General features: G+C 50.3%; 33 protein-coding genes and 3 non-coding genes across 41 annotated transcripts in view; 17 read left to right on the forward strand and 19 right to left on the reverse strand.

Moving 5' to 3' along the window:
• Positions 1 to 3045: 3045 nt before the first annotated feature.
• Positions 3046 to 4941, reverse strand: NCU08518 (hypothetical protein). Its single transcript, XM_958075.2, has 2 exons — positions 4844 to 4941; positions 3046 to 4753 (listed from the first exon to the last, which is right to left on the reverse strand). Exons 1-2 carry the CDS (start codon positions 4878 to 4880, stop codon positions 3474 to 3476), a joined length of 1317 nt encoding a protein of 438 aa, XP_963168.1. The 5' UTR covers positions 4881 to 4941; the 3' UTR covers positions 3046 to 3473.
• Positions 4942 to 5875: 934 nt separating this feature from the next.
• On the forward strand, positions 5876 to 9699 carry NCU08517 (hypothetical protein). Its single transcript, XM_958074.3, has 3 exons — positions 5876 to 6802; positions 6859 to 9071; positions 9138 to 9699. Exons 1-3 carry the CDS (start codon positions 6728 to 6730, stop codon positions 9229 to 9231), a joined length of 2382 nt encoding a protein of 793 aa, XP_963167.1. The 5' UTR covers positions 5876 to 6727; the 3' UTR covers positions 9232 to 9699.
• NCU08516 (aldose 1-epimerase) lies at positions 9639 to 11411 on the reverse strand. Its single transcript, XM_958073.3, has 2 exons — positions 10211 to 11411; positions 9639 to 10092 (listed from the first exon to the last, which is right to left on the reverse strand). Exons 1-2 carry the CDS (start codon positions 11073 to 11075, stop codon positions 9734 to 9736), a joined length of 1224 nt encoding a protein of 407 aa, XP_963166.1. The 5' UTR covers positions 11076 to 11411; the 3' UTR covers positions 9639 to 9733.
• A 1217-nt stretch (positions 11412 to 12628) lies between these two features.
• vma-2 (vacuolar membrane ATPase-2) lies at positions 12629 to 15101 on the reverse strand. Its single transcript, XM_958072.3, has 6 exons — positions 14533 to 15101; positions 14392 to 14476; positions 14301 to 14320; positions 14206 to 14241; positions 13989 to 14150; positions 12629 to 13930 (listed from the first exon to the last, which is right to left on the reverse strand). Exons 1-6 carry the CDS (start codon positions 14629 to 14631, stop codon positions 12791 to 12793), a joined length of 1542 nt encoding a protein of 513 aa, XP_963165.1. The 5' UTR covers positions 14632 to 15101; the 3' UTR covers positions 12629 to 12790.
• An 80-nt stretch (positions 15102 to 15181) lies between these two features.
• On the forward strand, positions 15182 to 17288 carry NCU08514 (peptidyl-prolyl isomerase cwc-27). The gene has a single exon (XM_958071.2). It carries the CDS (start codon positions 15505 to 15507, stop codon positions 17128 to 17130), a length of 1626 nt encoding a protein of 541 aa, XP_963164.1. The 5' UTR covers positions 15182 to 15504; the 3' UTR covers positions 17131 to 17288.
• A 288-nt stretch (positions 17289 to 17576) lies between these two features.
• Positions 17577 to 18026, forward strand: NCU08513 (hypothetical protein; the record flags this gene model as incomplete). Its single annotated transcript, XM_958070.1, has 2 exons — positions 17577 to 17709; positions 17821 to 18026. 2 exons carry the CDS (start codon positions 17577 to 17579, stop codon positions 18024 to 18026), a joined length of 339 nt encoding a protein of 112 aa, XP_963163.1.
• Positions 18027 to 18628: 602 nt separating this feature from the next.
• hsf-1 (heat-shock transcription factor-1) lies at positions 18629 to 23572 on the forward strand. The gene is made up of 2 exons (XM_958069.2): positions 18629 to 20499; positions 20580 to 23572. The coding sequence occupies exons 1-2, from the start codon at positions 20030 to 20032 to the stop codon at positions 22492 to 22494; spliced, it is 2385 nt and encodes a 794-aa protein (XP_963162.2). The 5' UTR covers positions 18629 to 20029; the 3' UTR covers positions 22495 to 23572.
• Positions 22559 to 23486, forward strand: NCU14141. Its single transcript, XR_897812.1, has one exon. It is a non-coding gene; the product is annotated as a ncrg59 (non-coding RNA).
• On the reverse strand, positions 23117 to 25290 carry NCU10388 (peptidyl-prolyl cis-trans isomerase-like 3). Its single transcript, XM_001728009.2, has 2 exons — positions 25093 to 25290; positions 23117 to 24986 (listed from the first exon to the last, which is right to left on the reverse strand). Exons 1-2 carry the CDS (start codon positions 25168 to 25170, stop codon positions 24561 to 24563), a joined length of 504 nt encoding a protein of 167 aa, XP_001728061.1. The 5' UTR covers positions 25171 to 25290; the 3' UTR covers positions 23117 to 24560.
• A 912-nt stretch (positions 25291 to 26202) lies between these two features.
• NCU08511 (arrestin domain conatining protein) lies at positions 26203 to 29518 on the forward strand. Its single transcript, XM_958347.2, has 3 exons — positions 26203 to 27445; positions 27502 to 28386; positions 28440 to 29518. The coding sequence occupies exons 1-3, from the start codon at positions 27344 to 27346 to the stop codon at positions 28680 to 28682; spliced, it is 1230 nt and encodes a 409-aa protein (XP_963440.1). The 5' UTR covers positions 26203 to 27343; the 3' UTR covers positions 28683 to 29518.
• Positions 29519 to 29666: 148 nt separating this feature from the next.
• On the reverse strand, positions 29667 to 29767 carry NCU15275. Its single transcript has one exon. It is a non-coding gene; the product is annotated as a tRNA-Leu (tRNA).
• Positions 29768 to 29958: 191 nt separating this feature from the next.
• Positions 29959 to 31876, forward strand: NCU08510 (hypothetical protein). The gene has a single exon (XM_958346.2). The coding sequence runs from the start codon at positions 30072 to 30074 to the stop codon at positions 31743 to 31745; it is 1674 nt and encodes a 557-aa protein (XP_963439.2). The 5' UTR covers positions 29959 to 30071; the 3' UTR covers positions 31746 to 31876.
• Positions 31877 to 33207: 1331 nt separating this feature from the next.
• On the reverse strand, positions 33208 to 36928 carry NCU08509 (hypothetical protein). The gene is made up of 3 exons (XM_958345.3): positions 36294 to 36928; positions 36011 to 36049; positions 33208 to 35488 (listed from the first exon to the last, which is right to left on the reverse strand). Exons 1-3 carry the CDS (start codon positions 36518 to 36520, stop codon positions 33283 to 33285), a joined length of 2472 nt encoding a protein of 823 aa, XP_963438.2. The 5' UTR covers positions 36521 to 36928; the 3' UTR covers positions 33208 to 33282.
• A 1600-nt stretch (positions 36929 to 38528) lies between these two features.
• On the forward strand, positions 38529 to 39159 carry NCU08508 (hypothetical protein; the record flags this gene model as incomplete). The annotated part of the gene is made up of 3 exons (XM_958344.2): positions 38529 to 38619; positions 38720 to 38859; positions 39151 to 39159. The coding sequence occupies 3 exons, from the start codon at positions 38529 to 38531 to the stop codon at positions 39157 to 39159; spliced, it is 240 nt and encodes a 79-aa protein (XP_963437.2).
• A 1445-nt stretch (positions 39160 to 40604) lies between these two features.
• Positions 40605 to 42035, reverse strand: NCU08507 (zinc finger protein zpr1; the record flags this gene model as incomplete). Its single annotated transcript, XM_958343.1, has 2 exons — positions 40605 to 41834; positions 41898 to 42035. The coding sequence occupies 2 exons, from the start codon at positions 42033 to 42035 to the stop codon at positions 40605 to 40607; spliced, it is 1368 nt and encodes a 455-aa protein (XP_963436.1).
• A 213-nt stretch (positions 42036 to 42248) lies between these two features.
• NCU08506 (hypothetical protein) lies at positions 42249 to 43310 on the reverse strand. Its single transcript, XM_958342.2, has one exon. The coding sequence runs from the start codon at positions 43276 to 43278 to the stop codon at positions 42616 to 42618; it is 663 nt and encodes a 220-aa protein (XP_963435.1). The 5' UTR covers positions 43279 to 43310; the 3' UTR covers positions 42249 to 42615.
• A 32-nt stretch (positions 43311 to 43342) lies between these two features.
• On the reverse strand, positions 43343 to 44434 carry NCU08505 (DUF866 domain-containing protein). Its single transcript, XM_958341.2, has 4 exons — positions 44286 to 44434; positions 44110 to 44224; positions 43869 to 44057; positions 43343 to 43803 (listed from the first exon to the last, which is right to left on the reverse strand). Exons 1-4 carry the CDS (start codon positions 44318 to 44320, stop codon positions 43660 to 43662), a joined length of 483 nt encoding a protein of 160 aa, XP_963434.1. The 5' UTR covers positions 44321 to 44434; the 3' UTR covers positions 43343 to 43659.
• A 428-nt stretch (positions 44435 to 44862) lies between these two features.
• Positions 44863 to 47766, forward strand: NCU08504 (hypothetical protein). Its single transcript, XM_958340.3, has one exon. It carries the CDS (start codon positions 45084 to 45086, stop codon positions 47553 to 47555), a length of 2472 nt encoding a protein of 823 aa, XP_963433.1. The 5' UTR covers positions 44863 to 45083; the 3' UTR covers positions 47556 to 47766.
• On the reverse strand, positions 47747 to 49686 carry NCU08503. Of its 2 annotated transcripts, XM_011395320.1 has the most exons (2): positions 49473 to 49686; positions 47747 to 49405 (listed from the first exon to the last, which is right to left on the reverse strand). In XM_011395320.1, exon 2 carries the CDS (start codon positions 49297 to 49299, stop codon positions 47920 to 47922), a length of 1380 nt encoding a protein of 459 aa, XP_011393622.1. In that variant the 5' UTR covers positions 49300 to 49405; positions 49473 to 49686; the 3' UTR covers positions 47747 to 47919. The 2 variants fall into 2 exon arrangements, with proteins under 2 accessions (XP_011393622.1, XP_011393623.1); XM_011395321.1 differs by lacking the exon at positions 49473 to 49686 and having other exon boundaries at positions 47747 to 49452.
• A 103-nt stretch (positions 49687 to 49789) lies between these two features.
• On the forward strand, positions 49790 to 52117 carry NCU08502 (40S ribosomal protein S6). Of its 3 annotated transcripts, XM_011395318.1 has the most exons (6): positions 49790 to 50000; positions 50223 to 50302; positions 50372 to 50378; positions 50457 to 50819; positions 50950 to 51117; positions 51178 to 52117. In XM_011395318.1, exons 1-6 carry the CDS (start codon positions 49995 to 49997, stop codon positions 51271 to 51273), a joined length of 720 nt encoding a protein of 239 aa, XP_011393620.1. In that variant the 5' UTR covers positions 49790 to 49994; the 3' UTR covers positions 51274 to 52117. The 3 variants fall into 3 exon arrangements, with proteins under 3 accessions (XP_011393620.1, XP_011393619.1, XP_011393621.1); XM_011395317.1 differs by having other exon boundaries at positions 50223 to 50378; XM_011395319.1 differs by having other exon boundaries at positions 50372 to 50819.
• Positions 52118 to 53497: 1380 nt separating this feature from the next.
• Positions 53498 to 67544, reverse strand: NCU08501 (E3 ubiquitin-protein ligase TOM1-like protein). The gene is made up of 8 exons (XM_958337.3): positions 66919 to 67544; positions 66542 to 66750; positions 58705 to 66475; positions 58590 to 58652; positions 58397 to 58534; positions 54567 to 58337; positions 54164 to 54508; positions 53498 to 54104 (listed from the first exon to the last, which is right to left on the reverse strand). Exons 2-8 carry the CDS (start codon positions 66587 to 66589, stop codon positions 54010 to 54012), a joined length of 12231 nt encoding a protein of 4076 aa, XP_963430.3. The 5' UTR covers positions 66590 to 66750; positions 66919 to 67544; the 3' UTR covers positions 53498 to 54009.
• A 1228-nt stretch (positions 67545 to 68772) lies between these two features.
• NCU08500 lies at positions 68773 to 70801 on the forward strand. Of its 2 annotated transcripts, none has more exons than XM_011395315.1 (5): positions 68773 to 68971; positions 69093 to 69159; positions 69224 to 69231; positions 69372 to 69554; positions 69626 to 70801. In XM_011395315.1, the coding sequence occupies exons 2-5, from the start codon at positions 69104 to 69106 to the stop codon at positions 69985 to 69987; spliced, it is 609 nt and encodes a 202-aa protein (XP_011393617.1). In that variant the 5' UTR covers positions 68773 to 68971; positions 69093 to 69103; the 3' UTR covers positions 69988 to 70801. The 2 variants fall into 2 exon arrangements, with proteins under 2 accessions (XP_011393617.1, XP_011393618.1); XM_011395316.1 differs by having other exon boundaries at positions 68773 to 68912.
• Positions 70802 to 72287: 1486 nt separating this feature from the next.
• Positions 72288 to 76544, reverse strand: NCU08499 (GTPase-activating protein GYP5). The gene is made up of 4 exons (XM_958335.3): positions 75698 to 76544; positions 75209 to 75551; positions 73000 to 75143; positions 72288 to 72924 (listed from the first exon to the last, which is right to left on the reverse strand). Exons 1-4 carry the CDS (start codon positions 75920 to 75922, stop codon positions 72856 to 72858), a joined length of 2781 nt encoding a protein of 926 aa, XP_963428.2. The 5' UTR covers positions 75923 to 76544; the 3' UTR covers positions 72288 to 72855.
• Positions 76545 to 79173: 2629 nt separating this feature from the next.
• NCU08497 (hypothetical protein) lies at positions 79174 to 80124 on the forward strand. The gene has a single exon (XM_011395314.1). It carries the CDS (start codon positions 79347 to 79349, stop codon positions 80016 to 80018), a length of 672 nt encoding a protein of 223 aa, XP_011393616.1. The 5' UTR covers positions 79174 to 79346; the 3' UTR covers positions 80019 to 80124.
• Positions 80125 to 80434: 310 nt separating this feature from the next.
• On the reverse strand, positions 80435 to 84364 carry NCU08496 (hypothetical protein; the record flags this gene model as incomplete). The annotated part of the gene is made up of 2 exons (XM_958332.1): positions 80435 to 81704; positions 81762 to 84364. 2 exons carry the CDS (start codon positions 84362 to 84364, stop codon positions 80435 to 80437), a joined length of 3873 nt encoding a protein of 1290 aa, XP_963425.1.
• Positions 84365 to 86285: 1921 nt separating this feature from the next.
• On the forward strand, positions 86286 to 87310 carry NCU08495 (hypothetical protein; the record flags this gene model as incomplete). Its single annotated transcript, XM_958331.3, has 1 exon — positions 86286 to 87310. The coding sequence occupies exon 1, from the start codon at positions 86381 to 86383 to the stop codon at positions 87308 to 87310; it is 930 nt and encodes a 309-aa protein (XP_963424.3). The 5' UTR covers positions 86286 to 86380.
• A 680-nt stretch (positions 87311 to 87990) lies between these two features.
• Positions 87991 to 88991, reverse strand: NCU08494 (hypothetical protein; the record flags this gene model as incomplete). Its single annotated transcript, XM_958330.1, has 2 exons — positions 87991 to 88356; positions 88854 to 88991. 2 exons carry the CDS (start codon positions 88989 to 88991, stop codon positions 87991 to 87993), a joined length of 504 nt encoding a protein of 167 aa, XP_963423.1.
• A 472-nt stretch (positions 88992 to 89463) lies between these two features.
• On the forward strand, positions 89464 to 90014 carry NCU08492 (hypothetical protein; the record flags this gene model as incomplete). Its single annotated transcript, XM_958328.2, has 2 exons — positions 89464 to 89666; positions 89751 to 90014. Exons 1-2 carry the CDS (start codon positions 89517 to 89519, stop codon positions 90012 to 90014), a joined length of 414 nt encoding a protein of 137 aa, XP_963421.1. The 5' UTR covers positions 89464 to 89516.
• Positions 90015 to 91287: 1273 nt separating this feature from the next.
• On the reverse strand, positions 91288 to 91891 carry NCU08491 (hypothetical protein). Its single transcript, XM_958327.2, has one exon. It carries the CDS (start codon positions 91824 to 91826, stop codon positions 91599 to 91601), a length of 228 nt encoding a protein of 75 aa, XP_963420.1. The 5' UTR covers positions 91827 to 91891; the 3' UTR covers positions 91288 to 91598.
• A 1757-nt stretch (positions 91892 to 93648) lies between these two features.
• On the reverse strand, positions 93649 to 95338 carry NCU08490 (hypothetical protein). Its single transcript, XM_958326.3, has one exon. It carries the CDS (start codon positions 95024 to 95026, stop codon positions 93824 to 93826), a length of 1203 nt encoding a protein of 400 aa, XP_963419.1. The 5' UTR covers positions 95027 to 95338; the 3' UTR covers positions 93649 to 93823.
• A 1262-nt stretch (positions 95339 to 96600) lies between these two features.
• Positions 96601 to 99003, forward strand: NCU08489 (transporter SMF1/ESP1). Its single transcript, XM_958325.3, has 2 exons — positions 96601 to 97545; positions 97601 to 99003. The coding sequence occupies exons 1-2, from the start codon at positions 97129 to 97131 to the stop codon at positions 98855 to 98857; spliced, it is 1674 nt and encodes a 557-aa protein (XP_963418.3). The 5' UTR covers positions 96601 to 97128; the 3' UTR covers positions 98858 to 99003.
• A 1857-nt stretch (positions 99004 to 100860) lies between these two features.
• Positions 100861 to 100976, reverse strand: NCU15672. Its single transcript, XR_897813.1, has one exon. It is a non-coding gene; the product is annotated as a 5S ribosomal RNA (ribosomal RNA).
• Positions 100977 to 102271: 1295 nt separating this feature from the next.
• NCU08487 lies at positions 102272 to 107816 on the reverse strand. 2 transcript variants are annotated; one of them, XM_011395313.1, is made up of 4 exons: positions 107055 to 107816; positions 104798 to 106935; positions 103288 to 104739; positions 102272 to 103210 (listed from the first exon to the last, which is right to left on the reverse strand). In XM_011395313.1, exons 2-4 carry the CDS (start codon positions 106849 to 106851, stop codon positions 102721 to 102723), a joined length of 3996 nt encoding a protein of 1331 aa, XP_011393615.1. In that variant the 5' UTR covers positions 106852 to 106935; positions 107055 to 107816; the 3' UTR covers positions 102272 to 102720. The 2 variants fall into 2 exon arrangements, with proteins under 2 accessions (XP_011393615.1, XP_011393614.1); XM_011395312.1 differs by having other exon boundaries at positions 104798 to 107816.
• Positions 107817 to 117345: 9529 nt separating this feature from the next.
• Positions 117346 to 119702, reverse strand: NCU08485 (WD repeat protein). Its single transcript, XM_958063.3, has 2 exons — positions 119515 to 119702; positions 117346 to 119454 (listed from the first exon to the last, which is right to left on the reverse strand). The coding sequence occupies exons 1-2, from the start codon at positions 119550 to 119552 to the stop codon at positions 118302 to 118304; spliced, it is 1191 nt and encodes a 396-aa protein (XP_963156.3). The 5' UTR covers positions 119553 to 119702; the 3' UTR covers positions 117346 to 118301.
• Positions 119703 to 120005: 303 nt separating this feature from the next.
• On the forward strand, positions 120006 to 123124 carry mus-27 (mutagen sensitive-27). The gene is made up of 2 exons (XM_958062.2): positions 120006 to 121992; positions 122057 to 123124. Exons 1-2 carry the CDS (start codon positions 120136 to 120138, stop codon positions 122837 to 122839), a joined length of 2640 nt encoding a protein of 879 aa, XP_963155.1. The 5' UTR covers positions 120006 to 120135; the 3' UTR covers positions 122840 to 123124.
• A 5511-nt stretch (positions 123125 to 128635) lies between these two features.
• hsf-2 (heat-shock transcription factor-2) overlaps positions 128636 to 129357 on the forward strand; it is a 3608-nt gene continuing 2886 nt past the window's right edge. The window contains exon 1 of the mRNA XM_958056.3: positions 128636 to 129125. The gene's annotated coding sequence lies outside the window, so the exon portion shown is untranslated. The remainder of the gene's footprint in view (positions 129126 to 129357) is intronic.

The following is a 129357-nucleotide window of genomic DNA, read 5'->3' on the forward strand; positions in this document are numbered from 1 at the left end:
TAATACTCGTTAATAGATGAATAGAGTTTATATAAGTATAAAAGAGGTTTAACGAAGTATAATTTATTATAGTCGGTAGCTATTAATACATCTTTAAATTGACCCCTAATTTGCCGTCCCCTACGTATAGCCACGACCGTAGTCACCTCAGCCTACCTTTCGCCTACGTTCCTAACACTACTAGAATTTAAAATAACTAAGAATAAACATTACCCTATATTAAATAAACCCCGGATTTAAAAGGTTAATCCAAAACGGTTATTGCTAAAATTTATATTAAATTAAAATCTCCTAAGTCCTAGCCGAGAATTAATAATTCGCTTTAGAAAATAAAATATTAATACTATTCGAATAGAAAGACGAATTTCTATAGAAAATAGAACCAAATTCCTATAACCGATTTTACGTCCTACGAAATTTATATCTACCTTAATTATTCGGAACCTTGTATAGATTAAACTATATTAGGTATAACTATTTAAATTATTACCTTCGGTAATATTTCATTCCTAGAAGCGTATCTAAATTTAAATAATACTTTAAAACTTACCCTAACTATTTAAAGTTCGAGAAACAATACTATAAACTATACGGGAATCTACAACCTATCTTAACTCAAACGCCCTATCTATATTATACTATTAGTATTAACTTTATCCTATTACTACTAGTTAATAAGGAATTCGGCTATAATTTAATAATAATTAGTATAGACTAATTAATAAAGGAATTACTATTAATACCTAGGAAGTCAATATAGATAATAGTTTAATAAGTTTCCAAAACACTAATAATTCATTAAGAGTTAATTAGGGGATCCCAAAAATTATTATTTTAAACCGCAATCTAAAGTTCGTCTTAGCTTTTTAGAAGGGAATATAGTAAGTTTTGGGAACTAAACTTCTATACTCAACAGTATATTATCTTCAAATTAATAACTAAATAAAGAGGATTATCTAAATTATATAAGTAGTATTATAGTATTATATTAATTACTTTAAGGACCTAATACAATAATTGGAAACTATACCCAAAATCTAATTTAAATATAATAATTCTATTGTATTATTAATAAATATATCCCTAAATAAAACTGCCCTCGGTTTTATACCGAACTATATTTCAAATATAGTAGTAGGTAAAGAAGGAAATAAGCCTATAGACTTTAATTTCCCGACCTACAAAATTTCAATCTAAAATAGTATCGCCTTAGTAGGAATTACAATAAAATATTACTATAATAAATATAAATAACCTATATTCCTTAACGTTGGAGATAGAATCCTACTCCGTCTTTATAAAGGATATACAATGCCGGAAGTTAGTAGGAAGTTTAATACCTAATATATAGGCCCTTTTAGGATCAACGAACGAATCGGACAACTCGCATATAGACTTAACCTACCCGAATCTTAAAAAATATACAATATTATTTCAATAGATCATCTCAAACTAGCGCCTTTTAACACTTACGGCCGCTACTTACCGGAAATCGGACTTATTAAATCGTTAGACTACCCCTAAATTATTATTAATAAGAAGAAAATAAGGGGAAAACTAATCTATAAATTAAAATACGATTAAGTTAAAAGTATAACAAATAGAAAATATTAGACTAAATAGGAGACAATAGCGTACAATTACTAAAGAATTGGGAAGATAGGAAAAAGCGTATTAATATTAAAGACCTTACGAATTAATAAAGTTAGATTCGAGGAGCCGTAGAGATTAATAAAGCTAGAGTGCTAAATTCAATAACTAATAGGAACCTACTCAATATAACTATTCACACTTACGAAAGCGTAGTATATTTTTTTAGGGGGGCAGATTATTAGAACCCCACATATATAGGTATAGCAGGTACGACTTATAGTACAGGGCAAGGGCACGCATAGGGTGTATGCTTAGTATTGTGTATTTAGTTAGATCCGGACCTCCATAGTACTTGGGAGGCCAGACTTCTCCAATACATTGTATCCAGGCCATACAGTTGCCCTACATACGGTTGCAATCCTTACATCCATATCCCAGCATACATACCTAGCTAGGTACCTACCGAGCTTACCTAGACTACTTACCCTCTGAAGCTCGGCACCTCGCACAACATAATTGTCGGTTGTTGGATACGAGTGTCTGGCTGTCTTCTGGCGGTTGCATCCGTCTTGTACACCGGAAGTTGTCTTATTGACATCTCGGCTGGTCTGTCCAGTTTCGTTCAGTACGGTAACTCCTCATGTGTGTTCTTGAGTGAGTACCTCGACGGCAGTGGACACAGGAGCCAACATGAAGTCTCCTTGTTCTTCACTTGCGATGAAGCTCCATTTGCTTAATTTCTTTCTGAAACCAGCTGTCATATATGGGAACAAAGCATTGTTTGGATTGACATATAATTACCTATTCTTTCTCTTTGCGGCACCCTGGAATATTCACACATTCCTGAGTGACATCCTGTCATACGAAACCCGCTGATTGTAACTTACATACACACCAAGCGTGTAAAGTTGGGAAAGTTACAAGTGCGAACGCACGACCCACATCCAGGTCCAGCGCACGAGCCACGCTTTAGAATAAAAGAGAGCCAATCCATCCGCAAATTTTCAGAATCTTCTTTTTCTCTCCTTTTCTTCTTCACATATTTTCCCTTCGCCTGCAGGCAGGTAACGTTTTTCTCAGCTTCGGCTGGGGAGATGTTCACCTGTCGGATTTGTCTCTTTTTCTTTCTCTAGAAAAAGAACTCAATGACTCTGTTCGCAAGACAGGAAGAAGTAGAACAGATTTCCACAGCGCGCTTTATAATCCTGATCGGCCTTCTTTCTTTTTTTCTCCTAATGGGTCTTGTTCAGGTTCGCTTGGTGCGTACATCAAACCTACAGCTTAGAACTATTTTACACACACATTGCACTTCATCCATTGCATACGGAAAGATGTGGTGTTTTGTACACAACATCGAAATTTGTGTCCAACTATGCTGATGGAATCAGACAATGTGACATCCCAAACCCAAACCCAAACAAACACACACACACACACACACACACACATAAATATACACTATAACATATACATATTAGTGAGAAACCCATGCAATGAAAGAAAATGAAAATTTGCTTCTATGGACAACAACAATGAAGAGAACAAGTTAAAAAAAAAAACAAATGATCCCAAGCCTGGCGTCCCTTTCCTTTTCCCGCACAGTAACTTGTGACTATGTAGATGACCTAACCGGGGGTATTATTCCGAGTTAACCAGCTGGCCGCCCGAAGGTGGGTGGTAAAACAAACATCATGTAGCGCTTTTCCTGAACCTGTCCGTACAATTGCGTGGGCATCCCTTGCTTGATTGACCTCACACATGAATCACACCATCCATAATCTTCTCTTTCAAGCCCGTCTTCTGGCCCGTGTGGTTGTCATTGACCGGGTGGCTCGACCCGGTGTGCTCGACCGCGTGGCTCTCGTCGGAGTACTGGCTACCTAAGCCTTGGTCTTCCGGGTAGAGCGAGTAGCCCTAGCAGGCGTGGTGGCTTCCGCCTTGGGCGTGGCAGCCGCCTTCTTGGGGGTGGTGCCAGCGGCCTTCTTGGGAGTGGCGGTAGCCTTCTTGGGAGTAGCCGCGGCCCGCTTCCTTGTTGACTTGGGCTCCTCCTCTTCCTTGGTCTCCTCCTCCTTGGTCTCAGCCTTCTCCTCGGTCTTCTCCTCAGCAGCCGCCGGTGCCTCGATGGCCTTGACGGGCTCCTCCTCAGCAGCGGTCAGGAGCGCGGGCTCCTTGGCCTCAGCGGCCTTGAGCTGGGGTGCCTCCCACTCGTAGTCCATCTCGGCAAGCTTGGCAGCTCTGGCCGCCCGCCTTTGCTCCTCCTTGGTGATCTTACCCTGCCACTTGGACTCAGGCAGGGCCTTTTCGAGTTGCTTGCCGGCCATCTTGTTCCAGGGGATAACCTTGAAGCGACGGTTGGCGCCCTTGAAGAGGTCCTTGTGCACCTGCGCGGGAGGGACGACCTTGGCGGTCAGGATGTGGCCGAAGAGGAGGTACTTGTCCATGGTGCGGGCGGCAATGTCGGCAACCTCGGCGTCGGCGAACTCGACGAAAGCGCGGTGACGGCTGGCGCCCGTCTTCTTGTTGCGAACGACGCGGAGTCTGGTGATCTCGCCGAACTGGCCAAAGTAGGCGCGAATCTCGTGCTCGTAGAAACCGTGGGGGATGCGACCGAGGTACATGACACCGCGCTTGCCGCTGCCCTTGGTGGCACTGGCGTCCTTGTCGTCCTTGGTCTTCTTCTTGGGAATCTTGCCGACATCCTGACCCTTCTTGAAAGTGCTGATCTGCTTGCTGGCCTCCTCGTTGTCCTCCTCCTTGTCGTCACCGTCAAGGTTCTCGACAAGAGCCTGGGTCTCGTTGTCGAGCTCCTCCTCCTCCTCCTCCTCCTCTTTGTCGTCCTCCTGCTCTTGCGCCTCGGGCTCGGGTGTTGGCTCCTTGGTCTTCTTCTCCTTCTGTGCCGGCTTCTCCTTCTTCTCCTTCTTGTTCTCCTTTACGGGCTTCTGTGCCGACTTCTTGTCCTCTTTGGGGGTGGTCTTGGGTGCCGACTTGTCGGTCTTGGGTGTGGGCTTGGGCGAAGGGGCAGCTACGGTGTCCTTGGTAGCCTTTTGCTTCTTGGCGGCGACGGGGGTGGCATCTTCGGTGGCCTTTCTCTTCTCAGGCTTCTTGCTGTCGGACTTGGGGGTAGAAGCCTTGGACTTTTTGTTGGCGGGCGACTCGGTGGCTGTGGTGAATGGGGATTAGCTTCAGTCGCAAGATTTCCATTTGGACAATGAACTTGTCTTCAGAATGGGGCGTTGTTTTTAGAACTCACTCTTTGTCTCCCTTCTGCTGCGGGTTACTGGGGCCATATTGGATGATGGTGATGATTGCAAGTAAGAACTGTACGGTGTCTAACTTGCTATTTACTACTTGGGAAGGGGGACCTTGGGGAATGCAAGCCGCCTGCACTTTTAATCAAGAAAATTTCTGGACTTAATCGATTCTGCCACTGCACTAGCAGGCGGTGAGTCTGTAATTTCACCCCCACACTTTAGCGCCAACCCACGCGCTCCGCACCGTTAACCCCAACCCCAGATGGCTTTGTTACAGACACTTACAAGTCGCAACGACCTCAACGCTCTGCCCGTCCATTCTTACTCTCTGTAGAGGCATCAATGTTGTGCTGGGTACTTACATACAGCTTGCTCCAGTACCTCTGTCTTCTCCATGTCAGTTTGTCATGACCTGTTCATCCAATGTTGCCAAAGAGATGAACATTACAACACCACTCAGTTCGATGTCGCTTTGTCGCATTCTCATGAACCATCACTGTTTTCAAAGTTAAGGTTGTGCCATCAAATCAATACCGTAGATACGCTACGCGGTAGGTACATTCAGTACAAGCAGAGGGCAGCTGTTGTCAGCAAGTAAGCAAGTAAGCAAAGTACCTAGAGGTAGGCATAGACAAACAAGCAAACGCCTTGAAAAGGGAATTGTTCCCGGCAACGTGCAGTTCTGTTCCCGAGAAGATGAATGCCCAAACATGGAAACACCCATTTTCTTCTACATTGGCCCTGGGCATGCCTTCCATATCTCACTACCTACATACGTGGTACACGATAAGCTGGGCGTGGGCAGCTGCGTCACCAGTTCCCGAAAGGCGACAAGGCGATTGATTGGATTATAACTACCTAGGTAATGACCTGGAATGGCCTAGAAATAGCAGCCTTCCCCAGGGCAGCATTGGGCTGACTGTTCCCTGAATTCCCCGTCTATGTCTAGACTTCCGTTCCCAGCCCAGGTTCCCGCTCCATGGATCCCGAGTGCCCCGGTATGGACCAGTGGTGAGTAGGTACCTCTAGGTAGCGAGTGTAGGCTTCCTGTGGCCTGCCCGTGGCTCCAAGAATAATCGAGTGGTTGGCAAGTTGAACGTAAACCAAAGTCCAATGGCTGGAAATGGAATGGACCGGGGGGATCGGCAGGGCATCGTGGGGAATTAGTTGGATACTGCACTATCAGCGCTAACCATCGCCGCCGCCGGCTTCTTTGCATCGACGAGACCTGCATTGCCTCTCTCTTGCTTCAGTTGTTTCAACTTCCAAATGCCCTTTTGTCTCAGCCATTCTTCCCTCCCTGCCATACCTACCCCTCGAACCTCAGCTCCGATCTTTCTTGGCTCCTGTCAGGTCTTGACATTCCCGGCGCTCCTTCGAACGACAAACAAACACCACCACTCACTGTCCATCGCGATTCTTGGAGAGGATTCCGTAGTCCAACTTCAGCTGAGAGACTCCGCGGCGTCATCGGGTGATTCATCATAACCAACCGACTTCGTCATCCTGTCATCTCAACCATCGCTTTCGTCCAACCACCCATTCAAGTGCGCTGCCACTTATCCTCACTCGATACCGTTCACGTCGTAGCCATATAGTCCCTATACGCCATTGATACCGGACTAACACTTTGCGCTTCCATGAGACGTCTCATGCGCGGCTCAGCCTCACTCAACATTTTGCGACTCTCCAGACCTGACCAGTAACTACTACTACTACACCCCTGAGGACTCAGCCTGCTTGAACTGCGCCTTATCCGAATGTGCCATGTTTGCCTTGAGCCTTCAACTTGGATTTGCCCTTGAAGAATCGCGAAACCAGACATAACAGCCTCTGCCGGCGACACAGGCGCAAGTGGCACTTGAAGGGGGAGGAGTGAAGCGATGGCCGAGTCAAAGAGGAAGAGTCTCTGGAATCTGATTCGTGCAAAGAGCACGGCGATCAGGAACTTCAAAGATGTCAGTCAACAATCACTCACCTCGAGATATGACTACAGGCCTAACACCTTGTACAGGTAACAAAGGAAGCAGGTCATAGGAGGACAGCAAGTGATGGCGACGCGGTTTTACCCCGAAGGAGATCGGATTTGCCCACAGAGTTCACAAGCGATCGTCGCCGACCTAGGCGGCCCGGCGCGAATGGCAAGGGCAAAGGCCGTGACTACGAGATCCATCGTCATGATCCAGGTCCGCTTACCGACTGGCCGCCATCAGGCATGTCAAGTGAGGAAGAGCTGTCTTTGGCCCAGGCAATGCAGCTAATATCCAGGGGTGCTCCGGCTTTCAGAGGTCATAGGCGGCCTATACCGCACGCTCCCGATCATTGCTACACTCTTTACGCTACCGTTGCAGGGAATCATGGCGATGACACCGACGCCGCCAACTTGCACGACGCCATGACCCAGCTCATGACTCTACGGAAAGAGGGGTCCGGTTACGCAAACTACCCATGGGAGACTTTCGAACAGCCAAGCTATGCCTTTTGCTTCGGAAAACGCGCAGGAACCATTACACTCAACCATTGGGTATCGTTAGCCAGTGTTATTCCGCCTTCAATACCACTTCGGGATTCCGGCGTAGCACCACGAGAGATTACGCTGGACCGCATCTTTGAGAGGCTTCAGGAGTTAGAAAGGGGGTTGGAGGACGACGATGAGGATCTTATGTACAAGAACCTGTACCGACGACTTCTCCGAGACCCCGACAAGTACTTGAGCCCCCACAAGACGTTGGACAAGCAAATAACCGATCTTATCATGGTTTTATCGAGACCAGACTGGATCGACTTTACCTTGCCCAAGAACCAGGTCGCCACCAAGTTCATCTACGACAACTCACTTGCGAATGCTCCGACCTATCACAAGTTCTTCCACCAGCTTCTTCTTAGTGTCGAGCTTGACCTACGCATCAACTCCGGTTTACACCTTGCAGAAGCAAAAGAAAAGCTTGTTGCCCAGATTCCACCGAGCATACAATGGAACCTTGCTCTTGCTCGCCGCTGGCGCGAAAACATCCGCGTAGACCGCATTGGAGAGCAACCGGACCAGATTCGTCTTCGGTTTAAGCTACAGAAGCGTCAAGTCCGCATGCTCAAGCGATTTATCCAGATGATGAAGTGGCCCAATCTTTCCGAGACCATCGCCTGCCTCAAACAGCACGAAGCCCAGGGTACCCTCACCGGCCACATATCCTCGCACGCCATGGCCTTCTTCAGCGGCCTCATCCTCCCCGGCACTACCTTCCCCTTCCTGATCATGAACTCCCTCGTGGATATCGACCCCGACCGAGCCACCGACGACCTCGCCCTCCTCACCCACATTCACCCGCACTGTGGCTTTCAATACCGCGGCAGCTACACCTACTGGACCGCCGCCTCCATCGTCGGTAAGGTCCTCGCCCCTACGTGCCTCTCCATCGGCGGCTGGGTTGGCCCCGCGCGTCCAACGGTGCACCTCGATCGCGCCCAAATAGCGCGCATCCGGCAGCGCAAACCGCCCGCCCGCTCTCAAACCGTTACCCCGGATGACGTCAAGACCATGAACGATCGCTCCGATCCGCTCGGCCCTCCCGCAGAGGTCTACCCCGTCAAGGAATACGAGCTCGTAGCGCCCAAGATGGACGAGGACGAAGATTACGACTATGATGGATACCTGACCGACCTCGTCCGCATCGAGATGCTTCACCTCCGCCCGTCCAACGCCAACGACAGCAAGCACTCCATCACCAGCGGCGCCACCAGCAGCGACAATGGCCCGAAGTGGTTCGACGCCAGCATCCACTTTGCCATTGATGGGAACTCGTGGCCTCTGCGACTGACTTTCGACGTCAACTTTGTGCATGCCTGGCCGTGCAGCGACGGGCCGCATCCGTTGTTCTTTGACTACGTGTACGAGTCGGTGAGAGCGGACAAGCTGGTGCATGTGCGCGACTGGAACGGGGTGTACGGAGGCATCAACTCGAGTCTGGACGGTAGCGGTATGATACATGGTGGGCCCAAGTCGTTTGGGCTGGGGAGTAACGGGTTAGGAGGAGGAAGTAAGAAGGGGAGCAATATCATGAGCGCTGGTGGCCGCACGACGACGGCGACGGACCATACCGGGCAGGATCAGGATAATGAGCGGGTGCTGGTGGTGGAGGCGTTTGGGGTGCCGGATAACGAGGTGTTGGCGAGGGCGTGGTGCGCGCATTGGGGGTTGAGTGCTGTGGTTGCTGATATTTCGAAGACTTGGTGAGTTTCTTCCAATTCCGGTGTGTGGAAATGGAGGTTGTGAAACGTTTACTGACGTGATAATAGCATGGCTTGTGCTATTCGCGAGGCGTATGCGGCTGCTTTGACTGTTGTCATCCTGGTCGATGATGAGCAGAAAGTGGAAAACAAGGATGAGTGATGAGAGAGAGAGGTGGATATATATGATATAGATATCTATACTTTTGCGTGGGAGATGGAAGCTTGTTAGCACATGAGGGAGAAACGGAATTTCGAGGGGCAGCAGCAGGGAGGTTCACTCAGACGGGTTGACTCAAAAGCTGCTATAGGTGGTGAGTGAAAGATGAGATGGGATGGGATAGGATGCATCGGGACATAAAAGAGGGGCAGATATGGTTGATGAGAATGGGACAGGCATGCCGGCTGGCATGACTGGGTATAATCATTATTTGGCATACTATTTTTCCTTAATGAAGGCTGAGAAGAGTCTATGATACCACTTCTGTCATCACCGCGTTCGGTTTAATACTATAGCACTTTGCACCACTGACCATCATTTCACACTTCATAGTATCCATGAACAGCCAGCCGGTCTTTGAATTGATCATATTCACACATCATTACTAGACTAATCATAATCTCCTTCCAAGGTCTCTTCATCTCCCTGCCCTGTCTTGACTCCCTCACTTATCAACCCCAAAAACATACCTAGCCTGCAAAACATATGGATCACCCCCAGGAGCAAAGACCTGCTTCTTTGTCCGTCCCCACTCAGGGTGATTGATACCATCGATCCAATCCTGCACTTCCAGCACCACACATCCATACTTGGGGATGGTCCTTCTCTCGTCCGTGCCCTGAGTCCATTTCAAGGGGACGTCACCTTTTTGCTGGTTGCACGAGTACATTTGAAATGCGTCCTGGTCCGAGTAGACCTCGAGCTTGATGCCACTATGAGGAGAGGACAGACGGGCGACCATTTGGGAGGGCTGGCGCCAGTCGTCGAAGGGCGGGGAGCGGAGGGAATGAATGTAGCAGTTATCTGTTTTTTGGTTTTCATGTGTCAGTTCAGTTCAGTTCAGTTCAGTTCAGTTCGGTCACGGATGGAAAAAAAAAAGAACAAAACCAAGAAAAGAGAATGGAAATAAGAAGAAACTCACCATAACCCGTACACCCAGTCCCACAATTCCCCTCTAACAAGCCTTTCTCGCCCTTCTTCTGCAAAGCATCCCCAATGTTCTTCGGTCGACTCCAAAAATCATTCACACCCCCCCTCTCATTCGCGAGGATCTCCCCCGTGGGAACCAAGATCCCATCCACACCCACCCGCATGCCCGCAAACGGCATCCACAACTCATGATCCAGCGCGTCTTCCAATTCAAACCCGTCCAAGTTCCAGTAGGTATGACTGCTCAACATGATGGGCGTTTTTTTCGTCGTCGGGATCGCCACCATGTTGATATCCCATTGATTCCCGGAAACAGTGTACGTGATGTAACTGACTACTTCCCCGGGAAAGCCTTCCTTGCCGTCTGGATCGACTAGCCTAAACGTGATGGATGAACCGGGGACGTCGTAGGCGACGACGGAAAAGTTGCGGTAGTCCCAACCGTCTGGACCGCCGTGGAGGGTGTCGACTCCCTTGGGGTGGGAAGGGGTGGGGTTTTCGTTGGGGGTGACGTGGTAGGTTATTCCTTCTTGTCCGCCTTCAGAATCGGAATCGGGAAAAAGAGTAAAAGAGCTGTTTTTGATTCGGTTCGCATAACGACCGGGCACGGAACCAAAGTGCGGGTGGGCGGCGTCTAGGGTGTAGGCGGTCGCGTTGTCGTAGCCGGCGACTATGTCTAGAGGCTTGCCGTGTTTGTCGGCGAGGATCAGGTTGGTGATGGAGGCGCCGTAGGGGATGAAGGCTAGGGAGAGGTGGGTGGTGTTGAGCCAGTATTTGCCGTTGGCGTCGGGGGAGGGGATCGTTTTTGCTGTTGCGAGGGAGACGGCCCCCGGTAGGAGCAGAGCGTGGAGACGCATCTTGGTGAGGATCACGGTGATGGGAAGTGATGTCTGTTGGAGGTTGAGACTCGAGAGACTGGACCTGTAGCACCCGTGAGGAAGAAAAAAGCACAAACTGAGGGAACCCAACGAGAGGAAAAGGGAACACAAAGTAAAGGGAAAGGCGAGGGGGAAATAAAGTATACAAACGAAGGAAGGAAATTAATATCAACAATAGCTCAAGGTCCTACCACCCACCCATTGGCAACTGAGACAGGACCACGTCGGTCAATGCGGTCCCCCCCCGTTGGTGCGGATCAACATTAGATTGAACATCGAGGAGACGAGCAAGCAAGGACCGTGTGAGGGGGAAGGTTGGTGACCGCCTCGAGGAGACGTTGGATGTCACCCAAGCACCCCATGAATCTGGGGTAAACTACCACCTTCGAGGTAGCGTACAGTACCTACCTACCAAGCGATCCGATCGCTCAAGTTCCTATAAAACTCCTGGATGATATTCATCCCGACCCTCTCTGCTCTCCACCTGCACCACACACACACACCTGCGTTTGTTGGGGTACAGATCACACACACTCTCCGAGACAAAAGGAATGTGATCTGCACCCGGCAACAAGACTGACTTGCCCATGTAGCAGGCAGGACACTGCCTACACGTCTACACTGCTGTAGGTACATGCTCCATGCTCCTCGGCACGTAAAAAAAACGCCCACGAAATGCCAGCCTTTTTTGTGTGACAAGCTCAACTCACCACCATGCAATCAGTAGTCGCATGCCGGCATTCGCATCTCGGTTCGCAGCAAATGGTTAATATGCAGGCTGTACCTTGATTGGTGGATCTCGGCGCCCTCTTTGCATCTGTGATATATTCCCCGCCAGGCAAGGTCAGCCTGGGGAGCATGTCGACCAACCTTCCATTCTCGCCGCTACCTTCAAGACATATCGGTGTGATATATCGGGTTGTTGGTGTGGTGTTCCCTAACCCAACCTCCCGGAATCAGGCGGGTGGGCTTGGTGTTGCCATATGTCTCCAAGCCAAGATAGGTACCTATCATGGAAGACTCTCGGCAAGGAGCAGATCATCGGCCTTGTCTCGTTGAGATTTTGGTGTTGTTCAGTTGCTTGTTCGTGTCTCGGCTGTTTTCCAGGAGTTGACTTGAAATTAACTCTGCTTCTCTCAGTGTCACACCTTTGCCTGATATCTAAAATCCGCGAGAGGAACAGTGAACCCAACCTATACTAAACCTCAATGTTGTGTTGTTTACTTTTCTCCAAACATCCCGGGGTAAAATCACGGATATGACGTCGTGCGGAAGCGAACCATCAGATGATGGAGTCCGTCTCCAATCCCCATTGGCGCGGCTGTGGCGTCCTGGAGAACCATGCGGGGTCGCCAGCCGTCTCTTCCCCACCGAATAAGCTCTAGCTTCAGCCATGCCAAGACTTCGAGATCCAGCTCTCCTTGTTCCCCTCATTGTTGCAGTGAATGGTGTTGTTACAAGGCAGTCTTGAGTGTAGTGCTATACCACATGGATGTGGTCCTGTCAACAGGTTCAGCATGTAAGGGACAAAGCGAGCGTGATACTGTTCAATTCCAATCTACAATATCGCAGCAAAAGCGCAACTCCCATGTCTTTGAGATACACACGAAACACAACTCAACAAATCATCATCGTCATCATCAACCAACCCTCGCCGGGCACCACGCCGACATTTCTCATGGCCAACATGCTGTTTATGCGTCAATCAGGTTCTCCTCCTCGGGCGCCGCCGTGTCCCTGGTATCCTTGGTGGTAGGCTTGTCCTTGCCCTTGCCCTTGCGGTCAGCCGCAGACCTCGAGTAGAACTCGTCGATGATCTTCTTGGGGATACGGTTGAGCATGTCCTTGCGGTAGATCCGGAGCAAGCTCCACGCAAGATCCAGAGACTCAAAGATGGTGCGAGACTCGTAAGGACCCTGGGCAATGAACGAGCGCTCAAACTTGTCCAAGAACTCGAGAGAAAGCTTGTCCTCGTTCGACAGGGCCTCCTCACCAACCACAGCCTTCATGGCCGCGGCATCACGACCAATGGCGTACTTGGCGTACAGCTGGTTCGACACATCACCGTGATCCTTGCGGGTCATGCCCTCACCAATGGCCGACTTCATCAGACGCGAGAGAGAGGGCAGCACGTTGATGGGAGGGTAGATACCACGGTTGTGGAGACCTCGGTCGACGAAAATCTGACCCTCGGTAATGTAGCCCGTCAAATCGGGAATGGGATGGGTAATATCGTCGTTGGGCATTGTGAGAATGGGAATTTGCGTGATAGAACCGTTGCGGCCAGCCACACGACCGGCACGCTCGTAAATGGTCGACAAATCTGTGTACATGTAACCCGGGAAACCACGACGACCGGGTACTTCTTCGCGAGCAGCCGAGACCTCACGAAGAGCATCGCAGTATGACGAGAGATCGGTAAGGATGACCAGGACGTGCTTCTCGAGCTGGTAGGCGTAGTACTCGGCCGTCGTGAGGGCGAGACGGGGGGTGATGATACGCTCGATGGTCGGGTCGTTGGCAAGGTTGAGGAAGAGGGTGGTGCGGCCCAAACTGCCGTTCTCCTCGAAATCGCGCGTGAAGAAACGGGCGGTTTCCAAGTTGACACCCATGGCACCAAAGACAATCGAAAAGTTCTCTTCGTGACCATCGTGCACACCCTTATTCGTAATACCTTGGCGCTGGACGAGACCGGCCTGTCGGCAAATCTGGGCAGCAATTTCATTGTGAGGCAGACCGGCGGCCGAGAAGATGGGAATCTTTTGACCACGAGCGATGGAGTTCATGGTGTCGATGGCAGAGATACCCGTCGAGATCATTTCTTGAGGGTATTCCTATGTCTTGTCAGCACAATGTCCCCGGCCTTGGCAATTCAGCAACCAAGGTACTTACTCTGGCGTAGGGGTTAATAGGACTGCCGTTGATGTCGAGATATTCCTCGGCCAACACCTTGGGACCCTTGTCGATCGCCCTGCCGGAACCATCAAAGATACGGCCCAACATGTCCTCTGATACACCAAGCTTCAAGCTTTCGCCGGTGAACTCGACTTTGGTCTGTTGTTCCTGGTCAGTTTCTTGTTCGCTAGTCCCGTGTGGATATCTGCCTCACCTTCTTCACATCGATGCCGGAAGTACCCTCGAAGACCTGTTCATGATATCAGCGCATTGTTCGCGTGTCTGCCAACTTGTGTCGCGGTTATCTACCTGGACGACGGCGCGGTTTCCTGTAGAGCATCATGGCTGTCAGCTGTTGATCAGAGAGAAGCACAAGAGATATGGCGAGAGGGAAACACACCTCGCGCCTCCAAAACCTGACCGGAGCGTTGCGTTCCATCGGGGAGGGTCAATGTGACGATTTCGTTGTATCTAGGGAATTTGACCTGCGGCCGTTGTTAGACATGCCCATGGCGGCGGAGAGAAGTGGTGGTTGACCAACATTGTCGAGGATGACGAGAGGGCCGTTGACACCACCAACGGTGTTGTAGCGGATTCTAGGCGTCACGTTGTATGACGACGGTACCCGGGGGTCGGCCATTGTGGAAGAGTGCGGACGTCGGTACTAGTCAAGACCTCGAGGCCAGCTCAGGATAAAGATCGGATTCTATGCTGAATGCAATGGAGGAGACGGACGGAATGAGGTTGGCGGATGGAGATGGGAGCCAAGGTAGCGTAACATGTATGTTGGTGTCTCGAAGTTGCAACGCAACCAACCTAAGTGGAAGCTCCGAGTCCCCGTCCTCGGCCTGGCCTGGACTGGACTGGACTGGACTGATAGGCTGATGAGGCCGCTGGCTGACAAGTGACAACGCGAAGCGCCCACTCCAGGCCAAGTTCCTGCCCTCCAACTGCGCTGCGGTGCCCTGTAGTGTATAGCGGGCAGGTCCTGGCTGGCAGGCACAGCGGCAGGCAGGCAGGTACCTCTAGGTAGCGGGCCGGGCACTCGCAAGGTACAGTGACAGCCAGGGCAGCCCCGCATCCGTCATCCGCAGGGACAGTAGGTGCTTCCACTCGCTTTCTGGTGGGCAGTCAGTTCCTTACAAAGGGTCTGTCTGGCTGTCCAAACACTCACTCCAGCTCCCCCGCTCGAAACATTCGTTCGTTGCACCGCCACACCTTCCACAAAACCTCCAACCTCCCTTCGCGTCCAACTGCGATCGTCTAGTCGTTTAAGCTGAGGCTGAACTGCATCCAGCAAAGAGTTCCACCCACACTCTCATTCAGTTCAGTTTGCACCACTATGAACTGAACTTCAGTTGCCTTGACCACGCAAGCACTTGCCGCGTCGTCGCCAAAACACCACTCTTTTGCCGAAACTCCAGTTTCAAAACACCCCAATCGCATGCGCCGGCCGCAAAATAACATAACCGCGTAATCACACACCGAGCCAAGCGCGGCAAACCCCATCAACATGTCGGCCATCTACAACCTCGAGCCGCAACCGACGGCATCTGCGATTATTCACACAACACAGGGCGAGATTGCCGTCGAGTTATTCGCGAAGCAAACACCATTGACATGCCGAAACTTCCTGCAGCTTGCACTCGACGGTTACTACGACAACACCATCTTCCACCGCCTGATCCCTGGTTTTATCGTTCAAGGTGGTGATCCCAGCGGCACCGGTCATGGAGGAGAGTCGATCTACGATAATGGCGCGCTCAGCGGTGACCTCGACCCATGGCCGATGGACCAGAGAAGGGGAAAGAATGCGGGACCTCATGGCGTCAACTTCAAGGACGAGTTCCACTCGCGTCTCAAGTTCAACCGCAGAGGTCTCTTGGGTATGGCGAACGAAGGGGCACCAGACACCAACAGCAGTCAGTTCTTCTTTACGCTCGGCAAAGCGGACGAGCTGACGGGGAAAAATACCATGTTCGGTCGAGTGGCCGGCGACACGATTTACAACTTGGCAAAGATCGGAGAGGCCGAGGTGGAAGAGGGCGGTGAGCGGCCCCTATATCCCATCAAGATCACGCGTATCGAGATCCTCATCAACCCCTTCGATGACATGCAGAAGAGGGAGAAGAAACCCAGACCACAGCAAATTTCTAGGCCCACTCCCGCCGAGAAGAAGCAGAAGAAGAGGAAAGGCGGCAAGCAGCTACTCAGCTTTGGCGACGAGGTTGGTGATGAGGATGGAGAAGAGCTTCCTCTTCCCAAGAAACCCAAGTTTGATACCAGGATCGTGGCGGATCTTGACCAAGACGATTCAAGCAAGCAAAGCGCCTCGAAAAAGTCATCTGCCAAAAGGGACGCCAAACCAGTGGCAAACGATGTACCAAAACGGGAAGAAAAGCCAGAGCCAAAACCAGTAAAGGAAAGCAGGAGGAGTCCAAGCCCACAGCCGGTTGCTCAGAAGAAAGAGCAGCCGCCCAAGAAGCACTACAGCGAGCATTCGAGCCCAGAACCTGAAGAACCCAAGAAGAAGTCCCTCCTTGAAAAGACGAATGAAGAGATCGCGGCACTCAAAGCGTCAATGAAAAGGACGATCCATTCAGAGCCAGTAAAGCAGGAGAAGAAGAAGTCGGCTCTGGAGCAACTGATACCGGATACAGCCATCCGCGGGAGAAAGCGCCGGCCAGGTGCAAGTAGCAATCCCACCCGGGAAGAGCAAGAGGCTTTGGACCTGCTCAAGTCTTTCAAGGCAAAGATTGAGACGGCTCCACCAGAGAAGAATGCGGCCCAGCCCGCGGTGAATCCAGATGTAGAGGATGGCGAACAAGACGGTCAAGCAGACGAGGAAAAAGTGTGCGATCTTCACTTTATTGCTAACTGTCAAAGCTGCAAGGCCTGGGACAAGGTGGAGGACAATGAGGATAGCGGTGATGAAGGTTGGATGTCTCACAAGTTGAGTTTTGCTGCTGACAAGCTCGGGAAAGACCTCAGTTACCGGAAGAAGGCGGAGGAAGAGTTGGTGGTTATTGATCCTCTGGCGAAAGCTAGGACGCTCAAAGAGGAGAAGAAGGCCACGCGAGATGCCAAGACGGGAGGCTCTTCAAGAGCTTGGGACCGGGGAAGACGGGACCGACACTGATTTACCGGATAAGTTGCCCCCGTGCTTGGTGTCTTTGTTGGTTCTGTCATATTCCATATTGCTATCTGTAGCGCAAGAACGGTGTGATGAAAGTGTGCGTATGTACGTCTAGTTTGTAGAATAGTAGCCAACCCAAATGATACCCTCAACGTTTCTCAAAGACTTTGACCACTCGCACTTGACGGCATTCATTCCGAAGGTGTCAAACCTTTCCCATGAAAAGATAAGCTTATGTACCCCGTACCCACCAACTGCCACGGTTCAAGAGCCATTGGGTGACGTTGCTGAGGCTTGAGCTAGTGCATTTTTGTTGGCTGCCGAAAATGCACTAACAAACACTAACAGTTACATGGCCCGATATATCAACCGTCTGGAAGGACACCTTGTTCCATACCCTTGGGAAGCCCCTCCGCTCTCAACTCCATCGCCAAAGACGTGAAGAGAAGATGAAAGAAGGGGAAAAGAAGAAAACGGCCATGGGGATCCATATCGTGCTCATGCAAAAAGTATCCTGTAGATGCTCGTGGAAAGGTTCCATGGAGAAAAGGCCGGGGTGCCAAGACCTGACGATAGGGTCAAGTACATGACCATGCCGGCAAGCCCTTGACAACAACCCGTGTTTGGATTGGACGGCTGGGCCTGCTGGGCTTCCACTTGTTACTTGCCCATTACTGCTTCCTCGATTCACAGGCCCAAAGCTCGATTCACAGGCAGCTGTGCAATCCAAGGCTTTGTCCGAGCTCCTCATGCTAGCTCGTCTAAGTGACATGGCCGAAGAAAGAAACCCCGAGCCATTATGCTGCACCTCCGGTCATTGGCATGAACCACCACGGCCACTTGCTTTGACAATTGTCATTGATGAAGCTGAGATTGGAGTTATCAGATTGACCAAGTAGCTAGGTAACTGAGTCCGTCTAATAGTCATGGACACATCTCATTGTGAAGACAATACAAAACAAGACAACAAGTGTCGGTGGTAACTAATGGGTTTCCGTTCGGATAGGTAGCTTTTGGTAGGTGATACATCACAGCCGGGAAACATGCTCCTAGCGGATCTCGTCCCGGAGCAGGTCCCGCGCTCGCTTGTCTCCCTGGCAGGTAGGTAACGTATCCTGTGCGTCGGTGTCGGTGTTGATGTCGGTGTCGGGTCGGGCTTTTCACGGACAAGGGAAACAATTTTTTTTTCTGCTGGTGAGAACCTCAAAGGTCACGGCAAAAAGGGACCCGCCAAGAAAGCGACGCCGGAGCAATTGGCACGGATAGACCCCACGTTTAGAGTGGCATTTCCCTTATCTCCCAGACCAGTGATTGGCCGGACAGTGCTAACAGCTGCCATCGATCGAGCGATCAGTGAAATCGTTTCACCAAAGTGGAAGCTGCCCGGCGCTGGACTTGGGCTCGGCTGGAGCATTGGGTGCGGATGCTACCATACCGTGCTACAGTAGCCCAGAGTTCACACCATTCCAGCGCACCTGCCGCCGCCATCACGCTGTTGCATGCTCCGCCGAACGATCCAATCTCGAGAGACGACACACATCATCACTAACTAAGTAACAAACAACCAACGGCAGGCCGGCTTCTCCAACCTCAGGTCGGTCTTTCTCGTTCGTCATACAAAGTCCCCAGACCCCCGACGACGGATTACGGACGGACTCGGAATCGCCGAACGAACCTCGCTCACATCAGCTTCCACTCTGTCGAGTTGCTTGCTTGCTTGCTTGCTGCCCGTACCACTCCGCGGCTTTTCGCTGTCTTGCGTTCACTACCGCGACAACAACAACCACCACCACCACTGCCGCCTCGAGCCAACGTCCGATCCCCTTTCCGGACCATCCCTCCACTACCCCCGTCCACGGACACGGCCATCCAGCGTCCCGCCCGCTACCGCGATTCCGCGGTTTGCATTACTCGAGCATTTTCAAAACGCCCAGCTCCGGGATCCGATCCCCCACGACCTCTTCCCCGCCCAGCTTTGGCCGGCCGAAGACAGGACACGGACCAAATCATCTGAAGAAGGGATCATTGCGCGACTGGGGACCAGAGAGAGAGAGATTGTGTGAGAGAGACATTGACAGGATACAAGGCGGGACGACAAGAGTCTTTATTTGGTGGTGTTCAGTTGGGTAACTGAAAAACAACACAGACAAGGTTGGCTGTTGTCGTTGAAGCCAGCGCCTGAAATTACAAGCCAATAAAAAAAAAATCAGAAAAACAAAAAAAAAACCAAAAATCCAACAAATCATCAAAAGTCTCCAGCGAGGACCTCGACAACAAGAAACAAGACCCGCGCGCATTGGACCATTGTACTGTCTACGCCTGCAGTGCTGCTCTGTCAGAAACAATCGCCAATTATCCCAGGCCATTTCCTGCACTCCGGTGGGGGCTTGAAAGAGAATCGACGTGCGACAAACAGCCTCCTTCACGGCGTCCTTGTCGGTCGTCAACCACCACTTCTGATCGTTACTAGACGCAGATTCGCTTACACTTTCGCCCTTCCCCCCTCCCAGAAAGAGGCTGAGAGTCTTTGGTATCCTTTGATCGCGACATCTCAAAACCACTGCAGGGTATATAACGCCCGCATCGTTCTGTGTGCTTCCCTAGGACCAACAATCTCCAATCTCTTCTTATCCTTCTCCAGTCTGAGCAGGACCCCTTAACACTCCGCTTCCCCGCGATCGTATCTGTTGGTCTGGTTTTCCTGTCGATACCCACGATACGTACAACTTTTGGACAGTATCGCCCAGCTTGTACGCCCAATATCACGAGAGACCAGACCAATATCCTACATCGACAAGTCACTAGTAGGCAGCCCCATCGTCTACCGCGCCTTTCGACATCAACTGTTTTTGCGCCGTAGTGGCTTTCCTAGTAAACCGTCTCGTCGTACCATCTCGAGCGCATGCTTCCGTCTTACGCCGCCATGTCTTCTCCTAACCCGAGAAAGAGACCGGCCCCGGGCGCCTCGCCTGTTGTGCCCCTTCCTCTTCAGCAGATGCCGCAACAGTTCACTCCCGGCCCAGCGGATCAGGTGTTCCGGTGGAATAATCCCCCAGACGCAGCAGCGGCACCTCTCAACTCGTTTGGAATGATCTCCACGCAAGCACCGTTTCCGCAGCCTATTCCAGCACCTTCCACTGCCCTCGCGCGGCGCCCGCCAAGTCGGGCCCTTGTCACCACCAATCAGTTCAACGGGACGACCGACACCTGGGCCTCATTTAGTGACGATGCTGCCTATCCCCTGGGGCATAACGTGCCTCCAATGGATGAGCACGACAACATTGAGCGCCTCGAAGAGATGGCGCAGCGTGCCAAGCGGGAAGCGCAGGCCAAGAGAAAGCAGATCCCGCCTTTTGTCCAGAAACTGAGCAGGTGTGTTTGTTATTACCCTAACCCATGTGATTCAAGAGTATATATACACAGACAGTATACTGACCTTGTTATGTGCTCAGCTTCTTGGATGAGTCTAGGAACACGGACCTCATCCGCTGGTCTGATAAGGGTGACTCTTTCATCGTCCTTGATGAAGATGAGTTCGCCAAGACCCTCATCCCGGAGCTCTTCAAACATAATAACTATGCCTCGTTTGTGCGGCAACTCAACATGTATGGTTTCCACAAGCGAGTAGGCCTTTCGGATAACTCGATGAAGGCATCTGAAAGGAAGAACAAAAGCCCAAGCGAATATTACAATCCTTACTTTAGGCGTGGTCACCCCAACCTTCTGTGGCTGATCAATAAACCCAAGAGTGGAGGAAAGGGAAACAAGCCAAACAAAACCACGCCCAAGGCCGAGGGAGAGGCGGACAGCGAGGAGGATGCCGGTGGCGAAGACCCATACGCTGGTCAGAACTACTCGTCAGCCCAAGTCGGACGTGGTTCTTCGGGTGCTGGTGAGGTTGGCCCGTTACACAAGAAGGACCTGGTAGCAGTCAAGTCTCAACTAGATCGGCTACAACAGCAACAGGTTGCCATCTCCAGCTTGCTACAAAAGATTCGAGCTGAACATACGACCTTATTCCAGCAGGCCCTCACGTTTCAAAACCAGCATGAACGTCACGAGAATTCGATCAACGCCATTCTTAACTTTCTTGCTAACGTGTTTCGAAAGTCGCTGGAGGAGCAAGGAGGGACGCAGAGCGTGCAGGATCTCTTGGCAAGCATCATCCCTAACGCTCAGGTTCACAATCAGAATCAAATGCCCCAGGCAAATGTGGTCGACCTCGGCGGCTTCGTCAACCATCAAGTCCACAACAATACGTCCATGGGAACACCGAAGCGTCAACAGCGTCTCCTGCCCCCTATCCCCCAGCAGGGTGTAGCCAAGGTGCACTCGCTTGCCTCATCAGCCTCTCCTGCCCCAGTCCATCCCCAATATCAAGCGCAGCAGATGGGCTCCGTCACAGAACTCTTCGACACAACGCCGGGAGACAGCCCATCTTCCACATTCATGAAGAACAAGCTACAAAACAACCCTCAGGAGGGGATGATGAAGCTCATTCAGGACACGAATGCTGTGAGCGCCTCCGGAGGTGTTGATCTACCAGATATGGCGACCAAGACGCATGTGAATGCCCTAAGCAACGACCAGCGCAACAAAATGCTCAGCATCATGGCCGGAAACCTTCCCTCGACTAACGGTTCGTCACCGGCCCCAAGCCCTACAGTACCTGCCGTGCCTACCCCAACAGCGACGATGCCGCCAGTTTCCACCATCCCCACGGTACCTGTTACCACTGCTGCTGCTCCCCCTACCCCTGTCGTCCCCAACCACGCTGCACCGAACGCGCTTTCTCCTGCCCTCGGCTCCATGCCGCCGCCGCCACCATTCCCCAGCTACTCCCACGAGGAGCTGGACGCCCTTCAACGGCTCCAGGAGGAACAAGCCAGCCAGATCGATCGGCTTACGAGCTTGCTCGGTCCGTTGAGTCCCTCCGGTCGCATCCCCGGTATCGACGAACACGGCAACCCTAACAGCGCCGCCGGGTACTTTGACAGCACTGACATTGAGCAATACCTCAACGACAACGCCTTTTCCGATCCTGCTTACGAATTTTCCGGGCTACCCGGCGCCAACGGAACCGGCGACGGCGCTAGCGACTTCAACTTCAATCTCGACGACGGCTTCGATCTGACGAACCCTACACACACCGGCGCCACTCCCACTCCGAACGGTGGTACTGCCACAACAGCCGGCACCTCCAACACTGGCGGCCTCTCCGTTCCCGGCGGCGGGTTCGACTCGGGAAGGATATTCGAGCACAACTCCCCTGTCAACACCCCCTCCCCCTCGGCTGCAACGGAGGAGATCAGCAAGAACGATTTGGAAAGCCCTGAGCGCGATCCGAAGAGGCGGAGGAAGGGCTAGAATCCCGGAGATCGTAACTCTTCTTCATCTGTTGCTTCTGTCGCTTCCTATGCTCCTCCTTCTTCTTCTTCTTCCCACCATCGCCAGCCTCCTTCTATTTTGTCTCCTTCTCCATTGAGGAATTCTCATCCGCCTCGTCACATTTCTCCGGGAACTCCTCCTCTTTCTTATCATCAGTCTTATCAACCTCATCACAAACCTCAAACTCAACATCACCAAAACCACAACCACCACCACCACCATCACCAGCAGCAGCAGCAGCAGCGGAACTCTCTCAGTCCCCCTCAGCAGATGCCGGTGCCTCCTCCTAGGATGGCATCCCCTTCGGACGTGTTTAGAGCAAATCTACCTGGATGGCCGTATACCAATAATACGCAGACTCAGACGACGCCGGCGTGTCAAGAGCACCAGTCGGGTTTAGAAGATTGATGGTTTTTTTGTTGTTGCTGTTGTTGCTTTGGAATGATGATTTGCTTTTTCATGGCTTGATAATTTCAGGTGATAATAGAGCAGATAAAAACCAAGGCAGCAAAAGAGAAAAATAACGACGGCGGGGAAAGATAGTCGTAGGCATATGTTACGTTAGAGGATTTCATTGGAAGAGAAAACAAAGAGAGAGAAAAAAAAAAAAAAAAAATGATGATATCGCTGGGTGGTTAAATCGGTGCCGGTGCATGAGGAGTTGGTCCGTCGGTCGGTCACGGACGGCTTACAGCAAGAAAAGGGATACAGTAGTAAAATAACCGTGTAAGGTACTAGAGTGAGTGATTGAGTGGGTAGAGAAAGAAGAAGAGAAGGATCGGTTATCTTATTACTTTGTCTCAACGGTACGCTTTCCTTTATTTCTCTTTATCACTTTTATTATTATTCACCTACTTGGAGTGTGGTGAAGGTCACATATACTCTCTACTCTTATTTCTGGTTCTGGTTCGGTCCCTGTGTGTGTACTACTTATCTATCTTATTTAGATTTTATGGATGGATGAAAATCCGGGTTTTGTGTGGTGATCACACACTTCATATTCACTATTTGACCCTTGTATCATTTGCTACTTGTTCAGGGATTTGTGACCAAGTATTCCTCACTACCATACTAGGTAGCTATACAATTTGTCTCTGTGGTGTGACTTTGGTGGAAATATTGATCCCTTCTAGCACTCCTAGTCCTTCTAGCTCTTCTGAAAATCATAAAGTCTATTGCTTAGCTTAGCTTTGCTTTGCTTTGCTGGGCTTATCAAAGCATAGCACAGCTTAGGTCGTATAAAACCGCATCAAGACGTTGTTCGTCATAACTTTCATCGTCGCAAGTTCATCCACAACTGAAGCCGCCAGCCGCATCGTGGTCGTATAAAGGCATAGCCATGACAGAGGCCTCCGATACCAACCAAAACCACGACGGCTGACGTTGGAATGTTACACAACCACCCTTCCTCGCCGGCTGATTAATAGTCCGATGGGAGAGCCAGAGAGATGTGGGAGCGCCAGAGAGAAGGTAAGAGTGAGAGGAACTGTGGTGCGAGGTGAGTTGTGCCGTCTGGGGTGTCATCATCGTCGTCATCATCAACATCATCATCATATCCCTCCTTGGTGTCTACCCTACTACAGCCGTGATAGCCGACCAAGTGGTCAAGATTCCTGCCATTTTGCACCTTGCACGCCGCACGCGCGTACTGTGTAGTACTTCTCCGCCGCTTGCTCCCTTCCGACAGTTCGATACTTTCGATACAGGGCGCGGCGTGGGGAGATTAGACAGCGCGAGTGGACAACAGATGTTGAGGGATGTATTATTGTCGGGGTGTGTGAGGCCAATGAGGGTTGGTGTGGTGGTGTGGTGTGTGCGGTTGCGTAAGAGCGTTTTCGCCGTTTGGTTTCCGACTTCGGTCGCTGTCCGCTTGATTATCCTTCCCCGTCTCGTTCGCTTCTGTGAGCGGCACGCCGTGTGGTATGTCGGTACTCGATTTCTTCCCGAATCCGGCTTCCCTCTCAGTCTCGGATAATTGATGTCGACTGGCTGGCCCGGCGTGTCTTCGTCCCAACCTCCAGCTCCAATCCCAGTTTTTCATCTCTTCACTTGGCCAGCGGATTAGCATGCACCGTAACCCTTTCGATTCTCACCTCCTCCTTGATCCGATTCTTCTTATCCACCTCCAATCCCTCCAGCTTTGCCAGCGTCTGCAAGCTCTCGTCTCCAATCAACTTCCCGAACACCGTGTTCAGCCCGTCCAGATGCGGGGCCTTGTCGAACAAAATGAAGAATTGAGATCCGTTGGTGTTGGGCCCCTTGTTGGCCATGCTGACGATGCCCCGCTCGTTGTGTCGCAGCACTGGCCGGATCTCGTCTTCGAAGGTCGGGCCGTAAATGGACCGGCCGCCCTTGGGGTTCTCGGGCGGGGAAGGGTTGGCGGGTGCGCCGGTTTGCACCATGAAGGAGGGGATCATACGGTGGAAGGGGGAAGCGTTGTAGTATCCGGAGGCGCAGAGTGCTAGGAAGTTCTGCGAATTGGGGGAGGAGAGGGTTAGTTTGTGAGTGCCTTTGCGCGTGGGTGGGTGGAGAGAGGAAGGGGAAGGGGAAGGGGAAGGGGATGGGATCGAGACGTACTTCTGCTGTTTTGGGGACGCTTTCGCAAAAGATCTCAATCTTGAGATCGCCGAGTGTTGTGTGGAGTGTTACAGACATGGTGGTGGGTGTAGATCTTTCTTCTCTGGCTGGTTCAATGGTTGATGGGTTGTTCTTGTTTGGGTTGTGATGTTTGGTCAATTGGTCTGGAATTGTTGTGTGACGTGCAGTTGGTTGCTACTGCGGAACCGAATTGCCTGCGGCACTGCACCACAAGTGGAAGCCTGCCGGCGCCAAGCGCTTGTGGTTAGGTGGGCGGTTGCCGGGGGGGCCGCTGATGGGGGGGGGGGGGGGGGGGGCTGGACTGGACCTGAAGGCCGGGCGGGCGGGATCTGATTGATCGGGCTGATTTCCCTGGGCTTGCTTTCCATTGCATGCAGCAGCTGGAAGCTTTGACCATACCAGCCCTATCGGCCGCCTGGCCCCTTGGCCCTTGCTTGCCATGCCGCTGCCTGCTGAAAGAGGCATAAACAACCTGACCAACTCTCCCTGCACTTGTTTCAGTCTATCATGGCCCAATGTCTCACTACTCAAGTGGGAATACTGGTCTGGATGCGCAAAGGGATCAAGGACGTCATGGTAGTCAGGCACCGACCTGAAACGGCCCGCGCTGATGATCTGATGATGAATGGTTGAGTTTCCTGAATTCATTGTGGACTAGGTACTGAGGTCAAGTTTAAGAGTGGAAGTCAACGGGGAAAGAGTAACAAGTTCCAAGGTTGGACATGTGGGAATCCGGGTTGAAGAACTGAACTGAGATGGGGTAATCGAGTGCTATATTACACGTACACTAGGTGTATACTGTGTAGAGATTGGTATGTAACTTTGATCTTGATCTTGAAGAGAACTGGATCTGAAAGTTGAGATGGACGCTCATCATGTCAGTCGGAGCTCACCTCAACTTCCACTTCTCCACTTTGACTGTCCATCCCGCCTGTTCCCCTGGTCAGCTACACTACCACCAAGAAAAGAAAGCTGAAGGATGCTAACGCTGTAACAGTGCAGCCTTGCACATGTTCGGTTAGTGACCGCCATCCGCGTTCCCCACCGCCCAAGGAAGGGGGGCCCTTGAGGTTGGGGATAATCCTCGGTGACGTTCCGAGGACCAGGCACTTTCTTCCTTCAGCTTTCCATCCTCCGGGCCTCCCTCTACACTACTATCTCTTCAGATCCACACTTAGTCCTGGTCATATCCGGCTAACGGCTCTTGACGTCGTACCCTGACCGAAAAGTTGAGAGTTCGTTGAGCTTGTCAGTCATTCGCAAACTGAAGCTCCCGTCTTTTCTTCTAGCCGCGACTGTCCTTGGCGCCTGCCGGCCTCGCATCTTGTCACACCTATCCTTTTCCCCTCCCTCCTACGGGCAACCCTCCAGCCCGGGAATTCACTTATCAATCGACAGCATCCATCATCTGACGTGGTGTTTTGCCGTTCCGATACCTCGCTACCCAGCTAATACGACCTCCTGCCGCGATTGGCCCCTCCATACACTGTTGACGGACAAGGCGACCCGTCTTCAAAGCTGACTGACTATATCGATCCCGTCATAGGGCCCTCACATTTGCCCTCAACTTGGACGACGACCACTTCTCTTCGGCCCCCAACGCCGCCGGACACCAGAGGGCTTTCCCGCGCCCTAACGTGCCTGAGCAAACGCTGCACCAACAACGGCGGTTGTGCGAGCGTACCGCTTGGCCGTCTAGTCGAACTGGGTTTCTTTAGTCTACCTACCTAGGCTTGCGGTCAACAAACAGTTGGCTGAGTGTAGCGTTCACCTTCCGCCATCCGCTCACTAGTCGAGGAATGTTAAGCCCACGATACTTGTCCAACTAGTCTGTTCTGTCCGTCTCACCAATTTCACGACGACGCCTCTTTCCCCTTGCCAAAGCATAAGCGACGACATTGCCTACCCACAACTGCACCACAGCGACAACGCGCGTCAATTGCGACCTTGCATTTGCCTTCGATAACTCCGGACGGGATGCAGTAACCCTGCAAGCGAACCCCCAGCCTTATCGATACAAACATTCGCGATCGCCAGGGGCCAGAAGTGGTCATTTCGTTCCAAGCGCTACCAAGCCCCTCATTCGCGACTCCGTCGACTGCCCAGTTGTGGCACGGCGAAGCCGGTCTCTACAACACGTTCATGATCCGCTCGTCATCTTCGACCATATCCTCACTGTCAACACGACGAACCTGTTCCGAACAACTTCGCACCCGGCGCTAACGGCACCATGAATGCATTAGTTGCCCAATATGCTCCGGCCACGGTGAGGATATCGGGACCACCCAACAGCAGCTTTCTGGTGGGCTACCCCGGTATCTCTGCCACGTTGGTGAGTTTTCTTCCCGTTTGCGCGGACGTCGCCGATGCTAACTTGCGCTCTCATAGCCAAGAATAGTAGGGAAAGTCGAGATCCGACCAAGCGCTGGCTTTTCCGCACCCGTCAGCGTATCCATGGTGCGCATCTGCCTCCAGCGACGAGAAACCATACACCCTGCTGCCGAGAGCATGGCGAAACGACATCTCGGCACACCGCGACGCGAAACCGTGGACCTGGTGGGCAAAGAGGTGCTGCTATTCCGGTGTGTATCGGGGAAAGAGGCGGAGAGCGTAATAGCAATGGACCTGCCGTTCCAGATATTTATACCCTATGGCCGGGGAGGAGAGGAAATAAATCGTCGAATTCCGCCTGCGAGCTTGCAACTGCCCAGCCGAATCGCCGAAACATACTACGAGCTCGTGGTTACTGTCCAACAAGGCCAAAGCACACAAAACAGATACACCTTCCCCATACCAATACAGCGATACGATACCCTTTCGACATTTGGAATGTACAACCGGCCCGAAAGCAAGGTTGTCACGGCGGATAGCATCGTGACCTTGGGCATCTCACTACCAAAATGGAGCTATGGGCCATTAGATCCAATAACAGTCTTTATCAAGCTGGCCCCAAATCCGGACATGATGAACAAGGCAAAAAAGGTTACGATAAATAAGATAACATTGGCCATCGAGGAGGAAATCACATTCAACCCCGAGGGCGACGAACCAACCAAGAAAGTCAACAAGATCGCAAAGCACACACAACCAGTAGGGGTCAAGTTGACCGAGACCGGCTATGTCACAAACTTGGGGCTTGTCTTTCCGGCGCGAGATCTACGAGACCCCGACGGCATTGTCAAGCGCGGAAAACCCGGGTTTCCCATGTACGAAGTTACGAGCTTTACGACGTCATCAACATTGTACAAGATTGAGTTCTTTTTGAGCATAAAAGTGAGTTGAGCAACTGAAAACATCAGACAGATCGGTCACTTATACCTCCACAGGCACACATGAACTCTGCAAGGGACATAACTCTACGACAACCGATCGTTATTTGCCCAATGGACCAGCAAGCGTGTAGGGATGAGATGGACGCGATTGAGCAAGCAGCAAAGGATGCATCCAAGGTCGACCCAAACAATCCGATGCTCCCGGACCGAGTCATTGTCCGATCCAACGAGCGAGATGCGATACGGCATCTCGGGCTTTGCGAGGTGGGAGGAGTGAAGAAGATGCTGATCGAGTGAATGGAACCCGATGACCGGCAACTGGCATGTTGTCGGTGCGATAACGCCGTCCACGGAATCCGGGGTCAGAGTAGAACACCCCGTCCATCGAGAAGAGAGGAGGCCGCCCGACAAACACCGGGAAATTTGGGGTCGAACAGCCAACGTGGCGTTGAAAAGAGTGCTGTCACACACCATCATCATGCTGTACGGCCGTGACCTTGACTAGGGTCGATAGCCTACTAGCACAGGGTACGATCAAATAAATACGTGATGGAAGTACTCGACGGTCCGCGGCGACTCTTCGAGCGGCACTTCGGGAGAATACGGAGTGCCCTGAAGAGCACTGCTATTGTTGAGCCGGGACGAACATTGAAGGTTCCCATTTGGAACATCTTCCACCGACAGGCTGGTATCAGATTCGGCATGCTTATGGGTTTGTTTCTATTCCCACGACTGTCAAGTATGTTGGAAGGGGCAACTTAGGCGGGTGCTTTCGGGGCGTTGCTCGGTGACATGTTGCGGGGGTTCTTGGGTTTTTCTGGTATGATAACTTAATCGGAGGATATACCGGGGCTAGAACGGCAGGTCGATAAAGGGACAAAGATCATAATGACTAGGGTGACAATTTTCTACTTCTTATAAAGTGGGTGGGAACACAACGGTGGCATTGTTGTCAAAGGGATATACGAGTCTTTTGATAATCATGGAGGCTGTCAATGAGACGTTGGGCGGATGTGTACGTTTATTAGTTTCAGAGGCAAGCAATGGCAAGCCAGCCAGTCACATCAGATAACTTTATTGGCGTATGGTGTTGGAAGGCGTTCAGGTAGCGGAATGAAGAGGGTTGATGAAACAGACACAGACCCTTCCTTGAATGTGACATCATTGAGGCTTTGCGGTGGATCCAAGAACATACGTTTGACAAAAAGGAGGTACTACAGTGACCAGCGAGAAATACCAAAGACAATGCAAGGAAAGACCAGCAAAAAAAGATATTTGCGTTGACAAGGACGAGATTCGAACTCGCGAGGTTTCCCATTGCGGTTTCAAGTTAATCATTAGATAACCTAAACACAACGCCTTAACCACTCGGCCACCTTGCCTAGTGAGCTTGTTGAAAGGTTAAGCCGTGCTTAGCTCTTTATGTACACTACTACGTAGAGTACGTGGCAGGCAGCTATGGAGTACCTAAGTTTCACAAGTCAACTAACGGATCCACTTTATTTTTCGACTTCATGCAGAACTTCCTTACTTGTGCCTTTCTCATTCAAAACTTCCTCACTTTAACACAACACACGACTGACACATTTTCACCAACCTGAAAGATAAACCAAAAATCAAGGCGACAACCCTACCCAGTAGAGCACCATTACCAACCAATAAACTACACACAGAACAACAGCCAAGATGCCTCTAGACGACGACCTAGAAGATAACCCCTCCCTCGTCCCTCCTCCCTCCACCACCACCACCTCCAGCAACGCGACCGGAGATGCTGCCACCATGATGGACGAAGTCGAAGAAGCCGAAGACGCACCCACCGCCGACTTCCGCCTTTTTGCCTCTACCTACTCCAAGACCAAAAACATCAGCGCGCAAACCATCCGCAAGGGCGAAAAGGACTTTGAGTCGCACGGCACGCGCGCGCAAGCATCCGCGCTCGACGCCAGTCGCGACGCTATGCGCGATGTTCTGAGTTATACCCGCGTGCACAATACCAAATCGGCCTCGGGGTGGTGCAGGGGTTGGTATTTTCCTGATTGGTGGAAGGACTGGCCGGAGGATTGGGAGCAGCAGAAGTTGACGAAGAGGGGAAAAGAGGGAGCGGGGGAGGATGATGAGGAGGAAAAGGACAGGAAACTACCGCCGCTGCATGTGCGAGATCGCGTGGTGCTTCTGGAACATACTAATGTGGCTAGCCAGAGTCTCGGCAGGGCGGTCACGGGCTTGCCTAAGGATAGGCCGGCGAGGGGAAGGGAGTGGTTGTTACCTGAGGAAGCGCTGTATCTGGTAGAGAGAGGGAGTTTGGATCTGTGGTGGCCTACGAAGGGGATCGAGGAGGTTTTTCCTGCTGATGGATCGGTGCCGGCTGCTGCGGCTGCTACTACTTCTGCCAAGGGAGAAGGAGAACAACGAACCGAGGAGGACGAGGAGGATGATGACGAGTACAAATACGGCTTGCCACTGTCCCTCCAGGCAGCATATGCTCTGCTCATCGGCGAAGACGGAGAAAGAGGCAAAGTCAGCTTGCAAAAGTTCCAAGTCTTCAGCCACCTGAAACGAGCAGGCTACAACGTCATCCGGGCACCGACCAACCCTCTTCCTGTCCAAGAGGACACTCAACTCACGACAACAACACAACCAGCATCCAAGCCCATATCCGTCACAGAATGGCTCATCTCCTGCCTACCCCAATCGAAATCTTCCCCCACCGATCCCCCGCCTTACGGCCCTCTCGTCCCGCCAGGCTTCTACCGCTCTTACAACACCATCTACAACTACCTCTCTCTCCGCCCCTCGAGCACGAGCAGTAGCGCCTCTCCCACCGCCGACAACCAGCCTCAGAAGCCCCAATCTCCAGAGTCTGATGAGTCTGATTCCGGTTCCGACTCACCCTACAAAATCCACTACCACGTGTACAAAGCCTCCACAAAATTCACTCGCACCCGCCCCCCGCCCCCGGACTTTTACATCAGCGTCATCTCCGCAAAGGACACGTCCATCCCCACCCTCTCCGAGATCTCTAGTCTGCTCGCCTCTGCACCCGCCGATCTCCCCAAGGCGGAATGGCTTGCGGGAGGCCCGGCAAGGCTTTATGCTCGCTTGAAACATGGCTACAGGAATGTCTTGCTGGCGGTGAATGATCATGGGGTGATCAACTATATGAGGTTTGCGGAGGGCGGGTTTGCGAAGGAGGAGTTGTTTAGGAATTATGATATGAGGGTGAGTGGAGGACCGAGAAGGGGTGGCGGAGGAGGAGGGAAGAAATCCGGGAACAATAATGGTAGGGGAAGTAGAGGAAGGGGAGGAGGAAGGGGTGGTGGAAGGGGTGGAAGGGGAGGGCGAGGTAGGGGGAATTAGACTTGGGGGGAATGGATGATGATCGAGGTGGACTGATTGAGGTTGAGTTAAGAATTACTCGCCTCGAGGTTGTTGCAAAGTGCTGTATCATAGAAAGACTATACCCGAGTTAGGCAGACAAAGCATTAGAGAAAAGCTAGAATGACAGGTCCATGTCAACAATCCTCACTGACGAAAAAGTCGAAGCCTCTGATTGTCCGAAACAAACCTTTTACAGACTCACAACAAGCACAAAAGTTCATCAAGGAGCATACATAATCTCACGAAGCTCCAGAAGGATATCGCGCAATCTCATCATTTTGATCTAGTATCGAGCCTTCTTTAGCCCATCACAAACTCCTTGCAATGCTATCCACTTGTCAAGCTACCTCATCCCTTCCTTTTTGTCTTCCCTCATTCTACTTCCCTCACACTCTTTTATTTCCTATCGTGTTCCCTTCCCTTTTCTCCCTTTCTATCAGTGTTCCATCCCCAAAACTGAACTGATCAAAAACTGCTACTACATGTAACGAAAGCAAAACTTTTCTGCATACTTTTTAAGAAAATGTAGATGAAAACGATGATGCTGATAAGCGCCTGACCTGACCTAGCCTGACCTGGACCAAACTAAACCACAACCGACCCAAACTAAACTTTCTTAATCTGAAGATTTGAGAATGGCAAAACGCAAACTCAAATGATGGAAGGAAACGGGTATTTTGAAACGAACGCAACCTTGGATGAAGCAAAAACAAACAAACCCAAAACGGAGAAAAAAGAGAAAAGAGACAGACAAAATAGTAAGAAAGATAAGAGAAGACGAAATAAAATACTACCTGACTGACACCATGCTAACCTATCTATGTTGGTGCGGATCAACTTTTCCCTCCATACGGAACCATAACCCATTGAGATGCTTGGTGGTGGTATTTGGCGCACGAAAAAAAAACCCAGTGACTCTGTTTTTTTTTTTCTCTTTCCCATGCAGTGACCGAGTAGTCATCCGCAATCGTAAAGCCATCCACTGGTGTTATCGGTGGTGTAGCCTTGGATCGCGGCCCTGGTAAACTGATCGCGCTTCTTCTTCTTCTTCTTTCTTGTTGTGGTGAACACGGAGGATATCCACGAGTTTGTGGCTGACTTCCTGCCCAAGCAATCAAGCCTAGGTAGAGAGCACGGTCGACCCAAAGCCCCTCTCCCCGTGCATGAATGCAAGGCCCGTCAATCGAGGTTGACTTTTTCCGACGCGAGGCAACTCTCTCTTTTCACCCCTCCTTCATTTTTTTCCATCTTCGTGAATCCATCCCCTGAATTTTCCTTTCCCCCTTCTCTAATACTCCAGCTCATTGAAAAAAACAAACTGAAGCTCCTACGTATTCTCAACATTACTCACTCACACATGCATTCACTCATTTACTCCCCCAAGCTCCTCCTTTTCTATCCTCCTTCCACCTGCTGCTTTTCAACCCCTTCCCCATCTCCCCCCTCTTTCTCTCTCTCTCTCTCTCTCTTTTCCTTCCCTCCAACTCCCCCCCCCCCCCCCCCTAAACGAATTAGTTTAAAAAAAGCTCGGCTTCGTCAAAACCCGATACTCCACATAATCCTCCCCATCAATATTGATAATCGTCCCCTGGGACACCAACTTGCCCTCAAACGGCCCCGACGACTTGCGCTCATACTTGATCCCCGCATACATCTTGGCATCATTGATGCCCGGCACCGTCTCGCCCGCCGCCTGCGAGAACTTGATCCTGTTGGCCTCCTGCGCGGCCCAGACCCGGTTGAGGCGCTGGATGTTATCGTCAAACAAGGATTTGCGGTCGCTGCCGTTGGGACCTTGTTGATGAGGGTTTTGCTGGTGACCTTGGTGATGGTGGCCGCTGCCGCCGCCGGGGGGATAAGAGGTAGTAGTAGGGGTGCCGTTGCGGGAGGGAACTGCGGAAGCTGCGCGTGAGGAGGGTCTGCCGCCGCCGCCATAGGGGGGAAGATGCTGCTGCTGCTGCTGCTGCTGATGATGTTGTTGATGTTGTCCATGGGATGAGGGGGGTGGAGGGTGCATGGGATACGGCTGGATGGCCGGGGTGTGAAAGCCGCGGTTGGCGGCGCGTTGGTCGGCGCGCATCTGACTGGCTTCGACACGGGCGATCTCGCGCTGGGCGATGCTGTTGGTACGTTCCAGACGGTCGACGACGGTTTGTGTCTGAGGGCCACGATTGGCGGCGCGGAGCTGCACATCCGGGAGGGAGTGGCGGGGGGCGCGGGTGCTCTGGCGGATGGGGCGGAAGTTGTTCTCGTGGTGTTGAGGCGGCGGGACGCTGGCGGGTCTTGAGATGTCCTCCATCTCTTCGTAGCCACCATTCATGTTGCCGTTTGTGGCCCGCTCCTGCTGCTGCTGCTGCTGCTGCTGCTGGCGGGTACCCCTCATGGGCAAAGCGGGCGAAGAGTCCAGGTCAATGGTCGTGGGCTCATCCTTCGACAAGCCCTGGGCGTAACGCCTGAGGGCCTCTTCAACTGCCAACTGATCGTTTTTGTCCCTGTCCTCCGGAAGCTCGCCTATATCCATCATGCGCTGGCGGACGCGCACGTACTCCTTAATCTGTGGCCTGCTCATGCCCTTCAGGTGATCGAGGAAGTCAACATCCTCCCACTGGCACCAGATCTGACCGGCGCCAAGCGGAAAGTTTCCACCGACCTCCTTACCGTCAGGGTTTTGGTTGACAATCTTGCACCGGAAATTCTCGTTCTGAGCTAAAACACCCTGGACGGCGTGTCGATCCCTCCGATTAGCTTCACTGGAGTGTTTCCAAGTGCCGACCACGACTCGCGACGGGCGACCACTCAAGTCGACGGCAGCAAGAACGTCCTCGACAGGTGCAGCGCTAACAACCTTGCGTCTCTTGGGCTCAGGCCTCGTGAGGGCATGCTCTGGAATGTCAGGGCCGTACGCGATAGCGGGTAAGGCGTTGGTTTCGGGCGGTGGGTTGGCGGTCACTCTGGCTATGGCCTGCTGGACAGCTTCGAGCATCGCCTCTTGTGAGTTGACGTCCGGGTGGTTGCTCTGCATCTGCTCGTACCGAACCTTGACGTACTCCTTGACCTGGAAGTGGTCGAGGTTGACCAGGTGAGGATCGAAAACTATCTTATCAAAAGTAACCCAGCTACCGCCAGGGCCAGGCGGCAGCGGATATCGATGAATGAGGCTACGGCCGTCCCTGGAGACAGTTTCAATCTTGGTCCGCAACCTGTCTCGGACGTCGATGAAGCCTATGACAGAATGAGCATCCCTCTTGTCCTCCGCGATCGAATCCCTCCAGTAACCGAGCTTGACACTTTTGACATTGCCGACTCCATGCGTCTTCTTGGGTCCACTACGAGGTTTGCGTGGCTTCCACTCCTCGGCCGTCGGGGATTCTGAGATGTCGTCACGAACGTTCTCGCCGGTGCCTGCTCGCTTTCGCTTAGAGCTGAGCACGACCAACCTGCGCGGCTTCTCCTCATTGTCCGCCATCTCGACATCTTCCTGGTCAGCTGGCGCGGGCGACTCGACGGCGCGTGCGTTGTTGACCACTATCTCATCCTCAGCGCCGACAGGCGGCTCAGAGGAATGGCTGACTGTGTCCTCGAAGTGGCTCGGGGGCGGGGTAGGGCTCTCGGGAGGGGGTGTGAGATCATTGTTGTCGTCGTCATCAAGGTAGTCGTGAGTTGCCGCCGTTTCGGAGGGATTTGGTTCCATTTCGGCGTCTTTTGTGGTATTTCCGTCAGCGCTATAGAAGGAGTTAGTAGGTTGTTCCTGGTTTGAGAGAGGCTTAATATAGTTGTCAAGAGGGCTTGTCTTTAGAAGCCGAGGGAACATCACAGACCAACTGCGAAATCGCCTCGACCTGCCCATGATGAAGAATAGTGTGTTGCGATAATGATGACAATGCGCTTGAAGGGTATACAAGTGAATGAAGGCAACAACTGAATGAGATGTTGATGTGAACAATGTGACCGGGCAGGGACTGTTGACTATGAAGCCTATGAGATCACATACGAAATGGCCGTAAAAAGGCATTGTGTGACTCTCTTAGGCTGCCATCAACAAGGGAAGGGTCTGACAACCAACGGTAATTGTAATTGCCAACAGGCAGAGTTTTTCCCGTTTGAGGGCCAACCACGTGAAGGTACATGATGTCTTTGCTGCTACCGGGTGCGGTAAGACCCCTCCACGCGACCCTGTGAACTCTGAGGCAGATGTGGGGGAAGGAATGAAAGGTATGTGAGTAAGGTGTACTTAGTGAACTTGCCTTGAGGTTTGCAAAGGTGCAAGAACAGTATTAGCAGCCCTAATTAGATAATCCATGTTAGCCAAGCTGATATGTTGACAGTTGGTAGACCCAACCGTCGACTGTTGTTGGTTGAAGGCGCAAAGGAGTCCGAATGTTTGGATGGGAGAGTCGACTTTGGGAGACGGAACGGGAAGAAGAAGAAGAGCGTTTGTTGGTACTTTGGGTGGATCTTGCAAAGAACTCGAGCGGCAGAGACAATGCCCGCCTCAGTTCGAGTTCTGAAGAATTATCATCAACTCACTTTTCGCTCTCCTTGCCACTGACACTGCCGTCTGTCTCTGCCTCGGAGTTGGGAATCTCTTTTTTAGGAGATTTGGCTTGAGAAAGCTGGGCAACTGTGCCTTGAGGTTCAACCTCTGCATCGCTGTCACTGTCGACTACGACGATATCTGGCTCTGACTTGTCTTGAACAGCCATGGGCTTTCCAGCCTCTTGCTCGGGCTTGCTTGTGTCAACCATGTCCGCCATGATCTGCAGCTGAGGCGTTGTCAGGAAAGGTGGTGGAGAGGTTGAAGAACCGGAGTTGTGCTTTGGTTGTGGAGAGAAATACTCCACGCAGTTGCCTTGAGTCTTAAGGTGAAGGGGGGAAAAAATAACACGACCGGCAGTGAAGGACCGAGATGCCAAGAGATCTGTAAGGTTGTGGTGTTTGTGCGGGAGGCGAGTGCTGGGTGAATGTGCTCCGGTTGGCCGGGTGGCCAGTAAAAAGATGGGATGGAAGGAACGGCAACAGCAAGATTAGAAAGCAAGAGAAGGTGAAGAAGGGGGACACTGATAAATGGAGCAAGTGGATGCAGCCGGCGCAATAGTCACGCCAGAGTCCGGTAACAGATCGTGTAGGTATAAGTGAAACTCGAGGCCAGGGATGAAACTTGATGAAGGGTGGTTTATTACCTGGTTGCAAAGAAGAGACTTTGGGAATGAAGAGAGTGGCAATCAGGGCCCTTTCTCGACAATAACCACCAACACAAGACGAGCACAGAATGGTATTACCTCTGGAGCCAGAGAAAACCGGGGACACCAGGGAGGATCCAATCAGCTAGAGTGTTGGTCAGGATGTAGACAGGTTGCTGAAAGACCCAGGTTACTTGTTGGCTTTGAATCGAGGTGTGATTTGTCAAAGCTGGAAGGGCTAACCACCAAAGAGCCTGGGATCGTTTGACAGGTTCAACTGGGGAGTGATGCAGACTTTTTTTTATTGAAGCGCAATTGTGAGCAGTGTCGCGTCTTCTCGGTGTTGTTTGTTTATCTTGCCCAATACCCGATTGAGGAGTCAAGGGAGGGAGGGAGGGTTTGAAGCAACCTCAGAGAGTACGCAAAAGTGGTAGTAATGTGTGTGGAGATGGAGAGAAGACTGTTAAACACCGGACACAGTATCTCGGTGGTTGCTTAGTAACGCGTCGTCAAATAGTTGTTGACTTTTGGAGTTAACGGATGCAGAGAGTATGAGCTGTCTTCTTTTTACGAGAGAAATGCTGGACAAAAGAAAATGATTGGCGAACAGTGACCTCTAGCGGTGGGGAAAGATAGAGATGGCAAGTGTTGGAAGAGTTAAAGTCCGCAAAGTCACAGAGTCAGTCGGAAAAGAAAGAAAAATAAGGGAAGAGAGAATGTAACTAAGTGAAAGGTTGGGGAAACTGACAGGGAACCGTGTCTGACATCAATGCAGCAGATCTGGTTGCGAATTTGTTAAGGTGTTGCGGGCTTGAACTACCAGTTGCCCCTCTGAGCCAGAGCAATTGTTGTAACTATCTTTACCCCCCTGTTATAGGTGTCTGCTTTGGCCTGTTAACTCTCGTCGGTTCTTTACTTGTCGAAACCGTCAACCGATCAAACAAAGAAAGAAGCCACAGTTGAACTGGTAGCGGTAGGAGAGAGGCGAATCGAGGATCCAATTCCATGCCCAGAGACAAAGTTGCCCCTGCATGTTGAACTTCAAGTTGAGAGACCAACATCAACCCATGTCGACTGCCAACAACGAGATCACAATCGAAACGGTCATTGAAGCAGAACAGAACCAAACCCGCAAAAAGACGGGGGGGACGAAGTGGGTAATCTTTTCAAAGTCTTGTTTTAATTGACGACAACGTGTAACCAGCCAATCACAAAGCGGCGGAAAGGAGAATACATCCATCACCGCTGTTGTTTGTTAGCTGGCATCAGTACCCGACCGACATTCATCATGATGCATGACGGTTGCCCCGGTCGCCAACGGTAGATGCTGCATCAGTCGTGCACATTCATTCGAGTCAATGAACACAGCTTCCTGCTTTGTGTTCCTACATTCATCAAAGAGTGCCGTATCGGATTTCGGCAGTTTATTACTTACATGTACTTACCGTAATTAGCTCCCTTTACCTGATATCTCCTTCGGAACTTTTATCATGATGGCTACCGTAGAAACTCGGTATACTGGCAATAAGCTAGCTAATGCCTGAAAAACCTGGATATCGAGCAGGGTGCTGGAAAATCTGCAATGTCCGAGTCCGAGCCTGTGCTCCAAGACACAAGCAAGCTAGTGGTGAACAGTGTTGTAGAGCTTTCACTAGTGGTAACTGAGCGGACATGTGTACAGACGCGTGCTGCTTCCTATACCTACCTACTGTCGGGCGCTCAAAGAGGGATATCCAGCTTATTGCCAGTTAACTGAGTTTCTACGGTACCTAGTGTACCTACTGTCAAGACATGTCAAGAGTGCACAACAACAACAACAACAACAACAACAACAACAACAACAACAACAACAACAACAACAACAACAACAACAACAACAACAACAACAACAACACCGACAAATTGAAAATAATGTTATTCAGTTCCCTTTCGCTCTCGGGGCAAAAAGACGCATAATCTCCGCACTGCCTCCATCCTCAAATGGCCTTGGCTGCTTTGCTGATCTCTTAAGGGGAGGGGTTTGGGTTTGGGTTGTTACACGTAAACACGAGTTTCCATTTTCTTTCTGACATGTCGGTCAGTCAATCAGTCAGTTAGTCAGTCAGTTGGACTTGATAATACCTCATCAGCCTAACCTAACCTAAAAGCTCAAGACAAGAACCACCACTCATATCTCTCAGATTGACTAACTAAAAAAAAAACAGTCGCAGTAAGAAGTTGACCTAACCAACTATGAGTGGGACTGAGGACGCTAGGTAGGTAAGGTAGGTAACCTAATCCACGAAAGCGCTTTTTGCGACGGAGGAACGACGAAAAAAAAAACGTCAAGTTTTCAAACCATGCCTAGAGGTAGGTACATATCTACCGAACAGTAGTGGTGGTGGTGGTGGTGGTGCCCTTATCTCGAGAGCCTCCGAGCCTCCCATCCATCCATCCATCTCGCTCGGGCTCTTGAATGGTAACCTCTCGCATCAGTGTAGCGCAGGATTTCATGCTAATCACGACGTTAGTTACACGTGTGATTGGTCGTCGAGTCGTTGTGCGCCCTATTTGCGAATTTGCGGATCCCATCATGACACTTTGACGATACAGCTAAATGTCACGTCTCGAGTTCGGATCGTAGGCGGTGATGGGATAGATAGGTACCTACCTGACCTCTATCGGTAAACTTCCATCTCCCTTCGTCGTCTTTGCGATCTGGACGCTACCATAAATGTTCAGTCTGCTAGTGTCTGTTAGCGCTCAACCTCCATGACCGCCTATGTAGCGCTGTAAATAGCACTATCAAGCACTTGCACTAACATCTCCACTCTACTTTACCTGTTTGAAATTACAGGCGAAGCTAAGAAACTGAATGCATTCCATGGGAATGATCTTGGACTTCTTCACATCACTCGCTCCGATCTGTACTATCGTTTCCTCACCCCAGAATCTCAATGTACAATGACAGCTTGCGCACAATGAACTAAATATATCAGCCATTCGGACTTTGTATTAGGAGTGTTGACAAGCAACTAGTAACTAGAGTCGAGACAAAGATAAGAGGCAACTCTTCACGACGTCTTTTTCGGCCGACATTAATGTCACCCTGACTCTTGTCTTCTCAGTGACATCTGCCTAAGCCACGCTTTGTGCTACTGCATGCTGTAACCTTGACTACCTATGTGTGGTCTTTGGTCCTCCGGTGTTTAGTGTACATACATATGACTCAATGAACCACATGATGTACTTGGGTGAGCTTGGTAACTGAGACACACCAAGATGGAAGCCCAACTGAACTAAATCAGAGAAGCTGAACCTGAGAGCACGATTCCAGTTTAGCCAAAAGATGCGTGGGGTCAGTCCTGGTAAGTATAGGTAATGTATCCATTTTAAGACGCCTAATATATGTAAAGGAAAATAAGAAAACAAACCAAAAAAAGCAAAATCGATCCTGGTATCTTCTCATGACAAAACATGACTGACGGCTGCTATATCATGCATACATCATCTCTCTCTCCAAACTCCCTGTTCAACCAACCCATGCCCGTGTTTGTTTCTTTTGAGAACCCATAGAAACCCAAAAAAGGAGACATTGTCTTCGTCGCTGTGTATAGATTCATTAAGATTTCTTCCCCTCGCCAAAAAGAGCACCAAGTGTTTATTGGTCCATCTTGATCTAGTGGTCTTCAGAGTAGTTCTCGGTCTTCATGTCCTTAAGACCAAGCTCCTCCTCTTCCTCGTCGGTACGCTCGTACTCCTCCACAACCATCTGCTCATCGGGCTGGGCCGGGTCGTCAGCCAAGCTCTGGACGTAGGAGCTGGCCATGGGGTCGGTGAGAATAATGGTGAACTCGCGCTCGCCCTTGATGGCGGCGCTGAGGTCGCCAAAGAACTTGTCCCAGCGAGCCTTCTCCTCAGCGGGGAGGGAGTCGCCAGCGTGGACGGCGGCGGGGTCCTCGGGGCCGGTCTGGAAGATCTGGTTGTGGAGGTCGTCGCGGACCTGGGTGAGAAGACCCTCCACCGTGGTGAAGCGGCCGCCGAGGGTGCCGGGGTTGACGGAAAGGTTGAGCTCGGGGCACTCGAGGAAGCAAGACTCGCTCTTGAGAATGTCGCGGGCAAGATCGACCGAGTTCCTGACCTTGATGGTGACCTTCTTGCCCTTCTCGGGCACCTCACCGCCGGTCTTGACATCGTTGGACTTGTAGCCGCAGTCGTCGCAAGTGGTGTTCATGATGACGACCTGACGGAAGTGGGGGATGTCGACCATCTTCATGTTGGTGGTGCAAGGGTGCATGCAGCCGGGGCAGGTGGCGGGGAAAGCGTAAACGGTGTCGGGGATGATGTCGCCACTCTCGGTGAGGCCTTCGTTGCTGGTGTCGGCGAGACCGAGGGCCTCGTTTTGCTCCTTGGTACGGAGGTACTCGCGCTTCTCCCACTTGCCAACACCGTCGCGCATGTCGGGGGTAATGAAGGAGTTGCCGGCCGGGTCGTCGACGGAGACACGGAAGGGGAAGGCCTCGCCAGCGAGCATCTTGCGACCCTTCTGGATGATCTCCTCAACCTTCTCGTAGACCTCGGGAGCCTGCTCCTTGCGGTCCGCCTGGCCAGCCTCGAGGTCCTCGACAATAGTGGTCAGGAGACCCTCGACGTTGGTAAGCTGACCGCGGCCAGCAGGAACCTCGACGTCCAACTCAATGAACTTGACAGTGGCGGTATCAGACTTGACGACCTGGCGGGCAAAGTCCTCCATCTGGGTCAGGCGAAGCTCGACATGGACACCCTTGAGCTGGAAGGTGCCGGCAGGTTGGATCTCATTGTTCTGGAAGCCGCACTTGTCGCAAGAGAAGGACATGATGATGATTTCGCGGAAATAGGGAATCTGGGTAAGGAGAAGACGTGTTGTTCCCTAGAGAGCCATGGTTAGCCGGTATTCGAAGGGTGCGACTGTTTGCGACAGCTTCCAACTTACATTCTCGTGGCAGTTCATGCAGAGAGACTCGATCTCCTCGACACCGCGGGGCTCGTCATCCTCGGCCTGAGCGTCGGCGGCGGCGGGCGCGATATCCTCGACCTTCTGGCCGATGGGGGTGAAAGTTTCCTCGGGCATTGTGTATGTTGTGGTGGTATATCTGTGTGGATTGTCGCAAACGGCCGTTGGGATAGATCAGCAGATGGTGACTTTTATAGGGTCCTTGGAGAAAATTTTGGAGGGGCAATTGGCGATCGGGTTTGGCGGGGGATTCTGGCAAGGAAGGGTGGAGCAAGCAACCAACGGAAGTGACATAAGCTTGACCCCAGACTTGGCCCAGATTGACCCAGTGCAATGGAGCCACTGCCCAAAGCTTCGGGAACATTCCAGCCTTGAATATTCATGTGTCCCGGAAATAATCATCTGATAATTGAAGATTTCAAGAGCCCTGTCCGAGTATCCAGGAAACTATATCTGCTTGGAAGTCCTTTCAAGATCAACCGCTCGAGTGACCTGGAATTTTCCTTGCGGCAATTCAGTCATACCAGAGGAGAGGTAGCTTATGTACTTCACAATTGCCCCAAACCGCCAATCACAGGGCAATATTCATCAGGATCCAAGACGGGACGAGCTGATGGAAACTCTCTGTCCAAAATTCAAGGACAGCCCAATACGGTAACAATTGGAGGCCCCTGTATCTCTATATCAGAGATCAACTTTATTTCTGCATAAAATCGGCGAGACTCAGTCCAAGACCAGGCCTCGAGGCTTTGGAGGCATTGGACTGGTCGAGCAAGGCCTGAAGTCCGGCTTTTCTGGATTTGGCACGCTTTTTGCTATTTGCACTGGACGAAGGAGTTGGCTTGGGTGCGGAGAGCCCAGCAAGAGACCCCAGGGTAGACGCCGCACTTGGTTTTAGCCCTGTTGCTGCTGTCTTTGGCGCTTGTTGTGGTGGTTGAGTCTTCAGGTTGATGCTGCGCCTCGAGACAGGAGCCGGGGCCGGGAACTTGATCTCCGTCTTCCTTGTGCAGTGGCCGCATGTGATGCGCTTAACTGGCCCTTTGCGCGACTCTTGATCCTGCTGCTTCGTCTGGACAGGCGCTTTCGTAAACTTTTGGCCTGCTCTTAGCCTCTTGCGCACAGCTTTTTGGTGTTCAAATTTTAAAGTGCTGCCGTGACCGGGGATCATGATGTGGCCGCAGCAACTACAGACGTGCTGTCTATGAACATCGGACTGGGGCAGTTCGTTCTCAAACATAAGGTTGCCTCTCTGGTTCATGAGGAACGCCGATGTCTCTGGCGCTGTTGTCGCCAGAAGATGGGCGGCGTCTGTCAGAAAGTCCAGCGTTGCTGAGAGCTGGGTTGAGGATGGTCCGTTCATCGTGATTTTCGTCGTGTCGTAGGACAACAAGGTCGGATGTCGGTGGTTGATGGAAGTGAAGTGGGAGAGAGGCAACTCAGATTATTCAATTGGATTTTTACGGCGTGAAACGAAGGCTGGTGCACGGGCCAACCGGTTTATCGAACGTTCGCCTTTTGGTAAAGACCAATATCGATCTACCCATCAAGGGACTCAAGCCAAGGGGAATATCAAGACACAAGCAGCCCCTTCAATGTCACTTTTTCCCCTGACACCTGCCGCCTTCATTCCCGTTTTCTCAACAACATCGCATCAACAGTTCATCACGAAGGAGCTTGCGAATCGAGGGTTAGGGTTAGACTGGAGATTGTCAAGAAATGCTTGGAGAGGGAGTTTACAGATTTAAGCCCGGTTGATCTCCCACTTGAGCTCCTTGATGCTAACTTCATCGTTGGCCTTCTCATCATAATCGAACCATTCTCCCTCGGTCAGGTCAATGTCGGCGAACTTGGTGTTGGAGTCGACGCCTTCGGCAAGCCAAGAGCCCTGCATATTCGATGTCAGCAGGTAACCGAAATTCAAAAACAGAAAGATACCAGACATGGACTAACCTCAGGCTGGAACTCAACAAACTCCAGTCCTCTACAGTCAAACTCGAGAAGCTTTTGCTTCTTGGCAGGTTCCGTCTGCTCATAAGCGGTGGGGGCAGCCTTGATGGAAGCTGACGACTCTCTCTTGCAGTTTTTGCACTTCCACACAAAGTTGGCCTCACCACGGCTGCCGCTCATCTCGTTGTTTTCCTGGTGAATGTGTCAACAAGGGAATGCTTCAGGTCTTTGGAGGGGAACTTACAAAGCGGCTCACGCCAACGGGCTTGTCATGGACCTCCCTGCAGGAGGTGCACTGAACCTTGAAGGTGTACCAGAACGGGTTACCCTCGCTGTCGTCAGGGCGGAGGTTGGTGACTCTAGAAGTTTGGTGTAAGTTGGCTTTTCCTTTTTTCTTCTCCCGACTTCTTGTTCACTCACCCAGCAAGGTCAGCAGTAAGGTAAAGCGCAAACATCTTGGCTGTTGTGAGATATGTGATTATTTTGGGACTTGTTTGCGGTTTATATTGATGTTTTCGAGAAGGTGATATTCTTCAGTGACCTGTTGTTCTAGACTCTGCCTGATTGGGAGCTGCCAGCCAGCCAGCTCTTCTGCTGTGGTGGTGGAGGGGCTCAAGGGGCACCTTCTCAGCTCTGATCTTCAGCTGTTAGCCCCACTTATGCAGCTTCAGTTGTTGCTCCAGCTCCAGAGATGGTCTGAGCTTCCGGAGCTCTCTGGAGGAAGACTTCAAGACTTGGTATTCAGCGTTTGCAACACGCCAAAGTTACCTCTAGGAAACCGAACAGGGAAGTTCTTCTTACTCTACATAGGTACATATTATGTTGAGCATCGGTAGAAGTTAATTGACCGTGAACAGAACGATAGCCTTCGACGTGGCCTGTGCACCAGGTCCTCTTTCTGTAACTAAGACTGATGTCAACCCTAAGGGTTTAGTATCCCTTACCCTAAAAGGGAGCTTTGTTGACCTCGCTCCCCCCCTCTGATGCGAATGCGCGCAATCAACACTGTACGCCCGGCCGCCGACAGCGCAAAGACTTCGGCTTGCGATGGGGACGGGGACCTGGAATTGGACATGCCTTCAAAACGCCCCACCCTTTGACGGGCCTCTTAATTGATCTTTCAAATCCACCCGCCGCCGACCAGTCACCGACGAACAAATCCCGCCCTCCTCCCCTTGCCCTGATGCCGCTGCCGCATCGACCAGATATGCCCCGACGATGCAGGGGATCTGGTCGACCGTAGCCCAATTCCGGGGCTGTCGCTGCCACTCCTGTCTGCCCGCTCCGAATAGCTTCAACAGCTTGCAAGCTGTGCGCCTCGCCCAGTCCAACGCCCGCTCCGCCGCCGCCCAGCGAACCAGGAAAGCCCTCGGCAGCAATGTAGCCACCGCCTGCTACACGGCTCTCGCAGCCACCGCCGTCGTCGTCGACACCGAGAACAAGGAACGGCGCCAGCGCGAGCTCAACCGCAAGATCCATGAAGCAAAGAAGAACCTAGCAGTCCTTATGACCGACGATGCCGCCGACGGAGACCTCCTACGCCTTGTCGGCTCAGCACCTGCCGCCCGCCGACCCGAACCCTTCCGCACTCGCAGCCAGCCTACAATCGATGTACTCGAGTCTATATGCGATTACCATGTCGATTCAGTCAGGAGTCTGGCGTCCAGTGCTGCCGAGAAGAGAGCTGCTGTCCTGAAGCTGCGCGACTCCCTCGGCATGTCATGGAGGGACCCGCGCAAGGACTTTTGTATGGGCAGAGACGGTCTCATCAGCTGCGACAAAACCATCGCCTACGAAGAGAGCACGGCTGAAACCTTGGATCAGGACCGGGAACCTCGAAACGAAAAGCAGATGGAGAAGCAAATCGACATGGTCACCAACCTTGTGGACGACCTCATGGAAGCCGCCTACAAGGCTTCAGAGATGCAGGGCATCAAGTCCTATCTCCCCAAGGACCACCCCGAGTCGGCCTGGAGCATAACGCGCATGTTGAAGAAGGACGGCTATCCCAGGTTCCACCACGCCCATTATGATCCAGCCATGACAATCCAGGCGCGCCGGCGCTTCAACCAAGTTACGTGCAACATCTTGGCCGACTGGAAGGGACCTCGAAGCCGGGACAAGTACGTGGCCAAGGTCTGCCATAACCTTCTCATCAACACCGTGCCGCCTGGGATCCACAACTACAACATGCTCATAGCAGGCTTCACTCAGATTGGCGAGCATGTTTTGGCTGGCGCTGTGGTGGACAATTTTCTACACAAGAGCCGTCTACGACCCACCCAAGGCACAATCCTCTGTCTGATACACCACTACCGCTGCAAGAGAGATGCCGAGGGTTTCCACATGTTGCTCCGACGCCTCATTGGTCGCGATCCTCGAGGCCTGAATATGCGCAGCAAGTCCATCTCGGATGTGTACCAAGACCGTGGACTTTTGCGCTGGGCGCTCGAGTCGGATGTCGCCCTAGCCAACGGTCGTACAGTCGTTGAGCGTGCTAATCTGGAGCAGCCCGTTATGGAAGCCATTATCGAGGCCCTCATCGACTTCAGGAGAATCGGGCACGCCGCCAAGGTGTTTGTTGCCTGTCTTGACCAGAGGTGGACCATCAATGCCGAACTCTTTGATCAACTGTTACATGCTATCTGCAACACTGTTGACGATCTGGCAACTCGTGTGCTAGTCGACGGACTGCTGTCACACGTGGGCGCCATCACGACCATGATCCTCTCGCGAAGTTTCCTATCGCTAAAGACGGTAAGGAAGCTTCGCACCGTTCTCCAGATCCGGTACGCGAGGTCGACAGAGTCACTCTATCATAGCTCTGCCCTGCAAGATTCCACGTCACCGACCTACCTCTTACCCAAGGGCAATGACCGCCTCAACCGCATTGCGACATCCATCTGGTTCAGAGAAGCGGTGCAAACCATCTTCCAGCTTAGGTTGACTCTCCCAAAGGTCGAACACCTCCTATTAGCACAGCCCGACGAGCATCTTGAACACCGGCTAGACAGTGCCATTACCAGCCTGAACCTTATCAGCCCTACCAACCCGCGCGCAGTCGAGCGCGAGGAGCGTGCCAGGGCACTCCAACGCCTAGCCAAGCTAGATTGGCTCATTGAGCAAGTAGACGCCACCGAGAAGGCCATCAAGGCCACGACTGAGGAGATCATGAACATCCTCGCCGTCTCCGTTCCGCGCGACGTACGACCCCTGACTTTGTGGCGGCAGCACTGGGACGTCGAGGTGCCCCTGGAAAAGCGCCTCAAGTACGATCGGGAGATGCGCACGCCCAGCACGGGGCTCAACGCAGTCGCAGCGTGCTTTGCTCGGAAGGAGGAACTGGATAACCAGCTAGCAGATATCCTCATGGAAGCGTTACCGGCGCAAACAGCGGCTGAGATTCGCCAGGGTGCGAAGGAGACGGCCACGGTGCCGCATCTGATGGCTTTGACCAAGGATCACCTGAGGAGTCATCAGAAGAAGCCGGTCGCTGCTGTTACTGCCAGGCCAAGGGTGGTGCAAGCGCAAGAACAGGACATAGAACAGCAGAGGGAGACGGGCTCCGCCTTTACAGCTAATGATAACCTAGCAGCAGGCGAGATGAATAGGAGGAAACTGGGCTTTGGTTGGCGATCAGGTCTCTCGTCGTATTTACCCCTGAGAAGGGTTGCATCTGTTCAAAGGTAGAATTGCATTGACTGAAGAAAAGAGAGGGAATGGGACTAGGAAGGATAAGGACACTGGACGGACTGGATAGACGGATGGATATAAACGCAGCCAGGTTGAGCAATAAAGGGCTGGCTTCTTGTGCATTGTGATTGAACAAAAAGGTTGACATAACCTACCTTGTATACGTACACGCAAATCAATTGGATACATACCAAACCACAACCAAAACTTGTTCACATTTCACTTGCCATATTTTGTAAGTAATATTCTTCGTATGCAGAAAAAAAAAACAGATGAACCTCCTTTTTGTATAACCAATACGCCCTAAATCCCAAATTCATCATAGTACAGATACAGCCAACCACCCCGAGTCTCACAACCCTCAAACCTCCATAGCAGCAGGCTTCGTCCTCCCCAACCCCTCTCTACCATAATAATCCATCGGATACGCCCCCTTCCCCCAATCCTCCTTCTCCTCCAGCGCAATCAGCGCCTCATACGGCGTCAACAGCGGTCTAGGGAACGCATACCCCCAATCAATCGACAGTCTCGGACACGCCACCTGCACCCAGCACTCGACATCGCTCATCATCGCCAGCTTTCCCGGGAAAATCTCTGAAAGACAGAAATTGACAAACGGCGTGCCGTTGGCCTTTAGCTTCTCTTCTATGAGACCCAACGTATTGGGGTTCCCCTGCCGTCCGAGACTACCCAAGATCAACCCCCATTTCTTGGCCGTCTTGGCCTGGCGGATGGCAGAGCGGCGAACGTCCTGCATCTCTTCGTGGCCGTACGTTTCGTGCGTCAGTTTGCGGCTGTAAGGGTCGTACCGGTAGGCGGGGATGGATGGGTTGTGAATCATGATGGACTCGAGGTGGAAGCGGCCGTCGCCCAGGTACAGAATCATGTCGACTTGCTTGCCGGACGAGGTGAGGAACTGGGACAAGTTGGGGGATGTGCACCCCAGGATCTCGCCCTTGGAAAGCGGCGCGATTTGCGGGATGATGACTTCGTATCCGGCTTTTTGCAGCGTCGAGCGCACGCCGTGGATGGTGGCGTTGAATTGGATGGTGCCCACCATGGCGATGGATTTACCCGGCGCAAAGTTGCGTTCCAAGGTTGCCAAGAGGTGGGAGGTGTCGATGCTGATGTCCACAAAGACGTACAAGGTCTTGATTTTGGTGACGTCCACGGGGATGAGGCACGAATGCGCGTAGTGCACTAGCAGGTCGCAGCCCATGGCGCGGGCGGTGTAGTCGTCGATGCAGCAGGCGCCGTAGGTGACGTCGCCCATGATCAAGGTCTCGATCCCGGGGCAGAATTGGGTCAAGATGTCGGAGATGGTGGTGGCGAAGAGGAGCAGACCCTCGGGCATTTGCAGGGCCACGCGCTTGGCGTCCAAAGTGCGGATGCGGTGGATGGTCTTGTGGATCTCGAAGGAGTAGTTGGATGGCAGAAGGGCGATGGCTTCGTTTAGGGCGGCGTCGTGCAGGATCGAGTCGGGCACTTGGTTGAGCATCCGGGGCGCGCGGCGCGGTTGGGCTACTTGGATGGCGCCGCTGTCTTCGATGGAGGTGTTGGCCCCGGCGGGTTGGGAGGTGCTGTTGGATGAGGACGAGGAGGACTTTCCGGCGGCGGCGCTTTGTCGGCCCAGGAAACGCTTCTTGGGTTGTTTCTGCTGGACGGAGGGGGGAGGGGGAGGGTTCATCTCGTCGATGTCGGCGGCGATGCCGAGGTCGACTTGGGCGCGGTCGTCCTCCATGTTAAACCTTTGTGATTTTGTTGAGTCGAGCCCAATGATGATATCCAAACTCGGGTCTGTAAGGCTCAAGGGTGTTGCGAAAAAGTTGAGTGTCTCGTCACGCTTTCTGAGGTTGATATCTCTCAAGTGAGTGAGGTGAGGTAGGATTTGTCAAAGTGAAAATTGCCAAGTACCTTCTGGGGTTTACCAAAGTCTTGAACAACAAACTTTCAGCAGAAGAAGAGCACAATATATTGTGTCTGCAGAACTATTCAATTGTAGATTCCTTGAACATAGCGTATTCTATGTCTATCATTCGGTCAAGCTTGGCCTCATCTCACTTCTACCATAGCATGTCGTCGTGGATGTTGTCGTTGAGACTTGGGAACATCAAAGGTACAAAACCCCAATCCGGCAAAGCGTACCCAGCCCCACTTCTCCAAATGCTTACTTGTAGGCCTGGGCTCATGGGTCAACTTGTGCAAGTGGAAAGTTTCGCGGCTGGCAGTTGGTCCAAGCGCAGCGGGAGATTTTTAAGCGGGTCAGGCTGAGACGGCAGCCAATCAATACCCCGGAAATTGTGCCCTAAGATTTCGACCGTATTGTCCTTAGCAAAAGCGGTCACCACCCACACAAAATCTTCCCCTTCGGAATTTCTCGAGTCGTCTCAATTCGCAACACCCAACTCCGGTCGTTCAGCCCCAAATACCGCCAAAATGAAGGTACGACGACTCCCCGATATCCACGGCGTCATGGCTACGGCATGACTGCGTCTCTGTGCTTTTTCACGAGTCCGAGCGTCCAATGTCAAATTTCGACACCTGGAGGTCGCGAAAATGGGAACTTGGAGGAGGGAAAAGAGGAGCCAGAACATCACCACCGCGACAATGTTGATGATGGGAATGGAGACATGGACATGAGGCTGACCCCACGCCCACCAACAGCTGAACATTTCGTACCCTGCGAACGGCTCGCAGAAGCTGATCGAGGTCGAGGATGAGCGCAAGCTCCGTCACTTCATCGAGTAAGTGGCAAATCACATTACAAGCTGCATTTGGTATCCAAAGACATGTCGCTAACAGCCTCACTACAGGAAGCGCGTAAGTTTTCCCGACACATCGACGACACATCGAAACCAACTACGATGACCGAACCCGAAACTGACACGTCGACTATAGATGGGCGCTGAGGTCCCCGCCGACCCCCTTGGTGACGAGTGGAAGGGCTACATCCTCCGCATCACCGGCGGTAACGACAAGCAGGGTTTCCCCATGAAGCAGGGTGTCATTGCCCCCAACCGTGTCCGCCTTCTCCTTTCCGACGGCCACTCCTGCTACCGTGCCCGCCGCACCGGTGAGCGCAAGAGAAAGTCCGTCCGCGGTTGCATCGTCGGCTCTGATCTCTCCGTCCTTGCCCTCGCCATCGTCAAGCAGGGCGAGCAGGACATCCCCGGCCTTACCGATGTCGTCCACCCCAAGCGTCTCGGCCCCAAGCGCGCCACCAAGATCCGCCGCTTCTTCGGCCTCAGCAAGGATGACGATGTATGTGTTTCTCTACGCAATCTCGTCATCGCCTGCCCCCGAGCTGTTGCGATGATCCTCGCGCAGTTCGTCGGGTAGAGTCTGAGATGAACACCAAAGGCTAATTATCCACTTTTTCTACGACGAATAGGTCCGCAAGTACGTCATTCGCCGCGAGGTCCAGCCCAAGGGTGAAGGCAAGAAGCCCTACACCAAGGCTCCCAAGATCCAGCGCCTCGTCACTCCCCAGCGCCTCCAGCACAAGAGACACCGTCTCGCTCTCAAGCGCCGCCAGGCCGAGAAGGTCAAGGAGGAGGCTGTAAGTCTTGCCCAACCCCCTCGTTGAAAAGCACTGCAGAAATGCTAACCATCATAACAGTCTGAGTACGCCCAGATCCTCGCCAAGCGCATCGCTGAGGCCAAGGTCCAGAAGGCCGATGCCCGCAAGCGCCGCGCCTCCTCCATGCGCAAGTAAGCGTTCGGAGTCAGGTGTGATGGATGATATCCGGTTGCTTTCACGAATTCGGTCATGGCGCGGTTATCTGTTGACTCGACCGGGGGGCATGTTTGTTGTGTGTACCTGAGCACCCATTAAAAAAGGGCTTTCCACGACAACCAACCAGGAATTGAGTCTTCAATGAGTTGATACCAAAACCAACGAGCAGCGCTTCGCTTCGGGTTCGCGTTATACGGAATAATATGACGGGGACCCTTTTGATACCAATACTCCCGCCTGATCATTGACATATTTGGGGAAGGGGGCAACTGAGGTAGATTCACAATCAACAATGGGTCTGAATTGTTCGCTTCATATGGGGTTCCTTTGGCGCGCTTCTCTTTGTGAATTCATGTCCGTGTAAGGATGTGGGAGCAACGTGCGGCAAGGAGCAGGTTTTTAAAAGTTGTCATGACATTCATATCCAAAGCAAGCAAGTGGCATTATATCACATGCAATTCTTTGTCAAAACCTCATTGCTATTCTTCAAGTCCACTCTAGCGTACAGTTCCTGGTACCTGTCTACAAAAGATGTGACGGCCCAGAAATTCTTAACGTCCAGTGGCGAACTCCAAGAATGGCCTCCGTCTATAAAACGGAAAACACAATTGATCCACTAGCAATACACAACGTAGTAATTCATTATCAGACCTAACACCTCGTCGCTTTCGAACATCTCACAAAAGCAAACAATCCCAAGTCATGATTGAATCGGAGTTCCATTGAATGAAAGTCCGCCGCTTGGTACATAAAGCATACATAGAAGCAGAGTCACCTACCTAGTTAGTTAGGTTCGTAGTGTCGATATAATTTACTATTTGACAAACACCTCGTATTTTCTTTCCCATGGTAACTGGTGCAATCGCCAACTTGCAGACTCATTCACCCGTCAGTTTATAACCTTTTTTTTCCCCTCCGAATCACCCAGTCCCAGTCCTAGTTCCAGTATCAGTGAGTCTTAGTTCGCTCGAGAAAGAAAGGAATTAGTAAGTTTCCATAGAAGAAGAAGAAGAAGAAGGAGAGTATTCACCTAAGTAGATAAGTAACAATCAATCACTCACTCACTCACTTTCGCAACCTACGGTAGACTAAGGTAGGTAGGTAGGTAGTGTAGTTTCTTCATGTTGCCTGCTTGATTAGACTGTCGTCGTTGATAGATTTGTCTCTCCTCTCTCTCTCTTTTCATTGACTGACGCAAGCCCAACGCAAGACTATGTAAGACTATGTAAGACTATGCAAGACTACCTATGCAAGATCACCTATGCAAGTAAGCGTTTTCCATCATATCCTCCCCCTCCCTCTCTCTCTATATCTGTTAGGTAGCTACGTAGTTAGATAGCTACGTATTTAGTTAGTCAACATAGTACCTGGTAGGTAGGTAGGTAGGTAGGTAGTGTAACCATCACTTGTGTAGTTAGAGCTATGATCAGCTTTGAGAAGGGAGTTGTTACTTGGTTATTGCCATCTCTGGTCTCTCTGCCCTTCTTATTTCTCTTCTCTCTCTCTCTCTCTCTCTCTCTCTCTCTTTTTTTTTTTTTTTTTTTTTTTTCCAAGTGCGGTTTTTCTCTGGTTCAGAGATAATTTTCTCTGGTTCAGAGATAATAGTACTCAAGGTAGGTATTCTGTAATTTTCCTGGCCAAGGAACCGAAAAAAAAAAAAAAGAAAGAAAAAAAAAATTACAATACAAGGACAACATTACCATCATCATGACGCCAAGTAATGCCTGGTGAGTTCGAGGATATCCAGAAGGTAAATATTACTTTCCATGGAGCGCGAAAATGATCAGATGTTTCTCCCCCGTTGGATGGTTGGATGGTGGTGAAGCATTGAAAAGAGATCACATCCACGGAGCTGCTGACTTCAAGTGACGGAATCAATAGATTAGACTAGAACACTATACGCATCGTGGAGGGTTTCATAACGTACTGTTTCTTCTCAAAACTTGTAGAATATACAAGTAATGGAAGCTATGTGAATCATAAAAACAAAGTCAGAGAACATCCATCACTTGTCATTCTAGCTCTGTCGTCAACCGCCGGCTTAGATTAGGTAGGTTAACAACACTGCACAAACAGATATTGTGTAGCAAAAAGGAAATAGTAATAACCATACGATATTGTGCCAGGCAGTCTCCGAATCCCCATATTACACATACTTCACACAGGAACCAGCACACATTCATTTCATATCATATCATATCATATCATATCAAATCATAAAACTCCATCCGCGCTAATCATTCTATCTCCCCTATTGCTATTATTTTCCTTTCGCCTTCATCCATGCAAAGAAGCTAGCTCCAAGCCAACCACCCAGCATCGGCGACTCCAGGATCAGAAAAAAGGAAGACGAGACCTGCACTTCCCGCCGCACTTCTGTTCCCTTTGTGAAAACCTATGCCAGACTGATCGCCCAAGAGCAAAAGAAGTAGCAATAACAAAATAAAATCTTCTCGTCCTTCTCCCCAATTTAAGTCCCCTTCAACTCCCCCTCCCCATTCCTCCCAATTGCACTTGAACCCTTCCCTTTTATAACCTTGATGGAAAAACAACGGGTTAAGCGACAGACCTCCCCACCTTCCTCCCTCCAGGCAATTTATGCCCCTATGCTGACATTCCACCTATGTGATGCTTATCTTTTAGCTTATGTACCTTTTACCTCTCCTCCTCTGCATACTTTCTCACTCAATTTCCACTATCCATCCATCCATCCCTTTACGCAAAGCCAAAGTAATCGCTACCCGCGGTAATAGCCTTGAGCAGCTGGCTCCTTAGAGTCTCGTAGTTTTCGTATTCGGGAAGATCAAGTTCTGCAATTATCTGTTAGCCAATGATACCATGCTTAGTGGAGCGGAAAAGGAAAACTTACGGTTGAAGCATGTATGAGAGCTAGGAAGACGATCCTTGCTGCCATAGTCACGATGAATGTTGAATCGGCTGACGCCATTCATGCCCTCCAATTCCTTAAAGCCGTTCAGAGGCACCTTGGATGTGCCCGTGACGAATTGAAGAAGCTTGGCGAGTTCCTCCTTGTCGAAGGACCGGACAGCGCGCCAGAACCACTGGATCTGAGGGGCACCGGCAGAGTAGTTGTGGTACTCGGTGTTCGCCTTCCAGTCGTCGATGTCGATATCAGGCAGACCGGAAATGAGAAGTTCGAGCTCTTGTTCGTTGAAGATGGCGATGAGCTCTTCAGGGATGATCTCGTGGAAGCCTGTTGTTCATTTGTTAATCATGTAACTACAACCCGTCATTTCAAGGAAGGTACTTACCAGTAAGGAATGCCTTCATTTGATCCTTGACCGAGGTGATGAGCTTGTGCTCGACGATCAGACGGACATACTCATGCTTGTTCTCCTCCGTGACAGGGATGTTGCGGCCGTTCTCAATCAGATCGACAACCTTGACTTCGCCGAACACGTCGTCCTCAACCGAGAAGGTCTCGGTGATGATGTCGGTAATATCGTTCTCTAGCATCCAGACAAGTGACTTGTAGTAGTCTGGATCAAACGACTCCATGTCCTTGACCGAGACGGGCTTGCCGAGGATGCGCTTGTAGACCGCACGGCTGAAGTAGCATTCGAGCAGACGACCCTCGTACAGGGCCTTGCCAATGATTCTGCCAATGAACTTGAAGAAAGGAAGATGCTCGTCGTTGATCGGACTCAGCTTGTTGGGGTGGAAGGTTGTGCGGTCCGAAGACACCGGAACGAAAAGGACGTAGTTGGGGTCGAACATTTGCCTGGAGAGCACCTGGAACCATTCGCGCGTGACACCGCCAGCATCGACGCCTTCCTCTCCCTGGAAACGGATGTTGAGCTTTCCAAACTTCAACTCATCGGCCTTCTTATAGTACAAAGACCGGAACGAATCATGGAAGACGTGCTCACGGCGCACTTGGAGTTGCAATGGAGGGAAAGAGTGCCTTGTCTGTTGGTACTTGGAATGCACGCTACGGTTGAAGTAGTTGCGCTTATTGTCGAATTCCAGGACCTTCGGATTCTTGACCAGCAGCGAGAAGGTGCCCGACATGAGCTTGGGATTGTGTCGGACCAACTCGTTGAGGATACGGCGGTGCTCCTCGGTGAAGGTAAAGAACAGGCCGGCAATGCGGTCCTCTGGAGGCGGGCTGGTAAGAAGCATCTCCTTCTGCGAGTTTGCGTTCGACACCGCCGAAGCATCTGAGAGTGTCGTATTCTTGCAAACCACCATCAACGACTCGATGAGCGGCAAGAGAATTGTGGCCACGTTGAGCATGTTGTCGCGCTGCCTTATTGCGCTCAAGCAAGCGCTTAGCTTATCCCACATTTTGCCAAATGTCGGGTTCCAGTAGAGAGAACCTAGGAGGTCCTCCTTAGTGTTCTCGCCTTCGGCAGGTTTGTCCTGCTTCTTGCTCTTGCTATCAAACAAGTGATCGAGCGCTGTCAGAACACGTAGGAGCTTGTTCTGCTCCGAGGCGCCTGGTGAAAACTTGGCAAGAGCAACGCCCTGGATTTGGGTGCCGGACTCAGCCTTCAGGATGTGAGGAAGCAAGTTGTCAAGATCTGAGAGAATGTTCTCGCTCAAGACCCTAGCTTGGCGGACCAGCTCATCTCCAAATACCTTCTTGGCGCCAGGGATGTTGGAAAGATTCTTGATCGTGGAGATGGTGTTCTGGAATGTCTTGGAGCTGCATTCACGCGCCACAAAGATGTTGATCACAAGCTTGAGATTGTGCTCAGGGATTGTCGGCGGCGTGAGCTGACGGATCTTCTTCTCATCGGACTGAACATCCTTCTCATCGGCCTTTTCCTTGGGTGCTTCTAGCTCCTTGTTCTCTTGGTCTTGCTGCGCTGGCTGTTGACCAGAAGCAGCTGCTGGAGTAGACTCAGAAGGCTGTTGGGTCGCCTCCTGCTGGGCGGGGGTTTGCTCAGTAGAGGTCGAGGCTTGCTCTTCGGGGGCATTGGCCGCTTCACGTTCGGTCGCAGCCTTTTCTTCGGCTTCCTTCTTCTTTTTCGCTTGCTCTTCAGCCTCCTTCCGCCTCCGCTCGATGGCTTGGAGCGGGATGGTGACTTTGTTGAGGAGATCGGCTAGCACCTGCATGACTGCGGAGCTCTCCATGACGAGACTGCGATCCAGAAGAGTCAACAGGGAGTTGATAGCGAACTTCTGAGCCTTGCCATTGACATCCTTGCCCTTGCCCTTGCGGCTCAGGCTTCGCTTGAGGGTGGATGCCACCGTCTCATGCTCAGTCAAGAACACAGATGGTATATGCGGGTTGAGCTTGGAAAGCTCCACCAGAAGGTCAAGGCATTGCTGAACAATCAACAGCGGCGACACCTCCGAGCTAGCAGGAAATTGACCATTGTTGTTAGTGCCGCCTGTGAGACTTCGCTTCAAGGGGTGAGGCGTCTTAGCGTCCTTCTCCTTTAGTTGTTTGGCCTTGTGGGAGATCTGGGCAAAGCTTCGCTCAACGGCATCCATGTTCGCGCATCCATCTTGGAGAATTTGTAGCAAAGAGGATATGACATCGAGCCGGTTCTGGCGGTTTTCACATAGGTTGGCGAAGATGCTGAAGAGACTGGAGCGGATTGAGCCTTGCTGGGACACGAACATAAGGCGGAGAAGAGTAGCAATTCCCTGCTTGTCCAACATCTGAACCACAGTGCGCTTCTGGATCTTTTGGACAGTTCCAGCACCTGCTTCGGTAGGGCGCTGAGCATCTCTGGAGCGAGAGGCAGCTTGGCCACCTTGTTGGGCGTGGAGTTGGCGATGACGCGCCACAAGAGTGCGGGCTTCTGCGGCCAACTCTGGGCCGAGGTGCTCCATGATATCTTCGCCCTGGTCGAGTAGGACCTGCTGTCGAAGTCCAGGGGGGAAAGTCAACAGGATGCTTGCGGGATCCATGTCAGCTGGACCAAGGTCTTGGCCGCCTGCTGCGTTTTGCCGTTCCCGACGCCGCTGTTCGTGCTGCTCCTGGTGAAGGATCTCGTTACGAAGCTCCTCCGGGAGTGCTTCAAGGAACTCTTGGAAGACCTCGGTGTTTTCGCCCTCTTGAGAAACCTGCTCTCGCGCCTGGGATCTCCGGGTGCTGATAGCCTGAGCGATCACCTCGTCCCTGAACTCTTCAGGAAGGGCTTCAAGATACTCGGCATCGATGCCCAGCTCAGTGATATCGATCTGCTGGTTACGGAGAGTGTAGTAGACACGAGGACGTTCATCTTCGGCCTGCTGCTCGGCGTTTTCGCCCGGGCCTTGAGTCTCAACGCCCTCCATAGGGTGCGCCTCTTGAGACACAGCATTTGCCTCTTGATCTGCGGCGGCTTGAGCCGCGGCCTGTGCGGCAGCTTCGGCTCGTTCGCGCTCAAGGCGCTCACGCTCCTCTGCCTCCTTCTTCTCACGCGCAGCCTTCTCTTCCGCTTCTTTGGCCTCTCTCTTCTTGCGCTCCTCTTCCTGTCGCTTCTTCCTCTCTTCCTCTGCTTTGCGATCTGCCTCCGCTTTACGAGCTTTCTCCTCCTTCTCAGCCTGGATTGCTGCCGGCGTGAGCTTGGAAAGAATGAGAGGTGCGAGCTTCTGAGCTTTGTCCTGGTAGCCGAAGCCAAAGATCATCTTGACTTCTTGTTGCCACCTCTCATGTGTAGATTCCGGTGAAAATTGGACGGCTTGATGAGGTTCCTGATAGGTATCGCGCCGAGCTTCAGTAGGGCGTGATTCGCGGGAGTGCGGGGGAGGAATTGGGATGGCGTTGAGTTCGCGGATAATCCCGCCCGGTCCGTCTGCTGTGAAATGCAAGGCCAAGGGTCCTCCTCCAGCGCTGAGACGTACATCGGGTAGGTGTTGGACGAGATCACTGATGAAGGCCAACGGCTCCACCCCCATACCCATTCCTAGGCCTCCAATCATATTCGGAGTGATCCCCAGACGAACCAGCTGGCTGTGTGCATGACGAGGAACCTCACGACGAGACTGAGGAAGCAACAGGGGATTTGTTCCAGACATGACGTCGGCCGGAGGGGGCAGATGTCTGCTGAGATGGGCAGGGCGGCGGAAGAAGTTTTGGAAGTCTGACAAATCGTCAACACTCTGAACAAGAAGATGATATCCTAGGATTTAAGGAACTTACCAATCGCGTCACGGTGTCTTCCGACCACGAAAGGACTGTTGGGCCAAGGGCTTCGGGACGGTCGATGTCGATGGTTGGGTTCGATGGCAATGTCCCAGCCAAGCCCTGATGGCATGTTGGGCGCAAGCAAGTCATCATCTGCTTCTCGTGTCAGCTACCAGGTCTGGTAAAGGAATTCGTTCTGATTACTTACGAAGGCCATCGCCGTCGAAGTACATGTCATCATCCATGTCGTCTTCCCCTTCATCTTCATCATCTATTGGAGTTAGCCGTCTTGCTCACTCTTCCAAAGGATCTTGGGAACTTACCGTCTTCTTCGCCATCTTCATCATCGTCGATGTAGTGCCCATCAAAGTCGCGAATTGGCTCAGCATCAAGATCATCGCCAGCATTTTCCATGGCAGCTCGCATGATCTCGGGGAAGGTCCGACGGTTGTGAAGTTGAGCCTCCTGCATATTCTGAGCCTCGGCTTCGTAGTCGAGCTCTTCCTCATCCTCTTCATCCTCGTCGGTGCCATCATCCCACGACGCACCGTCGTCATCAATAGCATTGCCCTCTTCATCAACAATGTGGATATCGTCCTCCAAGTCATCCATGTCTTCGGAGCCGACTTCCTCGTCCTCATCCTCGTCACTAAGTTCCTGCTCGTCATCTTCGTCCATCTCATCATCCTCGTCCATGTCATCCATGTCATCGTTGTCCTCTTCGTCGTCGTTCTCACCCATAAGGACCTCGACAACGCCAGGTTGACCGGGCATTCCTCCCATTTCGCCCATCTCGCCGAGGTCGTCTTCTTCGTCACTAGGGTTGTCTTCGTTGTCTTGTGACATGTCGTCGCCATAGTCAAGCTCATCGTCATACTGTTCATCGTCGTACATGTCTTCATCATCATCCTCGTCCTCGTCGGAGAACTCATCATCACGTCCGGGTTCAAGCATGCCCAATGTGGAGTTGCGATAAAGATCGGGCGTCTCCTCGCGATCATCGGTGAGATCTTCCGAGACGGACGACCCATCGGACAGGAATTCGTCCTCGGCTTGGTCGGTACCAGCTGTACCCGAAGCAGGGATGAGCCCCAATTGACTCATCGAGACTGCAGTCTTTGAGAGTGTTTTGATGACCGCAAGGATGGGCTTGAGCGGAGCCCTGTTGTGCGGGAATGTGAGGTCAATATCGGCAATGGACGCCGTTAGGGACGTCAGGTAACCCTTCTCATACATGAGTCGCTTCAGTTGAGCTTGGGACCGTCCGATTGACGGATCTGTACCGCGCGGGTTGTTGGGGCGCGAATCTTTGTCTCCTTCGCCAATCATTTGGGCCATCAGCTCTGCAAGAGCGTTCATCTTGCCGTATCGAATATCAGCCGGCTCGCCGGAGACAGAAGCATCCTTGTAAGCTCGAAGTATGGTATCCAGGACAAATCGGCGGATAAAGAGCAAGTCCGGCTCATCGTCATACTCAAATGGCTCATGGGTACGGTTCTGAGGCTTCTCGCCGGTCTTGGAAACAAGGGCAACCAGAACAGCGCGCGCTGGCACTGCCGTTGCCGCCTTCTTTTTCATGGCTATCGACTCGGGTACTCCGCTTGCGGGGCTGAAGCAAAGAAGATCGTTGAGAATGTAGTTTAGCACACTGGATCGAGGCTTGACCGGAGCGTTCGCCTGGACGGGGGCGGAGCGCTTAAAGTTGATAAACTCAACCTTGGCACGATTGTAGCTCTGCAACAGCTCGGCAAGACAGTCAAGCAAGAAGCAACGATAGATGAAAATAGGGTGATCCTCGGCCTTGAACGGGGACTTGGCCAGCTTCTTCTCTTTCTCCTTCGACTCCGAATTCTGCTCATCGCCGGAAGGAGAAGGAGTAGCCTCATTCGCAGCAGTGGCATCAGATTCTGGCTTGGAGGCGGCTGCGGGAGGCGCAGGAACGTTCTCCCTCTCGTCAACATCTTTATAGTTGAGCAGCTCGGTCAACAAGAAGTGAACAACACCGTCGGGATGTTCGAGAATCGGCCGCTTGAGGTCTTGAGCGGGGTTCTTAGGGGCATCGTGCATATCCTTGTCCGTCACCTCGGTTGAAGGCTTGACGTCACTGATAGTGAGATCCTCTGTCGCTTGCACTGCAGGTTCGACTGAGCTCTCCTTCGGCGAGACACTAGCATCTGCAGGGCGCTCCTTGAGAACCAAAAATGGCGTGGAGCGCAGCGTTCCGTCTCCCAAGTGCGAAACGGCCCGGTTAAGCTTGAGCAGCTCCGTGCTAACCTCGACGAAGGTCTTGGGCGACCGCAGAGCTAAATGCGCTTGAGTGCGCAGGTATGCCTGTGGTTCAAGGCCCGGGGCTGCGCTGGGCCTCTGCCTCGAAGTCATGAGGTGCCTGATATCCGTCTCAAAAATCTGCCGAAGGGTCTCTTCGTCTTCAATGATGTGTCGAAGGATCTGGCGGATGTGTTCTGAGATATGAGTCTGCTTGAGACGCGTGGAACCGGCACCGCACAACTGCTTTGCCATAACAAACAGCCGTTGCAGGTTCTTCTTCTCCCCAACAATCTTGGCTACCGCGTGATCTCTGGTCAGCACAACGAGGATTCTCAACACCGAAACAGCCAATGACTCTTCTTTGCCAATGCGAGGGAGAAAGTCCAACAGAGTTGTCAAGAGAGACGAGCGGTGCTCGGCCAAGAAGTTGGGCTCCTTCACCTCGATGACCGACTCCTCAATTGGATCATCCTCCTTCACGGGCTGTTTCCATTTGATATCAGGGGGCTGCGCGTCTTTGAAAAGCATGATCTCGAATATGAGGAGAATATAGGGAATCCACGGCGGAAGGCTGTCGTTGGAGCTTGCCGGCGGCAGCTTTAGGAAGCCGAGATAATCACCCACGTAATCTCTCAACATGTCCACGGTAGTCCGCATGAAAGCCGTCTGTTGAAGAAGAAGCGCCAAAAGGTGGGCGTAAGCAGCGATGCTACTGCCATTCTCCTTCAACTCATCCGCGTCGTCAGAGGCGAATGACATGAGCGCATTGGCCAAGATCTCGCCCACTTCCACTCTCCTGTCCTCATTGTCGGTCTTCAGAATGGTGTTCTGGATAAGATCCGCAACCTCAAACACGGCCTCAGGATGAGAGCTTATGACTTCAAGAGAGCGATCAATCAGGGTATCGTAGAGTTTGGCCCTCTCCTCGACCAGATCTTCCCTGGTAATACGTGGAGTGTTAGATTGCGATTCGGTGGCTGGTTGCTGTGACGGAAGTACAGGCAGTTGTTGTGGTGCAGTCGTAGAGGCCCCAACGTTGGTTTCACGGCTCGTGCCAGGCTGGCCTTCATCAGAGCCGTCTTCTGACGACTCTGTGGCGTGTCCGAGGGCTGTTTCACCACTAGCTTCTCCGAGTGGCTGGTTGGGCACCGGATCCAAAGCCATAGGCTCTGCACCCAGCAGGTCGCTCACCGGGAAAGTAGGAGTGTTCAACAAGTTACTGAGAGACATCCCTGCCGATGACGAAAGGTTGGGAGATGGCACTTCCTTGAAAGCGTCCTCAGCCGGCACAGGGTTGCGGTTACGAACTAGGTGTGCCTTCTGGTATTTGATGTACTCCTTGGTGTCACTCTCTTTACCGTTAGCACGATAAAGTGCCTCCAACGCTAGATCGACGTCTACGCCCTGCTCGGTTGCGAGTGTCTCTGCATCCTTGCGCGAGATCCATTTGAAGGGAACGGACTCGCGGTTCTTGAAAAGATGGGGTAACGATTCCTTGTCGGATCTCGACTGCGCATTTGACTCCAGGTCGCCGGCTGCGATAGTCTTGATGATGTCAATAATCTTGCTCACTACCGTGCCTGTTGACTTTTCAATGATGTTGGAAGCCCAAATTTCTCGAACAACCGGTAATATCGACATTCGCAACTCAACAACAAGTTGGTGCGAAAACTCCCGGGTGGTTCGTTCCGTAGGCTTGGGTGCCAAGGCAATCTGGGCCATGGAATCCGAGAGGTTCTTCCCACTAATGATGAAGCAGTAGATGTCGAGGACCTTCTTCATGCCAATCATTGACAACTTCGCCTTGGTGGCTTCCTGACCCTCGGTGGCCCCGGTCGACACCATGTCGGCCAACCGTTTGAGCATAACATTCAATGCCTCGAAACCCCCAAGCTCCTTAAAGGCGGTGATCACGGGGAGGATAAGGAAAGCTCCTCCGCTGGCAGTACGGTGATTCGTATCAACGACCATTTCACCGAACGTGTGGATCATGATGATCCAGTTGTGGATGTCTCTGACCGTCAACTCTGCTTTGGACTGTTGCAGTTGCTGGATCAAGGTTTCTGCCGACGCCTCTGCAATTGCCAGGTGACGTGAACGGATGTACGGGTCGTTGTTGTTGCGTCTAGGCAACAGCGCCTTGCCGATAGTCTGGAAGAATGGGAAGATAGAAGGCATAAAGGAATGCAGAAGAACCCGTAGGGTCTGGAAGTTCTTGTATTCAGCAGTCGACTGCTCTTCAGGCGTCAACTTCTTACCGTTGGCGGAAGAATCTTGAGCGGCTGAGTCGGTCAGTAGGTCCTGCACATCGGTGCGAGAGCCCAGAGAATTGGTCTGGTACGGCTTGTTCTTTAGTGTCCAATGGTGTGGTACGGCACCATTAACAGCTGCCTCTTCCTTCAACACGCCGCGCAACAATGGTCCAAGACTTTGGATCAAACGGATGTAATAGTCATACACGTTGACAGCTGGCATGCTGACCATCTGACTCCGGTTGGAGAACGGGAAACAGTGATACAGAATCTTGATCATGGTCTGTATGTTGAGCAGAGCCTTCACCGTCTCTGTTCCGCTCGAAACATCCGGGGTACGCTTCTCGCTCGCTGGTTCCTCATCTTGTACGGGAGACACAGATGAATTCAAGGTGAGGAAAGGTGCAAAGAAAGGCTCCGTAGTTGTGGGATTAATCCGCGGCTGGAGAACCTTGACAGTGTTTTCCATCCTGAACAGTAAAGAAGGTAGCCCGACAATTTGAGCGGACTCAATGAGCTGCGAGATGGCCGCGACCAGCATGCGGCAGGCTGGAGTCTCGCCAAAATCGTGGGGAAGGCTGGGAGATTCGGCGAGATCCAATAAAATCTCAATCACACCAGCAGAAATGAGAGCGCCCTTAAGATGAGAGTTGCTGATGATCGGCTGGAGGAACGTAGAGAGGACTTGAATATAAGGGATAGATGGAGCTTGTGCGGGCTTGTTGTTGCCACTTGATGAAGAGCTCGCTTCCGCCATCTCCACATCCGTATCGTCTGTGGCTTTTTCTTTGCCTTTACCCTTTACCTCAGTAGCCTGGGCTGGTTCAGCAACCGGGCTAGCAGACGATTCAGGTGCCTCAAGCCTTGCACCGCATGCTTTAGTGGCATCCATGGTCTTGACCAGGTGCGTGACCCTCGCAATCATGTCGATGATAGCATTAGCGATGGCAGGCCGTAGCGCCGGGTGATGACGGGAGAGTTCGTCAAGACTACTACCGATGGTACTAGCCAGTTCAGGATCGTGCGCCATGCACTGAACATGGGTAGCGCTTTCGAATATCTCCATGTAGCTCTGAATGGCACCAGACGAGAGAACCATCTTCATGCCGCGGTTATTGAGCGAAATTGAGTTCAGTACCGTGGGAATGATATTCATGGATTCAGAGGACGGTAGGATGCCATGGGCGGGAGGAAAATCTCGAGGTGCCTCGAGCATTTCTTGAGTTGGTGGATGGGGTTGAGTAGCGGCCTGACCGTCCGAGTCGGGAGCGGCGTCATGCGCACTACCATCATCTTCACTGTCGTCATCGGCGTCATTCCCTTCGCTGCCGTCATTTGCTCTGGATTGGCTGGGTTCCAGCGATGGTTGCTCAGCAGGTATGGACACCGGCCGATTGGTAACAGATTCCAGGAAGGCTTGAATCCAGCCAGACTCCGAGATCGCTGCAAAACTCGTAGGGTCGTTGTTAATGAAATCGCTCAGGAGGGTTGTAGCATTTGACCACACGACCGTGCCAAAGAAGCGGTTCTGGCGCGCAATCGTGCAGAGGCTACCAAGCAAAGACGAGTTGTCGACCAGGTTCCTCAATAAGCGCTCAGTGTTGGTACCATCGAAGGAGTAGGTATTGGCCATGACATGGTGAATAAACTTTAGGAGCCACTTGAGCGTCTGCTGATGGTAGAATGGAATGCTATAATCCACAAGGGAAGCGTGAAGTTCGGGTTTTGTTCCAAGGCCCGCTTCCGTGAGAGTCTTGGACTCCCCAACGGTGTGGACTATAAGGTTCGTGATAGCATCCAGACCGCCGGCAGAGTTAAGCTGCGAGAAAGCAGTCTGATACGCATAGGTCAGACTGTCCAGAAAAGCGAGTACCATGCTATAATGGCGACTGGCAACTGCCGTCCGAAGGTTAAGAATTTCGACGAGACAGTCCATGAGCCCAGCAGTCATCATCTCCTGGCCGATACGCGTAGCCATGGCTATCTGAAGGGTCAAACCGAACAGGTTGCCTCGCCAATTGTCTGCATCCAGCTCATCTTGATCATCAACAGGGGCGTCCTCTTTCATTTCCGCCACTGCTATCCTGATGACGTAAAGAAGAATGCCATGGTTAACGTTTACATTTAAAGCCGCCAGGACATCCGAGTGCTTTTCTTGTTGGTGAGAGATGGCCTCAAGCAGAGCCAGCGTGATGCTCTGGAGCCATTTGGGAACCTCGCTAGGGTTTCCGTCTGGAGAAGGGGCAATGAGCTCGGCTAGCTGGTAGACAAGCTGAAATGTCCTCGGTTCGTCCTTGTCGTACTTGAGAACTTTGTCAACAAAGACGGCCTCGGGTAGGATGTAGGCAAGGTTGGTGATGGCCAGCAGGCGAACGGCCAAAGCTAGCTGACGCTCTCTGTGGGTTCCTAATAACGCCTTGCATGTTCTCAAGCGACTAGTAAACTCGAATTTCATGGTGGCTGGCATGTCGGAAGGACACATGTCATATAGATCATAGATGCGTTTCGACTCGATGACAGACCGTGGGATCTCCACCACCTTGGGCCCATCGCGGTCATCCGTAGCTGCTCCCGACGGCTTGAGAGGCGAACCTTCTTCCGAACTTCCGACACGCTGAGTACGGGACGATTGAGACACGTTCATTGTCGAGCTACGACGGAGCGGCGTTGGGGCAGCAGGTGACGAGGTGGTGCGAGGCTCCACAGGTTGAGCGTCCTTGGAATCACGCGCGCTAGGCTCGCCATTGGTTGTGTCGGGATAATATGACATCTTAAGGTCACCCCAGCTCTTCCACAAGTCTTCTTCATCGGGTCGGCTCGAAGCAAGGGCCTTGAGGTCGTTGGCATACATGGACGCAACATTCTTGGGGCCAGTAGCTTTTTCCTTTTCCTTTTCCTTGTCCTTGGCCTTGGCAGTCGAGCCAGCGGAGACGGCCGGGGCAGCCGAGGATGCTTCCAGGGACTTGACGATGGGTGTCCTGACGAATGGCCGTGCAAGCAGTTGCACCTTTTCGAGGTCGATGTTGTAGTGGTTGGCTAACAAGGTTGGGTTTACCGAACGAGGAGGCGAGGGCATGCGCTTGACGGACGCATTATACCTCTGGGCCAGCTCCAAGCCAACCTCAAGAGCGGCGGCTTGAACTTCAAGATATGGGCTGTTGAGAAGGCGGTCGATGTGGTGGCTGCTCGCGTAGATGCTTCGGTTACCGCAGTGCTCGAGCAACATGCGGGTAAACTTGAGTATAGCGACGAGAAGCTGGCAATCTCCATCCTCCTTGTATCCGGCCTCGGCCAGACGCTCCACGGTCCAAGGCTCGTCGCGGTATTCGAGTGAGGGTCCGCCGTTGTTGAGGAGGACATCACGTCCAAAGTCGCGTGTTTGGGGGCCCTTGGATAGCTCGTATGTTGCACATATTGATTCTAGAATGTTGTCGAAACGGTTGAGCAGTGGGATCCAGTGGTATAGGTCGCCGCGCGGGAACATCCACCTCCGTGGAAACTCGTCGAGTCGTTGCAGGATGAGAGGCAGAGGTGCACTCGAGGCTGTGTCGACAAACTCTTTCAGCCAAGGAGACTGCGACAGAAGAGTTAGTTAGCAGACAGACGGACCAAACATGATGGAAACGGGCACGCTACTTACCAGAGTGTCCCTGTGCTTTTGTTGCATGGTCTTGGTAATCTTCCCCATGACTGCGACGCGGCCGGGCCGCTAGACTAAACGAAAGGTGAAATCTCCCCCTCCACTACCAACACGTCCCCGTTAATGGACGGCAGCTTCCGATGGGAAAGCAAGGCAGGCTGCGCGGCTTGGTATCGAACAGAAAAATGGTTTCGGGAAGCGAGCGACAACTAAAACGGGAGATGTCAGTCAAGACGTAGGCAGTGGGGAAAACAGAGGGAGAAGCGGGAAGTGGGGGTGATGATGATGATGATGCTGGTGGTGATGGTGGTGGTGGTGGTGGTGGTGGTGGTGGTAGGCTGAGGCCGTGAGTCCGTTGATTGGCACCGATTACGTACCAGGTTGGAGAACTCTAAAAGACGAGTGCAGGTCGTCCTTTGGTGTTCCAATCTTGCCAGAAGCCGCAATGTCGGGAATGCGTGAGAGACGGATGTTGGTGGGGGTATTAAACAGCCGTCGTCGTCGTGATGCTTTGGTTGGGCGAACGAGCGAGCGGGTTGTTGTTGTTGTTGTTGTTGTGATTCTTGTTATTGCGAGAGATGGGAGCAGAGCTTCAACCCGAACGAACTGTCCTGAGAAGTTTGGTTGAAAGGCAACTGGCTGGCAAGCCTGCGGCGGCGGGTGCGGGGCGGCGAGAACAGAACTTCCTTGGGAGTTGGGACTCAGTGGAGGTAACTACCTCAAGAAGCACGTCCCACTTGCAGGGCAATCACTGCAACAAAGTGGAATGCCGCGGTCCGTCGTTTGCTTGTCGTGCCTAGGTACCTCTACCGGCACTGCAGTGCAGCAAAGATGCTCCAACTTTTGGTTTTTCGCGACGTCCACACAGACAATGAGTGTAGAGGTAGTAGTTGAGAGTGTCGGTCTCTGAGTCGTGATCGTGGAGGTGAGTGATGGTCCGGGAAGGTGTTGTTGAGGTTGGGCAAGGCACCTGCAAGTTGCAAAGTTTCGATGGAGATCCGGTTCAGTTGAAAGCCAGTGACGAGAGTGCAGTCACGGGCGGGCAGCGAAGTCCATGTCCAGTCGGGAACTTTCTCTGGTGATGGGTCCAGGGTTGGCGCCGTAAGTATTTACCTACCTCTATGCTTCGGCGCGTACCGTACTGTAACAATGAAAAAGATGGAAAGCCACCATGATTTAGTTCTATTTTACTGTATCGATATTTCAACAAAGTCACTACCTACATTTAACTCCCACTTCGTTTGTCAGCCCCCTCGCTGGCCCGAGAAAATCTGAAGGAACATGACGGCAAATGTTGGTCACCACGTTGTCGTTGTCTCATGCTAGGTTATCGGGACAAGGTAAGGCAGATACAGGTAGGCAGGTACCAGCTGGACAAAGCTTGAAGAGCTTGGATTGCTCCGTCGTACAATTGCGTAAGTACGTCTAGGTACATTGTTATGGTAATTTACGCACTATAGACAATCGATGTGCGGCCTCATGGCAGCAAAAGCGAAAAGTTCCGTTACAAACAATATTCCATAGCGGTTCTGTTCCACTTTTGCAACAAATGTCATAACGCCCTATCATGGGCATTTGTTATAAGAAAGGGCTCAGTCAAGTAGTCGAAGATGTAGAAATACATGCATCATCCATCAGCGTGGTCTATTGTAGAGGTGGGGCAAGGCTTTGAACATCGTTGACTTTCGACCGACTTGTGACTCGCGTGCGTACCTCTATTATTGGAAGCTCGTTCAAAGCTTGCGCTCTCTCCCGAAGTGGAAGATTTATGACATGCAAACGCAAAATACGTGATAATACGAGCATTTTGTACCGTATTCCATAGACTTTCTAGTCGGAGTATCTCACTGATGTGCCTGCAGTGTTGAGGTTGCTCGTATGTATGCTGGAATTTTCCGCTTGTGCTTCAGCCCCACCTCGAGCCGGTTTCTTACGTCGTCGCAAGCAGGAAGAGGCACCCATCGGCCCCACGTTGTTGGAGGCTCTAACGAAGCCAAAGTGGGCACTTCAGCGGACGGCTGGGGCAGAAGCTGGCGGGGACATTATCCACTGAAGTGTCCGCTCCAACAAGGCTTCGACCGGCAGGTTGCAATTCGAGCTGGAAGCCTGGGCCGGGCTGACACTGCAAGGCGAAGGAGACCCCACTTTGATTCGAGACGTCAATGTATTGGCATAGTGGCTCGTGCAGAGGTACGAGGGTACTTGTGATAGAAAAGCACCTAGGGCTATGGGTCCATTCGGCGCCGCCTAAACTTGTGGCCGAAAGAGTCCGCGAAATTTCCACACCCACATTTTCCAAAATCGACTTTGAGACCGCCGCCAGCACCGCCATCACAACCTCGCAACCGCACCGTCAACGATCCACGACGAGGTGAGTACATTTGCATTTTTGCCAATCCCCATCCCCATCAATCGCCCAACGAGGAGAAAGTTAGTAGTTTCGCGCTTTGGGGCACGCTGGCGTGCCTGATTCGCAACACCCACAACCACCCTTCGAAGTCGACGACGGACAACGACCGACAGCAAAGCTAACCACCATCGACCGCTTCAGGAACCGGCAAAATGGGTATCTCCAGAGACTCCAGGCACAAGCGCTCCCACACCGGTGCTAAGCGCGCGTATGTTCATCCCACCCCTATTGAAACGCTGTCTGTAATCCAGCTAACGTGTGTCTGCCTGCAGTTACTACCGTACGTATACTCTATAATATTCTCGAAGGTCCGCTTGGGAGGTCAATGCTCTAGCAGAAATGCAGAGCTTGACTGAACCCCATGCGTTCTGAGCCTGTTTTGACGCGTACAAAAGAAACCATTTCTGACAAACGCGGCAGGGAAGAAGAGAGCCTTCGAGGCGGGTCGCCAGCCCGCTAACACCCGTATCGGTGCTAAGCGCATTCACACCGTCCGCACCCGCGGTGGTAACCACAAGTACCGTGCCCTCCGTCTCGACTCCGGTAACTTCGCCTGGGCCTCCGAGGGTTGCACTCGCAAGACCCGTGTGATCGTTGTCGCGTGTAAGTTTTTGGCTCCCATGTTCCAGGTTAGGGAAAACCGTTCAGAAGCTGACATTGTGGCCTTTTTCCAGACCACCCTTCCAACAACGAGCTCGTCCGTACCAACACCCTCACCAAGTCCGCTGTTGTCCAGATCGACGCTGCCCCCTTCCGTCAGTGGTACGAGGCCCACTACGGCCAGCCCCTCGGTCGCCGTCGCCAGCAGAAGCAGGGTCAGGTCGTTGAGGAGGTCAAGAAGTCCAAGTCTGTCGAGAAGAAGCAGGCTGAGCGCTTCGCCGCCGCCGGCAAGGTCGACCCCGCCCTCGAGAAGCAGTTCGAGGCCGGTCGTCTCTACGCCGTCATCTCTTCCCGCCCCGGCCAGTCCGGTCGCTGCGACGGTTACATCCTCGAGGGTGAGGAGCTCGCTTTCTACCAGCGCAAGCTCCACAAGTAAACGTCTCGCCCTTGCCGGGAGGAGTTTGCTGTGCCAAGAGGATCAGGGAGGAAGATGGATTGATGGGTCCAGGCTCGCGTCGGCTGTCCGCCCGATTGTCGAGTCTGTCGTGTCCGTTGCTGTGCGAGCTATGCGCAACGGTACGAGGACCAACATGTGGTTCCCCGTCGTCTGAAAAAAGATGGCGGCCCACTGCTTATTCCCTTTCGCTGCTTCGTTTCTTCGGTAAAAGGCATGAAATGGGGTTTAGAGGGCAACGGGATAATGAGAGATACCATGACAATTCACAGCCACCCGAGTCAATCCAAAGCTTCACTTCACTAATTTTCTTGATACTTGCCGTAATCTGTGATGTACGATCTTGGTCTAGAGGAGGTCTGATATGAAAAATCTATTTCGCATGTATTCTCAAGCCCGAACAGCTTGCAGGTGTTCAACGCCTTCCAAATCGAACGCATCGATTGCCATATGACAGCGACCACCTCCGCCTGTCTTTTAGAAGATGCGTCAGGGTATCCTGCCTTTTCCCTCGGCCAACTGAGTTGCTTCAATATCATTTAGGGAGGCGTACGCACAGGTAAATTTTCCAGCCGAAGCCTTCTGTGCACAATCAAGTTAAGGCAATTCTAACTTATCTACTCCATCGTCCTCTCCGTCTTTCCTCAAGTCCTCTCACATAACGATAATTCTTTTTCTTTGTCGTGTTTCGACCACATATATGTATGCATGGTTGACAATTGACGGTTCCTTCAAGTTGTTCCTAACTCCCAACTCCTAACTTTTTAGTCCCTCCCTAGTCCCTAGCCCCTGGTCTCTTCCAGGCACTTGAATACCTGCCTACAAAGTTTTGTTCACTGATGGACGGACGGACGGACGGACGGACGAATGGACGAAAGCAAAGTCACAAAGAAAGAACACATGAAGCTCTATCTCTCTATACGTAACTTTCTCGTAAGTATATCTAGGTGAGGAACCTATCATAGAGTTTGGTAGCAGCTGTGGGATAAACCTAGCTAGACCTTGACTTAGACTTGGAACTAGACTTAGACATAGACAGAGATAGAAAGAAGGGAGGGTTTGAAGGAGGTAAGGAAGAGACGGAAAATTAATAATTCATCATAAGAATAAGGAAGTATAGTAGGTAGGTAGGTAGGTAGGTAGGTAGGTAGGTACTAACTCGTCGAACGTCGGTCGTGGTGAACGTGAGTACCTAAGTTGCACACAAGCAAGCTAATTTAGACAGACAGGGACTCAAATAGTAGTGACTGTTGAGTAGGTAGGTACTCAGGTCCCTGAAAGAAACAAAGTGATACTCAAACATCATATCGAAAACTTCCGTCGATCCGCTCCCCTCCGCTCCCCTTTAACGGCTCTTATTCACCTCGACAATCAACTCGAGAGCTGGCTGGGGGGACAGGAGAACACACGAGAATCACAACCTTGGTAAAACTCAAAAAAAAAAAAAACTTACCTCTAAGAAAACATAATCTAGACTACCTAGGTTTTAGATTAACAACGAACGCTACTACTCTGTCAAAGTATGTATGACTATACCAACTACCTACCTAGGTACCTATGCATACCTCTAGTATAGAATTGTTTTTTTTTTTTTTTTTTTTCAAGACTTCTCTTCTCTTCTCTTCTCTTCCTTACCTACCTACCTATCTTCCTTTTCTACATCGTTCAGACGTTCTGACTTTCCGTACCTTCCAACTCTTTCCCCCCCCCTATATATAGCTTCCATATGTACCTACCTACCTACCTAGGTAAGGTAGCTTCCATACTCATTGACTTCCTCACCGACTGACTGACTGACTGACTGACAGTTCCACAATAACTCCACGCTGTCTTATTGGATGATTAGGTAGAAGGATATATAATAGAACACCGGGTACAGTTCCGTTTGATGCCCACAAGTAAACAGCGAACTCTGCTGATAATCTCTACCCTCTCTTGCGGATCTCATTGCTCTTACAGATACTAAAAAACTGTTTTTTTTTTCTTTTCATCACCAAGTTTAAAGAGCCCACAGACTCTTAGAGTACTTAAGATACCTTGATTTTCTGTTTACCTCCAAGGTACCTAGAGGTAGGTATGAACTCCTCAAACAGTTCCCGGTACCTATGTCTACCTACCTAGGTACCAGACTCTTTTGAGAGCTGAACGTACGTGGAAGAGCTACTATGTAGTCTATACTTCGAAACTGGGCAATTGCGTATGACATGTACCGACTTGACGGGGTTGAGGGAATAACCGTAGTCAGACATCGCATCGCACTTGACACGAAATGGATAAGATAGCTATGTTGTTAGGATGCCCATTGTAACTGTAAATTATGCTGTTTTTCTCCTTATGCTCTGTTCTCTCATGCTTCTTCATTGCTACCTCATGCTTTCTCATCTTCTCCCATCCCACCCTTTCGTTCCCCCCTTTTTGTGCCCTGTCTCTCTCTCTGTCCCTCTGTCGTCTATGTATAATGCCTCACTTCCCTTCCCTTCTTCCCTTCTTGCCTTCTTGTCCCCCTCCCTGATTTTCATTCCCTCCAAAATGAACCGCCATAAGAGGTAGTCAACTTCCTAATTGAACAGGACATGGCAAGGTACTAAACAAACAACAGTAGGTATGGAATGCACCAACACAACCTGAGGACGACAACTATCTAAAGGTAGAGGTATCCATCCATGTCCCAACATGTAAAGAAGCAACGCAAAGCAAAGCTACTGTGATGGTTCTTTTGATCGTCTATCCCTTCTCTCGTAGAAGATGACAAGACAACAAGGCTGATTGTCCAATAACACCGAATTCAACTCTTAGACACCACACCGTATTCCATACCGCGTATCACACACCACATACCGCGATCCTCGATCAAGCAGCTTGCACCTGCCTCTTGAGATCCGCCCACTTCCTAGTAAGCGTTTCATGAGCCGAGTTGATCTGCTCATAAAATGAGTTAGCATTCTTTTCATTGTCCCGATTATTCTGTCCCTGACAAGAAATATAAGAACTTACCTCAGCGTACTGCAACTTGGTCTGCACCAACTGCTCCTCCAAATCCGCCAGCTCTTTCTCCAGCTTCTGATTCTCCTGATGCACCTTCTCGTTCCTCTTCATCAAATCGTCCCGCTCCAGATTCCATTTGTTCTCCATCTCCGTTGACTGATGCTCAATCACCACCCTCAGCTCCTTCACCTGGCCCCTGAGAGATTCATTCTCATCCCTGAGCTCCTCGTTCTCCACCTTTGTCCTCACCAGCTCCGTCGCAAGCGAGGCCTGCTCACGATCCACGGCCTCGATGCGCTCTTCGAGTCGGCGTACTATGACCGTATAATTGGTGTTGGCCTGCTTCAGACCTTCGAGTTCCTGCTCCCGCTCCTTCTCGGCCTTGGTCTTTTCCTCCCACTCTTTGCCGTACTCCTTGAGCAGCTCGGCCGTGATGTTGACGTCGCACGCGTCGCGGACGAGCTGGTCGGCACGGTAGACCTCCTTGTCGATGCTAGCGGAACTGGAGCCGAAGAAGCCGTTCTCGAGGATTGAGTTGGACGACGGGGTGGCGTCGATGTAGACGTCGAAGAGACGGTCCTTGAGGAAAGTGGTGAGCTGCGACATGTCGGACATGCCGAGGAGGGCGGTCGCGTTCTTTTGCATGAGCACAATGCCGAACTTGATGATGGCCGACAGACCCTCGGAGAAGATCAGGTCATAGATGCGCAGAACGAGCTGCAGGGGGAAGCGGTAGGCAAACAAGGTGAGGAACCACTGCGTGGCGTAGAGGTGAGGGGAGATGCCACGCCGATGGAGGTGGCAGTAGAGAGCGGGCTCGAGGTCCTCGAGTATGCGCTCAAACTGGTAGAGGCACTTGTGCAGACCGGGCATGTCCTGGATAAAGAGCTCGCGAAGGTGGTATTGGTTCATTAGTCGTACCAGCAGGCAGAAGGCCTCCTCCTCGGGCATGTTGAAGAGAAGAGGCATGACGAGGAAGTTCATGCCTTGGGCATAGCCGACGGCTTCGTCAAAGAGAGCATATGCCTTGCACACGCCAAAGAGGCCCTCCTGAAGCCCTTGGGCGGCGGCAAATTTGGAATAGCTCGTTCGAGCGCCCAGATCCCTTCTAATGACCTTTTCGAGCCTCGACAACATTTCCTTATCTTCCTTTTCCTTCTTCTTGCGCTCCGCCGCGGCAAGAGCCTGGGCCTTGGCGAGGGCTTCCGCGTCTTTCTCTGTCGGAGAAGGAGCGCCGGTTCCGTTGGGCCCAGATTTTTCTGAGTGAACTGACGAGGCAGAAGAGGGCGTATCCTTGCCGCTCGGCTTGCCGCCGTTACTCAGTGATATTGAGGCATTGCTCTGCCTGTCAGTTTTCCTCTCCTTGTCTGTGCCCCTCGCAACCAAGTCTCGGTAAACCGTTTCCAGTTCCTCATTCTTGCTTTGTGCCAGAACTTGCCAGATGACTCCACGAATGGCGCTGGGGATACCCTTCGCGATGGCCTCCTTCAACTGCTCAGGGCTTGTCCGAGCAACAGCTGCGGGACCTTCGTACACAACCGTCTGCCACAGATCCCAGTCCACAGGAGTATCGGAGCCCGCTGGGCCAGCAGTGACCCCGGATGCGGTACCGGGTGCGAGAGCCGGGTTGGGAGTTGGTGGAAGCGGCGACGGAGGGGGTTGGACTGCTTCCTTCTCCTCCGGGGTAGAGCTCTTCTCGTCATCGTCTCCCGTGGGCGCGCTGCCCTCCTCTCTTAGGCGCAATTGCTTGAAGCGATCCTTGAGAGTGTTCTTATTGCCCTCCTCGTCAACCTTGCCTAACGTCCCATCGGGGTTGCTGGAGAGAGTAGCAACAGAGCTGGCGGTATTCCGTCTTGGAGCCGTTGCGGCGGCTGGCGGTGGGGGTGGGTTGGCTTGCTCCTTTGATGAACTCCTGGACAGCCAGGAAAAGGGGCTGGTTAGTTTTCTGGTGACGGGAGGCGGTGGTGCCGGAGTAAGGGCTGCGGGCGCAGGCGCAGGAGGAGCGGCGGCGGCAGCGGCGGCAGCGGCCGCGGGTGGGCTTTTTACAGCTTCGTCGGTAGCGGAAGGTGACCACGGCATGGCGGGCAGGGCACTAGCTATACTGCTTATTGACAGCTTCTTGGTTGACGAAGGCGCCGTATCAAGGGATTTTTCTGGGTTCCCTTGTCAGTACAGTCTGGTGGGTTTTGCTTGGCTGTGCGTGCAGCTTCCAACGTACCTGTTTTGTCTCCAATTGTAGAATTATCGTTTAGGCTTACATCGTCCAGCGATGCAGCCGAGAAAGCGGACGCCTCTGAAACCTTGGAAGCATGCGAGATGCGGTGTAGCGACTTGCTTTCCTGCTCCTGTGCCGGGGTCTCGAAGACGTCTTCCTGCTCCTCTTCCTTGATCTCTGCTGTCTTGGGAACTTGGGGTGTCTCTGTGGTGTGGGAGCGGGCGTCGTGGTCGGCGTCGGCGGCGGCAGAATCGTCCATTGATGGGGAGCGCGGGCGGTGAAACGAGGAAGAGCGTTTTGTTAGGGACCTTACGGAACCTGTGTCGATGGCATCTTCAAACGTATCCTGCATGATGGGCAATAATCATGATTGTGGTCGCTGGTCAGCACTCGCTCGTATAGTACAGTACTCTTGTTGCTTTGGGTTGCACTGCCTTGTACCTCCCTAGGGGCAGGTAACATGGTAACTTGAGGAAGGAAAGGGAGACTTACGGTGTCCTTGTCGTCTGGGTCGGACAGGTTGGTGGGAGCGAGAGAGGCTGGTCGCTGGTGGTCGGGCTGGGAGTCCTTGTCCTTTGTCTCTGTTACGGGAGAGGAAGCAGCGTCCTCTTTCTCGTGCTCGTGGGTGACCTCCTGAACCGTCTCCGTGGGCATCTCTTTGGTAGCGACCGCCTCGTGGGGGGCAGCAGCCCCTTCCTGTACTTCGGATGCCGACATTTCGGTTGTTTCTTGGGAGGTGGAAACCCAAGGAATAGGCACAGGCTGCTCCGGCTCTGGACAATATACGAGGCGGCGACACAAGGACAGGCGAGAGCGGGCGACAAGTAAGGTGGTGGTGGTGGGTGCAGTGAGTGGTGTGTGGTACTAGAGGTAGGTAGGTAGGTAGGTAGGTAGGTAGGTAGGCAAGGTAGTGGTTGTTGTTTACGCGGCGGAGCGACTGGCCATTGATAAACGGAAATACAAGCAAGCAAGTGCGTGGAAGTGCTGGCTGGCTGGCTGGCTGGCTGGCTGCTGGATGTTCAATTGGCGGAGAGGGACGGAGGGAGAGAGAGACAAGACACACACCCCTCACTCACACAGCTGCTCGACTACTCCAGTCGCTTTCCACTGGTCGACAATGGGTGATCAATGACGGGGGCAAGTGCTGCAAACAGGGCCGCTTAAAGACAAGACAAGACAAGACAGGAATCACTGGCAGTACTACCTGTTGTTGAGAGTCTGAGTGGTAGGTGCCTAGGTGGTCTGGAGGAACGGGCAGGTCGACTCGCTGCCGCTGCTGCTGCTGCTGCTGCTGCTGTTGTCGTGATACGAATTGTGTGTGTGTGTGTGTCTGTCTGTGATGTGGGAGGGGAGGAGTCTGGGTGCAGAATGATTGATGCTTGTAAGTGCAAAATGTCCATGGTCGGTCAGTGTGTCGTCCCCTGAGAGATTTCGGGGTACACAGTACGCCAAGCCTGCACTAACTGAGGCTCTAAAATGGGCCGATGTCAAGTCGCGGGTACCTAGCAGACTAATCACTCCACCACAATCCACGCACTTTGTTTACCGTACTTTTGTCATTGTTCACCGCACTTGCTCGTGTGCTCAGGGCCACCACGAACTATTACATACGGGATCAGACGGGTACCTACTATCAACATGACAGACAGGGCATACATTACCTAGGTATCTCACTCTACACTAGTATATGGTAGACAGCAGCTGTCAGTGTTGCAGCCCTTGAGGTTCCTGCGTTACACTCACCCGCCGTACAGTAATATACATACGTATCTCTATGTACAGCATAACAAGGAACTCCCACGGCATTGAGATGCAATTAAACCTCCTTCTTTTGTGCTTATTCTCTCCACACACAAAAAGTCGATATTCAGGTCAAAGCAACTGAAGCCACCCGATCAAATGTGAGGCCGCAAACACGTTCACTCCATAAACATTCGCCGGCCATGATTCGATGCACATCCTTCATCGGCTGGTTGGCGGCGTCTATAAAGTGCAAGAGATGGCGCGTCCACAGCGGGACAAAAAGTCTAGAATAGAATGGGGAACATGGGGGGGTTTCCCCAATGGTATGCGCAGCGGTTTTTCTGAAACGGATGAGGGGCATGGATCTGCCGAAATGCGCCAATCATCGGCAAAAATGCATTGGAATGTCTTGAGCTTTTCGCCGTTTTCTTCCACCCTCCTTTCCACTTACATACAATGTTGCAACACCTCCTTCACCACCTTCTCCAGAGTCCAGACACACGGCATAGGTACATGGTTCATCTGATAAACTTCAAATACCAGCCATGTCTGCTTGATCGACAGCGGAAACCCCATCGACCCAACCCAGAGCATTGGAATCCCCACGATACCCGTTTGCCTCAATAAATTCCCAAAACATCATGTCAAAGACGGCATTGCCCATTTCGCCAAAACTCGGCCACGAACAAGGTTCGGGATCCGCCTAAGCCCTCGCTCGCCTTGCCCTCTCCTTTTTGTCGAAAATAGCCAAGAACCGAGATGCCGTTGTGCCAGCCCTGTGCGGTCAGCCACCTTCTAGAAGAACCAAGCGAATCTAGAAATCGTCTGTTCCGTTGTTATCCGTGTTCCCCTGTCCCCTTGCCCGAAATATTGGCGGATGGTGGGTGGTTAGATTCTTGGCGGCTGACGCCCCCTTTTCCGCAAGGTGCTGAGAGACTGGGATCCGACATGTAAACATTCGGAACACGGCTCAATACATTGACCAGACAGACACTCTTCGATATTCAGTTGTACACTCAACTGACAAGTCACACAAAGCTTCACGCACATAGTGCTGACGGTGGAAGTCATTCCATCAGCGTTTTTGTTTCTCTATTTTCTTCTCTCTGCGCTGTGCTGCTGCAGAGATACTGAAACGGCAGAGTCGAGGTATTTGCGATTCCTGGTGTCCAACCTCTTTTCACATGCATAGCTTGAAGTCAGGCACTAAACACCACGGAATGAGAAGAAAGTATGGGAATCACTTGATAGTTTTGAGTCATGTTCAGCTACGTCAAAGAAACATCCATATATTCGCCAAAAACACACCATTTCACTTCATGTATTCCAAGTCATTCAGCTCTCTTCGCTTCCACGATCACGAGGTCAATGGCGGCCATTCACAATACTCACAGCCTAAACTGCAAAGGCCGAGCGGCGAGTGTCCCAGTTGTGTCCATGATACAAGTGCCAAGTTTGTGAGACAGATAAGCATCTCACCCCCTTCCTTCATTTCCTTTCATCCTCTCCTTAAAAGTGGTAATCATTGAGAATCTGGTTGGCTATAAGGAAGGAGGTGAGAACCTTGACGGCACTTCGATGAAGCTCTCGATGAGGATATTACTCCGATTTGACCCAAAACCTTGATGTCACTTCTGTTGGCACTAGAGGCTCTGTTTACCCCTTGAAACTGCTGTTGGAACTTGAAGATATCGTGAGATTGGAGGATGCCAATATCGCAGCAAATCACCCGAGGCGCTTTGTGCTACACCAACGAAATGAACGCACGAACGCAGACTGCAAGGTTCTTGACAACCGATTCTGCCACAAACCTTTCCCATCACCAAATCTTAACCTGAACCTGGACCTGAACCTGAACCTGAACCTGAACCTGGACAACAATTTGTACCCCAATCATCCACCTCTTGACCAGAATAGCCGTTCTCCTACCGTCATCGCACCCAGAGTACCCACGACTTCCTCAATTGCAGCCCACCCGGTTGAATACTTGTCCAACAGCTATCACTCCGTGATTCCACATTCATCCCGGCCACCAACGGCCAGCAACCGACTGAAATCCCACGTGGCTTCAACTTCCAAAATTACGCCATGAACAGCATTGGCCAGGGTGCTCCGGAGTTGTTCTGGGAGCGGCCCTAGGAGAGACGGACGCATGAACTGCCGATCGGATATCCCCACATCTGGTTGATGGCCATCTCGGCACCGTGGCAATGGACAGACTGGACAAAACCGCACCCCTTGCCGGGACGGATCCTGAGGTTGGGACATAATTCTCCTGCCGTTGTTCCCACCTGAAACCCAACAACCACCATCACCAGTTGTTGAAGATGCTTCAGCGAGGAACACTGCCTCACGTGCCCAACTCAGCAAGATCAAGCAAGAGGGGAGACCACTAACAATGGCACTGCCAACCGAGTGCGGGAAAATGGCCATGATGCCATCTGGTTTCCAGGCGCTCAAGAACCCGAGCTCTCCATCGCTGAGCTTGACTCGATCCGTCGTCTTGAGCCACTCAAACCAGTCAACAGCTCGTTATGAGGCAAGTTTGCTCACTTGTCCTTTAACTGACGCCGCGCGCCAGCCTTTTGATGATGGAACCGGAAAGAATCCCACCAGCCTCAACATGTCTGCTCGGCGATACACCATTGACGAGCTGAAGGGGCTCCACCAGCCGAATATGCCAGCGCTTGCAGGCCCATTACCGCTCGCGCCGTGGATTCTTGTGGCTCAACGCCCATCGCACCCACCCAAGCGGCCCAACCATCGTCTCACGATATGTCCGAAAGTTGACCCTAAAACTGACTCTTTCGAGACATTCGACAACTTCGACTTCGAGATGGATGCGGGTTTGTCCAGTTTGTCCATCGCCATACTGCCGAGATGGCCACCACGGCCAATTCACGAATGTCACGTCACCAAGTTTGCTTTGTTAAGCCTAAGGCTATTCATTCAGCCGGTTCCAGCAAGAGAACCTCCGATTCTAAGCCGGGGCCCGCAATTTATCTTTTCGGAGAGAGTTTCTACCTTTAGCACGTGCGAAATGAAGAGGGATTGCGAATTAGACGTGTAAAGTAAACGACAAACGCCGCGAGACTTATTCAAGATGATTTAGGGGCAGGACGCACTGTTGGATGAATGAAGTTCACAATTAGGGTTCAATGCTGGGCGGAAACAATCATGGTTATTTCAAAACCAAACAAGGTGCTTGCCCCTGATCTGATCTGAACTTTTCTAGTGTCACCCAAACTTTCATTCCCCGCACAGCAAACCTATTCAAGTCCAGCAAACCAGCATACCAGAAGATATCATCTGTACTCCAACGAAAGCCAGCGAAGGGCACGGATACCCCTTACTTTCAGTTTAATTCCCGACTCTTTTTAGTTTCAAACTCCTTCCAGATATCACATCCTCCTCCACCCGAATTCGAAATCCCAATTCCCTTCCTAAATTCCTTCTCTTTCACCCATCTCTCCTCCCCCCAAAAACCTAATCATCAAACTCATCAATTTCCTTCACCAACTCCCTTACCACAACAGACACCTCCTCCAACCTAATCTCCTCCACTTCCCCTTGCACATCCCAACTTCCCTCTCCAAAACTCAAATCCCACGTTCTCTCACCAACCGGCGCCCTCAACTGCCACGCCTCCGCCTCCCTCTCCACCACCCCCGCACTCCTCAAGTCCTCCACCAAGTCCAACACATTCACCATCTCCAGGATCTCCCACGAAAACGGCGGGACCGAACCCGCGTTGAAAGCGGGGAAAGCGGCGTGGTGGTAGCCGGAGTTGAAGACAGGAGGGGATTGCTGCTGCTGCTGCTGCTGCTGCTGAAAACCGACTTGAGCCCGCTCAAAGAGGTGAGAGGGGATAAGTCGTGAAGAGCAAGAGAAGTAGTTGTAGGGAGCCGGAAGGGGGAGCTGCTGCTCCGAGGCTGTCGGACGGCGGGGAGGGAAAGGGTTTGGGCCTGCGTCGTTGTGGTGGAGGAAAGCAGGAGTGTAGTGGGAACCGAACCCGGAAGTGGAAGCAGAACTAAAACCAGTGCTATCACCATCTGGACACTGCTGAGGCACCAACCCCCACACGCCGCCTACGTTCCCCCAAGGCGAAGGCGAAGAAGGGAAGTGGATCACCGTGTTGTAGTCGGCGAAGTGGACGCGGCGCTGGGGGTGAAGAGGCTGTGAAGGTTGGTGATGGTAACCCTGGACGTAGGCGTGGGCGTGGGCGTGGGCGTGAGGAGGGCCGGAAGGCGGTTGATCATAGCCGCAACCGTAGCCGTGGGGGTAGGAAGCAGACGGCGCAGGCGGGAAAGTAAGCGGTCCACGGGTGGTGCCCACAGAAAAAAGGGGGAGAGGAACCAGACCAAGGCCAGCAGGAGGGTAAGGGGTGCCAGCAGGAGGATGACCAGTGGCAGGGACAGAATGGTTAGCCTGCAGGAGCAGATGCTTTTCCTCCGCCGAGTAAATCGACGGAATCGCGTCGTTGTAGTACTGCTCAGGAGCGTCGGGAAGAAGCTGGGGCTGGGGATGGCTGTCGCCACCAGTCTCATCAGGGCCGGCAAAAGTTGCACCATCACCATCACTGCTGATGGTGCCTTTGATCCTCTCGCTCTTCTCGCTTGTGGTGTTGTTGCCAGTGGTAGTGGTGATGGTGCTGGCGACAGCTGTGGCCGATGCAGACTGAAGAATAGGGCTGGCAGCATAGATGTCCTCCTGGCTGCGGCCGTGATCATCTTGAACAACAACGTGGTGAGAGTTGCTAGCATCCAAGTTGCTGGTCTCCTCCAACTAGGAGGGAGAGCCAGCAGAATTGGACGCCTTAAATTGTTGTTGCTGCTGCTGCTTGAATGACTTGGACAGCTTGGCTTTGGTGTGGGCGTGGGATGGGGTATGACCAAGAGGCGGGAAGTTCTCCTCAAAGTCTGGACGGGTTGGATCGAATAAAGACGGGGGCGGCAGCTTTTTCTTCTCCTCGGTAGCAGTGGCAGCCTGGGGTTCGCAAGGGGGTAAGAAGGCGTGTGAAGGAAAAGACCAAGAGCCGAACGACACGCTGGGAAGGCGGCGAAGTGCGAACTCTGGCTGGTGATGATTCCGCTGGTGACCTTGGCGAGATGGCCTCAAGTGCCGGGGCGCACGAGGGTGGTCACGGCGGTGATCCGTCCAAGAGTTGACGCGGCCGGGGTCCAAAGACGACGACGACTGCTCAGCTGCTGACGACTGGTGCTGCTGTTGCTGCACCAAAGAGGGGGTTTCTGAGGACATCGAAGACTGCTTGACTGCTGATGACTGGTGCTGCTGGGGGACGACAGCGGCGGGGGCAAGAAATAAAGGCGGAACGAACTCCTCGGCAGTAGCAGAGAGTGAATCCTTTCCACTACCTTGACCGGTTGGCACGAACTTGGGAGCGTTGGGAGCCAGGGACCGCGGCACAAACGGTATGGCTGTTGCGGAGAAAAAGGAAGAGGAGAGGGTAATGGGTGCAGCTTCAACCGCCGTAGCGGGAGCGATGATGGCATCAACCACCATCGTGGAAGTGCGAGGTTCAGCCGCCGCCGCGGAGAGACCTGTGTGATGGTGAGCTGGTTCTGCCACCGAAGAGGCGAGACTGCTGCGATAAACAAGATCAGGAGCCGAAACCACCTGTCTGCTGCTGCTTCTGAAATCAAACTGGGCCTCACCGACCATCAGCTCGAGCTCATGGTGAGTCCTGCCGGTAGGAGAGGTGATGAGCCCCTCGATCCCGGACTCAGCCAGCTCTCGCTTCTGGCCGGCATACAAAGCAAGTTCGGCCTTCCTTAGGCGCGCGAACTGCTGATGTGGCTCCAGCTTCTCCGACCAAAGGCGGCGCACGTAGCCTTCGTCCATGTACATATGCTGATTGTGGCTCTGGTGTCCAACATCACCGTTCCTGATGTGCCCTTGCCAGCGAGGCAAAGGCCAGGCACGGCTGGGCGAACCCCAGACCACAGACACAGGCGGCATGGCGGACTCGGGCGCACGCAGCTTGCTACCTTTGCTTCCTTCCTGCTTCCACTTCTGCTTCTTCATCTTCTTGTTCCTCTTGTCGGCATGAACGTCGCCAGAACCAGCAGCGACAACGTAATCACGCGCGCTCAGGCTGGGTTGCCCCAGGGAAACCTGACGGACGCGGCGGTTGGCTTCGTACATGTACTCGGCCGCGCTTGGAAACGGGATGTTCTCGGGCCCAGGCGAGGATGCGTTATCCGAATCCGGACACTTGACGGTCCAGAATCCGGTGAATGGATTCGGCTTGGCCAGGACAACCGAGAGGAAGTCCTCTGTCAAGTCCGTCTTGCCCTTCAGCAGGGGAGCTAGACGAGGCGCGGGAGGGCAGGGAGATGAAGGAGGCGTGAGTCCTCTACGAATAGAGAAATCACGGTTGGCGGCAGAAGTGGTGTCGGAGGGGGTGTCGGAGGTGATGATGGTGTCGAAGGTACCGGCAGCCGCGGCGAAAGCTTCAGAAGAAGAAAAAGCAGAAGGAAGAGTGTCAATGCTAGTGTTGACCCTATTGCTGGGGTTGCCTCTGGGAGACCCCTCGTTACCCCCAGACGAACGGTCGTCTCCGGAGGTGGAAGAAGAAAATGGCGGCTCGGTTCCAGCCGCCGCCGCCGCCGCCGCCGCCGCCGCCTCCTCCTCCGAAGAAGCAGCAGCAGCAGACACAGCCTTCCCCTTGGCCTTACCACCCTCACTCTTCACACTCCCTTCGACATTGTCATTGTCATTGTAATTGTCATTGTCATTGTTATGGTATCCATGCTCTACCGAAGGCAGCAGCAGCAGCTTGGAGGCACCACCACCACCGCCATGGTAAAGCGGGACCCAGCACGATGCAAAACCCCCAGAGACCCCAACAACAGGCAACAGAGCCCAGAGAGACGACGACGAACCCTCGGACGACTTCAACTTCGACTTTGACTTTGCCTTGGCATCTTTCGACAGCCTCGCCTCCAGCTTGGCCCGCATCTTCTCCAACTCGCGCGCCTTGACGCTCGCCAGGTGCGCCAGGTACGCCGCTCCGTCCTGGGGGAAGAAGGGCGACCTGAGCACACCAATGTACGAGGCCGCGGCTCGCACGTGCACGTACTTCAACCGCGCCTGCTCCGGGGCGCTCATCCACCTGGCTTTACCCCCACTACCACCAACAACACGGTTGCCCGTGCTGACGGCAGCGGAGGAGGAAGAAGAGGGGACGGGCGCGGAGACTGGAGAGGGAGAGGCGGAGGAAGACGCTGACGCCGAGGAGGAGGAGGAAACAGGGGACACGGGGCCGTCGTCACCGCCGCGGGCGCGGGCGCGGACGCAGGCTCTGGCGTCGGTGATGCCAGGGTCGTTTTCGTTGCCTTTGCCGTTGGAGGACACGACGACAGCCTTGGTGCGCTGGTTTCTCTCGGGAGCCATTTCTGTGGTTCTGTTCATGAATTATTAGCGAGTGTCTGGCCACAAAGGCGTGCGAGGGAATACTGAAAGGGTGCCAAACTAAGGCGAGACCTTGACGAGAAGAAATTGAACCTCCTGGACCGTTGCCATAGGGATGCGACAGACGAGGCGAGAGATGAAGTTCGAGATCTGATTTGGTGATGAGGGGCAGCAAGAGACAGGAATCCTTACGAGAATCTTGGGGTGGGAGGAGAGACGGGATAAAAAACGGCCGGCAGGCTCTCCTTGCTATGCGTGGTACTGTTGTGAGTCAAGATGTCAGTGATTCCGCCCATTCACAACGAAGAACGTATAGGGAGCGGTGATGGTGCAGTGATGAGTAACCACGAGACAGGTAGGTACTTACAAGACTTTCGAGCCGGGAGAGAGAAACCAAAAAACCAGAAGGCAGGATCTTTGCTTTACGCGAGTTCTGCCAAAAACAACGTCAGCAGATGATCACAACAACTTGAGCAATAAGTTCCTTACCTGTATGGAGAGATCTCCCTTACGTCGTTCTCGAAGACAGTTAGTATGTTCAGTTGTCTCTCTAAAAGAAGAGGAGAGAGAGAAAGATAGGAAAAAAGAAAAGGGAGTTTACTTTCACACCTCAAGGCAGCAGAGCAGAGTGGGGCACACACACACACACACATACACACGACGAATACAAGCACACAATATAACGGGAGCATGGCAAGTCACGAATAAGAAGAGATTACAGAAACCGTCTGATCTTTTGAACCCTCTAAGCAGCCGTGCAGTCGCAAACAGAATCAGTTGACCTGACGACGGAACACCTTGATGGATAGGTATCTCCCGGGCGTCGTCAGAACCGTTAAGACACTCTTCTATAGGTCGAATAAGAAGGATAAGCAGGGGTTAGTATCGAGGATTTTTAGAAAGTCGTCTTGGCAGGAGATGTTTGCTATGGCTGCTATGGCAACAGGAGGATCTGGTTCTTGTCGTCTGAACTTTCTGGGACGATGGTGGAATAGTTCGAGGGGGAGGTTGCCCCTGCATGAAGGACTCCGTCTTGTGATTACCAGACAGGCACCCGGGGATGGCTGGTTCGATACCTCTACTGACAGACTAGAGAAGAATGAATTTGCCCTAAGCCGGCGTTCTTCTCTTGGAAAAGAAGAAGATCCTCAAGCTCCCAAGTTCTGCATCCTTCGGCCCAGCGACCGCGTGCCCGTCCTCCGTATATGGGCTAATCCTCGCGGATTGTGCCTGTCGGATGATACGTGTACTGCTGACAGCCCGAATCCTGTCGGGTTAAATTTGCTCTTCTTCGATGTGGACGCGCCATACCTAGTGTTGTTGGCCATCCGTCACTATCTCATAGCCTCTTTCACCACCAAAACTCTGTACGGGCGGTCTTCACCTGAGTCGCTGGGATTTCGGCCCGGACAAGCAGGGCCTTCTTCTGCCTCCACTCACCAAGCGAGACCTGATCTCCATTGAGGCTCCTAATGTCTTATCAGTGGGTCTGGGACACATACCTACATTCTGCTCACGGTCGCGCACAATCTTCTCGCGGCGGTGTTCGTGTCAGTTATGCAATGAGATCGGCCAGACAGACGAGTGGCCCGCGCTCTTGGGCAACATCACCGAAGCGTAGGTACGTCGTATGCTGGGCGGAGACTATCCTGGAAAGGAGGCTGAAGCTAGCCGGGCGAGCCAAATCCTCGGGTCACGGTACAAAGGCTATGGTTACATAGGTATGGGTACCTCTAGCGAGCATTTTTTTTTCCTCGCTCCGGCGAGGCAGGGATACCTATTTGGGTAGGTCGATTTGCTAATGACCTGATGTCAGCATCGGCTGTTGGTTTATAGTTGCAGCGGTAACGGGTTCTCTTCAACATGCTGCCGCGTGACCCTTTTGACTGCCTTCGGCCACAAAACCAGCACGGGGCGACCTTCAGCATTGTTTCTCGCTTCTCCTTAACCAAACCTCACCATTCCACAGTCAGTAACCGTTTGCGGTCCGCGTTCGCCATGAGCACCAAGAGCAAAACGTCGCTAGATGACGGCAACGACGACGTCGTCCATAAGACATTCTCGAGCACATGTAGGATGCCTACAGCAGCAAAATTTCTGGGATATCGCCCGTTTCCTCCAGTCATGAACCTCTACGGCAATTCCTCTAGGGGCGTCATTGGCGCACTAACTACATATAAGCTGTGCGGTGCGGATAAGAACGATTTCTTATACGTTGTCGAGGTACACCACGGCTTTACCCCTAGAGGACCGCTCAACTTCAGGCCGGGCTTCTACCTGCGGAACGGGACGGGAACCGAGGCCCCAATTCTGGCGGCCGCCGGCGACGAAGAGCGAGAACCCCTTTTGATGTCAACCTTTAGCGTGAAAAGTCTCATTATGGTGCCGCCACCGTTAGACGAAGACGACGTCGAGTTCAACTTGAACCCTCGTGACTTGGTCACCGAGATTATGTACGCTAAAACGACCAGCGACGGTAGCGTCTCGTTCCGCTTCTCGGTCGAGGTCGGCCCTAAGATGAAAATCCGGGAGCAATTCGAATGGAGGAAGGCCCGGAAGGGCGAAACCAACACCCAACAGAACACCCGGTACATTCTCACTCGCCTGCCATCCTCATCTTCCACCTCATTTTCCTCACCGTCTCCTTCTTCTTCTTCTTCTTCTTCTTCTTCTTCTTCTTCACCTTCATCATTATCTTCACCGGCACAAGAGGAGAGCGATATACTTGCTGATCTTACGTTTCGCAATGCGATTTCCGTAAATCACTTATTTACATTGGAGTTGAAGGGGGCTGCTTGTTCAGGAGTAATGGGTGATCGTTGGACTCTTATGGTTGTTACTACCGCGCTCAGACTTTACTGGCTACGCGTCTATGGCAAAACGAATAAGGCTATCGTGGGAATTGGACAGAAACTTCGGGGCAAATAGTTTGGTTGTTCGGCTTATCATGGGTGCGGGGGCGGGCATGTTGCAGACGGAAATTGCTGGAGGAGTGGGTGAGCATGAACTCAGAAGCAATGCATTATGACTTCCTGTCTTCTCTCCTGCACCGTTCCCAGTTTAATCATGTACAGTGATGGCTCCGTCGTTCCCGCCAAAGCCCGCAGCGTCCCTGCCGATTCTAAGCCAACCCCAGGGCACCGAGACATTCACCTGGACGATTACAACCTCTCCGCGTGTACCACAGCATTCCCAGTCCCCAAGGACTTCGTCCTCCAAACCTTATATCCTCACTTTTCCACGCCGTCGCACCCTGCCCACTGCCTGGCGTGATCGTCTCAAACAACACCCTGCCGAACGCCATCTCACTCTGAAGGAACTCACCACCATAGCATGGTACCTTGGCGCGCCTAGACAGGGAACATCAACACCTTGACTGTGCGGGACAGAAGGATGTCCAGTCCATATCCTCTGACACGAGGTTTCCCACTCCCGTTGAGGAAGTGGCACCTGGCTTCACCTTTGAGGGAAGCAGCAGCCCCAGTCAACGCAGCCTATAAAGACTCGTTTGACGGAGCTGTAGACTAGAGACAGAGAGTTTGACAGATGAATCTAGACATTCTGAGCTACGCTGTCACGCATCATCCTCGCTAATACCTTTATATTTCCTAAAATGGGAAGGGAACGCGCGAAGGGAAAAAAGGAGACCCAGGCCGCGAAGAAGTCAACTTGGATGATGGAATCCGGGATGGTTTCATAGTTTCAACGAGCTCCGCGTCGAACTGTTCGCGCATGACGTAATTCTCGAGGTGCTGGCCAGTGGCGAAAATCTTGCTTGACGTGGATACGTTTTTGAGCGGCGCCAGAATCTTTGGGTCCTCGAACCGCTGAATCTTTTTGGTGTACAGGAGCGCAACGGTGGCCCCCAGGGAACTGATGTCCATCTTCGGAACATCCCAGCCCTTAAGGTGTTTGCCGAGCTTTAGGAGCTCAGTGTTGAGCCCCTTGGTGATGTGTCTCTTTTCGCCCGGCTGCTGGAAGACCGATGAGCAAAGTCTGGCGACGAAGTCTATATTGCTGATCTACAACGAGATGGGCGGATTTGGACTTGGGCTTAGATGGGGACGGCACCATCAAAGTCTTCGAGGGACAGACAGAGGTCGGTGAAGTCACATCTGTGGACCTGAGGGAGGACAACCTGTTCGCCGTGGTCGGCCCCGACGCAGGGGTCTTCAAAGGATGGGAGTTGTACTGTGGTCTGTGATCCAGCATGGACAAGGAAACTTGAAGCTGATTGATACATCATCTATCATGATTAAGGCCCCGTTCCTCCAGGAAGCTCTTTTCCTTGGCTCCCAAACCGCGTTACAGATCTGATATGCCTTGCTCACTATATCGAAAGCCTCCAAAGGAATGTCACGACCGATCTCCTCCAGAATATGTACGGTACGAAACGGGTGATCTCGCGATGCCCGAGGTCCGCGAAACCGACCGTCCACTGGTCTCTCATCCCATCACGTCTTCCACTTACGACATGTCTGACATGTCTGTTTGGCAGACATCCTAGGCCCTCGCCGAGCCCGTCGTGATGCCCAAGCTCGTCATGTTCGGAGTTTGGCTCGCTGTCTTCACGATCAACATGTTGGTGGTCTTCCCCCGTCCTGAACATGACGATCATCCGACATATGGAACAAGGGCTGTACTCCTTGTACTGGTTTGGAGTTTGGACTTTGGTGTATTAGGAAAAGGGATGGAAGCAGCTGCGGCGTTATCGAGCTATCGCTTTCCTCACATGAATACCTATCAGACGAGGACGCGGCACGTCTATATGAGAAATTAGTGAGACTTAAGGAGATATATGATGTGACGGTGAGCATTTCTTGCTAGACAGGGTTAGTAGAGATGACGAACCCAACACGTTAGGCGATAAGAGGCCGGTTGCTTCTATGTTGGACTCGTCAGTTTTCCAACCTTCCAATATTCCTGTATATTCACCACACGAGACCAGAGAAATCAGTGGAAAGCGGCTTCGATGGCTATCTTCAAAGCTCGTATGGTGTCCGCATGCTTTGATGGGAGTGGCGCTGATGCGAGTTTTCCATAGTGAGTGATGGCATACCCTCGGTTGAGGGTTGTGCATACGCCTTCACTCACTTGACCTATCTACCGATCACCACTTTTCGTTCGATGTGCAATGTCCGTAGTATGCCAGAAGAACCGCCTTACAAACGAGACCCAAGATAAACGGAGTGGGGTGTCTACTGCCTCATCTTTGAGAAAGACGGCCATCCGGATCACATCTATATTGGCTCCGGTACCGCTGTCCCACAAGGCATGCGCGCCCGTATAAACAGGCATCGTCACGTCGTGAAAGCCGGTGATTCCGTTTGTCCTCTCATTCTTTTTGCTGACCTTTTTACTTCTCCAGGAACTCTTCTCTTGCTCCTGTTGCGTACTGAAGGCTCAGAAAACCTTTGCTTCTGTCCTTTCTCCCAGCAATGGGAAACGATCAACGTCTGGTCTCCTTTTGTGGGTGTGTGTCCATGCCCGGCAATGCAAGGGGGGGATCTGCGGCAACCGTGCTTGGGACATCAAGGGAGCAGACGAATGCACCTGCTCTGCCACGAGCCTTGAAGACCTCCGAATCATAGCCAAGCACGACTCACCCCACAAGGATCTTGCTAAACAATAGCAAAAGTATTCCCAAAGGCGTGCGGAAGATGATCAAGGACGGATTCACCCTCACTCATACACCTATACTCGCGCAATTCCCCATTCCACCTCCGAAAAACGAAATCCAAGGTCGTTGTCTTTGCTTGGAGTTAGAGTCCCTTTTCAGGTGTCTCTTGTAGTCGCGACGGAGTTGAGAGTTTGATTATAGGCCTTTGGCACCACGTTGCCCAGGATGCTGTGAGGGTAGACGTGAAGATCGATAATGTGTAGAGGTTTCATGAAATGCATTTCAGATAAAATTTACATTTGCGCCCGGAATGCTGGCATCTAGCACAAGTAAACCTCTCTGAGGAGGCCATATGAACACGGGCCTTGTACAAGACCTTCAAGCGTTTCACGTCGACCTAAAACTTTCTTTAGTCACGGCCAAGTCGGAGAATAAACCGTCGAGTTCATTCTGGGCAAAGTTGCTGCCGGGGTGAGGGGAAAGAATCGCGCGTACATGAGAGAATACGGCAAGACGCATCCGGCTTTAGCAAAGGATCGTGCTGTTCGCGACGCGATAACTCCAACCTACCATCTCTCCGGATTTCCTTGTCACTTCATTCTGTGTATGGAGAATAACACATGCCCGATTTATCATAGACAGAGGCTTGATCGCTTCTAACACATGCTCTTTTATTGGGGATACTTTCCGCTAACGATGCATATATTTATGACCATGGCGCCGAAATAGCTACCGAAAATTGTATCATTTGAACGAAAGGAACAGGGAGCACCTCGCGGAAAAGAATGCAAAGAAAGGGCCGCAAGTGAGAGACGGATTCACGGTCGTCATATTGTTCTTCTTCCATTGTTCTTGCGAGTGTTTCATGTGGGACCATGAAACACTCAAAGGGAGAAGTGAGTTGAGGTGTTGGGCTTGCCTGCTCTGTTCCTCCAACGAGGCCCTCCTACACCCCGACTTCAGCTTGAAAGACACTGAGGCGAAAATAATTGACTATCGAACCCTCAACGCTAGAACACATAGTATAGACGGAACGTACCTACAGAACCTCGAAATTCAACCCAAGAAGCCAGAAGACATCCTATACCTACTGCACAAGTCTGCGGGAAAAAAACAATAACTGCCGAAGCCCGAATCACAATAATGCCTTGCTTTGGGCCACCGTTCAATGTTGGCTTCATTACATGTAATGGCTGCCCTTTTTGCAATACCTAATTGCCTGCGCTTTCCCAAATGTGCAAAGCACGACTTGTTTGATGTCTTGGTTTAAAGACTGGCCAGTCTATCACCTATTCGAACAGCTATCTCACATAGCAATCCCAAACGCAGTGTCATCTCCTGTCAAGCTTTCTTTGCACCTCTTCAACGCTCTTCATCATTTTCACCCCTTTTCATCCTTTATCAAGTCCACTCACTCATGCAACCGCAACCGGTCTTCAAGTACCTAGGTACCTATATACCTAATCCTTCCCTTCTTTACCCGCTCCTTCCTTTCCCGTCCCTTTCTTCCCTTCCTTCTCTCCCCTCCTTCTCACTCCCCTTCGTTCCCCCCAGTCCCATACTCCTTTCCCCATCTCCCTCACTCCCGACCATCACTCAACCCAGTAACCCAACCAAATCGGACGCCGTGCTCTCCACGCTGTATCGCGGGGGATTTGCGCTATTCTTCTTAAACCATGGGGATCCGTTGCTTTTCTTGCTCGGCGATGTTTTCTCTACCCCTGGAGAAGCAGGGGCTGATGGTGAATAAGGAGGAGGGGATGATGGTTCGGAGTGATGAGGAGTGGATGGGTTGTTGAAGCAGCGGGAGCAGGGGCAGGACATTTTTGGCTTCAGAAAACTGGAACGATGACTTTGATTTTTTTTTTTTTTTTTTTTTTTTTTTTTCGTTAAGTTTGAGGCCAGTGATGATTGATTGAGAGATGTATCGTTGTGCTCTACTCTGGATTGCTGACAATAACCTATCCCTCAGGTGATCTTTGAAAGAGTCTTGGCCTTTGTTCGTCTGATGGCTGATGACTTGGGCGGGAGTCTGTGTGAATACTTAAGAGGTAGATATGAAGCCGTTTGTGCAACCAGTCAATGGTAGGCGTCTTTGATGACTTGTACGTAGCTGTAGTAATTGCGATTCGCAACAGTGGAATATCAAGATGAATCAGATAAAGACCACGGGAGAGCAGGCCCGGGAGACATCCCCCATTAATACCTGAGTCTTCACACCATGGATACCTCGCAAGTATCTGCGTGTCTGCGCCAAGTCTCAACCACATGTTCTCAAGCATCCAGCCGAGTCCCATGGGCACAATTTAGTCCTGCATCAGCTTCTCAGCTGGTACGGCATGAGAGATGCGAACCAACAAAGAATGGGCTTGGCGACTTATATAGTACATAGAAGAAGTGAGGAATGAGTAAGAGGGGGAGGATGGTGACACCACTCTCCTAGGGTCCCGTGAGACACTTCTCCATGCCACTCCTTATCATCTTGGTGAAGCCATCATTTGGGGTTCCAGCCAAAAGTCTGTTAACGAGTGACAATCCGCTGACCTCAGGGATAATTGGAGTGACTGAAAAGAAGCAAAAACGACAAGAAAACCCGGGAGAAAGGAACGCTACCATCCATCTTAGGAGACAATGAAACAAACACGGGCATATGGAACTGGTAGGTAGGTATGTAGGTAGGCAGCGGGGGAGAACCTATAAAGGCGGGATTAGATGAGTCCAGGCCAGCCACAGGTTCCAGACTCGGATAGACTTCTCCTTGGCCTTAGGGGCGGGAGAGATGCATCCAAGAGCCAAGGGTGGTATGTAGTGACACAGCGTGATTGCCCCAACCCCGCACGCCTGATAGGTTGGCTGGGGTTGGACCACGCTATAGGTTGCTTCGGCAGGTGGTATTCTATGCTTAAATTGACTTCACGTTGGCACATTGCACAATGCCCAGCTTCTTGTCGGATGGCGTTTGACCTCTTTGTAATCCATGTTGGGTCGTGCGGCGCGATAAGATCGGTGGACGACTTGCCATATGCTGTATTAGAAGAAGATACACAAACAAAAGGGGCGGAGGTGAAGAAAGTAATCGGTCAATGACGAGCGCAGCTCTCCTGGCTTTATAATATGGGTTTGCCGTGCTTGGAGAAGGAAAAGGAAAAGTATCGGGAACTGTCTCAAAACACAAAGGAAGGGATGTCGTCGTTCAACTTCCAGAGTCTAAAACCACTTGGAATCTGGGGAGATTCCACTTCCCCGCAGAAAGGAAGAGAGCCAAAAGTGTGGGGAATAATCGTCTCTGTGGGTTAGAAAAAGCGGGAAACCCTCCGCTGTCTTATTTTTAGGAAATGGTGAGATTGTCAGGGAAAATTTGGGGGTTTGGCGACGACGCCATGTTGTGACTGGCGATGCCAAGAAATCTGGGAATCTGGGGTAAACTTCATCGACGAGTCTTGTCTCTCGAGCCAAGAGGCTTGGCTTGCAGGACCGACTTCAATAGGTTCGACGTCGGCGTCTTCCAGGGTCGTTTCTGGACTTGGAAGGTCACAGTTGCAAACGTGATGTGTGACAGATGACTCGGGACGCCAGAAGCAGATTGCCAAAGAGGAGGAGAGACAAGCCTTGTATCTGCGTGGGTGAGTATAACAAGGAGATCCGGTGAGCGCGAAAGCATAAGACAAGCATATCGTCTTGAATATGGTCAATAAAAATACAAAGCTTGCAGGGAAAGCCCGAATTACTCCCACGAAACCTCTAATCATCCTCTATAAGCACACACAACCCGCCGAGATAATGGCAAAAGTTGAAAAGGAAGAAGATATTTCCGCGGATGCTCATTCATCGTCAAGCTCGCGGCCATTCATGATCTCCACGACCAAAAAAGCAACGTAGCCAACGAGCAATACGACGCCCATCCATCGTCTCCCGCCCATCATCACAATGCCAAAGATAACCACAGCCGATAGCCACATTACAGTGGCTTCAAAGAGAGTGAAGCCGAGCTGCAGCTGACTGGCATCTCCCCATATAAACAGCACTCCGCCACAGAGAGTGACCAGGAAAATGTTGGAGCCGACCGTATTGGCAACCATAATGCCTGGTTGGTGTCGGGCACCTCCAAGAATGGCGACAAACTTTTCTGGGAGAGTGGTGGCCAGCGAAAGAATTGTGGTGCCAACGACGGTGCCGGACAGCGCCAGCTCGTGACCGATAGTCGATGCGCTGTGTGCGATGATGTAACTAGAGACAAGCAAGGCAGCGAGGCCGAGGGCAAGTTGGATGACATGATGACGCATTGCCTTTGGGCGTTTGTTTGTAACCTTGACGGCCTTGGACTTCTTGACCTTTGCCATCTTGTTCGGCGAAGGCTTAAGCAGGTTGAGTTGGTGGCCCTTGTCGGAAGTCCATGCTTGCTCTTCGTCGCTGGAGCGCCCCCTGTCGCTGTCATTGGCATTGATCGTTCGGTCGTCGTCGCTGTCGCTGTCACTGTCATTATCGCCATCATCGTCGCTGCTGTCGCTGTCGCTGTCGCTGTCGCTGTCCGAGTCTTCGGGGGCCGTGAGCGTGCCTCGGTAGATGAGAGACGCCACAGAGACAACGTAAACCACAAAGGCCACGATCAGCAGAATACCGCCAAACCATTGGAAAGAGGACCCCTTGAGGGCAATGAGCAGGAGCAAAAAGACGATTGTCAGGCCGAGAAGAGCAGTTGAGTAGATCTTGGAGCTGCGATCGAACTTGGCCTTCTTCATGAAGAGCAATCCCAGCGAAAAGGATGCGAGAATATTGGCAACGGATGAACCGATCAAGTTGCCCAGGGCCATATTCGAGTTCTTTTGGCTCAGAGCGACAATGATCACGACGAGCTCTTCCCATTCGGCGCCGCAGGTCAAGAGTCCGACAAGAGTGGGCGAGACATTGAGTCTCTTGGCAACGATGGCCGTGTGGTCGATGAACTTGTCGGCGCCATATTCGAGGAGGAACAGGCCGGCGATGAAGGAGGAGATGTTGAAGAGGAGAGAGTCGATGGTCGCCATCGATGTGTACCACAGTAGTTGAGAGTTAAAGAAAGACTGGAGTTAATCCGGAGAGAAAATTAAAAGAGGGGACGGAATGGTCCAACACTTGAGATGATGGTGTCTTGTCTCACTGCATCGTCGTGGGTCAGCCGAGGTGAGATGGCACTACCTACCTACCTCTCCTCTATAGGAAAAGGGAAGCACCGCTGTCTTTATCAAGTCCGACGGTTGAACAAAGGAAGGGAAGCATCATATTCTTCACGGCACTCAGCATTTCGATACAGTATTGTCCCCTGCAACTGCATACTCCAGGTACTGCATATATGCTAGAGGTAGTTAGTGCATAGAATTCCCAGGTCTGAATTTGTTATTTGGGCCTGGCCCCGTCTCCAGAAAGTGCATATATGCCAATTAGTACATAAGATTTTTGGGTTTGGATTATATGCAGAATCAGGGGACAATACTGTACTCCGTCTGGTTGTTGGGCGCCTTCCTTCCCGTCAATGATCACTCAGCTGTGAAGAGCTGAACGCCGCGAGGCCAATTGCGTCGTCGCCTTCCCCGAATTAATATTAATTCCACTACGAACGGTGTTTATCGCCCCATTTTGCGCCACGGTGGTGATTGCTTTCACTAACATCCCTTGCATACAAACCTCTCTTAATACAAGATGACGTTTGAATGAATGTAAGAAACTCTCTTATAGGAATCAATTTCCTATATTGAGGAGGGAAGCTGTACTTAATATATAAGACGTTAAAAGAGTGTTTGCAGGTATGGGGGCTCAAGGTTCCTCATAATAGTGTACCATAGTGGGTACCGGCTTTAGGCTGATCTGTGCTTATGTCACCCCGCTATGGAGGATCCCCCTTAAATGCATGGAAATTGGCCGCCAGATTCGTTGTAAAAGCAGGGGAGATTACCGTACCGAATGTTATGTAGCAGAACTCAGCTGCCACGATTTCACAGAGTTCGGTTTCACGCGAGCGTCTGCCACGGAGGACTTTTTGTATCGTGGTGGTGATGGATCGTACTTCACCTACCTTACATACATCGACTTTAAGGGCAACGCCATCTAACGCCAAAGCTGGCTGCTTGGGACTCGCAAACATTGAGTGGCTGGCCGGTCTGTGGCGGGCTGGATGCAAGCGGTTACTAACCGCATAGAGCTGTCATTCACCACTGCAGAAACCTCATCTTTCACACTTTTTCACCACTTCACCATCTTCACCTCTGCCATGCCTTTTCTCCCACAGCATGGGATAATCAATCCTAGAATTGGTGGGATCGCCCCAAATGAGATTTACTTTGCTACTTTCACATCTCAACTGCCTTCCTCAGGCAGGATGATCCGAGCAAGACATGTCCTTCATCTCCACGGATGACAGAGGCACGCTGCTGGAAATGCATCTGACCATTCATCCTAGTGGCCAGCCAAGGCCTCTGTTTGTCCTCCACAATGTGGTGGACCGTGATAATGAGAATATTCCGACCTTCACGAGGCAAAAACAACCGACTCAGCTCTTGGAACCTCTCCCTTTCGAGCCATTTTCAGAAGAAGACCTTCTCACGCCACGCAGAAACCCGAACACTCCTCAATATTTTCCTCTTGGCCCTTCTTCTAGACCAACCCATCGTCCCTTTTTCTTTGCTTATCACTCCTTGGCTCTTCACCATCAATTCAGAGAGTCAAACGGACTGGAAGGCCAGATTGACGTCCTTCTTCATTCCAGCCAGCCAGTCTGCACCGATATCTCAAAGTGGCTTGGGGACCCCTGTTAACTACCTTTCCACCCATCAATCAGCTGCCAGCAAAAACGCCATTCAACCACCACACGATGCTAAACGTTCTCATAGGAACAACTCCATCTTCAGCCCTGGACCCCTCTCTTCCTCTGTTCGGCCTCTGGCAGTATGTATGCAGTCTCTGGCCTCCCGCCTCCCGCGCTTTGCGGTGCATGATGTGGTTGCAATGAAGGGACGGGAGCCCGCCATCGTGCATTCTCACTGGTGAAGGTGGTGTATAATATCCTGTGTCTTTCCTCCTCCTCGTCTATACCAACAAGTGTTGATATTCATCCGCCTGTTTCTTTCCATTATTGTCCCGGGCAGGCACTATAATGGCCACCATGACAGACCCTGGTAGCACCGAGGTTCGACCTCCCCCGGTATTCCCAACGGTCAACAATTACGAGCAGGACGAAAAGAAAGTTGCAATCCCCCAAGTGTCTCCCTCCGAGTACAGCGAACAGACTCAAAGACCATGGGTTGCCGGGTTGCGAACCTGGTTCGGACTGCGGCCAAATCGTCATTCTCCCCCACCGGTATACCAACCGCGACCACCACCGTCTTCAGAGTCAGCGTCGATAGGCTCCAAGATCTGGAAGTTTTTCAAGTTTCTAGGCCCAGGTGCTGTCATCAGCGTTGCATATGTTGATCCGGATAACTATCAAACAGCCATCTCGGCTGGCGCCGAATTTCAGTATAAGTTGCTCTTCATGGTGTTAGTTTCGAACCTAATAGCCATCTATATCCAAGTGAGACTCGTCAGCAACCCCGGAATCCTCCTCATCTCTTACTGACTCGACCCAGTCACTATGCGTCAAGTTAGGAACCGTCACCGGCATGGACTTGGCCCAAATGAACCGTCGATGGCTTCCCCGGTGGCTAGACCTCTCCATCTACGTCGTTGCCGAAGCTTCCATCATAGCCACCGATCTCGGTCAAGTCATCGGCACCGCCATCGCCCTGAACATCCTCATCCCCAAGCTCCCGCTCCCCGCTGCCTGCGTAATCTCCGTAGTCGAGACCCTGCTCGTCCTCCTCTTTTACACCGATACGGGCGAGCTCCGCCGGGTACGCATCTTCGAAGCCTTCGTCTCCATCCTTGTCGTTGTCGTCTTCGTCACCATCTGCATCGCCCTCTCCATGGTAGACCACAGCACCAGCACCACCCGCGAAATCCTGCGGGGGTACGTCCCCTCACGCGAGATCTTTGTTGACACGGGTTTATACGCCTCGTGCGCCATTTTGGGCGGCACACTAATGCCGCATGCCCTTTACGTCGGCACCTCGCTCTCTCGCGCAAGGTTGTATGATTACGATAGCAAGCATGACCTCCCCTCCCCCTCTCCCTCTTTCTCTCCCCGGCAACAGTCCCCCAGTTCCAGCTCGGAGACTATCGGGTACCGCCCCTCCCTCCGCGCCATCAAATCTTGTCTAGGCTACTCCATCGCCGAACTAACATTCACCCTCTTCACCGTCGCCATCTTTGTCAATTCCGCTTTACTAGTAATAGCCGGCTCGGCCTTCTACTCCGAGAATCCTTCCGAAGAAGGAGAAGAAATCTCCGAAGACCTTTACGCCCTCTACTCCCTTTTCAGGGACTCCATCGCCCCCGCAGCAGGCATCATGTTTGCCATCTCCCTTCTATTCTCGGGAATCAGCGCTGGTATCGTCTCCACCATGTCCGGACAAATCATCATGGAAGGGGCGTTGGATATCCGACTGAACCCCTTTTTGCGGAGACTGATTACCCGGTGCGTGGCGATTATCCCGGCGCTGGTGATTGCGTTGGCGGTGGGCAAAGATGGGTTGAGTAAAGCGCTGGTGGCGTGTAATTACTTGTTGGCGATTGCGCTGATTCCCATTACGTTTCCGATTGTGTGGTATACGTGTTGCAAGAAGTATATGCAGGTGCCGGCGGATGATGATGATACGGGGACGGTGGATATGAAGAATAGTGTGGTGACGGCGGGGGTGGCGTGGTTGTTGTGGTTGTTGGTGGTGGTGATGGATGTGGCGACGGTGGTGTTGGTTGGGTTGGGGATTACGAAGGATGAGGGCTAATCTTGGGCGAAAGAAAGATCGTGCGGGAAATATGTAATGTTTGTAGGTGATGTATATACTTGTGGAGATATGTGGTTCTGGGTCAACTTGGTTGTTTTCACGGGACACTTGACTGTAATTCCCAACCTTCCTCATTCGATCTCGACAATTCGAAAATATATATATATATATATATATCTAGAGGTGTCTAAAGACAGCCTCCGTCAAGTTCAACCTAGCAGACAATGGCCTCCATTGTGATTGCACATGTGTACAGAATAAACAGAAAAAATCTGTGAAAAAAAAAGTGAAATTGAATTTACAACATCCCCTCTCCCCCCTTCGCGGATACTTGGCACATAATCACTCCTTCCGCATCTGCAACCGCAAACCCCAGGTGGCTTGTACTGTCCAGCAACCCGCACTGACATCCCGTACTGGGACCTCTTGCTAAATAGGCGGTTCCCTCATCCTCCCCCCTCCTCCACTTTTACTCCCACTACTGGTACTTCGACAACTACCACTATTCCCTCCAGTCCCAAATCCAACCATGTCAACCGTACCGTTTTCCTTACCATTTTTTTCCATCACAACTTCCTGTCATTACCAGCCAAGCCAAACGAAAAAAAAAAAAAAAAAAAAAAAAAAAAAAACATCATGTGTCCCGTACTAGGTAGTTGGCCGTGATCAATATGTCCCGCTCAAGTTCCGACTCCTGCTTCCGGCCCTTTGTCGCGAGTCTCACAATTGTTTTCGGGGCGACCCGGTGAACGTTCACCGGCTGTCCACCTAGTATCTACACTAACTAACTGGTTACAAAACCTGAAGAATATGACAAGTGGTATGTATCACCGACCCATATATATCACATAAGCCGAGGGGGTTGCGATCAATGTCTTTGATTGTGTCTCGGAAAATCGTCCCCAAGCATCACACCGCCGGTGAACAAGAAGAAGGGTTGAACTTGAACCAAAGCGGCATCCATGTTTCTCCATTGTGGACATGCCCTGGTGTCGGGAAAAGCCGCTGTGTCAGTGTGAATCTTGCATAGGTGGTGATATAGCTAGCTAGGTATGTGCCTAGGGCATGGCGCAACCCATCTTTGTCTGTCCTAGACTAGAGCCTCCAGACAGATCTGTGAATGAGAAAACCATCGATTTCGAAGCTGTCAGAGGTTGGTTGGTTGCGCCAGGGCACCCTACCTACCTACTATCTCTTTAGCTCCCCATTCTAGCGATGCTACTAAGATATATCCAATCGGGCTTTGTGCCGCCACGGTGCGGCCCCAACTGATCTTCGGTACTTCCAAGCTCGGCAGTGAGCGCTTGTTCCAGAATCTGTAATTTAGCCGCTGGGCAACACTCGCGTCGGACGGGAGGGGGGTTGTGGATCGATCTCGAAGTAGTGATAGGGGTCCCAAGAAACTCGGCATTGAACATAAAAGCTGACAGCTGATCCGAAGACAAACTCCGGCCGGTAGAAGTATGGTGGTGGAATTGTGCTGTTGTTGTGTTTGTGATGAGAGATGTTGATCGCAAAATGTATGCAAGTTTCAAGACAACCGACCCAAATCTGGAAAAGTTAAAAGTGGAACAACCCGCTGCAGTGATATTTTCATTCTTCGTCTCGGCTTCTTCCACTTCAGAGTTATGTCTTGTGATTCATTCCTTTCATCATTGATCCCTCTATCTTCCTTATTTTATTTTTGTTGGAAGTTGTATTGTTACTCTTCCCGTAGCGTCGAGTTCAACGCGCAGAAGCTTCGACCATGTGTTCCTCTCTAGATGCACGACATTCAAGCAAACCGCAAACAATGCATGATTCGCGCATTCCCCTTCGCCTCAAAAAGCAATTTCACCAAATCTCACCACCCCCGGACAACTACCCACCTTTCTTGCAACAAAAAAGCAAAGAACGTCATAACCAACGAGAAAAAGAAACAACTGATCGGAGATACCCGTTCTGGTCATCCTGAAAGGGGGGGATGAAAAGGACAAGAAAAAGAAAAAGGAAAAAAAAAGGAGAACATACAACACCAGGGATTCGCTGGTCGTCACCGACCCAACTACTAGTCTGGCCCTCACTGGCTTATCTATGGGAGAGCGGACGGGATCCCGAGTTTTCCAGTGGGTATGGTCGTATGTGTTGAAAATGCATCGCAATTTGCTTTATGTATGTCACAAACCGCTATGCGCGCGCGCGACAGCTGGATGGATACACGTCGATTGATCGCCTCGGTGGTGGTGATGGTCACGACTGACGCCGGGACCTGACACTGGGTTTCGTCGTCGTCGGCAACGTCAACTATCGACAACCCGAGAAGATACAGCTTTGATATAGACGAAAAGAAAAGGAGAACAACATGGAATGAGCTGGGCGTTGCATCTTGGAAATGTAGTTGTATTCACGCTGGGTTTGAGTGGAAGTGCAACATGCTGAAATAGAGTTGAAGGATGACACTTCCAATTCATTGCTTATGACGATGCGTCAAGCACTCCAAGATATCACGAAACCCTGATAAATGTCTCAGAAATACACTCGGCCATATCGATAGAACAGGGACGGCCAGTCTAGGCTGGTATCAAACCCATCCCCGTAGACTCTTCATCCCGACGCGAAGTCAGCCGACCTCGCACGAGAACAAGGGCGGGATTCTTCTCGACCATGATCATCCATCAAGGCCCAGCGCTTAGTTTCTCACTAAGAAATGGGAAAAAAAAAAAAAAAAAAAGACGATGGTGTAAGGCGACCAAGTGGACCTTTAGGTTTTCTCGGATAGTAGTCTAACAGGTATAAAGTCTACCGATGTTTCCCATGAAATGAAGATCATCTAGGACATCCTCAGCATCCCCCATCACCCCCAGCATTCACCCCAAACATCAACATAACCCGAGTTACTTATCCAAGCAAGACGATCAACCATGTAAGCATCTTCATGACCAGCCCTGCCCTGCCCTTCCATCCCCGAATTCCCATTTCACCTACGTACCATGTCTATTCTAACCAACATCACCAACGCAGGTGCACAACAGAAGAAGTCCGCACCATCGTGGAAACCCTCGGCAAAATGCATGCCGTCACCATGTACCTAAAGAGAGACTGCACCTCGTACAGATGCCGGCGGTCGTCGTTCTACGATCCTGAGATGAAGACGGACAAAAAAGGGTACGTTACTATGAGGTGATTTAGTGTTACCCTAGAGGTAACTACCTACCTAGACAACAAGAGTCCAAGCTTATTTATGATGCGTGGTACATAGCCGTAGGTACGTGGTTGTCGATACATCACGCGTGATGGAAATGGAAGAGAGTGAAGGGTGGTGATTTGGTTTTGGGTTGGTCTGGTCTGGTGGCGATGAAGAAGCCAAACTGACAGAAATGGGGAAAGAAGGGAACCAAAGGATGGAGGATGAAGATGAATTGAGAAAATAGGAAATACAGCCATAAATTGATGAGAGTCATCACTGAAAATGTTGGTATTGAGGTTCTGTACCCTTCTCTTTCCTCGCTTCAACTTGCGTACACAAACAAATAAACATCTGAAGGTGAACATAACATAAACACAATTCCGTTTCGAAATCTCCGAGAGTGAAATCATCTACGATTAAAACAAAGTAAACTAAAATGTTCGCGAACAAGCATAGTTGGTCTGGCCCGGCCTAGTAGCCTCGCTTGATCCTCAATCCTTGCCAACAAAAGAAAACTCATAATCTCCCACACCTTCCGTCTCTGCCCGGGTATCTTCCGTTCCTGCTCCCTCTGTTTCATTCCTTGCTCCATAGGCCACAAGTAAAACGAGAGGCCATCTAGTAATGCAAATCTCCAAATTCACAAGAAGAATACCTAGGTAGGCAAGTCCCCTTGTGATGATATGAGTGAAGAGGGCTAAGCCAGTCCCAACCACTTCAAAGCCTTCCTCTGCTCTCCCCCCATATGTGTCATCGCTCCCGGAGAATGAAGGGAGCCTTTCCGTTGGTCCGTCATCGTTGTGGTCGTTCTCCTTGATGCCGGGCGGTTGTAGGTGTTGTTATAGCTGCCATTACCTGTCTCCGGCATATTTGGGTTCGGGGTCATAGGCCTGTTGTTGTTGCTGTTCTTCCTCCTCTCTTTCAAGCCTTTGCTGGGTTTCCAAGCTTCTTCCGCCTCCAGCGCTGTTGCCAGTGCCCCTAGGCCTATGACTGACCCTGTCTCGGTACTGTTCCTACCAGTGATGGGCTTCTTGCTTCCTTTCTTGTGCTGCTGCTGCTGCTGCTGCTGCTTCTTTCCCATGCTACCATGTTGTCTCTCGCCGCCGATCGTTCTCTTCTCACTGTCCACGCTGCCACGACCACCAAGGACTTCATCAGGCGGCAGCGGAAACTGTAATCCTTGCCCACTGTTTTTCGTTCCACGTTAGCAAATAAACCAATGAATGCCTCAACCTCAAGAAATGACAACAACAACAGCACATACCTAGCAAACCTCTCCCCAAAATTCTTCCTTCCCGCACCCAACAACGTCTCCAAATCTACCAACTCCCTATTCCCCGCCACGGGGCTCCGATGTCCCATGGTGACTCCACCGCCGGTGGCAGCGCCGGAAGCAGCGACATGGGCCTCGATTTGTGATTTCAAAAACATGGGCATCAGTCGACGCTCTTCAGCGTCAATGTCAAAGAAGTCAAAGGGGTCTTCGTCGGATCCGACTTGGTCGTCGTCGTCATCATCATCGTCATCGTCTTCGGCTTCAGAATCGGGATTGTCGTCGTCGGTGTTGAAGTCGGTTCTGATCGAGAGGTGCGAGGAGGTGGATACGCTAGACGACAAAGGGCCGGAGGAGAGGGAGAGCGGGGATTGGAGTCTCGTTGTGGTCAGCGGCGCTGCTGCGCTCGGTGTCGTGGAGGATGTGGTCACGATGGGCACGAGAGTTGGTGGTGGCTTTTGCTGTACTACACAGGTAGTAGCTGTGCCGATCTTGGTCCGCGGACTGATGGTGTGTGATCCGGAGGGCGATGCTGGCGTCGGTTTGCTGCTGCCGCCGCTGATGCTCGGGCGTTGGGAAGTCGCTCTGGTTATGGAATGGGGAGATTGTGGTAGGACGACACTAGGGCTTGCTACAGAAACTGTGCCGTGGCTTATGAGAGTGTTGCTTCGAGTCATCGACGTGCTGAAAGTCGACGAGCAGTGAGAGCAGGGAGGAGGGGAGATGGAGCGGGTCGGTAGGTGAATGGCTGCTGTGGGCATGTAGGCATGGACGTGCCCGTGGCCATGGTTCTGGCAATTGCTATGAACATAGGCGTGAGTGTGATTGTAGGTGTCCGCCGGAGAGGCAGGAAGAAGAGGTGGAGGGGGAGTTGACATGGCGGCGAATGTTGATATAGCAACCGGTGATGGCTTGTGGCGTGGTGAGTGTTGTTGTGGTGGGAGTAGAGGTGCGATGCTGGGATTCGTCAGGTTGCTGCTCTTGGTGCTCAAGGACCTCGCTGTGATCTCCTTTTCCTTCTGGACAGCATCGGTGGCTGGAGACGTTGGCACATCATCACTCGTCTGGGGCTTGTAAAAGTCCGAGATCAAGACCAAAGTGTCCCGGATAGCTTCCACACATTCAGAAACCTCGGCTACAGATGCCACAGACGATACTCGATAATCGGCCATCGAAAATATTGTTTTGTCGGTCCCCTTGGAAATCCCAGCCACCTTCATGACTTGGCTCCCCATAAGCTTCTGCATAGCCAGCATGGTAGACAAGTGCTCAACGGGGTATTCGATGAGAAGAAAGCGAACGTTGTCGTTTCCGCGCAAGTAAGTGTCGACATGGGGAATGATGAGGCTTGCCAGTAGTGTGGGGTTGGAGAAGGGGTTCTCCTTGGACTGCTGGGTCAGCGGCTGGGAGGTAAAGGTCTGCATAGCGTTTCCAATCAAATATCTATAGGCAATCGGGTCAGTTTCTCCTCACACCACACTTATCGTGGAATCAAGCTTACCGCAAACCCAATCGGCCGCTCCGCGACATTCCATCACCATGGGAAGAAAACCCAAGCTGCTCAATTTTGGCCATAACTCCTTGTTTGAAGTTCTTTTTGACACCATCCTCGGCGCCAATGGCCAAGATGAGATCGACGTCCTTCTCCCCCTTTGGCTGATCAGTTTCGGCGCACATTAAAGGCTCCCAGAGACTGCGCAACTGTGGATCCGGGGAGTCAATGTCCGGAGACAGGTAGTCAATCTCCTCGATTGGGGTATGGACGTCAAGGACCGATCGAATGGTGTTTTGAACCCACACGGCAGTCTTGTTGTGGGTAGAAATGTTATGGAACCTGCTTGCCGACGGTGTGACCGGAAAGGAGGCGGGAAAGACATAGCCAGGTGTGGTTGACTGCGGCCTGAGCTGTTCTTCGTACCGATAAGGGTCATACTCGGAAGCGGGATAAATGTTGTTTTCGCTGGGAGTCATGTCCTCCAGCTCTTCCTTAGGGCGAGGACTTACGGCGATCGCATCAATATTGAGCGAATCGGTCGAGGTGGGAGGTGGGTGAATGGAGTCGAAGCCGTCTTTGTAGCGACCGGACACGAAGCCGAACTGGTCATCAGGTTTGCCGTTTGACAAGTGGATCACGTAATGCTCATTGAACGGTAGAAGGGGCTCAAAAGGTGCCGTTTCATCTGATGATGTTCGACCTTTGGTTCCGATGACACTCTCCTCAAGGTCCAGCCCTTCAAGGGCCTTTGGCTTCTTCTCGAAATTTCGAAGCGAGACGCTGAATCCTGGCGGTTTGGCAGATGCCCTCGCGTGGCTTCCCACGTGGATTGCATCTCGTGTTGCATCTCGTGTTGCATCGTGGGTTGCATCGTGGGTTGCATCGTGGGTTGTAGGGGTGGCAGTTGAGTAATTAGATACGCTCGCTGTGCCGTCCCATTCTCTGTCTTTATCTTCGGTACCAAGACCTGACCCCAGCAACGCGGTCGCGGCGCCCATACCTGCGTCATCTGTCAACTTCCTTGCATGCCAGGGTTGAGCAAAAGCTTTGGACGCAATGGGATCCATCTGCGCATTGCCGACATGATCCACTTTGAGGTTGAATTTGACGCCTTTCAGGTTCTCGGGAAGCGGAAAAGATCTGGCCTTCTTAAGCTGTCCCTGAGTGTTGTTCGGAGGAGAAACTGTCAAGGAAGATGTTTTGGTTGCAGGGTTCGACGGGACGAGAAGTGGTGATGGGAGTAACTGGAATACGTCTGTGTTTGCGGCCGTTGACATGTCCGAACCGACTTCCCTCTCACGGATCACCCTGTCGCGAGCGGCAGCCATGAATCCAACGGCGGACATGCTTAAGCTTCGTGGCCTCATGAATTCGAAGTCCACGCCGAGGCCAGCGTCATGGTTCGGCGGCTGAAGGTTTTCTGTTTCCCTATCGAGCGCATCAGCAGCCCGCATGGCTTTTGTGATTGGATCTTCCACGTCATCGTCGTCTTCTCTTCCATTGGTTTTGATACCCTTGTTTGCCCAAACATTCTTATTGGCATCGGGGTTCCCGACCGACGTGTCACTCGATATCGGGTCGATGATCGAGTCCACATCAGATCCATCGTCTTCAAGGCTCGTGAGACCCTGGCTCATAAGTCGGTCAAAGATGGCTGCCGCCTTTTCCAGATTTCCTGCCGTGTAAGCCTTTCCAATAGCATCCAGACACATGAGCTTAGCACCGCATGTCCCCCCTTGTAGGAAAACGGCCCGCTTTCTTTCTGCCGTGGAGTGTTGAAGGAACTCCATAGCCACCGAATGCCTTCGCTTGGCTGCGTTGTGAATGGTCGATATGATTTTTCGAGGATCGGATTTGCGACGTGACTGTTCCGGGTCGTGTGATATCGGAGATGTTGGTATATAATGCTCGATTTTTGGGAGGACAATGATCTGCGGTGAAGCAGGGAGTAGGTATAGCTGCGTAGCGACAACCTCTTCTGGACCTTCTAGTGCTATAACACTGCCGCTTTGTCGTTCCCTGGACTGAGAGGGTGCTGTTGGTGGGTTGTAGCCGGCCATATTAGATGCGAAGAAAATAGATGATTTCTGGATTGATTATGAAACAACAACACGGGGCGTGTGACCCGGCAGTATGGGCTGCGTCTGTGGATCGGTCCAGTCAGAGATTATCCCGTTACTACACTTGACTCGAGTGTGCAACTGGAAGTTGGTTTGTGTTTTTAGAGAAGGTCTGAGACGAAACACGGTAGTGATGGGCGTACAGCAGGTCGGCTGGCTTTAGCTTTGTTTTGTTGAACAGCAAGACATAAATACAGCGAGCTCTTCGGGCGATGGCGTTTTGCCTTTTGGTTCCCAAGTTCCGGTGGGTGAACGTTCTCGGTGGCTTGGTGAGAAGTAAACGAAAAGAGTGAGACCGTTGGGTTGCATCAACAATCGGCGTGGACAAATGGGATGAGAGAGTAGAGAAAGGGTGGCTTGCATGGACTTTCACGGACACGGTAGAGACTTATGAAGCCAGACTGGAGAAGCCCATCAGAGACATAGTGTTCGAGGAGGGAAACTTGGACGAGTAAAAAGGAAAATGCAGAAGCCGGAAAGAAGTAGGTTTCATTCGAAGTGGAAGATTTCCGATTCACAACCCCTTGCAGCACTGACCGGAGAAGCATCACCGCTTGCCGGATGGAAGGAGAACCACCTCTTCGGGTGTCCCCATGGATGGCGGCATGACAAACCCAGATCATCAAGATCATGATACTAGCAGATCCGGGGGATGCTCACGATTTTTGAGGGTGGAACCTGCATCTTGATGATTGCCCTTATATTAGGTGGTCCCAGGGTCCAAGACAAGAATGAACCACAGTTCCTTTGTGCCAACTATGGTTGTTGATGAATGCCACGTTGGCTTCAGGGAATTGTGGAGGATTGGGCGGTCCATATCTTGTTGGTCTTTTTTGTCGAGTTGATCGACGTTGGGTGATCTCCCGGTAGACGGTACAAGGTGAAAAGGGACGAAAAAAGAAAACTGACACAAAGGGCGTGTTCGTTACCACAGTAAAAAGTTAGGGGGGATATTACATTACTATGCAGATTCTATAGCTGCACTTCTGCACAGTAATGCAAGGTTAAGGCACGCCAAGACCTCTTAACCACTACTCTTACTACGTTGCGTTCGTTAATACTAGTTTACTAGTATACCGAACGCGGGAGCGCAGTACAGCAATATAGCAGTAGCAAAACCGCGATGCTTAGTATAGTATTAAGGGGCTTAGTTCTACTTATATATACTTAATATAGTATTGAAGTCCCTATTTCTATTAGTATAGCTTAGATTTAGTAATTACTGGATAGATAATTAAGTCCGTATTAATTAAGTTGTAGTAATTAATACTATTGATTATTATATAAAAGACGAGGTTATTTGTAAATCCTAATATTTCTTTCTTTTTCTTCTTATTACTTTTTTTATTTCCCCCTTTTTTTAGTATTACTATTACAACCCTCAACGATATAGCCCGTATAGCTAAGCCTATTAAAACCCCTCCTTCTACTTCTACTCCTACTTCCTCTAAAGCTAATTCTAAAATGAAAATTACTACCGGCTTTTAGAAGAAGAGTAGTTCTAATTCTTAAAGGGGGTTATTAGCCCGTACGAAGGCTACCCCTAAACACTAAACCTAAGCCTAATCCTAGAAGGATACTATTAATAATACTATTACTATTATTACTACTATTAAACTATTTCGCTCTTAGACTATATATACTAAACCTAATTATTATAAAAACAATATTATATATAGAGAATTAAATTTATAATCTAGTATTAAGGCTAGGGTAATTAATAAGGCTAATAATACCGACGAAGCCTATAAGGCCGATAAAGCCTACAAGGCCGGAATAACCGACAAGGCCGACAATACGGATAAGGCTAATAATATAAACGAGGCCGACGATATAGACGAGGTTAAAGCTAATAAGGTTGAGGCCTAAACCTTTATAAAGGATAATAATATTAAGGTTAGAAGTTAGAGCGAGGATTATAATAATAGATTACTTAGCGAAGAGGATAAGCTATTAATTAAATAAGATTTTGCGGTAAATAACGACTATAGAAGTTATATAAAAGAATTTAACGATAATTTAAAAAACAATAATAAACGAGAGGGGGATATTAGTATAGTATTTACAAAATACAAGGGCACGGACAATAGCAATAATAAGACTAATCTTACCCCTTCGAAGAAGAAGCCTATTAAAAAGCCTATTAAGAAGCCTATTAAAAAGCCCAATAAAAAGCTTATTAAGAAGCCCGCCGAAGAGAAGCCCGCCGAGGACAAGCTTACTAAGAAGCCCGGTAAGAAGCCTAGTAAGAAGCCTGCCGAGGAGAAGCCTACTAAGGAGAAGCCTACTAAGAAGAAATATACGTAAGCTATTTAACCTAATATTCTAAAATTAATAGTCCTCTATAAATTGTTTGTAACCGACGGTTTAGGGTATTACTATAATAATACTTTCAAAACTTCTACTTATATCCGGGTTATTAATAAGATTTAAGTAAAGTATCCTAACTATACTATAATATACGAAAGTATAAAGTCTATTACCGAAATATTTAAAAGAAAGTATTATATCTTTTAATATTTAGGCCGTCTATTTAGGGTTAGTATTAATATCGATACAATTAGGTAATAATATACTCTAAATAATAATATATAGGTTATACTAGTTAAAGTTAGTATATAATTATTTAATTATAAGGTTAATATTAGACTATACTAATTATAATTATTTAGAAAGATTGTAATTATAGTTAATTTTAGGGTTAGCCTTTTATAAAAGTAATAGTCTACAAATAATTCTAAGGTAATATACCTACTACTATTAGTAAATTAGTAAATTCTAGTACTAAGCCCGCTAAATATAAGAATAGAATTAATATAAATACTAATACTAACGATAGTAATAAAGATAATAATAATAAGGATAGTAACAACGGTAATAGTTGTACTAAGAAGCCGAAAGTTAAAGAAACTCTTCGTAGAGAGGTATTATATACTTTAACTAGTATTTTTAAGAGTTTAGAATTATAGGCTTTAATTTTTTAAATTATAGTAAATAGTTATATTAAGTACAATACCTTCGAATAAGAGAGATTTAAAAAGGGGTATAGTAATTCCGGTTATTGGATACGTAAGGCGCTTACTCTTCTCAATATTAATTATTATAACTAGCCCGCTCTAGTAAAGAGGGAGCTATTCGTTTTATAGAAGGAAGAAGCTATAGTTATATAATTCGCTTTAATAAATAAATCCTAGAGGGTCTTCTTTTTAATTAATATTATTAACTAATTTATTTTAAAAGGTAGTATCTGGCTTATTCCGCCCTTTACCTAGCCCTATACCCGCGTAGTACCAATAGAAATCCCTTTTGAAGACAATAAGGTTTAGTTATAGGATAGTCTTTAATAGGCGCGCTAATTTATTATAATATTTATTATTACTGGCTCTTTTCCTATATACTTAATTCTATATAGAAGTATTTTATTAAATATCTATTCCCCATTAAGAGTAATTCGTTTTTCGATTAAGTTATATAACTCTTAATTAAAGGAGGGGGGCTTTAGTAACTTTAAATACCCGTCTCTAAAGTAAGTTACGGGGTATAGTAATTAAAAATATAAGGCTACGCTTACTATCTTAATTTTACAATTATTTCTAAATATTGGTAGTCGCTATAGCCGCGGCTAATTAAATTAAAGATTTAAATTTATTAATAATATAAGACTTTAATAAATATATTTAAAAGGGATTAGCGACGGTATTAGTATTAATATTATAATTATATTATTATTACTATTTTTGTAGTTAAATTGAATAAATACGGTATACGACGTGCTAATTAAGGTAGAGGTATATAACGAATTCGTTAGAGGATAGGACTAGTACTACTTACTACTAAATATACTTTACGCTTATTATTAATTATTATTAGGGATCCTATAGAGAAATATAAGAGTATTTTTACTAATTAGCAATTAATAGAATTATAATTAATATAATAATATTGAGGTTATTGTACTAAAATTAGGGTATAAAAAGGTAGCCGAGAGGGAGAAATTTTAAAAACGACCAAATTAAAATTAATAAAAATTAAATTAATTTTAAATTCTAGCTTCTATACTTAAGCCTAAAGCCCAATCAGCCGTACGCGTATTAGCTATTTACTAACTTATTTTACATTATCAAACCTTATCCGCTAACTAAATAAATTCTTTAAAACCAAACGCACAGACCAATATATAGGCAAATACGGGAAGGCTACTAAAGTTAGTATAAAAAAAAAATTATAGTAGTCTTATAGTAATAAAGATATTTATACACTTCATTAAAACAATAACTTTACCCATCTAAATATAACGTACAACGTACCCTTCCTTTATAGGGGTAATATATTTAATAGCCCAATATACGTACTAACCTTTTAAAATCCCGCTTACTACCCTTATAACCTCTCCTCCTCTTAATAATTCCTTTAACTTATTTATTTATATTTTACTTCTTTACCCTTAATTAACCTTATTTTATAAATAATAATTTAAAGCCGGTCTATTTCTAGTAATTTAAAGCCGAAACCTTATTTTCAATCTCGAAATTACTAAATAGATTAAAACCATCGACCCCGCCCTCTTTAATTACTAAACTAATAAAGCGAAGCTATTATAATCCCAAGTTACCGAAGTGAATTTATTTTATTATTAAAGCGTAGTAGATTAAAGAACTCTAACTACCCCTCTCCAGCTTCAATTATATTTTAATTTACTATTACGCCTTTTATTAATTTAATTTAGGTGAATTTACTTTTATTAAAACTAAAATTAATATTATTGTAGGCTAAAAGGGTACGTAAATTACCTATCCTTCTATTTATTTTATTTTATTTATTAATTCTATAACCTAGCCTCTCCTCTTATAATAATAATAATAAAAAGAAGTAAAATTTAAATAAGTAAGTTACCAATATCCTATAGTAATAAATTAATATTTATATTAGTAGAGCCGCTAATTCAAGCGGAGGGCCGGCGAAATTACTTCAACTTTTCTTTACTTTCGGATATATAGGTAAATATTATTCTTACTCCTATAATTATTATCCTTAATATCCTCAATATCCTTATTATCCTTAATATCCTTATTATCCTTATTATTATTATTCCTATTCCTATTCCTATTCTTATTCCCTTTCCCTTTCCTATTTCTTTTCCCTTTCCCTTTCCTTTTCCCTTTCCCTTTCCCTTTCCCTTTCTAATTCTCTTTCCCTTTCCCTTTCTAATTCTAATTCCTATCCCTATTCTTCTTCTTATTCCTAATCCTCTACTAACCTATTCCCAAAAAACAATAGGCTTTCTATCTAATTTCTAGCGAACTTCTTCTAACGATTTTACTAACTTCTTTTAATAATCCAATAAACTTCCTACTAATTTCGAATAACTTTCCTACCTTATTTAAACGAAAAATTAAATTTTAGCCTCCTCGAAAATAATAACTATAAGACTAATAATATCCAATTTCACTTTCCAATTTCTATTCGAATACTAATTTTTAATTACCCTTATACCTATTTTAGTGCTACTAATACTAATTAAATACTAATAAAAATACCTAAGAGAGTAATAGAATATATAAAATAATAATAATAATACTATAAATTATAATTAATACTATTCCTTAATTATAAATAATATTACTCCAAATATAAGTAATATTACTATAAACTATAATTAATACTATCCTAAACAATAACAATAGTACTATAAACTATAATAAATCCTACTCTAAATTACAATAATTTTACCCTAAATTATAATAACCCTATTCTAAATTATATTTAAAATTAATCTAAATATTAAAAAGGAGTCTACTTCTACGTATAAACTGTGTATAACGGCTAAATAAAATACAATAACCCTATTCCCAACTATATTTAAAAATAATTTAAATATTAAGAAAAAGCCTACTTTTACGCGTAAACCGCATATAATAGCTAAGTAAAAGGCCGCATTAATAATAACTACTACTACTCCTCCTATTAACGAACTAATTAATAGTACAATTAATACTCCGCTAATATTAATCTAATAACCTATAAGATAATATTTAGGCCGAGAATTATATTACTAATAAATATTACCTTTACTAATAATATATTAATAATTAATAGTATAGAAAACCGACCGTACTTCTCTAATTATAATATTTATACTTATCCTTTACGTTTCGCTAATAAAATACCGGCTAAAAAGAAGGCCAACCAAATACCTATTAAATTTTATTAAGTAGAATTATAGGCTATATACCGTAACAAAATTAAATAAATTCCTTACATACTATAATAAAATTAAATTAATTCCTTCCTGATAGGGGAATCCCTGGAATCCCTGGATTACCCTACCTTACTATAGCTTAGACTAGCTGTGACAGCCCAGATTAGCTGGGCTGCCAGAGGCTTCCTTGCCGTGCCGTGCCGTGCCCAGTCTGGATACCCAGACTGCAGTGCCCGGGCCACTCTGTGGCCCGTGCTTAGGCTCAACCTCAACCGCACAGCATATCTACTGCGTGCAGACGGCTGGCTGGAAGCCTCCCTCTTTCGAATAACATCCTTCTTTTGCCTTCTGATACTACTGCTTCCTCGTGAACTGTACGGTATCTGGGCAATGTATTTATTTTGATTAACCTCCCGTATTACTTCCGGTAAAAAGGAAAGTTAATAGCTTAAGCCCTATTAAAACTAATAAAATAGTACTAGAAAGTTATAAAGCTATTTAAAGGTTAAGTATTAGGGGTTAATTATCTATTAACAATTTAGTTATAAATTAAGGTAAATTCAATATTATTATTATCCCCTATTATTACTCCTATTATTATCCCCTATTATTACCCCTATTATTATTCCCCTTCCCTATTCCCCTTCCCTATCCCCCTTCTCTATTCCCTTCCCTATCCCCTTCCTTATCCCCTTCCCTATTCCCTTCCCTATTCCTTTCTCTATTCCCTTCCCTATTCCCTATTCCTATTCCCTATTCCTATCCCTATTCCTATCCCCTATTCCTATTCCTTATTCCCTAATAATATTTTAATTCCTATTCCCACTTCCTATTCCCATCCATATTTCTATCTATTTTTATTTATTTTTCGTTCTATTCTCCTTTATATTTCTATTTTTTCTTAACCCATTTTCGTCCTATTCCCTCTACTTTTTTCTACCTATTTTACTACTTAAATTCTCTATTAATAATAATAGGAAGAATAATAACCTCTAATTTAATCTTCCAAATCCAATTCTCACTCTATTCCCCCGAAGGGTTATACTCTATTATTCAATACTACCAAAACCTTATATTCTATTACTCAATACCATTAGGACTTTACGTTCTATTACTTAATACTACTAGGACCTTACAAATAACCTCTATATAAAAGCTAAGAGTTACTAAAAAATACCAAGAACCTAACAAGCAAAACAATACTGCTAATAACCCCTAAATTATAATAACCAACTGAGTCTAAGAATTAAACTAATACCGCTAATAATAGTCTAAGAACTAAACTAATACCGCTAATAATAGCCTAAGAACTAAACTAATAAATTAATAATACTTAAACCTCAATACTTAAACTAGCCTAATAGCTTAAAAACTAAACTAATAAACTAATTAATAATTACACTCTAGGATTATGTAATAAAAATTATTATTAAAATTCGGGCTACAAGTACTGTAAGTTTCTAATAAACTAATAAACCAACTAACAACTACTCTCTAAAATTATATAATAAAAATTATTATTAAAACTCGGGCTATAAGTACCGCAAATTTTTAACAAACCTCTCAAACTTTATTATCTCTTTAATTATATAAATTATTATTACTAAGAAAGTAAACTATTAATTTGAAGAGTATCGGTACTACTATAAGTAATAGATTTTAATAAATAAAATACCGGCGAAGAAGAATCTTAATAAGGTACTGGCTAAAAGGGAAGCTAATAAAGTACTAACTAAGAAGGCTACCCCGTACGAATGCCCAACCGCTAAATAGAAGACCGAGCTAGCTATTAGGCTGTATATTTAGTATAGCGATTTAAAGGAACGTAGTTTTACGTTATTAAAGCGAATTTATTATTAGTTATCTATTTCTACCCTCTTAATTATATCCCCCTCCTCTACCCCCTAAATTATACCTCTAAATTATAAATTATATATAAAACCTAAACCGTTAGAAAATACTAATACTATATTAATTCTACTACCTATAAGCAAATAAATAATAATCCGAGCTGAGGCGGGTAAATAAATATAATACTATATACTATAAACCCAAGGATTCCCTTTCTATCCTTTTTTTCCTTTTTCTTTTCTTCTCCCTATAACTAATATAATTATTAATCTAAAGTAAGACTTTAACCTAACGGAAGGGTAAATTAATACTATATCCTTTAACTTACTACCTACGGGTAAATAGGATATATTATAAGTAGAGGCGGGTAGATAGTACGTTCCCTACTTAATTATAGGAAGAAAAAAGAAAAAAGGAAGGAAGTAGAAGTAAATTATATTATCCTAATCCTACCCCGGTTAATACCTTACTACCTAATTTACCTATAAATACTTTACAATCTTATTACAAAATTAATATATCTTATTAACCTCTCCTATAACTAAATTATCTATATTAAAATTATTTAATTAACCTTCCTCTTTATTTAAAGTAGCAATAATAACTAACTTCCAAACTACTCTCCGAACTTCCTTAAACTCGTCCTATATATCCTTATACTAGAATATAAAATTATATAGGCCAATAGTAACTAAAATAATATCCCTCTAACTTAAAATACTATATTCTTAATCTACCTAATAAATACGGAACTTCCTAACTAAAATACCCTATACAATCTCAACGTTAATTCGAAGCGAACTATAGTATTTATTAAACAACTCCTCCTTATTCTAAAAAATTCTATAGCCCTATTCCAATATATAATATTAAATACTATAATATAGGACTAATAATCTCTTTATTCCTAAATAACCCGTATCTTCTAAATAATACTAATTATTAAGGATTTGAAAATTATTATTAATAATATCGTTAAAAATATAAGAATTGTAGGCAGAACCTTCCTAACCTATATATAAATAAGTAAAGCGCCTATTTATATCAATAGCGCCTAAAACATTTTAGGTAGTAAAACCTTTATAAGTAATCTATATTAATACCTAATTAGTCTCTATATATATAATAAAGAGTTTCCTATCTATTATTCTAAAATAATTCCGGAAGTAAAAATACTATTTATTATCCCTCCAGATCCACAATTAAACTTCGGAATTAAGCTACATAATAAAAGTATTCGCTAATTTAAGGAAGTATTCTATAACATAGTAAAAAGCCTTATATAGTATAATAAATTAATTAATATAATAATATTAATAATAATATTAAATCTATACTAATTTATAAATAGTATTAAAACTATAACGAAACTTAATACCTAATATCCTCATCGATTTACCTTAGGCTAGTAGGCTAATACCTATAACGAACTTATATTTACTACTAAAATACCACCCCTCCCGCAGGCCGCTATAAATATAGAGCTAAAAATAAAAGGTATTGAAAATCTCCTTATATATACGAAATTCGTTAAAGAAAAGGTTATTTAATATCCGGAAGTAGGATTCTACCGCTAATATAAGAAATAAGGCGATTGTCTAATAGTAAATTAATTGGACTTTACTTAATAATATTAAGTTATACAATATAAAAATATATAGAATAATAATAGTATTAGAAATAGCGAACTATATTTGTATTTAAAAATCCTTATACTCTTCGTCCTTATCGTTGCGTACTATATTCAAAATTAGAAAGTCAACCGAATTAGGAAAATCGATAAAATTAATAAAATTACTATATAAATAAAGAAAGATAAAAGGATATAGAGGAGAAGGTTAATTTAAGTAAATTGGATAGTGGATAGCTATTTATTAATATAATAGTATTCAAAATTAACCAACTTCCAACTTTTCCGACATACATACATTAACAACAACAAAGCACTATAATACAGGGCATATATACTAAATATTAAAGTTCAACTGTAGTCCTTACTACATTACAGTTCAAAATTGAGGTATAGTATAGTAAGGAAATCGGTTAAGAATTAAAGGGATTCTAGCCCTCTAATTAATCAAATCGACGATTTAGAGAAAGTACAGGTAATTGCAGGTGGTTGTAGCGACCTACATGAAAATTAAGCATTTTTACTGAGAAATACCGAACACTACGCAGTTCAGTAAGCCAGTATGCTTACTGCGACCCGAACCCTGCAAATCTGAATACCCTCTAACTTTTTACTGTGGTAACGAACACGCCCAAAGTCAACAACATGGTCATCAAGGATCCAAACTGGGGCGGAGGGTAGCTCCGTGATCCGCAGCTCGGTCAGTGGCCAGATCGCAGCAAGGCTCGCTAGTAAGCAGGGGGATGCTTCAAGCTGCAGGTACCCCGTACTGTGTTCGAATGATCGGCCTGCCTGGGCTGACTGACGGGGAATTAGCGAAGCGAGGGAGCTTCTATGCCAAGTCTAGCCGTCTGTCTGCTCTCAGAAGCTTCCCTCTTGTTGGCAATGCTTTTCACTGTGCAATATGCCTTTTTGCTTACTACTCTCATCTCACTGTTTAGCCAATAAACGTGACCAAGTCCCCGAATTCGCAAGCAAAAAAAAAATTGCAACTCGCTGCTCTTTCTCGCCAACTCGCTTACTATCAGTTGCATTGTCCACTCTCATGTTCATGGGTTCACTTTACAAGGGTCCGGTACGTGGGTGGGTATGTCTTGTTGTTGGTTGCACCAGGTAGCTGGGCTTCTCCCTCCGATGGTTCAAGTGACTCCTTTTCCACGTTTTCTCACCTCCTCCTAAGCGTGTAAACGTGGCAATCTCCGATGTTTCTCCCTCGTGGCGGTCGGCCGCATAGATGTACATATGTTTCCCTGCAGCCAGACAGGAGTTTGAAGCTTGTTGAAAGTGCCAGAGACCGGTGACAACCAAGCGATGGAGGAGAAAGCGGCTATCATAGGTCCAAGGCTGCCCTGTTCGTTTCGAAACTTCTGGATGCCGTGCGGCGCAAACGAGAGCCTGTTCATGTTCCTTGGAACCAACCACAGCCCCAGCCAGGGCGCGCATCCGTAAAGCTGAACGGGTGACCGCATATGGCTGCCACAAATTGATGGACTCACGGAGTGCGAAAGGGGTCCTTGGAGGTCTGGTTCTGACAAGCACTGACGCAGTGTACCCGTTCACGAGAAAGAATATCTCGCTAATGCAGACAGGAGCGCAACCGACTCGGCCAAGGGTCAGGCATCGAGATACGGGTAAGCGTCGAAACGGCTGCCTTGACATTTTTTCCTGCAGAAGCCCACGATGGGATGATGCATAGGTTATGGTCCACTTTTAATCGTCATCCTCCATCAGGGCGGCAAGCTCGGCCTCTTCATCGGCCGTCAATAGCCCTTCACCATCGGGTTTCTCCTCCTCTGCAGGCTTGATAGGCTTCTTTTGCTCCTCGACGGCAGCATCTAGACTAGCCTTGTCCAAGGGCCACGTCCGGATGGTGCCATCAATGCTCACACTGCAAACGCGCTCGCTTGATCCGACGGAGCCCCTGAGAATGACCAGCTCGGTCACTTCGTCATAGTGACCCTCCAGGGAGCAGTAAAGTTTGCCTGAAGTCCGGTCCCAGACCTTGAGGTCTTCATCGCGTCCGGCCGTGATGACCCATTGATCTGTGACCGCCACAGCACGGACATGGTCGCCGTGCTCGAAAGTGTCGTCAGCAGTGAAGCCCTTGATTCTGGACAGACATTTGGCGGATCCGTCACCGCTCGCAGACCACAAGTCGGCCTCATCGCCGTCGTGATCGATGACCAGCTTATAGACGGTCGTCTCGTGCTCAAGAATGGTATGTCGCTCTGCTGCCGGGGTAGCAGGGTCAGGCTCCGCAAACTGCTCCCACCCATTTAAACGAATCTTCCAACGGCGGATGTGCGGGTCGCTGCTGGCACTGATGATACACAACTCATCCGGTGACGAAGAAGCAGGGTCGACGACCAGGTCCTGGATGCTGAGCATGTTCACCACGCTGTCCTGTAGCACATGAAGCTTGGAGCCGGTTGCAATGTCCCAAACAATGATCTTCTTGTCAGCACCACCACTGACCAGAACATCCTTTCCGCCCAGCCTTGCGCAAACGATGGCTTTGACGAAGTCCGAGTGACCAGCATATTTGCGGCCCGGAGCCTTGGTATCAATGTCCCAGGACCAGATGTTTTTGTCCCAGGCACCGGCAAAGACGGTCTTGTTGCCGGGGCCACCCACAGCTACACAACTGACGGGTGTCGTGGGACCGCGGTAGACTGTCTTTGTGTCTCCCTCACCATCGACCTGGACTCTCCGGACTGATCCGGCAGACTCGGCTACGAAGATGGCCGATGAGGGAGCACGGGGGTCAACAACGGCTCCAAGGATCTTGGACTTGAGTTTGATGGGGTTGCCATAGGTGTTCTTGGTTTTGGCTTCTCTCCTCTCTCTCTTCGCAATCTCCGCACTCCAAGATGTCAGGCTCTAGTTCATCTTGTTGACGTTAAGGGAACCCCTGGTTACTTACTCGGTCTCGAAGAAATGGCGTGGGTCTGAGGACTGCATTTTGATGCTTGAGGATGTCCAATGTTGACTTCTTCTGTTCAGCTCTGGTGAAGGCGGTGGGTGATTGAATGGTTCCTACTGTGCTCTCTTCTTGAATATAGCAACTTCTTCTGATTTGTAAGTAAGTGGCCGCCTAGAGGTAATGACGGGAGTGGATGGTGTTCCAGATGATTCGAAGTCAACAGGCAGACAATTAGAGCGATAAGTGGTGTTAGCGGCCTGTTAAGAAATGCAGCTATAGAAAGGGCCATTCTTAACAGCCAGCCCTACGGCCGCGGGAGGAGCTACCCCTATCCAACATTTGGCGGGGAAGTTCAGCGCCCAAGTGGAATGAGTGGGTCCTGAGTATACTACGCAGTACTCGCTGCCGTGGGGATGACAATGGTGGGGCACGATACCTAAGTTGCTAGCGCGTGCTGTAAATTGAAAACGCGCTCGACGCGTCTTTCCATCTTGTAACTTACACGCCGTTTACCACTTTACCTACCCTTCCTCTTTTTTCTTCCCTCTTCCCTCTTTGCGGCTGAAGAACCTGGAAGGGAATGAATGGTCCCAGGGTAAATACACTCAGCCATCTCTCAACATGACCACCCTCATCGCATCCCGACCACGGTCACGACCCGCCCATCCCCCGGGAGCAACATACTGCGCCTACACCCCCGATGGCACCAGACTGGTGACGGTCGGGTCCAACAACACCACCAGACTCTACAAGACGGGCTATGAAGGCGAGCCCACGAATATCGACGACTGCCAGGAACAGAACCTTGCCCTTGCCACCAGCAACAACTACTTTGTGGCCGGCTCCGAAGACGGTACCGTCAGCTTGTACTCCCTCGACACTAATGCCTTCGACCGTTTCCTTCTGCGAACCTCTCTCCCAGTCCGCGATGTCGCCATATCCCCAGACCACCAGTGGTGCGCTGTTGCCAGCGACGAGCTTACAGTGAGGCTGGTTGGAGTGCACGACAACACCCAGCTCCGTACCCTCAAAGAACACGGAAAGCCGACAAAACACTTGACCTTCGATCCCAAGGGCAGCTTGCTCGCGCTATCATGTACCGACGGCGTCATATACATATACTCTTTGACTGCCGAACACCCAGAGCTGATTCGCAAGGTGGATGGTGTCATTGGCAGGCTAGAGACAGAGTCCGAAGCCTCGTCAAGGGCGGTCTGGCACCCCGATGGTCGCGCCTTTGCCGCACCCACTCCTACACGAGACATTCAGGTTATTTCCAAGAACGACTGGGAAAAGCAGCGGGTCTTTAAGAGCGGTCACGACGGAGATATCACGGCCCTGTCTTGGTCGCCCAACGGTGCCCTGCTCGCCTCGGCTGGCAAGGACAAGAAGCTTCTGATCTGGTCAACGAAAGACCAGAGTGTCATCGCAAGATACGAATATCCCAATGTTACCGATATCTGCTGGCATCCCACCAAAAACCTTGCTTCATTCACAACCTCCGACGGAGAGCTTTACATTAGCCCCGACTTCGTCCCGGAGCAGTTCGCCTCTCTTCTCAGGCTACCCAAGCAGCCCGCCCCCTTTATCCACGACCCTCTCACCGAACTATCCAACAACACCCGCCGCTTAGAAGTCAGTGGTCCTAAGCCCGACGCTCGCCCACGCAGAGACTCCGTGGACGCCGATCTCGATGACCTCCTGGACGAAAACTACGGCGACGACGACGATTTCGTGGTGGACGATGACGGCGCAGGATACACCCTCAACGCGGGCCGCAAACGCCCAGCCGAAGACGATGCGATCTACGAGAGTCACACTGCCAAGCGTGGCAACTTTGTCCAACCGCAACACCATCCCTCCTTCCAACCTGGATCGACGCCATGGCGCGGCAACCGGAAATATCTCTGCTTGAACCTGATCGGCTTTGTCTGGACCGTTGACCAAGACTCTCACAATACCGTAACCGTCGAGTTTTACGACCACGAGTTCCACAGAGACTTCCACTTTACCGATACCTTCCTCTACGATAAGGCCTGCTTGAACGACAAGGGCAGCCTTTTTTCGTGCCCACCCAAAGAGGATGGCTCCCCAGCTGTGGTCTTTTACCGCCCCCATGAGACCTGGACGCAAAGAAATGATTGGCGCATACAGCTGCCCAAGGGTGAGGCGGTGCTGGCCATGTCGCTGAGTGATTCATATATTACCGTGACAACGACGGGCAACTATGTGAGGATATACACCCTTTTCGGCATTCCCGTGAGGGTGTACAGACCCAAGAGCACACCGATGGTTACGTGCGCTAGTTGGAGGGACTACGTCCTGACTATGGGGAACGGGCCTGTGGGTGCGGACGGTATGTCGCGCTTGCTGTATACCATTGAGAACATCAAGCGGGATGAAGTTTGTCAGAACGAAGACACCGTCGCCCTTCCTGAAGGCGCGACAGTGAAGAGCGTCTTCTTTTCTGACAATGGCGTACGTCTTCGTCCCTCTCTCCCTCTTCCCTTGTATCTTACCCATCCACTAACATCCGGTCCAGGACCCCTGCATTTACGACTCAACCGGCACCCTCCTCACGCTCCTTCACTGGCGCCGTCCATCCCGGGCCGTATGGGTGCCCCTCCTCGACACCCGTCTCCTCCCGCGTCTCGCCTCCGGCCGCAAAAAGGAATCCTATTTCCCCATCGCTGTCGCCGACCACAAATTTCACTGCATCATCCTCAAGGGTGGCGACCAATACCCCTACTTCCCTCGCCCCTTGCTTTCCGAATTCGACTTTGCCGTACCCCTCACCTCCGCGAAGCCCAAGAAGCAATCCAAGAAAAAGAAGACACGTAGTGGCGACGATTCTATGGACGTTGACGGTGAAGACGAGGAGGACAACGATTTCTCTGCATCAGAAGCCGACGACTCTGATTCCGAAAACAACGCCGATCCCCTAACAACCAAGGAATCCCTTCCCTTAACCCAATCCTTCCTTCTCTCATCCCTGCGCGCCGCGCAGCTCTCGGACATGCTCGAAAGCTCCCGGTCCACGGCCTCGCAGCGCGCCGCGCTGGCTAGGCTGGAGCTTGATATCGACAAGACTCTGCTGCAGCTGCTGGCGATTGAGTGCCGCGAGGGTGAGGATAGGGGGATGAGGGCACTGGAGGTGGTGAAACTTATGAAAGACAGGACGGGGCGGATGATTGAGGCGGCGGGTAAGGTCGCGGAAAGGTATGGAAGGAGAATATTAGGGGAGAAGATCAGAGAGGTGGGTGAGAGGAGGGTGGCCGGGGAGGACGAGAGTGAAGGGGAGGAGGAGGAGGATCCTTTTGCTTAGAGAGTTATGTGGAAGTATCGTGGGCGGGCATGAAGTGTGAGCACTCTTTTTATTGGTGTTGCTAAAGCCATGGCTTTTGCTTTTTTTTTTCCTACATGTGCATCAAAAATTACGCTCGGAGGTGGTGTTTGGAAAAGGTGGTTCCACTAGCAGATTCTTGCATTGCTTCAGGGTCCAACAGAGACGGGAGAAATATTATACCGCTCTTAAATCTTGCTTCTTTGCTATCATCCATTGTTGTGATAGAACATACTACTAACTGCTACCACTCAGTTGACAATTTACCAACGATACTGTCAGTGTGATATTTGTATGTACTGCTTGTTTCCACGCCCGTTCGCCTAGTATCACATTCACGTTCCATCCCATTTATTGTATACCACTGCCCACCCTTTAGTGATGTGAACTAAAATGACCAAAAACAGCAAGCGAAGTATTGGGTTCCTATTTCCCCCCCAGATGGGATAGGTACCTCTAGGTAAATAGGTGGGTAGGTACCTACCTAGGTAATGGAAATGAATTGACTCGCTTCGTTAAGCCGTTATCCAATCCGCCCAGCCGATTGTGATGATTTTTTTTATTTTTTTTTCCCCTTTGCTTTTTGAAACAAAAGAAAGCATTGTAAAGCAAACAGATATATATATATATGTGTGTGTGTACATGTGTGTGTGTTTGGTAATGATACATATGTACGTAGGCAGAGCAGGCACTATACTAGAAGTTCGCAGACAGGTAGGTATCCTGTCTACTATGTAGGTGGTGTACTACGTAGACAACGACTAGGAGCATTCGTGGTTAACGAAAGGATAAGAAAGGAAAGAAAACCAAAAGTACAGCAAAGTAATGTAAGTAGAGCAAAGCAATCATAACCGCCCTACTTGCTAGTCTAACTTACTACGTATGTAGTCACCTCACCTCACCTTACATAGGTACTCAACCTTGAACCTTGACCGGAGATCGGCGACATGGTTTGGGGGTTTAGGGAATCCGGGCCTGGTCTGGTCTGGTCTGGTCTGGTTGCCCTAGCTTGCTTGCTTGCCTGAATTTAGTATAATATTAGATCACGGGGTTCATTGATGGACCGTTCCGCGCCCGTCCGTCTGACGGGGAGACCAGGCGGCATCCAGCATCAAATCTGTCTCTCCGTCGCTCGCCGGCTCTGCGATAATGGATGATGGATGATGGATGATGATCCACCCACAAGCGAGGTCTTGGGACCTAGTATAGACCCTGGGACCTGGAGACTTAACGGGTGTTGCTTGCTACCCTATTTCTAGGTAGAGGTTAGTCTAGTTACAGACAGATTATGTAGTGCACAAGATCAGGTAAGGTGCCACGGCAGGTTCCGCATATTGTAGAGGTACCGAGGCCTGTATCCTGCCAGGTACATCACCCTACGTCCAGCCATGTATGTACATTAGATGCCGCCGTGCACGTCGTGGTACATATTGTACATACGTAGGTATGCTCCGGCGTATGGAGGTACATAGGGAGTATGTATGTGCACTACTATGTAGAGGCACGGGGTAGGTAAAGTCCGAGCTAACATCGAGCTTGAAGTATGTAGGTAGGTAGGTACTGCGTACATAGGGAAGTATAGTTATTTAGGGCAGTGATTGATCGACGACAGAACGACGGGATATGCATTGACTATTCAGGGGTAGGCTGTAGGTTGTAGTGTATCGATACAAGTGTACTTGGGCTTGTACCATAGTAGACTAGGTAGGTGGTGGGCATGGGATCACCTAGGTGGTAGGGATCAAGGAACACAGCTGAGGTCTGGGGTCCGAATGTCCCGGAGAGATAGATATATATCACCAGACATTAATCATGCGTATCGTACGTAACCATCAACGCCTGTCTGGTTTGTGATGTGAGATGGGCAGGTGATTATGCGGTTCGGGTGTCTTGGAGTGCTAGTAGGTCGTATCTTTGTAGCATCTCCATCATCTCTTCAGGCCATGGTGTGTCTTGCTTGAAACAGGCTGAGAACAAGCTCAAGGAGGTGCTGACATTGAATTGTGGTAGAGGTGCTGTTGGTTCTCACATGAGCTTTCTCGTAAAGCGACGGGACCCCAGGACCTGAAAGAGAGATGCGGTGGATGCAGATATGCATCTGTCACGTACGGGGAGGCCAAGAAGCTACAGACATGACATATGGAAATAAACAAGATCGAACAACACCCACACACACACACACACACACACACACACAACCTCGAATGACTCGAATGAACAGGAACTGATGGGTAGAGTCTCCCAGCGAGTTACTCCGTGGATGAATTCCCGGAGATTTGGTGAGGTTTCTCCAAGAATGATCGTTAGGACTTTCGCCCGGGTAGGTATAAACCGCGCATAGGTAATGGCGCGAGAGAGCGACTATTTGGCCCCAAGTGACCGTAGCTCGAGCCGGCGTACCTCTATGTAGGTACGTGGAGGTAGGTTTGTAAATGACCCTGATTGATCGACTTATAGCGGCCCCTGCCATTAATTCAAATCCGGGTTTGGACTGGGGTTTCAGAGATTGGCAGGGCTGATTAGTGCTGTCAAGGAGGGGGGTAAGTACACTACTAGTTCTGGGGTACTCCCAGCGGGCATCCTGTCGTCCGAAACGGGAGCCAATTTCTATCCGCTTGGCGATGACGGAGTACGTACGGTGGTTCAGGGTGTGGGAGGGGTCGGTGCAAGCTGAAGTGAAGAATGAAGACAGGAAGATGAGAAGATCGAATCTGGAGATGGACGGGTTGGGAAACTGAAAGTCAGCAGTTTCAGGTCGCTTACAGTAGTGTGTGGTGTTTAATTGTTAGTGCAATGCGTGCCTTCCTCTTGCGGGCGACGGGAAGAGGAACAAGTGACCAAAACGAGGGGTGGATCGGCATCGGCGACATAAGAGGATCGGAATCCAATATCGGCCTCTTCCATTTCTGGTACTATGTTCGACTTGTCCAACCACCGAAGCTGAACTAAAGCCTTGTCCATTTCATCATCATCATCATCATCATCATTTTCTCTCTGCCTTTCTCAGTGAATAAAAAAAAAGCCCAAAAAGCATGATGGCCCCCACGAACTCCCCTATGGAGATCGCATATAATAGTATATGCCACCTGAAACTTAGTAAGCGGAAGTTTGCTTGCCTATGGATGGACCCCATAATGCTGTTTGGGATCATTAGCATGATTCCGACTCCATGCAGCCGCCGCGGAAACCGGTTCAACCTGCCGTTTTCCTATCTCCATCTGCCCCCCTCTCATGAAATGTTCAGAAAAATTTCCGAGCACACCTACTATTCAATGCCTCGCGGTACGGTGGTCATTCACCACATCTCTCTCTCCATACTCCACAGGGCGCTGAACTGAACTGTCAGGAGATGCCCTCAAGACCATTTTGGTGTAACTTTGTCAAGTCTCGAATCTTGCGCGGACGGGGTTTCCCCGATGAGGGGGAAAAAAAAAGGGAAAAAAAAAAAAAAAAAAAAAAACAGAGAACAGCAACTCTGTCCGGATGATGGCAGCCAAGTGGGTGTCGGGATGTTTCCAAATGGAGGTCAGGGTCATTCATTCACGGTGGTCATGATAATCATCCATCGGAAATGGCTGCTACGAGCCAAGACTGGCCAAGCGCGTGTCCCTATCCGATCCGCTGCCCTACGCAAATGAGGTGCATGAACTTATGAAGAGGGAGCGTGGGAGGGCACGCAGGGCCGTTTGGGTTCCCTCCTTCATCGCGCCGATAGGTTTGTGAGAATCGCGGTTACATACGACAGGAACAAGAACTCTGGAACAGGAAGTGCTGCAAGTGAACTGGTTATGGAAGCTATGGTGATACTCAATGCAGTGTCCTGCGCGCCGGCATCATTCAGCATTCTTTTCGGTCGTGGTTCCATTCTTCCTCCCCGGGGACATTCATTCCTTTTCCAACCTGAACCAAAACAAATGTTGCTGGAACGTGATTGAAGAGAGGTTCCAGATGTTTTTGAGCTTCTTTTTTTCGATCCTTTTTGCGTGCGTGGAAGGGATGGCTTATCTCTAGAAGGATGGGTTTTGTTTGTGCCATTTATGTACACAATGTACCTCGAATCTGGCCCACGATTCCATCGAGTGCCGATCAACATGTTCATCAGGGCCGTTTGATCTGGAATCCCCCCCTCCCTCGGCCGTGTGGTCTTGTCTCTCTCTCGTTTATGGGTTTAGGCTGCGATTGGCCGTGTTTCAACGCCTCTTCCATTTCCATTTCTCTATGCATCATGCGAGCCGTGCTCCGAGTTCCTGACTGATTGACCTTGCCTCCTGCCTTTTCCCTCCCGTCTTCACCTCGGAATCAGGGCTTCAGAGGGGGGGGCTCAGAGGGGGGTTCTATTGCCAATTTGCATGTTCCTGATACCGAGTGTATGGAGGGAATTGGACTTATAGGACTGCGGGTAGGTTAGCTGCTTAATAGCTGCATACTTGCCGGCGGCGTGACCATGTCTGGAAATTGTTGTTGTAAAACGAAGACTTCCTGAGCCGGCTGGTCGGGTACCTGTTCAGACTTCAGAGTCAACATCGTCTGCGGAGGTTCAGAGACACACTGCAGGGGGGAGACGGCAGTAAACTGAAGTGCCTGAGCGTTGGGCGGCGGCATTGATCTGTGCTGTGCTGTGCTTGTGGAAAGTACAAGCGAGGTACTGTACTAACTGCATGACACACTGAAGTATGTCTCAATTATTAGTGAAGCACTTTGAAGCTATTCCCCTCAAGTCACGGCCATTCATTCTTTCCGCCATTCGACAGCTGTTCCGGGCTACAGGACTCGAGCTGCACAGGCAAGGGCGCTGCACAAAGACGCCCGATTCCACTTGAAGAAGAAGGCGTCTTGGGTTCTTCTGCTGCACATTCTTATGCACACGTTGAACGCAGCCGCAAAGTACTTACCTACTTATGCAAACGTGCCTGTAAGGGCGCAGATAGGCTTGGTGGATGCTTGTTTGATTTTCCATGCAACAGCGGCCAGTGCTTCCATTTGGAGTCTATTGCCTCCGTTCAGCATCCATCGAATCCCGGAGGAACAGCGGCCCCTGAATTCCATATAACCTTCGTGTCCATTGGCCTTGTCAACGTCATCGTTGTCCAAGACTCTTTTAGGTTGGTCGACCAAGTCAACAATCCTTCGTGGGTACATCTGCTTGTACACGTTCCTACGACTTTGTGGTCTCTTGCGCGAGATAGCCTGGTAGCCTCTCCATACCTACCCAGCCTAGCTAGGTACATACATGTACCTATCCACAAGGGGGTTTGATGACTTGGCCGAGTTAGCCCAGAGGAGTCCCGTCGACGACAAGGAGCCGTCGTGGTCAGGCCCCCGGGTCTCCCTTGTGGTGCTTGGCCCAGGAAGTCGTTCCCCCAGATTGACCACCGACCAAGCTCCCGCCGTTGAGCCAATCAACCGGCTGCTTTGGCCCTCCCACGGTTCTCTATGGTCCTCCACCAGCTTGCCCACTTCCTGGACATCGATTCGTAGATTCGACACAATTGTTCCCGCCCCCGTTTCGAGGTCGACCACCGGTTCCTTTTAGCCCCCGAGTCGACTCCGTTCTCCGTCCTTGTCGCGCCACCGACCGGCAGCAGAGGAGCGAGCGCTCGAGGAAGAGAAAAAAAAAACAAATGTCTTTTCGCTCCACTCTCCGACAACTCACTAGCCCCCGACCGTGCCCGCTGCCGACCCATCAAACCAGCAAGGACTAGAAGTCCACTTTCTTCCACCAGGTTTCTAATCCGAGCCGACCATCTCCCGTTTACCCCCCCCCCCCCCCCCCCCCCCCTCCTCCCTCCTCCTCCCCACGCCATCTCCGTTCGCCCAACTCGTCCTTCTCCCTCCCTCCCTGCTGCTTGCTCATTCCCACCACAAGCAAGACAGACGGACATTCTGGTTGTCTGCCACCGACGCTTCTCGATCGACTTCCCGGCCGCCCACCGCCCACCGCCCCCGGCTGCAGAACGAGAACCCCATTGTCTGGGACAGCTTGGGTCCACGACTTGCATCAAGGCTACCGGCTACCTGTTACCACGCCCATTGTCTTGGTCACTCGCACAGGATCCAACAACTGCCGTCTTGAAATAGCACTTTAAGCGGGTCCTGGCCACACGCTACGGGAAAAGAACAGGAGACAGACACAAGCCTCAAACCTCTTGACGAGTCGCCGTCGCGAACACAGGCATAGACAAAAAAGTTAGCCTCGACACGGTGGGGGACTTTCTTGACTGAATTGACGCGCAACGAACCATCAGCTTCTTTTGCGCCACGCGATGAGGTATGCTAATATCCCCCTCCTCTCCATGTCTTCTGGGATGCTCGCTGCGCAAACAATGTGCAAGCGAGGTAGAATGGACTCTACATGGGCGAAGTGGCCCGGGGTCTGCCGTCTATCGGCCGGCCTATCATCCGGTCTATCGCCGGCTTCCCTTTCACTACACGGAGCACACCCCGCATGTGTCATCCGAGGTCCGGTCCGGAGTGCTGGACTGGATGGAACATATCTTTTC

This window comes from Neurospora crassa, linkage group II (genome assembly GCF_000182925.2).
Source record: "Neurospora crassa OR74A linkage group II, whole genome shotgun sequence".
Classification (NCBI taxonomy): Eukaryota; Fungi; Ascomycota; class Sordariomycetes; order Sordariales; family Sordariaceae; genus Neurospora; species Neurospora crassa.

Excerpts from the sequence above, each read along its gene's own strand:
- NCU08518 (XM_958075.2), bottom strand. The coding sequence starts at position 4,880 with ATGGCCCCAGTAACCCGCAGCAGAAGGGAGACAAAGA. Across the intron at positions 4,754-4,843 it reads CAGCAGAAGGGAGACAAAGA|CCACCGAGTCGCCCGCCAAC; the intron begins GTGAGTTCTAAA and ends CATTCACCACAG.
- NCU08517 (XM_958074.3), top strand. The coding sequence starts at position 6,728 with ATGGCCGAGTCAAAGAGGAAGAGTCTCTGGAATCTGATTCGTGCAAAG. Across the intron at positions 6,803-6,858 it reads CGATCAGGAACTTCAAAGAT|GTAACAAAGGAAGCAGGTCA; the intron begins GTCAGTCAACAA and ends CACCTTGTACAG. Across the intron at positions 9,072-9,137 it reads GCTGATATTTCGAAGACTTG|CATGGCTTGTGCTATTCGCG; the intron begins GTGAGTTTCTTC and ends ACGTGATAATAG.
- NCU08516 (XM_958073.3), bottom strand. The coding sequence starts at position 11,075 with ATGCGTCTCCACGCTCTGCTCCTACCGGGGGCCGTCTCCCTCGCAACA. Across the intron at positions 10,093-10,210 it reads GACTGGGTGTACGGGTTATG|ATAACTGCTACATTCATTCC; the intron begins GTGAGTTTCTTC and ends ACCAAAAAACAG.
- vma-2 (XM_958072.3), bottom strand. The coding sequence starts at position 14,631 with ATGGCCGACCCCCGGGTACCGTCGTCATACAACGTGACGCCTAGAATC. Across the intron at positions 14,477-14,532 it reads CTCTCGTCATCCTCGACAAT|GTCAAATTCCCTAGATACAA; the intron begins GTTGGTCAACCA and ends CAACGGCCGCAG. Across the intron at positions 14,321-14,391 it reads TCAGGTTTTGGAGGCGCGAG|GAAACCGCGCCGTCGTCCAG; the intron begins GTGTGTTTCCCT and ends GATGCTCTACAG.
- NCU08514 (XM_958071.2), top strand. The coding sequence starts at position 15,505 with ATGTCGGCCATCTACAACCTCGAGCCGCAACCGACGGCATCTGCGATT.
- hsf-1 (XM_958069.2), top strand. The coding sequence starts at position 20,030 with ATGCTTCCGTCTTACGCCGCCATGTCTTCTCCTAACCCGAGAAAGAGA. Across the intron at positions 20,500-20,579 it reads TTTGTCCAGAAACTGAGCAG|CTTCTTGGATGAGTCTAGGA; the intron begins GTGTGTTTGTTA and ends TTATGTGCTCAG.
- NCU10388 (XM_001728009.2), bottom strand. The coding sequence starts at position 25,170 with ATGTCTGTAACACTCCACACAACACTCGGCGATCTCAAGATTGAGATC. Across the intron at positions 24,987-25,092 it reads GCGTCCCCAAAACAGCAGAA|AACTTCCTAGCACTCTGCGC; the intron begins GTACGTCTCGAT and ends CCCAATTCGCAG.
- NCU08511 (XM_958347.2), top strand. The coding sequence starts at position 27,344 with ATGAATGCATTAGTTGCCCAATATGCTCCGGCCACGGTGAGGATATCG. Across the intron at positions 27,446-27,501 it reads CCGGTATCTCTGCCACGTTG|CCAAGAATAGTAGGGAAAGT; the intron begins GTGAGTTTTCTT and ends GCGCTCTCATAG. Across the intron at positions 28,387-28,439 it reads AGTTCTTTTTGAGCATAAAA|GCACACATGAACTCTGCAAG; the intron begins GTGAGTTGAGCA and ends ATACCTCCACAG.
- NCU08510 (XM_958346.2), top strand. The coding sequence starts at position 30,072 with ATGCCTCTAGACGACGACCTAGAAGATAACCCCTCCCTCGTCCCTCCT.
- NCU08509 (XM_958345.3), bottom strand. The coding sequence starts at position 36,520 with ATGGCGGACATGGTTGACACAAGCAAGCCCGAGCAAGAGGCTGGAAAG. Across the intron at positions 36,050-36,293 it reads AGTGGCAAGGAGAGCGAAAA|GGCTGCTAATACTGTTCTTG; the intron begins GTGAGTTGATGA and ends TTATCTAATTAG. Across the intron at positions 35,489-36,010 it reads GCACCTTTGCAAACCTCAAG|CGCTGACGGAAATACCACAA; the intron begins GCAAGTTCACTA and ends CTCCTTCTATAG.
- NCU08506 (XM_958342.2), bottom strand. The coding sequence starts at position 43,278 with ATGAACGGACCATCCTCAACCCAGCTCTCAGCAACGCTGGACTTTCTG.
- NCU08505 (XM_958341.2), bottom strand. The coding sequence starts at position 44,320 with ATGTTTGCGCTTTACCTTACTGCTGACCTTGCTGG. Across the intron at positions 44,225-44,285 it reads CTTACTGCTGACCTTGCTGG|AGTCACCAACCTCCGCCCTG; the intron begins GTGAGTGAACAA and ends CCAAACTTCTAG. Across the intron at positions 43,804-43,868 it reads TTGTTGAGTTCCAGCCTGAG|GGCTCTTGGCTTGCCGAAGG; the intron begins GTTAGTCCATGT and ends TCGAATATGCAG.
- NCU08504 (XM_958340.3), top strand. The coding sequence starts at position 45,084 with ATGCAGGGGATCTGGTCGACCGTAGCCCAATTCCGGGGCTGTCGCTGC.
- NCU08503 (XM_011395320.1), bottom strand. The coding sequence starts at position 49,299 with ATGGAGGACGACCGCGCCCAAGTCGACCTCGGCATCGCCGCCGACATC.
- NCU08502 (XM_011395318.1), top strand. Across the intron at positions 50,820-50,949 it reads GCCTCAGCAAGGATGACGAT|GTCCGCAAGTACGTCATTCG; the intron begins GTATGTGTTTCT and ends TACGACGAATAG. Across the intron at positions 51,118-51,177 it reads AGAAGGTCAAGGAGGAGGCT|TCTGAGTACGCCCAGATCCT; the intron begins GTAAGTCTTGCC and ends CCATCATAACAG.
- NCU08501 (XM_958337.3), bottom strand. The coding sequence starts at position 66,589 with ATGGGGAAGATTACCAAGACCATGCAACAAAAGCACAGGGACACTCTG. Across the intron at positions 66,476-66,541 it reads AAAAGCACAGGGACACTCTG|TCTCCTTGGCTGAAAGAGTT; the intron begins GTAAGTAGCGTG and ends CTTCTGTCGCAG. Across the intron at positions 58,535-58,589 it reads CTTCGACGGCGATGGCCTTC|ATGATGACTTGCTTGCGCCC; the intron begins GTAAGTAATCAG and ends CACGAGAAGCAG.
- NCU08500 (XM_011395315.1), top strand. The coding sequence starts at position 69,104 with ATGGGTATCTCCAGAGACTCCAGGCACAAGCGCTCCCACACCGGTGCT. Across the intron at positions 69,555-69,625 it reads CCGTGTGATCGTTGTCGCGT|ACCACCCTTCCAACAACGAG; the intron begins GTAAGTTTTTGG and ends GCCTTTTTCCAG.
- NCU08499 (XM_958335.3), bottom strand. The coding sequence starts at position 75,922 with ATGTCGGCATCCGAAGTACAGGAAGGGGCTGCTGCCCCCCACGAGGCG. Across the intron at positions 75,552-75,697 it reads ACCCAGACGACAAGGACACC|GATACGTTTGAAGATGCCAT; the intron begins GTAAGTCTCCCT and ends CCCATCATGCAG. Across the intron at positions 75,144-75,208 it reads TACAATTGGAGACAAAACAG|AAAAATCCCTTGATACGGCG; the intron begins GTACGTTGGAAG and ends AAGGGAACCCAG.
- NCU08497 (XM_011395314.1), top strand. The coding sequence starts at position 79,347 with ATGGCACTGCCAACCGAGTGCGGGAAAATGGCCATGATGCCATCTGGT.
- NCU08491 (XM_958327.2), bottom strand. The coding sequence starts at position 91,826 with ATGTCCTGCCCCTGCTCCCGCTGCTTCAACAACCCATCCACTCCTCAT.
- NCU08490 (XM_958326.3), bottom strand. The coding sequence starts at position 95,026 with ATGGCGACCATCGACTCTCTCCTCTTCAACATCTCCTCCTTCATCGCC.
- NCU08489 (XM_958325.3), top strand. The coding sequence starts at position 97,129 with ATGGCCACCATGACAGACCCTGGTAGCACCGAGGTTCGACCTCCCCCG. Across the intron at positions 97,546-97,600 it reads TAATAGCCATCTATATCCAA|TCACTATGCGTCAAGTTAGG; the intron begins GTGAGACTCGTC and ends GACTCGACCCAG.
- NCU08487 (XM_011395313.1), bottom strand. The coding sequence starts at position 106,851 with ATGGCCGGCTACAACCCACCAACAGCACCCTCTCAGTCCAGGGAACGA. Across the intron at positions 104,740-104,797 it reads AGCGGCCGATTGGGTTTGCG|ATATTTGATTGGAAACGCTA; the intron begins GTAAGCTTGATT and ends GATTGCCTATAG. Across the intron at positions 103,211-103,287 it reads TTTGGGGAGAGGTTTGCTAG|TGGGCAAGGATTACAGTTTC; the intron begins GTATGTGCTGTT and ends AACGAAAAACAG.
- NCU08485 (XM_958063.3), bottom strand. The coding sequence starts at position 119,552 with ATGCAGTCCTCAGACCCACGCCATTTCTTCGAGACCGA. Across the intron at positions 119,455-119,514 it reads CGCCATTTCTTCGAGACCGA|TGCGGAGATTGCGAAGAGAG; the intron begins GTAAGTAACCAG and ends GACATCTTGGAG.
- mus-27 (XM_958062.2), top strand. The coding sequence starts at position 120,136 with ATGACCACCCTCATCGCATCCCGACCACGGTCACGACCCGCCCATCCC. Across the intron at positions 121,993-122,056 it reads TCTTCTTTTCTGACAATGGC|GACCCCTGCATTTACGACTC; the intron begins GTACGTCTTCGT and ends CATCCGGTCCAG.